This window comes from Xenopus tropicalis, chromosome 8 (assembly GCF_000004195.4).
Source record: "Xenopus tropicalis strain Nigerian chromosome 8, UCB_Xtro_10.0, whole genome shotgun sequence".
Taxonomy (NCBI): Eukaryota; Metazoa; Chordata; class Amphibia; order Anura; family Pipidae; genus Xenopus; species Xenopus tropicalis.
In genome coordinates, this window is record NC_030684.2 from 114,958,836 (window position 1) to 115,103,014 (window position 144,179).

The 144,179-nt window shown below is 41.0% G+C and overlaps 7 protein-coding genes, 1 long non-coding RNA gene and 1 other non-coding gene across 18 annotated transcripts in view; 5 read left to right on the forward strand and 4 right to left on the reverse strand.

The window, feature by feature from the left end:
• Positions 1-4,908: 4,908 nt before the first annotated feature.
• Positions 4,909-8,710, reverse strand: ccdc32 (coiled-coil domain containing 32). Of its 4 annotated transcripts, none has more exons than XM_002940488.5 (4): positions 8,627-8,710; positions 7,466-7,735; positions 6,239-6,395; positions 4,909-5,725 (listed from the first exon to the last, which is right to left on the reverse strand). In XM_002940488.5, the coding sequence occupies exons 2-4, from the start codon at positions 7,728-7,730 to the stop codon at positions 5,587-5,589; spliced, it is 561 nt and encodes a 186-aa protein (XP_002940534.1). In that variant the 5' UTR covers positions 7,731-7,735; positions 8,627-8,710; the 3' UTR covers positions 4,909-5,586. The 4 variants fall into 4 exon arrangements, with proteins under 4 accessions (XP_002940534.1, XP_012824925.1, XP_012824923.1 ...); XM_012969471.3 differs by lacking the exon at positions 8,627-8,710 and adding an exon at positions 8,517-8,594; XM_012969469.3 differs by lacking the exon at positions 8,627-8,710 and adding an exon at positions 8,425-8,510.
• A 48-nt stretch (positions 8,711-8,758) lies between these two features.
• Positions 8,759-21,325, forward strand: LOC100216173 (uncharacterized loc100216173). 2 transcript variants are annotated; one of them, XM_012968114.3, is made up of 9 exons: positions 8,759-8,866; positions 10,953-11,104; positions 11,971-12,075; positions 13,126-13,157; positions 14,281-14,385; positions 14,561-14,681; positions 15,577-15,662; positions 17,781-17,950; positions 19,613-21,325. In XM_012968114.3, the coding sequence occupies exons 1-9, from the start codon at positions 8,853-8,855 to the stop codon at positions 19,623-19,625; spliced, it is 798 nt and encodes a 265-aa protein (XP_012823568.1). In that variant the 5' UTR covers positions 8,759-8,852; the 3' UTR covers positions 19,626-21,325.
• A 1,417-nt stretch (positions 21,326-22,742) lies between these two features.
• On the forward strand, positions 22,743-25,863 carry rpusd2 (RNA pseudouridylate synthase domain containing 2). Its single transcript, XM_002940499.5, has 3 exons — positions 22,743-23,285; positions 23,542-23,838; positions 24,692-25,863. Exons 1-3 carry the CDS (start codon positions 22,839-22,841, stop codon positions 25,439-25,441), a joined length of 1,494 nt encoding a protein of 497 aa, XP_002940545.1. The 5' UTR covers positions 22,743-22,838; the 3' UTR covers positions 25,442-25,863.
• A 3,565-nt stretch (positions 25,864-29,428) lies between these two features.
• On the reverse strand, positions 29,429-29,510 carry trnas-gcu. Its single transcript has one exon. It is a non-coding gene; the product is annotated as a tRNA-Ser (tRNA).
• A 287-nt stretch (positions 29,511-29,797) lies between these two features.
• On the forward strand, positions 29,798-65,998 carry knl1 (kinetochore scaffold 1). Its single transcript, NM_001278759.1, is given in 26 exon segments — positions 29,798-29,912; positions 33,137-33,187; positions 33,759-33,798; positions 35,096-35,155; positions 36,649-36,707; positions 39,167-39,207; positions 39,497-39,527; positions 40,345-40,382; positions 42,911-42,963; positions 43,878-50,342; positions 50,575-50,722; positions 51,673-51,740; positions 53,414-53,512; positions 54,428-54,543; positions 55,069-55,159; positions 55,265-55,381; positions 55,867-55,954; positions 56,687-56,764; positions 57,311-57,350; positions 58,025-58,126; positions 60,093-60,193; positions 60,438-60,506; positions 60,864-60,973; positions 61,734-61,852; positions 63,115-63,237; positions 65,252-65,998. Coding segments are annotated over 25 exon segments (8,385 nt in total). The 5' UTR covers positions 29,798-29,912; positions 33,137-33,155; the 3' UTR covers positions 65,349-65,998.
• A 2,806-nt stretch (positions 65,999-68,804) lies between these two features.
• Positions 68,805-77,677, forward strand: rad51 (RAD51 recombinase). Of its 3 annotated transcripts, NM_001016393.3 has the most exon segments (11): positions 68,876-68,910; positions 69,892-70,424; positions 70,518-70,603; positions 71,033-71,170; positions 71,637-71,754; positions 72,023-72,114; positions 74,646-74,740; positions 75,382-75,495; positions 76,208-76,337; positions 76,654-76,775; positions 76,877-77,666. In NM_001016393.3, coding segments are annotated over 9 exon segments (1,011 nt in total). In that variant the 5' UTR covers positions 68,876-68,910; positions 69,892-70,424; positions 70,518-70,525; the 3' UTR covers positions 77,001-77,666.
• Positions 77,678-92,153: 14,476 nt separating this feature from the next.
• LOC116406723 lies at positions 92,154-113,128 on the reverse strand. 2 transcript variants are annotated; one of them, XR_004219772.1, is made up of 5 exons: positions 112,643-113,128; positions 104,054-104,136; positions 94,058-94,147; positions 92,700-92,847; positions 92,154-92,411 (listed from the first exon to the last, which is right to left on the reverse strand). It is a non-coding gene; the product is annotated as an uncharacterized LOC116406723 (long non-coding RNA). The 2 variants fall into 2 exon arrangements; XR_004219771.1 differs by lacking the exon at positions 104,054-104,136 and having other exon boundaries at positions 112,643-113,126.
• On the forward strand, positions 110,786-112,435 carry cyp1c1 (cytochrome P450 family 1 subfamily C polypeptide 1). Its single transcript, NM_001204247.1, is given in 1 exon segment — positions 110,786-112,435. A coding segment is annotated over 1 exon segment (1,575 nt). The 5' UTR covers positions 110,786-110,804; the 3' UTR covers positions 112,380-112,435.
• Positions 113,129-121,197: 8,069 nt separating the features above from the next.
• Positions 121,198-144,179, reverse strand: part of rmdn3 (regulator of microtubule dynamics 3) — a 40,152-nt gene continuing 17,170 nt past the window's right edge. For 2 of the 3 annotated variants that reach the window (XM_031890236.1, XM_012968076.3), the window contains exons 8-13: positions 134,426-134,501; positions 133,792-133,869; positions 132,868-132,966; positions 130,192-130,245; positions 127,771-127,851; positions 121,198-124,503 (exon numbers count right to left, since the gene is read on the reverse strand). In XM_031890236.1, coding sequence (XP_031746096.1) covers positions 124,435-124,503; positions 127,771-127,851; positions 130,192-130,245; positions 132,868-132,966; positions 133,792-133,869; positions 134,426-134,501 — 457 coding nt within the window. In that variant the 3' untranslated portion in view covers positions 121,198-124,434. 3 annotated transcript variants of the gene reach the window in all.

Genomic DNA, 144,179 nt, shown 5'->3' on the forward strand with positions numbered 1-144,179 from the left:
GTCTGAATTAGCCCCTAAACCTCAAGTCGCTTAAATGACACAACTGCCTGGTGCTGCTAGAACAGGCGCTTTGGAGTGAGAAAATGCATATTTGAGTGGTCACTGCTGAATTCAATGAGAGGGAGTACAGGTGGCTTCAGGTGTTTCTCTGCTGGAGGAAAAGCTACAGTGTCACCTCAGCCTGCCTGTTATGAGCATTATAAGTATTTCCCAAAGTGAAGGGATGAGCAGCAGGAAACATTAGCCATTAGGCCTTTTGTCAGTAAAGAAAAATAACAAGATCATTAGAAGCTGTGCCCCATTCAGACATCACTATTCTTTACAGTATGACACCCCAAGAAGTGGGTCCGGGACTGGGTAGATTTGGGAACCCCTTTTTATCCTTGATTCCCCTTTTCCTCCCTATACTACTTGTACTTTTTGAGAAAGGGGTCTGATTTGACCACCTTAATTGGGCTGATAAGGGCACTTTACCTTTGGGCTCACAATCTTGTAACATGGGAGTGCTCTGCCAAATAGGTGGGTGACTGATTTTCTGCCCTGCTTGACTGACATCTACCTGAATGAGCCCCAATCAGATATTGATTGGAAAGGCAACAGTTGTCATGTCATATGCAGGCCAATCAGAGGTGGGAGGGGGGTCACATGAGCAGCTGATGTCTGTTCACTTATAATCTGTTTTAAAGTTGAATCCATCTAAGGTCCTGCAATGATACAATGAAAGTCACAGTACAGTAAAAGTCATTTTTATCTGCATTCAGCCATATCCACTATCAGCACAAATAATCATGGCACAGAGAATCCGGAACTGTAAAGCAGTCATTTCCATGCAGCACATATCCCATGGACGGGGGGCATGGAGCACTTTTATATTTATCATGAACTCCCCCGCTAAGTGACTGCAGCTACATTTGCTCAGCGGGCAGGTAATTGACAGATACGTGTCAGTTCCCCTATATCAGAAATTGTGCCAGTGAGATAACACTCCAGTCATTACATTAGTCGCTTGCCACTTATCCCTAGCAGCTCACATGATTACATTTTATTGGTACAGGAGCAGACATGGCACTGAATGAAACTGCAAACTAATCTCCATGTACCCAGGCAGCAGCTGCGCCCCAAACACTCCTGCTTTATGGCGTTCGTCTACTTCTACTCTTTAGCTTCCTCCACAAATATCTCAGTGCTGCTTGACATTTGCATCGGCACACAGTTGCTTCAGAACATATTTATATATAGGCTCTGTCAGCAAACCATATGGGTTAACTCATGAAGGAGCAGTCTTCTTACTGCAACAGAACTTCAACAGGCAGAAAAGCGACTACCTTTTCACTGCCCACCTAAGGGGCAGTTCAACTTTACCTTAAAGGAGAAGGAAACTTGGGGGTGCCAAAATGTTAGACACCCCCAAGTGACTTTGATCGCTTACCTTGTACTCCGGGCTGGTGCCCCTGTGAGGAGAAAACAGCACCAGCCCAGGGTACCTGTAGGAAGCGCTTCCTTCTTCTGCGTTGGCGCGCTGCACATTCGCAGTAGAGTGAATAGTGGAACCTTAACAGCAAAGTCGGCTTTTCACTCTACTGCGCATGCGCCGGCCCAGGGATTTCACCGCGGAAGAATAAGCGCTCGCTACAGCTACCCCGGGCTGGTGCGGTTTTCTCCTAACAGGGGCACCAGCCCGGGGTACAAGGTCAGCGATTAAAGTCACTTGGGTGGTCATTTTGGCACCCCCAAGTGACTTAGCCTTTCACTCTCCTTTAAAGGGAAACTATACCCCCAAACAATGTGGGTCTCTATAAAATAATATATTGCATCATATATTTGCTTTTTGCTCAGCAGCTCGCCAGTTCAGAATTTCAGCAGCTATATGTTTGCTAGGGTCCAATTTACCCTAGCAACCAGGCAGTGAATTGAATAACAGACTGTATAATGACTAGGGGAGAGTCTGAATAGAAAGCTAAGTAATAATAAGTTGCAATAACAAAAAAATGGTAGCTTCACAGAGAAACAGATTTTTAGCTGCCTGGGTCAGTGAGGCAATAGAGGAAGGCAAATACTGTATATCAGAAACTATAAGATGTAAAAAAGGAAAAAAAAAAAAAAAAAGACCAGTCGGAAAAGTTGCTAAGGGCCATTCCAACATACTACAAGTTATATATCAAAACTGAGTTCCATCATACAGAAATAAGACATTTTTCTAAATATAATCTTTTAAAAATGTGCCATTTCTAAAATAATCAAGTTTCTCTTCACTATCCCCTCTCAGCATCTGTCTCTCTTCATTCTGTCTTCATACAGGAGTTGGGTGGCAGATTTTGACTGCCAGTTAGGTCTAATACAGCCGTTGGGGGTGCTCCTTTTGCCTAGATGAAATCCCGTCTCTCTCCATGCAGGGTTTGTGTTAGGGTTTCTTCGTGCTGGAATCAGTTATTTGGGTCGGCTCTAAGGGCAGGAATACACGGGGAGATTAGTTGCACCGCGACAAATCTCCGTTGTTGCGGGCGACTAATCTCCCCGCAATGCCATCCCACCACCTAGAATGTAAATCGTCGGTGGGATGGCATAAGCGTCTCAACAATTTGCCGAAGCCACTGAAGTTGCTTTCGTGTGTCACAGCCCTAATAGATCTGGTGGGAAACCTACCCCTACCAAAAGATCTATTAGATTGGTCAATGAAAATCTGACACCGAAGACCAGCATGAAGAGAGAATGTAGAGAGACAGATGCTGAGGGGAGGAATAGTGAAGAGAAATGTAACTATATAAAAAACGGCAAAGATTTTTTAATTCATTACATTTAAAAATTTCATTGTTTCAGTATGATGCTTATATTAAATTTTTTATGTTCACAGTACTTACCCTTTAATGGTGCTCTACCGCGTATCACTTGAATGGAAAACTCCAGACAGTGCCCCTACTGAAATCTGTTCATTATTCAATCAATTCTACTCTAGTTTGCCTTGCAATAAAATAGAAGAGCAATGCCATTCATGTAATATATGTGAATACCAGCCTTGCTCTAAGGTCTGTTCAATCTGTATTTTAAATCCACCTCCACAGTTTCATAGTATTACATAACGTATCCTTGTACTGAAGGAAACAATAAAAACAAGATAAAAAGGTTGTTTTGTGACTGAGGCCTGCTGTGAAAGCCCACACGCTCCTGGGACTATTAAATTACAGTATTTACAGGTTTCCCTGTCTGTTGCTATACAGAGTCTGATGTCTAAACATTACCCGGAAACCATGATGCTCTAGCAATCCACCACAATGTCCTCTGCTATTGCTAAAGGCAGAATAAATGTGGCCCAGTGGCATTCAGTGCAGTGGAAACAGAGCCAAGAAAAGGCAGTCAGTGTGCAGGGTCTTTACAGTTTGTGTAATTAAACATTATCAAGTACCTTGTAAATACAGGTATCGGACCCCTTATCCGGAAACCCATTATCCAGAAAGCTCCGAATTACGGAATGCCCGTCTCCCATAGACTCCATTTTAATCAAATAATTCAGAATTTTAAAACTGATTTCCTTTTTCTATGTAGAAATAAAACAGAACCTTGTAATTTATTCCAACTAAGATATAATTAATCCTTATTGGATGCAAAACAATCCTATTGGGTTTAATTAATGTTTTATTGATTTTTTAGTAGACTTAAGGTATTGAGATCCAAATTACGGAAAGACCCCTTACCCGGAATACCCTTGGTCCCCAGCATTCTGGATAATGGGTCCTATACCTGTACTATGTAATAGAAACTTTCTTATCCATACACAGGGTCTCTCCCTTCCAGTTTACAAATTATGTTTGTTTTTTGCATGGGAAGAGGTTCCCTCAAATGGATCGACCAAGCAGATCACAAAATACAAAGCCCACCACTTGAGTGCATTTAAACATTGGGTTACCATGGTTACTGCAAATTCCAAATACAGGCCTGGGACCTGTTATCCAGAATGCTCTGGGCCTGGGGTTTTCTGTAATCTGGATCTCCATACATTAAGGGCTCTGGCACACGGGGAGATTAGTCGCCCGCGGCAAAACTCCCTGTTCGCGGGCGACTAATCTCTCCGTGTGCCAGAGCCCTAAGTCTATTAAAAAAAAGTCATTTAAACATTAATAACCTAATTGGATTGTTTTGCCTCCAATAAGGACTGATTATAGCTAAGCTGGAATAAAATACAAGGTACTATTTTACCTTTACAGGGAAAAAGGAAATCAATTTTAAAAATGTGAATTATTTGCTTAAAATTAAGTTTCTGGAAAATGGCCATCCTGTAATTTGAAGCTTTTCCAATAACGGATCTCATACCTGTATAATGCAGACATACGCATTCTAAGAATATTTGCAGTTGATTTTCATTTTTTATGGTTTTTGAATAATTTTGATTTTTGTTTAACAGCTCTCCAGTGTGGAATTTCAGGTTGCTAGGGTCCAGTTTACCCTAGAAACTAGGCAGTGGTTTGAATGAGAGTCTGGAACTGGATTATGAAAAGGAGAGGTTGTTAGTAGAAAGAGAAGTAATAAAAAAGTAACAATAACAACAAAAAGTCTCACAGACCAATAGATTTTTTGGCTGCCCAAAAAAATGAAGACCAACTGAAAAGTTGCCAATAGGCTAAAAATGATTATGCCTGGAGACCTGAAGCTTGAATTAGTCCTCCAAAGGGATGTAGGACTCCCAGATTCCTATGAATGACATAATTTTAATCTAAATACACAATCACTGGAAACAGCTGAGCAGCACATATATAACCTTGACCTGCCAGCTGGGAATGATTCCTATTATCATGTGATGCAGAATCATAGAATCTACAATGGCCGGCACTTTGTAATTTAATGTCAGCCATGTGGATTTTATGTTGTTGGCAAGAAAAGGGTTAAAAGAAAATAAAAGTAAGAAAACACATTTGGTACATTTCATTTTTTATTTTACATGGTTAACTGGCGCTTAAAACGCCAGGATGTTCAACCTGCAACCTTCCAGCTGTTGAACTGCAACTCCTGGCATCCCCTGACTGCTCTGAATACTGTTATATCCAACAACTTCAGGTGTCCTTGGTATAGGCCCTCTCTGCCTTATTCAGCACTAATGGTGCCCTAACCTAAACCAGCTGGGAAAAGCATTGCCCTGACACGGGAAGTACAGCACATAATGAGTTCAGGGTATACAAAAAAATTAAAAAAAAAAAAAAAAAAAAAACTTTTGAAAACATTTTGGGGGGGGGGGGCAGTAACAAAAGTTCTTATTCATTTTTTAATATCACTTTATGGAAAATTTATTTTTTACCACCAGTGAATTTTAAAAAAAAAGTGCAAAGGGTCAGACAAATAATCTGGGCTTGAGACACATGGGTTTATAGAGGGGTTAGATAAGGAACCTGTACATGACTGGAGACATGGGCTTGCACATACACTACTGTACAGTATGTAGAACAAGTTGGTTACACATGGCTCTTTATACAGGATATACGAACTCTGCATATGAGGAATGAGCCAGTCTCCCGACTTGCCGACGGAGCTTCCTTTCTCCACTTATGATGGGCTGGTCCTAGAAACTGTGCTACAAACCACTCTTTGGCTTGGAGGATCTTATTGTTCTGCAGACGTAGAATCCTGCTCATTTTCTGCTTTCTCTGTTAGGGATTCTGCTGGAATAAGGTGCTGCACCTCCTCTGAGTTTATGGCAACCTTCTCTGGCTGCAGCCACCTTCTCAGATGTTCCAGAGAGCTGAAAATGTGAGCAATAAAGAACTAAATCAATAGGCAAAAAGTTAGGTTAGTAAAACAGGATAATAAGGAAACAAAAAGCTACCCCATAATCTTTAGCTATACAAAAGCAAGAGGCACAGAAGCACTACTCTATGTGATCATTAAAAAAGTATTTGTGTCTAGCAGAACTCTGCACCTAGTGCAAATCTGCCACTAGATTGTAAGCTCTATGGGGCAGGGACCACTCTCCTCTTGTCTCTTTGATTCTTAACTTATTGCAACTTTACGTTGTATTTATTTGTATATATTGTTATACTTTGTATTTATCTATTATTATTTTAATAACCCTGTTTGTATTCATCTATTCTACTGTACAGCGCTGCGTATATAAGAAGCATTTTATAAAGAAAGATATACATACATACATACATACATACTAGGTAAAAGCTCAGCAGCGGCAGGCACAAGGAAGCCCTGTCTGTACCACCTGCTACAGTAAGTCAGGACAGGACTAGAGCAAGAGTTTTGGTACCTGGAATCCACTTCACAGTCTTCCATGTATGCTTCAGTTTCCAGATTCTCCTGCAAGAACCTGTCCCATGATTCTTTCTTAGCCTGTCCAAGAGAGTGCAGCATTTCTTTGGAGGTAACTTCTCGGGAGTGGCCTTTAATCTTCTGCAGCTTTCGTTCTGAATCAAAACACAATGACATTAGTACATTTTATCTGCTATACTTAGTGGCACATTTCTTAAAGGTTGACGAGGATCTGGTTTATTAAAGCTAACGCCAGCCAATTAACTATGCCCTTGATAATATACAGTTAGATTCCAGGAACTACAGCACAATGAATATTACACATTATGCAAGTTAATTCAACAAGATTAAACCATTTATGATAGATGTGTGGCTTCAATAAAAGCCATGTAAATATATTTATATGTATAAGAAAGCCATTTCATTTTTGATATACCTGTCCCTATACATAATCTCCATAGACAGCAACTGCAAGAGCAGTAACTCTTTATGAGCTCTAGAGCCTTAGCAATCTAAGGAAAGCAAATCCACCCCAGAAGCTTCCATGGGCGTGCAAAATACAAATAAGCAGGAGATATTGTTCTTTTAATTGCCAATTTAAATCCAAGCTTAGAATTGATAAGACAATTTATATTTAGGAACCAACCAGTAATATGCATGCAAATGTCACTATGCCCTAATACAAAGGAAGCCTGGATACGCGGGACAAATAATTATATAATAAAACCTTCACAATATTATAAAGGCAAAACAGCTCTGGAAGATTTTCACATCTGAATACAAAGAATATGAATGTAACCCCTCTGGATCACTGCATCTGACAATCAGGATTCCTTTCTCTTTATACATCAATATTTATGTCTATTTATTGTTTGTGCTTTGGGTCCATTTCCCAAAAAGTCCCTTTTGTGTACATACACTGGTAATCACTAGAGCATTATAAGTATATATAAATAATGCATCATTAGAATGAATGTTGCAGTGGAAGAACTCTTTTTATACTGTAATCTTCCTGCTTTCAATATTTTATATGTAAAGGCCTTATTATAATAAGAGCAATACTATTTATTGAGTCTGCAGTAAGCATAAAAAATAAATGTTTGCCTGAGAAGTCAATAGGTTCAAACAGAGAAAACCAATCTGCTCTTTACTGGAAATGTGCATTGTGTTCTAATGCAGGCATGTACTGTTACTGTATGAGTAGAGTATATAGCTGCCCACAAACCTAGGGAAGCAAGATAAACATCAGAGTCTTGTAATGGGGCCCAAGGCTTCTGGTTACTGTGAAGGGCATCAGTTTCAATCTCAGGAGAATCACAATCCTGGAACTCCCTATCTGTATCTCTCACAGGAGAACTGCCCAGGAAAGAGTCAGAAAAAGCCTCTGTGACATGTAAAGGTTGGGCACCATCCGGGCACGGACAAATCTCTGCCCAAATGTCCTGTCCAGACACAGATCCATTGCACTCTAAGTTGTCAATCATCTTCATTTGCTCTGTGAAATCAAGAAAGGGGATAAGGTTATTAATACATTACTATAGCAAAATGATGACGTACTCAGCTCTGTACACACATAGTGAAAACTCAAAGACTTTAAAGACAGTTTATCTCATAAAACATACATATCTTCATTGAAATGCTGTATATCTTCGTGGGAGCTGCCCTGCTAGCTAAGACCCTTTACAACCAACAAGAAATCACCTTCAGCCATGGCAGACAGTTTGTGCTATAGAAATACAAAATCTTCCACTCGTAAGTATAAATTCCCATGGTACAAAAAGCTGGGCACTGGTCATGCTAAGCCTGCTTGTGAAGCCATGAATAAATGACTGTAGAGGAGGAATAAGACTTTGGGGTAATTTGTCAACACTGGGCAAAAGTGTCTATGGGCAGTAACCCATTGCAACCAATCCAATTGCTGCATTCACCATTCTACCTGCAAATTTGCCCAATTTGGGTAAATAAGCCCCAAGTGGAGTGCTCAGGTTGGGAACATAAAACACTTGTGGGCAGTAAGTCCAGAGGAGGGGAGTAAGGACACACCAATCTGTGAGTGGGGGGGGGGGGAGGGGAGCATGTATTGTGTGACCCCTCCCTTGACACCATCTTACAGCTGCCAATGAGATGCAGGGAGTTACAGTCTTACACTGTATCACTGTAATGCAATATCTATATCCTTAATACCTCTCCAATGCAATTTCGTCACGTATTATCAAAGCTGGGGTTTCATATTCAGCCATTATGCAACGCAGAATAAACACATTCTCTGTACTTGCCAAGAAAGAGAACATAAATAACCCGAATTATCACAGGCACAGCTCTACACACCGTGCCATTCTCGCCTGTGTATTTAAACCATATAGTCAACTTCACAATCCCCACTTACCTAGCAGCGCTTTACAAAACAGCAGGAACGACTTCCGCCCTTTAATGGGTGTGTCCAGCCGTGGCCCTATCAACGCTGAGACCGCCCAATCTATATTGCGTCAGAACAAGCGGATTCGGCTTCCCGTCTCACTCAGCTGCCAATAACTATAAAGGAGGCGTCGTCACCGCCTTTTGCCATGGCAACTGGCTAAGGCCGTGGGGTAACACGGCTGTCGCGAAATTCAATGCTGTTGTTGAGGTGAGTAGAATAGCAGAGCGTGTATGTGGCGCAGGCCTGGCTCGGCTTGGGAGCGATACCTCTTGTACATCGGGCTATAAACGTGTTGCTGAGGCAGCTGGCTTAGCTATGAAGTTCACCATGCTTATTAAAATGACGTTCTCTAGTTAAATAAAAATACCTATTTTTTAGCCCCGAAACTGTTTATTGTTTGTATTGAAAAAAATATAAGCAAATCTTAGATATACGTTATTTACGCATTTGCACTTGCCAATAAGTAATTGTGAATGGAATTGCTTTTAAAAGCAGTTTTCTCTTCTGTTTTTTATACAATGTAGCAGAAGGCATTCTTCCTCCAGGTCTGTAAATTTAGCTGGGTTTTGCTACATTGTTTCAGGAGTCAGATGCAGCAGTGCAGAGAATGTAAACACTGTAAATAACTGCTTTCAATAGCAATTCGATTTTCAGATCCGTTTAACAGCAGTGACTTTGTTAATAAATGTGTATTGGAAAGTTGCTCAGCATTGCACTTTCTTTAAAAAAAAAAAAAAAAGTTTTTGGGTGGAGTTCCCATTTGAAGTTGTTTTACCTGCCTGAAATATGATTTTTAAATGACCAGCTTACCTGATTAAAACCACCAGGTTAGCATTATAACATAAGTCCACAAAGTAAAAAACATTAATATATAAACTATAATAAGTATTGTGTGCGTGTTTGTAGCAGTTAGATATTAATACTATTCACACCAGGAATGTCTGATCCACAGCTCTTCAGTATCCTATATTTTCCATAATGATAACATTGGCATCAATTTCTGTTGTTACTGGGAAGGCGTCATTATTTCGCCTTATTTAAAGGAATACTATCATGAGAAAACATGTTTTTTTCAAAACACATCAGTTAATAGAGCTTCTCCAGCAGAATCCTGCATTGTAACCTGTTTTTCAAAAACACAGATTTTTTTAATATTTAAATTTGAAATTTCACACAGGGCTAGCCATATTCATTTCCCAGGGTGCCACAGCCATGTGACCTGTGCTCTGATAAACTTCAGTCACACTTTACTGCTGCGCTGCAAGTTGGAGTGATATCACCCCCTCCCAGCAGACGATCAGCAAAACAATTGGAAGGGAGCAAGATAGCAGCTCCCAGTAGGTACCAGAATAGCACTCAGTAGTAAGAAATCCAATTCCGGCTTGGGACTCCTCCAGTTCCATTGGAGTAGGAGAAACAATAGCTTATCTGAAAGCAGTTCTAATGTGTAGTGCTGGCTCCTTCTGAAAGCTCAGACTCAGGCACAATGCACTGAGATGGCGCCTACACACCAATATTACAGCTAAAAAAATACATTTGTTGGTTCAAGAATAAAATGTTAAATGGTAGAGTGAATTATTTGCTATGTAAACAGTGTAATTTAGAAATAAAAAGTATCCCATAAAAATCCTGTCAGTATCCCTTTAATGCCTCCCCTCCCCCAGCACCTGCAGTGACAGCATAGCTGTCTTTTTGCTGGAATTTGCATTAAAATTCATTTGAACCCCCTTTCCCCCATAATTGAAAATAAATGCCTTCTGATGCAGGGAATATTGGGCAGAGCTAGGCGTATGCTTGGGGGGCATGGCCATGACACACCTGAAAAAGAAAAGTACTGGGTTGGCATCTCTGAGGTTGTTTGAGGCTGGGGGGGCAGGTGGGCAGGTGATGCTAGGAAGTTGTTGTACTACAGTTATAAAAGTGAAACAGAGTTATGTTATTTGCTGGTGAATTTGTGCAGTTACAATTCGGGCACAAGTCATAATTGCTTTAATTTTCACTTGGCATACCTATAAAATTTATAAAATAAATATTAAATAATAACAGGTTTGTTACTAAAAATAGGCCTATAACATACTAACCCCCATATGTTGGTGCTAAGTTTGCCCCGGAGCAGTAACCTATAGCAACCAATAAGATGTTTGCTTTTAAACAGGTGACCAGTAAGTGGTATTTGATGATTGGTTGCTGTGGTCAGTGATTTTAACAGCTATTTATGCCAGCATGCCAAGACAGAGGTGTCCTTTATGATCATCATGTGATGTGGATCTTTCTTTTTCCTTCTATTTAACAGGACAGCCTTGAGGTCATCTCTCTTCTTATATGAGATGATTGTTCTTATGCGACTGGCTTCATTTACATTACCATTCGGATTACTAATCAACAGAGCCATGGCATGGACCTCTACTGGGAAAACTCACGCTGACCTGGTCAACAATCTACGCAGTGAGCCTGGTCATCCTATGCTGTTACTGAGGGGCTCTATAAATATAAATAGATTGCTGTTATAGCTAACTATATATTAATCTTTAGTTAGGGAAATATCACACAATCTGTACACAGGCCCAGTTATTCATTTTCTTTAAATCCTGCCTTAAGATCAGCCTTACATTGTTCCTTAGGCTGTAGAACAAAATAGGGCAAAATGAAGGGAAATGCTCTTGGTACCTTCCCATTGGGCATTGTCCCCACTGATACAAGTAGAAGAGAGAAAAATATCATGGATTGCACTTGATTGCATACTACTGCCAAGAATGGGAACTGGGGCAACTGACCCCTAACTGCCAATGCAAAATAATTGAAGCAGCAATCAAAACACATAGTTCCTTATAAAGCATACATTTATTGTTGGTCATTACATGTATAGCTGGGATCATCTTGCAGTGAGATAGGGCCTGATGCATCAGTCCTCAAACTGTGAAGTACTTACAGAAGGGTCCCAACGTATGTTTTGTTGTAAGTTGGCAATAAAATTCTATTAAGCAGTTATTCTGCATTTCTAATTATCTTCTCTTCATTCAGTTTCTGTTGTAAGAGGCATACAAGCAGGTTTCCCTCTTCATTTTTTCATTGCTCTATGGTTGAGCTCCTATTGCCTTTACAGTATGATCACCCAGGTATATCTGGACTCATTGGCAGAGGGTCAGGGCAGAGAACATCTCTGAATAAAGTAGTAGTTTAACTTACTTTCCTTTATCTATTCTACAGCGTCCTTAGATACATGGGCACACCTAGGTAAAATGTAATTGAACTGAATGTCTGACTGTTAATGGGAATGCCTAAACTCACTCTATTTTTTCTGCCCTGCATAGAGAACAGTGTGATCAAATCACAGCATGTATATGATATATTACTGGCAACAGACAGAGCTCATTATATACAGTATTTTCCATACATGGACTCACCCCAAAGCATAGGTAAGGTGACACTGTATTAATAAATCTTTTGACACGCAAACATTGAATAATAAACGTATGTTTTGTATGCACTTTTCAGTAGGCAGGCACTATATCCATAATCTTTGGGTTTTACCACATACGATCCCCCACCAGTCATACTGAACCGAATCAGTCCTCATTTTTATGTTTATATCTGAGAATGTATTTTTTTTTTTATGGATCTTCTGGAAAAAAATCTGTCACTTCCAGTTCTCTAGTGCTTACCCTTACCCTTAGTCACATGACTTAAGGGTTTAGATTGGGTTTGACGAAGCACTGAGACAAACAAAAAGCAGTGATACACCCTTTGGTTGGGGATTTTGAAAAATCTCAGCCTTTGTCCCAATCCCAAACCTAAATTTGGTGCATCCCTTCTTTTTGATGAACTGTGCACAGGGCAGTGTTCTGCTTCCTGCAAATACTGAACTGAATGTGTAAATGCACAGCAATAAATATTATTTGTGCAGCTGCAACCCCCCTTTTCCAAAATGATTACACCCTAAGTACCTGTGCTGCCTAACCGAACTGAATCCGAATCCTAATTTTCATAGGCAAATTAAGAAAAGGAAGGGTTAAATTTTTAGGTTCCGTGTTTGACAAAAAGTCACATGATTTTAAGGATTCGGTTTGATGAGAGGCATGAATTCTGCTGAACCTGAATTCTGAATCTTGGCCGAATCCCAAACCGAATCCTGGATTCAGTGCAACCCTAGTTATTTGTAAATGTAAGTGCTGTTTCTATTTGCTGCACTTCTACCTTAGGCTCTGACTCCTAATACAGTGTTGCAAGTCTGGGGATAAACAGACCTGGAGGAGAGCTCACTCAGGTGACCTTTTTTTTTTTTCCAAGAGTCCAAACCAGAGAACACAATCTGATATCTTATAACAATAGAGAACATCCATCTGAAGGTCTAAATTGTTTTCTCTAGGATGTTACTCTGTATTGGTCTATACATTCATGTATCTATACATGTTTTACATAAGAGCTTGTTACACTTTGTTACTAAACCTTTTCCCTTCTTACCGCAGGGTACAAGGCAACGATCAGTGCCCCACATATGGTGAGCTGAACATGACTGTTTTCATTGCATATCATTTGAAACAGATTAACCAAGGATTTAGAGAATCAGTTTCTTGAAATGTGACCAAATCCTACATTTTATTTTTTGCCCAATGGCACATGATTTTGAAAACAAAATGTTAGCAGTGTTCTCAAAGTACTTACCCTTACAGACAATAGAACTGTAGTGAGCAACTCCAACCTCCATATTTTCAGTAGTCACTCAGCTGTGCCTTAAAGAGATACTTCCACCAGAAATGAAAATTTTTTTTTTTACATCCATATATCATATTTGGTTGATGCTTTTATATTACATGTCTGATCTCCCATGTTCCTCTATGAGGGGGCTGCCATATTTGTGCAGCAGGAGGCCGTTAGCATTAGAAGCTATAACTGACAGGCTGAGAAGGGACAGTCAGGTTGGCAAAACAGGTTTAGGAACTTCAAGTAACAATTACTTACAAAAGCAAAACCTATCAACAAAAGCACCTCCTGATTAAGCACCCAATGGTGCAAAATGCGTTAGGAGAGTGGGTACCATGAGGCACTGGGACGCACCTGTCTGTGTGGTATAGTATGTTTGTTGTTCAAATTTGAATTGTTTGTTAATTGATTTCGAGCCAATAAATGGTTTGTTTATTTCACTGAAACATTTTTTGTTATTTGATTGTATATTGTTTCTGGACCTATCAGTGGGATATAACTTATGGATTCTTTTTTCTCAATTTACCATTAATATTTATTAGGTTTTTTTAGTCCGTATCACCTTAAGCCCAATCATTTTCATGTAACTAGAATAGAAAATATAGTAAAATGAGCAGTACGCAGGGCCACATATGAAATTAATGTTTATTTGGTGCACAAAAAAACATGTAAAATCCAAAGTAATCAACTATAATTAAAGGACAGGTACCACAGTGCTCCATAGTCCCGGAGCTCCTTCCTCCTAACATGCTTCACTGCACTGGATCAAAGGGGGTGATGGTAATGAAGCATCCAGTGACATTATGTTAGGAGCACGGAGCTAAGGGACTATGAAGTGGACTATGGTATGGTTGATATTCTTATATGGTCTGAACCATGGTATGATTGATATTCTTATACTGCCTTCTACTTTATTGCAGCATGCACATGCACTGGAGTTGCTGGAAGACAAGCTGGTAGAAGGAGCCAAGGCTCTGGATGTAGGCTCTGGGAGCGGATACCTGACTGCGTGTTTTGCCAGAATGGTTAGCCCAGTTTTAACAAATTCTTATATATTTTGATCATGAAGTTGATCAGAGGTCTGTGTTTGTGCAGCGGTGATAACTGTCTTTGCTTTAGTAACCCTGGCTGCACTAAGCGCAACCAAACACCAGTCTGTTAGTTGTTTGTCTCTGAGAAAACCCACTCTATTTACTGTAGGTTGGACTGACTGGAAAGGTGGTTGGCATTGAGCACATTAATCATCTTGTTAAAGATGCTGTTCAGAATGTGAAGCAGGATGATCCAGCCTTACTGAGCAATGGACGTATCAAGTTTGTGGGTAAGAATGTGTTTTTTTTGTTTTTGTGTTATTGCCCAAGGTTATCTAAAAATGACCTTTTTGCACTTAAATAACTTGAATAAAAATTATTACATGTGGTATAAAGCTAAGCTGCTTTAAAAGGACATAGCAACCTTGCTGTAATTGGCATATTATGTTTCTCTCAAGGCCCCCTTCTATTTTTTATAGTAAACAATGTTACTTCCACTTGCATTGAAAAGTTACTTTGTATCACCAACAGAAAATATTCAACTGCAGAAATAGCAGGTGACGCTGTCAATCGTTCCTTTCTGTGTGTGCAAGTGCAACTTTTTTTCACAAAGAATTATATAATTCAGAAGGGAGTTAGGGTGCAGTTATAATGCCACAATTACTTATCAGTGCAAAAGTAATTCAGGAGTTGAGGAGAGGACAAGAAGATGGCTTTGCTACAATGAGCATGCATAGTCCTGCAAAGTGGGGTACTGCATATGCCACATACTCAATGCATGGGAGAGTTGCAGATGGACGTAATGTGTCCAGGCCTGAAACCAGCCTTAATAATCAAGCAGCATTAAAGTAGAATGACGGCAAACATAATTTAAGTTATTTGGGACACTTGGCAAGAGGTGTTCCCTGTAGTTCTTACTTTTCACCCCTGAATAGTGGTAGGATGGGCTGACCTTTAGCTACGCTGACCCCACTCTGGGATTATGCAGAAGATAGGTCTAATTAGTTTAACTACAACTACATGACTGTCCTGGTATAATCCAACTGAAAACCATTTCATTTATTAAAAATTTGTATAAGCACTTTGTTTGGTGTACTAAATAGTACCATGCATTGCTGACGAACCCCCATTAATCTTTAGAGTTCTGACAGGAGTAATTATCTTGTTTTATTTCTATTTTGACAGTTGGGGATGGCAGACTTGGCTATCCTGAGGATGGACCTTATGATGCAATTCATGTTGGAGCTGCAGCTGCAACAGTGCCTCAGGAGGTAAGCAAGAAATGAAGAGATGGTACATGAATCTGTTCAGCCACATGACTTCCCCTGTGCATTATTTTAAAAAAATAACCTGAACTTGTCTCAGTATGTTTGACAAAGAAAAACGGCTTATATAGGGCAATGACAGAAGAGATTAGTCACCAAAAATAAATCTCCTCTACCACGGGCGATTAATCTCCTGCAAATGTGTTTTTCACTGGCAATAAAGTAAATTGCCAGTGGGGAAACATATGCACCGCTTTGGCTTTGCAAAGTAGCCCGAATTTGCCTCTCAAGAAAACTTTGGTCTATTTCTGAAAGTAGCTGCGCTGTGGAAGTTTCCCCAGCATTCTAGTTGGTGGGAAGGAAACAAGGGATGTTTTGTTGCTCTCTGTAGTCAAGATTTATATGGAAAATAAAACATCCCATGCCCTTAAGTGACTCTAACATTTCTAAATTGGTAATAAAAAAAAAAAAATATTTTTTTCTGCACTTACCATATGTTACTGCTTTGGTAGCTGCCATGTTTATCGTTTGCTCTTCCCTGGCTATCCAAGACATGCTGGGGATTGGCATTTAGTAGCTGCTGATAAAGTTAACTACCCTTTCTCTTGGGCTGCAGAGAAACACAGGCCAAGAATTGGCCCCTATGCTGGCATCACCCTTCTACTTTGCCTGCACAGGGAACCATTGTGTCGACCCAGTTGCAGATAAAACATCCCATGGGCTGATTCTCGGGCTGCAGAGAAACACAGGCCAAATATTGGCCCTTATGCTGGCATCACCCTTCTACTGCACAGGGAACCATTGTGTTGACCCAGGTGCATACACACAGGGCGGATATTGTCAAAGAAACTCAAGAGTTTTATTTCACAGCCGATATCCTTCACTAGTGGTGTAACTACAGGGGGAGTGGGGGTGCAATGATTGCACTTTGGCTCCCTCCCCCTTGGGGCCCACCAGAGAACAACGCGGCACTAAACGTAGTAAATAAAATGTTGCCGCAGGTCGAGAATCTGCCCCTTCTGGCATTTATCCATAAGGGTACTGTCACACTGGGCTGTTTATTGGCCTGCATATAAGCGCACACTGAGAAACAACAGCTCCACTCAAATCTGCTTTCTCTGGGTGGGTATTTCTTAACAACTTAAAGTATGAGTACCAGTTCATTATTCTCTATCTAGTTATATGGTGTTTCTCAGTCCTAAAGACTAGGTAAATGGTAACTGATTTTTTTTTTTTTAAATATTATTTCATGCTCCTATGCCTCTTATTGGTTAATCTCTTCTTTCCTACAGTATATTCTGTAGGTTTTGATGTTCGGTGACAGATTAGCAGTTTTTTGGGGTTTTTTTTGTTATTACTAAATACTTTTCTCTGTGCATAGAAAACATTCTTCACAGCGCATGGTGATGCTTGGCTGTTGCACAAAGATCTCTTGTTTATATTTGGGGTCTAGTCTTACTTTACGTACCTTCTCTAACATATCTAGCACACATTATGCCACAGATTCCTTAAAATGCAAAGGTATTGCTTCTCTGCTGTTACTGTGCCCGGATTTTGGATTGCTTGTCACTGCCAAATAATTATCGCAACACATGCAGGTGAATGCTACCATAGTGTGGTGCATGTAGTGGCAGAGTGGCCAGTTTGTATAAGAAACTGGAAACCATGTATTTGCATTTTTTTCCAGTAAGGAGCCCACAGAATTGTCACCGTGGTACTTGCCACAAGATGCAAGAAAAGTATATAGGTGCAAGTACATTTTGTATACTGGTTTTAAACATGCAAAATGTTTATCGTAGCATAATCACACCAAGAAAACCACTAGCTATCAAAATTCACTGTTTTTTCACAGCTTTTAAGATATGCAAAGAGCAGAAATGAGTCAAATTACTGATGATAGGCACCAGTTCCAGACTGGCATGCAAAAACAGGCCCTGGCATTTCAAGTACACAGAGGCCCAAACAGCCCCCCACCAGCCCAATAAATAGTGACTGTCCATGGCATCTTACAGCAGCCCCTCTGGCATTTGCCAGAATCCAGTTTGCCAGTCCAGGTTTGGTCAGAACATCACCTCCTTACTAATGTAGTAATGTAAATGGCTCTCTTGTTTGTCTCCTGAGCAGTTGCTGAAACAGCTGAAGCCTGGAGGCAGACTGGTATTGCCAGTGGGGCCAGAAGGTGGCAGCCAGGTTTTGGAGCAGTACGACAAAGATAGCGAAGGGAAGATCACCAGAGTTCGTCTCATGGGTGTGATGTACGTTCCTCTGACTGACAAAGAAAAGCAGTGGCCAAGGTGGGGAAATAAAGGTCTTTCTCTTGTATCACTGGCATGCTATTTAGTAAATATCTAGCTCTGCATTGCACTGATACATTCCGCTTTAATATATAACCTCTAGCAGATCAGGCAGATCCTCGGCAGGCAATAAACACACTCTAGTTCCTCTGAACATTTATACTCTGTTTAAACCAGTGTTCTTCTGCCAGGATCAATTTTTATTTCTTTTAACCAGAGGCACCTTTATAAAATATGTACTGCAGGGATATGTTCAGATCACTGCTAAACCTTCTGTTCACTATCCTTGCCGGTTTTCTTTCTTCTGTTCTTCACTAATTAAAATATAGTGGCAATTTATATAGATTAATTCTGTATAACAATGTCTGAAATCTGCTGTTGCAGTATAGTTTACCAGATTCCACTGCCAATACTGCCAGCAGTAGCATTTTGAGTACTATTGCATTTTGCTTTAATTTTTTAAATTGAGCCTTTGTGGGATAAAGGCTCTCTGATAGCTGCATGTATAATAGAAGCATAAGATGTCCTGTGGTCCCTCTCTGATTAATAATATCTTTAAGCCTAATGCAGTGCCGTTACATCCTCAGCAGCTCCCCTGCACTTATTCCATATTTCCATTATTACATAATGCTGCAATAACTTTCAGGAGTAAACAAGGATAACTATGAACAAGCAACATCTCATTTGACCTTATAGAAAACCATTTTTATCCCACCTTTTTTTAAGCCCTTTTGCAATGGAGTTTTGTCTTCAAATACAATTAAGGGTTGGAATAATGGTGGCAGAACATGTGTTTCTTTTAGCTCAATAGTCAGAGACCTTACATACAAACATCAGTTTTAATCAGGGTCAGAATAGGCCAGCAGGACACCAGGAAAAAAACCTGCTTGTGGGCCATGATGACCTAGAACTGATCCCAGAAAGGAAGCATCAGTGCTTGCTGGCCTTCCTTCCTCTCCCTGAGCTATGCTCACTGGGGGGGAGGGAGAGGGTGGGTTGGCAGGCAGGGGCCCCTGGGGTGGCAGCCCCGGTAGACCCTGCACAACCCATGCCGACCCTGGTTTTAATTACTCTTATATAGCATATACTCTGCACTGTGCATTTAACTATAGATGTTGAGATGTACAATGCAGGAACAACAGTGCACGAAACAATTACATTAAATATTCACATCCACATGTTACAAGATAGTTAGTTAGATGAAGGCCTCTGCACTATAAAGTTCTGACAATGGAACTCCTCTCGACTGGCAAGTCTGTTCTCATTGGGTTGGGTCGCCACAGTGTATCTTTGCAAAGGGGAAGAAGCACTCCAGTCTGTCGGCAATGCCTTTAAATTTTATTGTTAATTAACAATACGATTTAAAGGCATTGCCGACAGACTGGAGTGCTTCTTCCCCTTTGCAAAGATACATGGAAAAAAAAAAGCCTTGGGAGCGGCTGTGGAAGTCAAGCACCCTCTGAAAATATGTATGTAAGTGCTGAAGATTTTTGTTTGTTGCCACAGTGTATGTCAGTGGATTCAAGTCCTGGCAAGCGATTACTACTAACTAGTTAACCTGAAAAATCTGTATTTTCATTTAGTTTAAATGTGAATAGTCAAGCAGCTGCTGTGCATATAAAGTACCACTGTTTATTGCATCTTTTCTTCCCCTTACTGTAGGGATGAACACTGAAACCTGCATAAAGACAAAGGGAAATGGATAAGAAGAAGACTTGACGATTAGTCTACAGGAAGAGTACGTTGGGAAGCAGCCATAATGCTCCCGCTGACATATTCTGCATGGTGAGAGGTGGAGCTGAGTGTGCTGTGATAACGCTTAGATATATCCGCGCAATGTGAGAGAGCCTGATTATAAGCTAAGGAAGGGATTAATACAAATTGTATTTACCAAGAGACTAATTTATATAAGAGAATAAATAACTTATAATTTAATGACACTTACCTGCAGGAAAACAGTGGATTTACAGCATCAGGAACTGTAAAGTAACATTATTGTATACCCAGTATCCTTTGTTTACTAAAGTCAGGCCAAGATATCAAGGAAGCTATATGCATAACTGCTTGAGCAACAGAAATAGCCATTGCCATGAAGCAAGCCTTATGCTTTCTGGAGCTTGTACTATTGGGCATATTTATGTACAGAACTGGACTAGAATCACCAAACTAACCAATCAGAATTTTGTATCTGTAGTGACATGTACAAGTCATTTTGAATAGAGAAAACCAGTCGGATAACTAGCGAAACATTTTCAAGAGAATAAACACAGCAAGTCCAGTTGAATTGACTTATTACTGCAGATATATCATGACCTGGATGAATGAAAACCTTTACAGACAATCACAATCTTGGTTCTTATTCATTTTATCATGGTTGACAAAATGCTGACTGGTTAGTATGGGATATTACTTCAGCCCTGTTTCTCAGCCTTGGATCCCCAGTTGTTGAACTATAACTCCTAGCATAAATGAATCCTTTATCAGATGTTGAAGACCATGGGGGTTGTAGTCCAGCAACATGGGAACCCAAGGTTAAGAAACAGAGTACTATGGAATACATCTATTTTTGTAATCCTGCTCAATGTCCCCTTTAAGCCCCGATTAATTTTAACACCAGCCCACACAGCCAATTGTGGTGCACACAGAGGTTTTAACTCAGCAGTTTTTGCACCCATGCAAAAGCTATTTTGTTCTGTGTTGAAATCTTACCAACACTCCACTAATATAAGCGCTCCAGTTATGCAAGGCAGCTTGATTGTATATAGCCTGGAGGCCTCTTGTACAACAGGGCCACAAAGTCCTATGTTTTCTGCCCATAAGGCATCTTGACAACCCTTCTCAGTGGCACAGCTGTTTGTGTTCCTTGGTCTGTGTATGCAGTACTGTATGCATAGAGGCAAGGAGTGGGGTCACTTGGTAAGCTCTTCCTTGTGTCATTAATGGCATGTAAAGAAGGGGTGATGGGGGTCAAAGGCACTCCAGAACCCTATACTTAATGCCAGAGTTGGGTCAAGTAGTATTGGCATTCCAGGCAATATGCTGTGCTGCAAGGTGCAGAGCACAGTCTGTACAACCTGTGCCTAATGGTAAAACAGTGACTCCTATAAATAAAGAACAACACATAACTTACTGTGGGATGCAGCAGCCGCTGGACTCACTTGTTTAGATGTCTTTTGGAATATTTGTACCATGAAACATTGGACTGTAAATAATATACATGCTTGTATCTACTCTGAGACTGCTGTACAAGTGTTCATGTAAAGGGTTTAATAAAGCTTTAATCAAAATGTATCTCTATGCTCAACATGAAGGTTGTACAAAAAGAACTGTGTGACTCCTGACCATGTTTGCTGGATGCCATTAATTGCTTTCTTGCAGTATGTTAACTTTTTGATAAATCTGTCCCTAAGTGTTAGAGATGAGAGGAAGAAGATACCTGCCCTGTAGAGCTTACAATTGAAATGGGAGAGTAACTTACAGACTGTAATTGGAGGATATTAAGTGCTGTAGGTTACAGTGGGTGACACTGCAATAGTGCCAGAACTGGGTCAGGTCTCCTTCAGTTTAGTTCTGCAGAGACTGAGGGAGGATTCTTTCCGGAGGAATTCAGGGAGGGCATTCTGAATATAAGGAGCAGCAAGGCAGAAAGGTTTAAGATGGGAAAGGGCATTAGTAGTAGTAGTAGTAGTAGTAGTGGGGGGGGGGGGGTCCTAGCTGCCTCAGGCGGCCAAGTTCATGCCACCCCCTTGCTCCCACCGTGCTTAGGTTTTCTGTATCAGAGGAGGCCCGCATCACATTTTGGCTGTTTAAGTTACCAGGCCCTGGGTGCAACCAAGCAGTTCTGAGAGGAGCGGAGGAGTTGGCCAGGAATGTATGGAGACACACGAGAAGGTATGTAGTGAGATGGAGAGCTTTAAATGTTAGAGGAGTTTGTAATATATTCTTTGCATTATAGAAAGCCATGATAAGGACCTCAGCAGGGGAGGGGCCTGTTGCCCCTTTTGCCTCACGTACATAAACCCTATATACCAACATCAATACTAACTGTAGATATTAGTATTGCAATAGCCTATAATATGATGCTTGTTCAAGAACTCATCCAAGTCCCTTGGTACACTAAAGAGTGGGGTGTCACAGTTTGGCAAATTGGCACAGGTAGAGTAAATCTGCACCCCCCCCCCTCAAAAAACAAAAATACCCGTAACTTACTTTAGAGATAACTTGTTTTATTGTATAGACAACTGAATTCTATGACCATTTTATATTTATTTTATTTCATTTTTTGTTCTACTGATGTCAGCCTTGGATCTGGTTGCTACCCTAGCATCCAGGAAGCAGCTTGGAATTCAAAACGGAAGATAAATAGTAGAGGTAAATAAGACCTAAAATAATAACAATAATTATATAAAGGCCTCCCAGGTAATCTTTCACTTGGTTGCCATGGTCAGTGACCCCAAAAAACAGTATTTGCAGCTTTAACCTGAATGAGCCAGAATAAAGCAGCAACTAATGGAAAAAAAATACTAAATAATGAAGAGCAGTTGAGGAGATGCTTTTAACAAGCCAAGCTATAATAGACTAAAAGTGAACATACAGATACAATCATGGTTCACTCCACGGGAAAATATGTTGTAATTAGGACCTAAGTCACCTGACCCTTTCCCTCACAGTTACTGTCAGCTTAAATTCTGCTGCAAGGCAATCACATCCTCAAATAAAATAATAATTAACAATAACATTAATTAGCACATCCTAAAAATCTCACCCTGGAATTGGGTGCCTTGGGCGCCACTAGGGGTCGCTAGATTACACGCTTTAGCCTGGAGTTGCCTCGTGACGTCATCAGCGTGCGCCGGTACAGCTGTCGCTTCCATGTGTCTGGCAGGGCATGATTAGAGCCCAGTCAGCAAGGTGGCTAGTGGCACTGGGCAATAGGTTTGTAGCCGCTGTCATGTCGGAAGGGTCGCTTAAAAGAAAAGAGCCCAATGGCGAGCCTGGGGAGGGTGCAGGGAAGCGGAGGCACAAGAAGCGGAAGGCCGCGGGAGATGGGGACCGGCATGTGCCGCCTCCGGTAAAGCGGAAAGTAGGGGTGAGCTTCGGGGACGAGCACTTCAGAGAGACGGAGACCTACTTGGAGAACGGGCTGCGCAAGGTCCGCCCTTACTACTTTGATTTCGAGACCTACTGCAAAGGCCGATGGGTAGGGAAGAGTCTGCTGGAGGTGTTCGGCAAGGAGTTCCGGGCGGAGCCGCTGGAGTATTATGAGCAGGCGGCCCAGGCTGGCAGGCTCAGGCTTAACGAGGAGACAGTCCGGGATCTGAATGTTGTGCTCAAGGTGGGGTTATGGGTCTGCCTGGGATTCTGTCAGTGTATGTGTGTGCTTATTCCTTTGTACGGGTCCCCTACCCTGAGCTGTGTATGGGGCCTGCTCTCTATTTAGCATTTTCCCTGTCCTCCCTGTCTGGGCTCTGTACCTCTTTATGTATCAGTCACACTGAACTACTCATTCTATTTGTAGCCCTCTCTCTGCACAACTTATGAAATGTCCAAGTCCAATTTAACCTTCTCAAATGTGTTTATTTGTATTACAGAATAACGATTTCCTTAGGAACACTGTGCATCGCCATGAGCCTCCCGTTACGGCTGAGCCGCTGCGTATCCTAGCAGAGAACGATGAGATGGTTGTCATAGATAAGCCTTCTTCCCTGCCTGTCCACCCATGTGGCCGCTTCCGACACAACACGGTCATATTCATCTTGGGCAAGGAGTACAATTTGAAGGGGCTGCACACTATTCATAGGCTGGACCGCATGACCTCTGGGGTGCTCATGTTTGCCAAGACCTTAGAAGTGTCTAAGAAGATTGATGAGCAAGTGCGCCAGCGTCAGGTAAGGAGGGACAGAACCGAGTGCTTCTGGGGAGTTAAGGTACTGTGTACCTTGAAATTACTAATACTATGTAGTAATAGATATCTATAAGTACCGTTCTGTCTAACCGTGTCTATCACATATATGCTTGTTGTCTAGATATCTAAAGTATCCAATCTGCAGGTAGCATTTACTGGTCTTTTGATTGGTTGCTATGGGTTACTAGATGTGGACAAACGTAAGACTTATTACATTAAACTGTTAGTGCTAAAGTTGCTTATAACTTTGTTTATTGAACAAGTTTTATATTGTATTTATATTGTGAGGCAAGAATTGCACAAAATGACTTGTCAGGTCATATGACATTGTAACACTATTACAGCTACTATTAGTGAGTCAGAGCAAGACACGTGCCCCTGGGATCATTGAACTGAGTGGTGATTAAGTGAGATTGTAGAAAGAGCAGGACAAACCGTTGAGAAAAGGAGCACACAGGACAGAATAGGAGAAAAGTAACTGTGGGGGTATATCATAAGGAAAGGGTACAGAACAGCAAGATAAGAGAAGATAAAAGGAGACATAGGCAGATAGAAGAAAACGTTTTGTAGCTAGAACGGAGATGAATGAAAGAAAGGTACATAAAGGTAATAAATATACCAAAGGAGATGGTAAAGAAAAAGGGCAACCTAAGCAGCAGAAATGACCAGCCATTGCAGACTGCAGTATGACATAGGAAAGCAGACGGTGGACAAGGCACAATCCTGAGGGGGGGGACACCTAAATAAATAATAAAAGCACGTCATGCAGTGATGGGCGGGTTACAGTTTGTACACCAAACACTTAGTACTCTCATCTTCTTGTCTCCTGTTTGCAGCTAGAGAAGGAGTATGTGTGCAGAGTATGTGGCGAATTTCCTAAAGAAGAGGTGACCTGTGAGGAGCCCATATTTGTTGTCTCCTACAAGATTGGGGTGTGCCGTGTGGATCCCAAAGGGAAACCTTGCAAAACTGTCTTCCAGAGGCTCAGCTACAATGGCAAGTCTAGCGTGGTAAAGTGCTTCCCTTACACTGGGCGCACTCACCAGATCCGAGTCCATTTGCAGTACCTGGGACATCCCATTGTCAATGATCCAATATACAACACGGAAGCCTGGGGACCTAACAGAGGAAAAGGGGGCGAAATCAACAGGACAGATGAGGATCTTCTCCGGGCCCTGGTAGATGTGCACAAATCTAAACAAAGCCTGGACATTCTTGATATTTCAGAAGAGGATCTTCAGCCCATCATGGAAAATGCTGGCTTAAAGTCCTCCACAGAACCTGTACAGAAGGAGGCCAGTGAGCCAGCAGATCCCCAACCAAAGGACGAGGCACAGGAATGCAAATTAACTGAAAATGTGACAAACTCTTCTCAGGACACTGATAGCAGTGCTGCATGCAGAATTACAGAGGAGTCCAGCCAAGGCTCCAGGGACTCTCTGTGTGGCGAGTGTAGGATTGTAAGGGCAGATCCTTCACCCAAAGACCTGGTTATGTACCTTCATGCTTTACGTTATAAGGGAGCAGAATTTGATTTTTCATCTGACATGCCAGACTGGGCACAAGAAAATTGTCAAGAGAACTGAAAGCACAACATGGACTAGGGTGGTGTTCATGCCAGATGGATGATTTTATTGTCTTTTCTTTTTTTCTTTTATTTTTTTATATCATCACTGGAAGTGACCTTTAACTTCCCCTTTTTTATTCAAGTGAATGTACTAAATTAAATTCGGTTAGAAATGTTATAAATGCAAAGAAAGAAACCAAATGAATTGTGTTCTGGTGCTTGAATAAAGGCCGAGTAACCTCAGTCTAATAAACATTTATCCATAATGTACACTTGGGGAACTGCACCCATCTATCTGGATGCATTTGCTCTAAACCTATTGGTGCAAAAAAGTCAAAAAGCAACAGACAATCTTGTTCTCTGTACAGTAGAAGTCTCTGAGCAAACTTACTGTACGTAAAGCGAGTCTTGCTCATTAAAGCTTACAGTGTAAAATGATAATATATGCAATATTAATGTCCGTTTAGCTTTTCCTTTATTTTCAGTCACTTGGGTAACAAAGATCACACAAAGTTGATGTACTCAACAAAGGCCACACAAAAGTAGTAAAAAAAGAAAATCCTTTATTTAAAGGGCACCTATTGTGAAAAATTGTTTATTGCACTGGAAGTGCGGATTAATAGAGCCCACACTCTGGATGGGGGAATCAACACCATTTCGTGCAAAAAATGCTCCTAATGGGCACTGTGCCACCAGCAACAGGAGGGAAATCCCAGTGTGTGCAGCAGTGTTGTGACAGTGTGGACTCTATTAACCCATACTTCCAGTGGGGTATACTATTTTCCACCAATAGGTGCTCTTTAAGACATTCTCTCTCTAGCTTCACATGTTTCATGTTCCAAAAGCACTTAACGAAGGGCGACTATATTGTATTTCTACTTCACTTCCCCCCCCCCTGTTCTGAGCCTGCAGCAAGTTCCCAGTGGGAGGGTGCTGTGCCTTATTCACAACCACAAGTCACATAAGGAATTTCCTTCATGAAACATTGTTTCAATACAAATTTATAGTAAAAAGGTAAAGAAAGGGAAAGGCTTTGTTGATGTGTTCTGTATCTCATTCTTCAAAAATTAGGGCGGTTTCCAAGGGGACATCCTTTATTTAACAGCAGCTCAAATGGGCTGTTGATGAGTCCCCCTCTCCTAGTCTCCAATCCTCTCCTGCCCTATACAAATGCCCCTTTTGCCCACTGATTATAGACGTCCTGAGAGCATGCCCAAAAATCAGATCTTGCAGTTTCATACAATATCCAGATTGTATCCTCATTTACTTAAGATACCAAGGAACCCAACTATGCAGAAAACTGGGGAGGCCAAACTATCAGACTTACACTACCCTGACCAAGTGGGAAGATCTTTCCTGTTCTCAAATTCAGCGCTGGAACCAGGTAACAACTAAGAAAATAGTTGTTGTAAGGTTGTATTTACTACCTGAGAGCAGTGGGCACACAGGAGGGTGGGGTGGATGCAAGCACCGGGCCCCACCAAAGATTTTTTTTGTGGTGGTGGGATTCATATAGTTACCACTGCTCTGGTTTCAGCTAACTTGACCTAATTCACCAGGCCACATATAATCTGTCCTAATTAGCTTGTTTGGCTATATTTGGATAAAACCAGACTATAGTAGTTAGGTGAGAGCATGGGTTACATGTGACTCTCTTTCTTAGGATGGGCCTTCACTTAGGTGGAAGATATCTGGATGGAGCTGAGGGTGTAGTTGAACTACAACTCACTGTAGCTGTGTAGTGCAGATGTAGTAAATATGGAGGCCAGAGAGGTTCTTGCTGTTTAACTATAATACAAGTTTCAAATAGGGTTATCAAATACTCACAGACAGGCAGAGGTAGATGTTAAGTGATAGTGCACTCTGAGGAAGAAGAGAAGGTGTACACCGGTTTATCCTACCTCTTGATAGAGTCTGGGCAGGGTAAATACACCTTTCAGATCAATGCCCCCTGTGGAGGTAGTCTGGGTAGATATCTGATCCTTCAGGTTGATGACCACTAGTATATGAGTCCTCTGGGTGAGTAGGGATCAGGGTTTATTTTAACCTGTCACTATCTCTACTCCGTGGCCCTACACTGAGGCAACATTGCTGGATAGGAGAAATACTCCCAGTGCTAATTCTCCTTTGTTGGGGCTATTAAAATGCCCTTGCTTGCTAGAGCTAACTATATCACTTTCCAAGAATTGCTATGACAGACCTGCTGTGCTGGCTAAACCTCGTTCACAGGGCCCTGTGGGGTAAAATGGCTTCTGGGGCCTATGTTCTGCTCCCAGGGTCAATGGAGCTTTGCACTGGAAGACAGACTGCAGCCAAAGAGGAATTCACACCCTCCTGTTAGACACTATATCAGTCCGCAGGGGGTGTGAACAACCTAACTAGACCAATAGGGAATAGTGGTATAACTGTAACTAAGTTCAAAGGGCTTTGCCCAATAGCAGTATAGATATGTGAAGAGGTAGGGTTTTAAAGCCATAGGGAGCTTAACCCTATGGGTCCCTACACTAGGAAAAGGTGGGGCCCCCTAAACACAGGGGTTCAAGGAAATCCACACAGTTTTGAAAATGAAGTGTCACAGCTTTTCAGAGTGATTGGATTCAATCTGCTCCAAACAGATATCATAATTGTTATGTAAATTAAATGGCTGCTGTTATAAACCAAGATATGATCTTAAGGCCTTAAAGGGGAGTCGCCCTGCTTTGCACCTGTCTCGGATATCTGTAATAACAGCCCAGTCACCAGTTCCCTGTAATGTGCTCCCAAATTACAGTTTAGCTCGCACTAAGGGCTCTGGCACATGGGGAGAATAGTCGCACGCGGCAGATCTCCCTGTTCGCGGGCGACTAATCTCCTCGAAATGCCATCCCACCGGTGAAAATGTAAATCGCCGGTGGGATGGCATACGCGGCGGCGCGATTTCAGTGAAATCGCGGAAGTTGCCTTGAGAGAAAACTTCCGCGATTTCACTGAAATCGCGCCACCGCGTATGCCATCCCACCGGCGATTTATATTTTCGGGGAGATTAGTCGCCCGCGAACAGGGAGATTTGTCGTGGACGACTAATCTCCCTGTGTGCCAGAGCCCTAAAAAGAAACTCAAATTGCCTCAGAAAGCAGGCTGGGTTGGGCAGAGCTGGAAGCATTACTGGGGGTGTAGCAAAGAACGAATGAAGTGTGGCCTAGGTGCACCTGAAATATAAAAGTGCTGGATCAGTGTCTCTGTTAAATCACAGACTGTGTATATAAAAGACTGTGGGGAGTACACTTGTCTCGCACACAGGGCCGGAACTAGGGGTAGGCAGAAGAGGCAGCTGCCTAGGGCGCAACGATTGAGGGGCGCCAGGCAGGAGCCTCTTCTGCCTACCCCTAGTGCTACTTTGTCATTGCCTCCGCCGCTTGTCATTAGCGGTGGAGGCAATGACCGATCTAATCGCCCCACCCCCCCCTGCACCGCCTCCTGTGCTTTGGCGCGCATGCGCCGTTCGGGGGGGGAAGGGAGGTGGGTGGAGTTGGCCGACCGGGTTGCCTAGGGCCCCCTGGTCGGCTTGGCCTGCCCCTGCTCGCACAAATTGGTGTATACAGAAGCCCAATAAATAGTGAGTGTCTGTGGCACCTTACAGCAGCCCCTCTGGCATTTGCCAGACCCACAGATTGCCAGTCCGGGCCTGGGGTAGATAATATCAATCAGTGAGGAGAAAGCGAGGGTCTGAATGCCTCTGCATGGAAATGTGTGGCCACTAAAGCTACATACACAGGGCAGTTATTATGGGTGGGCAGCGTGTATAAATGCTTGGGGATCATAGAGTGCCTGCAAAGGAAGAGGGGAAGGTGCAATTTAGTAGGACTTACATATATCTTACATTGTAGCTAAATTAGCACAGTATTTTTAGTTATGTTCTTCCCCAATTCTACCCCCATATAATTAAATAGCAGGCTGTGGCATTTTGTGTAATAAAGCAGTCAGTAAATGAGTTACTTACTCCAAAAAATGTAAATATTTCATCGCTCGACGAGGATGGGATTCGAACCCACGCGTGCAGAGCACAATGGATTAGCAGTCCATCGCCTTAACCACTCGGCCACCTCGTCAGAGACACAGACACGGCCTCTAAGCTAAGCCAAATACACTTTCATGTATTCTGATCTAAAATGATCCCACTCGCGATATTTCCACACGGACAGTATTTATTTCATAGCAGCCCATAAGCGACGGAACGATGCGCCACGTCAAATTATTACTCTAAATAAATTCTACTCCCCGTGTATATTCATATCGCCTCAGACAGCACGGCTTTTCATTCGCCAATGACGGGGAAAAGGCGGGGTTGAAAGTGTAGCCAATCAGCGCGCAGTATCCAGAGCGACACTGAGAACTCTTCTGGTGGCGGTTAAATTTAAAAATCATGGCTGTCGGTTCTACTGAATAACCGTCCCTTGAGCGGAGACTGTATCTGTATCTCGGAAGGAGTGATCGCAGGGAGGATCTGTGAGGTGAGGGTGTGGGGTTTGGAAGCGTTTGCTCGGGCGGGAGGTTGTCTAAAGAGTCGTGCAGGCTGCGGAATAGCAATGCCTTACAAAAGCGCCCTGTGTAACAACAAGCAGATGAGGGGCACGTAAACTCCCAGCAGTGCTCGCTCCCGATACGCACACTGCTGCCGTGACAAGAGCGCACCATTGGAAGCTTTAATGGGGGTGCAGGAGCAGCCCATTGAAAGTCTTATTAGTGGGGGTGCAGGAGCGGCCCATTGAAAGTCTTATTAGTGGGGGTGCAGGAGCGGCCCATTGGAAGCTTTAATGGGGGTGCAGGAACGGCCCATTGAAAGTCTTATTAGTGGGGGTGCAGTACATATGCTGTGGCCACCTTATTGTAGTTGTCAGCTTTGCCTGGCAGTATGACTTCTACATAATAACCTGTGCCAATCCTGTACCATCCTAGGTACAAAAAAGTGAAGGGCTTGGCCAAATTGCTATAGGTCAAAGCACAATTATATGCAGAGCAATAAACAGCAGTTCCCAGATAGTGGGGCTCACCCACAAATGGCCTGTCAAAGGGAGTTGCCACTAGAATGCTGTTAAACACGTTTTTCAGTGTGGGAGCTTGCTTCTGAATGTGGGGGTTCACATACAGGCTTCAGTGCCGCATTTAGGGGTCCATGGTGGAGGGCAGAGGGTACTGGTTCTATAAAAGCAGGAGGGCTGAAGGTTGCCCATACATGCACTAGGCTCTGGCAATTGCTGTAGGCTGCTCTAAGTTGCGATAGACACTCAATATTTTTTTTTGGGGGGGGGGGGGGGCTGTATGGTCCTATGTTTAATGAAGATGCCAGGCCTGTTTTGAATCTGTCCATACCTGGTGCCACATCATGTCACCCAATGATTTCAGCACGTTGCAAATTGTAAGGCTCTAAGGACACATGATGTTCTGCTAGCAGCACCCTTGCACATGGCCCTTGTAACTGTATTTTTTTGCTGCACGTTCAGTTCTATCTGTTTTTCATTTGTGTGTGTGTGTACAGACCCACAGGGGACATTACTTGGTTAAATTCAAGAACATGCCAATCCCAAAAATAACTTTTGCCTAATAAAAGAAACTATAATTCCAATCAACTTTCCAACATGAATTTATTGAAAATGTCTAGTGCTTTAAAAAGTTATTTGTAAATGTAATTACTACTGAAAGCAGCATATGCTAAACTCCTGGCTGTTACTTTTTAAACAATGTTGCAAAGGTCAGTCTCCTCCTGCAAGTCAAGTCTTTCAGTCTGCTGCCTTGTGTTACACTGTTTCATATGCCAGAGCCACCAGGGCAGGGAATAGGAAAAGACTGGCAAACACTACTTTTAATGGAAATTGTATACACAAATAAGTAAAAAAACATTGTAATAAATGTATATTGCAAAGTTGCTTAGAATTATGATTTCTTTTATTAGGAAACAAATTATATTTTGGCTTGACTTGTACTTTAAGGAGGCTCATGTCAATGCATAACTCTTCTTCACCGGCAACCACTGCCTCTTGCATTTGAATTAGCAATGTGCTGCCTATAACAGATACTGGTGTAATCGGAAGGTACTGCTCAGACAAGCACAAGGTGGCATGCTTTCATTTCAAGTGAATAGGGAACAGGCGCAGGAAGGGATAGCTAGTTTGACACCATTGGTTCTAAGAGGACTGCCCTGATCCAAATGACCTGTATGCACTGCCTGGAGAAGGACATATGCTCCAGAGAGTGAACTGACCTCCACTTGCATACTGTGATTGGCACTTGTAGTTGCACATTTACTTCAGTAACGTTGCCTACTTTGGGATTCACCTACTAGCAATACAACAAAATCTGTATGTTTTACTACTGACCTATTAAATAGCCATGAGTGTGGACGTATAGTTATATAGGGCTCTAATATTATTATTGCCACAGAGAGAGATGGCTTATATGTTTGGTCACAATTTTTAGCTGAGCTAGGAGACTGATTAAATTCCAACATACCACAATAATCCTATAATATATATGCCCTGCTCTAAGGATGCCTTTCCCTGGCTGTTTCCATTGCATGCACCACAGTGTTTATAATTCCTGGCAGTTAACTGATTTAATTCTAGTTACAGCTATTACTTTATCTTTGATTTCAGTAAAGAAACCCTAGATAGATCAGTGTATGACACACAAGCCATCGTTATTAGTACATATAATACACATTTTAAACAGCCCAGTATGATAGCATTCTCTCTCTATGTATTGTATTTAAGAATGTTTTTTGCTTTCACAGAGTTATTATGCATAGGCAGTAGCAGGACAATAATAAATGGGCATAATTCCTACTAGTTGCCTATGGAGAAGCCCCTGAGGATGCAGTGTGGCAACACCCATTCATATAAACAAGGCTAGAGTTCCTTTCATTAATTACACTAAATTATTACAAAAACAATGAACTACACATATTTAAAACTGTAATAGAATAATAAAAAGTGCTGTTTGTTAGTAACTTAAAAAAAAAAAGCAACGTTTTGTTGCTTAAAGTACATATCTATTGATCCAGCAACTACATATAACCATGAACCATGAATGGTATTTGACTCCGCTCTAGCTTCCTGTATAAGCACTACACACTCTTGCTATGCAAGGTGGCCATACACAGGCCAATAAAAGCTGTGCCAATTTGATTCTTGCAGGCCGAGTTGGCAGCTTCTTGGCCTGTGTATGTGGTCCTCTAAGGAGCCTGCCCGACCGACATCTGGCCCAAAATCACTCAGAGACTGATTGGGTACTTACCAATTGTTTTGTCCTCAAGGTGGACATATCGGGGAAAGATCTACTTGTTTGGTGACCTCGCAGATGAGCAGATAGTACAGTCAGTTTATCTGCTTTTTACCTGTTTAACACTGAATGGCTGCCCCCATGGCTACACAGCAGCTTATATATACAGACTCTAGTAGTGTGTCTGAAGCTACTGCACAGGTTTCACTTTTTTTTTGCTGTTACTGGTCTTTAACCTTATTGATTCAGTTTAGGATATCCTATAGCCCTGCACATATGAGCGTGAGGTTAGATGCATGTCCCATTCTAGTCACTTAATGTCATGTTTCTCTTAGTTTCCCTTAATTAATGCTCTAGCTTTATCACTTGTTTTTCTGGCACAATGTCCTTGCATTTTGAGCTGAGGACCTATACCTGCCTTCTAAAACCAGAACTAAAAATAACTGTTTGGTTTTTGCAGGGTCCCAGCAGTCTGGAAAATGGATGGCAATCCTTGGCCACAAGGTAATAGGTAAGTAAACTATGTGTGCTTCCTATCCGGACTTTTTTATTCAGTTTTACAGTTTCTATTTAACAGTTACTAATCATTTGTCTGACACCTAAAACAATGTAGCAGAAGTCAGCTAACTGACAGACCTATGAAGAAGCATGCAAGGCCTTGTTGGAGTCGGAATATGTAGCTGGAGAATTGTCTTCTGCTGCACTGTTTCCAATGTCAGAATGCTCAGGACAAACGCCACCAGTTGCCCTTTAAATGAAAGATAATTTTTAATGGTCACATTGCTTCTTGAGCAATTTAACTGTTATAGAGGGGGACAAGAAAGCTTGGCTCAGGCAATCCAACAACACCACTTAACATTTGCATTTCACTCATTGGTGCATTTAATGTGACACTTCTTATACACACAAGATTTGGTGGTGGGGGGGTGGAATTAGGGCTCTGAAAAATGGGAGTAATGTGATGCCATGAATACAATACATCTTTCCCTGGTCTCTTTTACAACAAATGGAATGAGAGTTGGCTTGTTAGAAAACAGGAATTTATTGTAATTTTATTCCCAACCCTTTTCCCAACTTTATAGCGATGTGACAGAGCGCAGCCTCAGGAGGCGACTTTCCTCTGTAAGTAGATTTTGTTTACCCTGCTGTGTTCTCTAAACGTTTAGTGTAAACACTATTGTTGTCTCTGAATTTACTTTGTTGTTCTGCAGTTTTAAGGTGAATTACCCCTTTTGAAATCAAATAGAAATCTTAAATATTAAAGGACAAGGAAAGGCAAAAATGTTAGGCACCCCCAAGTGACTTTAATCACTTACCTTGTACCCCGGGCTGGTGCCCCTGTTCGGAGAAAACCGCACCAGCCCGGGGTACCTGTAGCGCAGTTCTTCCGCCTGCGTTTTCTAAGGAATAAACGACGCGCGCATGTGCAGTAGAGTGAAAAGCTGACTTCTCTGTTAAAGTTCCACTATTCACTCTACTGCGCATGCACCCGAAGCAGGAAGGAGGAAGCGCTGCAGGTACCCCGGGCTGGTGCTGTTCTCTCCCAACAGGGGCACCAGCCCGGGGTAAAAGGCAGGTGCTTCCTTCTTCCTGGTTCGGGGGCGCGCGCATGCACAGTAGAGTGAATGCGCACGTCGTTTAGTCCTTAGAAAACGAAGCCGTAAGGAGGAAGCGCTTGCAAGTACCCTGGGCTGGTGCGGTTCTCTCCCAACAGGGGCATCAGCCCGGGGTACAAGGTAAGTGATTAAAGTCACTTGGGGGCGCCTAACATTTTGGCACCCCCAAGTGACTTTGCCTTTCCTTCTTCTTTAAGTGGAATACCAACAGCTGCATGAAAGGAGTACTATTTTTCTAGCTACTGCTGTAAAAATCACCCAGCTCATAAGCAGGGCCATATTTTCCTAGCGCTTCTGTAACATGTGTTCTCAGTATTGTCTATGGCAGGGTATTTTCTGGCGTTTAGTAGCCATGACAAGTAGCTGCTACTAAGTAGCTCTGTATGTCTTCGCCCTTAGATGTGGAGAATAGATTGCTGATGCATAGTAGTATAAGCACCTACAGAGTGTATCTGACTGATTTTGTACTGTGACTATGATCTTGTCCGCTTAGCTCATTTTAAAGGGGTGGCTGCTCACACCTGCATATAGATAAAGCAGCCCCTGAATATACATCATGAGGTATCATAAAATACTTTAATACAGTCTAGTTAGCTTGAACTTGGTTAATAAGATGCACACTGTATACCTTTTTTATACCATAGATGCTTATATGTTACTTACACTATGGGGCACATTTACTAATCCACAAACGCTCTGAATGCGTCCATATACATATGTATGTATGTATGTAAGAGAGAGATCTGTAATAAACAGTATTGTTACAGTTTTTGTCACTTTGCTTAATACTGCATATTTGTTAGATTTTAAAAGTTCCACGGAGTCCTCTAAAGGATCTTGGAAATGGAAATGTTCTTCATCAGGTATGTGTTCATGTAAACTATACTTGCCATTCCAGGGTAGTCATACAAATACATTTTGGTAATCTCAGTAATTCTTGTAACCTGTGTGAAGAGTCCTAATACTGAACTAATATTTGCACTGCTGCCTGAAAGTTGCAATAAGCAGATATACATGTGAGGCATGACCTGCACCTTGGGCAGGCTGACCCACAAGCAGTTACCCATTTAAACCTGCCTTATTGGAACAGAGTCCTCTGGACAGATTAAGGTGTTAGTATGTACTTACTAAACATGAAACTGATGTTGTATTAGTTACTAACGCAGCTGTTAAATAGCACTATAGTAGCTACCCTTAGCAACCAATTACATTGAGGTTTTTGTTTTTTTTTTTGTTTTTTTAAACTGCTGGTTGGCTGTTATGGCTAATATTTGAGGCTTATGTTAGCAATGTAACCCATATTTATCTATGGTTTCATGGTTAGACCAACCTAGTAGAGATCAAACCTGTTTTACACACCATGCTGCCTATTAGACTCTTTGTCAGATCAAAGCTGCAGAAAATAGTGCCAGTAAGTCTGATCTTCTGAACTTGTACAACTATATAGTTCTGTGTCCCCAAATTACAAATATATGGTCAGAAAGGGTAATTAGACCTGTCTCCTGGTGCTTAGTCTTGCCTCTTATCTGGGCTCCGCCCACTTGCTGTGAAAAAGGAAATCCTGTTTCTCTTTGCCCCGGTTTCCTGACTGAGGGGGCCGGGAAAATGTCACATGACCAGATCTGTTCAGAGACTGAAGGCTACCTGCAGGGAACATGGTGAGAGAGAGTAAAATATATGTGCCCAATACACAGTAATAGAACTGATGCACAGATATTCTTAGTCTGCTAAAGCTCAGTCTGTGTGGTGCCAGATTGTGGTGTATTAATTACAAATAAACTTGAGAGTCTTATAGTGCACTGAATGCAAGCAGTATGGAATCCATTAACCCTTTTATGTAGGGAAATGCCCTGGTACTTTAGATGGCTGCTTATAAGCAGACATTATTTTGTATTTCTATAGTTTCTGAATGTAAACACTGGCCTCTGTATCCCAAATATCATAGAATACACTTGTGTTCCTCTACTTAAATGTCATAGCAATGCCTGTACCTTGTTTGTATTACAAATAGGCATTATTTTCTTATAAAGTGCTTAATATAGTGTGGTTTCAGTAAGCCAGGTAGCTACTTCTGTAGAGAGACTTGTGTCTTACACTGCAAACTTAATCCAGTTGTCTGAAACGAATGACATGCAATTGCAGACTCAAAGTACACCTAACTAGTGCAGATCACTAACTGAGCATTCATATCTTATTTATGGTATCAAAGTAACCAGTATTAATAAGGTCTTTATGTTTGTTATGTTGGCATCCAGTGAAACACAAATTTTGAGACGTTTAATAACATTTTTCAAAATTGTGTACCTTCAGCTTCATTCCACAACATTAAACATAACAGGTATATTCCTTTTTGTAGGATTCAACCATTGAAAAGCGGAGAAAAAGTCGTCGAGTTAGCTTTGCTGAGAATATAAGGTTTGTTTTCTGTCTGTCTAAAGGCCAATATCTGATATTAGCAAAAATAGATATGAAATAGAGAAATGCATCTCTTTTTATAGTAAGCAAAAACCGTAATCAGTGATGCATGCACAGCAGGGCATGGACATTATGTTGTGTATTCATGGCTCTGCTAAACAAGCACTTTGCCTCTCCCAGACGCACATTACAGTTATTTTGGTGTTTGGTGGGACAGAGGGGTAACAGGTTGGAGATGCAGGTACATTACTTGACTTCCGTCATTTAAAGCCAATGTACAAAATAGAAACAGATCACTCCCTGCACTTGTTGCCCAGTGGGTGTTCAATTTATTAGTTTCTACCACACTCTCTGCAGTGTGATATATAAAACAGATATAAACACATTAAGACAATAAAAGCATTTTTTCACTTGAGATGTTATTTATTTATTTATTATTGCTGATTTTTGGTTTTGAGACAACATTGCTCAGCAATAAAATAGAGGGGAAAAAAAAGAGTAAAAAGAGAAAAATCACAAATGCTCAGAAGAGCATTTTGAGCATAGTTTTTGGAGTTTATGCCTCCGTTTACATCAGGTTTATATGTTATGCATTATTTGTCCCCTTTCAGGATGCTATATCATATATATGTTTTGTGTTCGAATTAGAGGGTAGCAATTGCTATTGCCATTCAAATTAAAGCTGTCAGAATTGCTGTCCTTTATCACCCACCCATCACTGCTATTATTCACCTGGATAAATAAAACACCCAGAAATGCTTTCTGTGCCATTGTCAGTGTTGCCCCTTTGTCAACCTGAGTTCACTGAATAGCTGTGTTGTTCCCCATGTGGTTTTTGCTAGGTCCATTGCCTGGCAGTTTTGCTTGGCTGTTCGGCTCCAGCCTGCGCCTAACTAAAATTAATAGAAACCAACAGGACTCTACACTGTAATTGCTGATACACACAGTCCTGTCAGCTCCTTGGTTTTTTTCTGCATGAAACCAGGATGATAAATGATGAATATGAAGGAAAGGTGAAAGTAGCTATGTACTGCTAAAGCAGGCAGTGTAGGAGGCTCAGTAACGGTTCTCTAGCCATTTTAAAGGAACAGTAACACCAAAAAATGAAAGTGTTTTAAAGTAATTGAAATATAATATACTGTGGCCCTGCACTGATAAAACTGGGGTGTTTGATTCAGGAACACTACTATAGTTTATATAAATAAGCTGCTGTGTAGCCATGGGGGCAGCCATTCAAGCTGGAGAAAAGGCAGGTTACATAGCAGATAACAGGTAAGACACCATTGTATTCTACAGGGTTTATCTGATGTTATATAACCTGTGCCTTTTCTTCTTTTGAATGGCTGTCCCCATGGCTACACTCCAGGGTTTATATAAACTCTAGTAATGTTTCTGAAGCAAACAAACAACCCTTACCAGTGCAGGGCAGCAGTACATTATAGTTTAATTTCTTTGAAATATATACATTTTTTGGTGTTACTGTTCCTTTAAATGAAATGACTAGATACTTGCCATCTTATCCTTGTGGGGGGGGGGGGGGGGACTCAAGAGGGCTACATGGGTCTGTGGAAACATAACTCTGACAGTCTATAAACTGACTTTGCATAAATCGATTTCATTTTCTCTTGATAACAAAGTTTACATTTCTTTACTAATTTATTGTGCCCTGTATTTAGTATATGTAAGGGCACATTAAGTTGCTTCCTAATATAGTTAGGGAAGTAACTCCATAGAGACTGCTTGTAATTTTTAAAAAATTATAAAAGCAATCCTGAATCTCATAAAGGTCCAAATTGTGTTTATTTTCCCTTTATTGACCTTTATGGTGTGAAAAGTGTTTATGTAAGAGCAAGCATTGACCATCTTTTTTGTCCTAACCTCTTTGAGGGCGTCATCATGAGGCCACATGGGGAGTCCTAATCCTGACTGCTTGTACTTCAGAACGTAGTAGGGCCACAAACCTTGTGCATTTAAAGGAACAGTAACACCAAAAAATGAAAGTGTATAAAAGTAACTAAAATATAATGTGCTGCTGCCCTGCACTGGTAAAAGTTGTGTGTTTACTTCAGAAAGTCTACTATAATTTATATAAATACGCTGCTATGTAGCCATGGAGGCAGCCATTCAAAGGAGAAAAGGCACAGGCACATAGCAGATAACAGATAAAACACTATTGTATTCTATAGAACTTATCTGTTATCTGCTATGTAACCTGTGCCTTTTCTCCTTTTTTCCAGCTTGAATGGCTGCCCCCGTGGCTACACAGCAGCTTATTATATAAATTATAGTAGTGTTACTGTAGCAAACACACCAGTTTTACCAGTGCAGGGCAACAGTGCATTATATTTTTATTACTTTAAAGCGCTTTCATTTTTTGGTGTTACTGTTCCTTTAAACTTACAGCAAGAGAACATACCTCATATTACTGTACTGACAAATTGCCTTTCCTTGTCTTGCAGGGTTTTTGCACCAGAATCCCAAGAAGCTGCTGATAACAATGGTAGGAAGGAATATTGAGTGCAGGGGCAGGGATTAGAGAGAAAGGGGGGAGAGGTGTGTGAGTTTGTAGACAAAAGCATGGTATTTTTTTAGAGTAAAATTTTTTTTATTTGTGTTTTGAGTAATGTTGGAAAAACAGATGTACTTCTGAAATAGTTATGGCTACTTCTGTGCTATAAAAGATATAAAAAATATACAGTGGAGCATTTTTTTTTTCTTGGTCTATTTTGCGTATTTTTAGCTTTCTTGTTAAAATCAATTCAATTTTTTTTTTTTTTTTTTTTTTACAGGGCAAGTTTCAGGGAAGTCAGTGAATGAGGAGTAAGTTGACTGACCATTTACACTGTTCCTATTGGATCTCTTTCTTTATTCATAACAAACAAATTTACCTATTACAGGTATGGGAAACCAGTTATCTAGAAAGTTCCGAATTACAGGCAATCTCCCATAGACTCCGTTATAAGCAAATAATTCTAATTTTTAAAAATGATTTCTTTTTTTCTCTATAAGTATAAGAAATAATTAATCCTTATCGGAGGCAAAACAATCCTAATGATTTTTAGCAGACTTAAGTTATGGAGATCCAAATTACAGAAAGATCTATTGTCTGGAAAACCCTGGGTCCCAAGCATTCTGGATAACAAATCCCATACCTGTATCTACACTGCATTATTTAAAGGGAATCTAAACTGAAAAAAAAAAAGATTAATATAAACTTAGGGTATTTATCCGCACTAAAGTTTGTAGTGGTTTTTGAGATATTATCAGTTTTAGACTGATTTATACAGCTAGGCATGCTCAGCCCAGAGTGAAGGACCCTCGTAGGCAAGTCTGTTATATATAAGTTAACCCTTGGGTTGCTGATTCTCAGTTGAAGCAAAAGTCTGGTAATAGAAGTCTAATATATGCAACTATCTCATAGTGCTAAAAATAGATCACGAATGTAAATTGCAAAAATGCTCTGAATAAACACTCTGAATAGGTTTACATCAATTCATTTTGATCTTTTATAATTTCTACCTAAATAGTTCATGCACTGGTTCCTCTTCAATACACAGATTAAATGTAAATAGGTATGAATTTATTTGTATAATTTTTAACATGTATTTAATGCTTTTTGTTAAATTACTATTTGCAGAAATGAAGCTACGGTGGAATCTAGCTGCCAGATCACTGGTGAGTTTCTATATTTACAGGCATGTGTGAAGCACATTTGTAGGTTCTGCCTTCATATTCCTACAATTTTTAGGAAAGAGAGAATGTGTGGAAAATAAAGTGTTCTCTCTATAATGGTAACCTTGCTTGCTGCCTGGTAATTCTCTCAATAAATAAACTTCAACTGCACCCACCTATCCAGGGAGTGCTGTATTATAATTCATTACAAGAGCTTGATTAAAAGCCTGCAAGGCTGAAATTGTGTGTTTTATAGTTTACACCTGCTATCAATAAATATAGTCCATTATGTTACAGTCCATTGTTTTTTCATGTAGTTACAGTGCCGTTATGTTTTGTGTTTGCTGGCTCTAGACCCTGGCTGAATTTTATGCAGATGCTACCTTGATAGGGCAAGTCTGTTTGCATGCTGCCTTGCCGGGATGCTAGCAGTAATATTGTGTATCTGTGCCAGCTTGTACACAGCTTTATGATTGCAATATGATGGCAGTGCCCATTATCAGAGCAAACTGCTTCTCATGCGGTCACATACATTCTTATGTGTGACCTAACAGTATAAGAAGCATTTGACGTTAGAAAGCATAACCATTTTATAGATATATCCTACATTCTTTTTTTTTTTTTTCCTATAGATGTTTAACACACTATTTAGGCATAAAAAATTGGGTCCAGGGTGTCTTTAGCTTTTTTTTTTTTCATACAGCTAGGTACAGCCATACTTTTACAACTAGCCAAGTGAAATAGTAGCCTTTGGTAGTCCATCTCTCATTTTGATGGATTAGTACTTTGCTGTCATCTTGGAACCATCCTACATCATGGGACAGGCACAGACTGGCTCTGGCATTTCAGTACACAACACCAGCCCAATAAATAGTGAACTGTCTAAGGCAGGGTTCCTCAACCTTTTTACCCGTGAGCCACTATGAAATGTAGAAAGAGCTGGGGAGCAAGACCAGCATGAAAAAGTCCTGAGTTGGTGCCAAATAGGGGCTATAATTGGCCATTCAGTAGCCTCTATGTGGATTGGCTGGCAGTACCCCTGGTTTTTATCAGGGCTGTGGAGTCGGAGTCGAGGAGTCGGAGGCAATTTTGGGTACCTGGAGTCGGAGTCGGCAAAAAATGAACCGACTCCAACTCCTACTAAATTTAAATGGGAATAAAAAAAAAATAATAAAGCAAGTTTAAATGTCCCAATTCACAAACAGTCATAATTAATTCTCGGCTATAAAAATAAAGCCCAATGCACGCAGTGCATAAACGAACATGTTGAGTGACCATGAAGCATGCTTTTCATTGACTATGCTTCACTAAATGGAATGTAACGCACAGTTAAGGTGCGGCAGCTCCACTGCGTCGTGTTCCTCTGTTACAGGGAACACAATGCCCACTGGGAACCTAGCCTAACTCTCACTGATAACTAATTAAGTAAAAAAAAAATTGCAGGACTAGAAATACTTGTATACGTGAAGGGAATGGATAGTCAATAGTTTAAGACTGAAGCTTTAAAACATTTGAAAAACTGCTGTAATTCAGCTGTAATGTTAGCTTAAACTTTAAACATGACTATGGGATTCTAGGGAAATCATTAGGAGTAGGAGTATAGATAAAATTGTCTATCAGTTTATTATCAGTTCAGTTGTTTTTTAAGTGCCCCTTCCCCTTCCTGGATGTATAAAATACATTAGCATATTAAAAACAGAGGAGTCGGAGTCGTGGAGTCGGAAGTATCAGAACCTGAGGAGTCGGAGTCGAAGAATTTATCTACCGACTCCACAGCCCTGGTTTTTATGCAACTAAAACTTGCCTCCAAGACAGGAATTCAAAAATAAGCACCTGCTTTGAGACCACCGGAGCAACATCCAAGGGGTTGGGGAGCAACATGTTGCTCCAGAGCCACTAGATGGGGATCACTGGTCTGAGGCATCTTACAGCAGCCAGTCTGGGCCTATCATAGGAACTGTACAAAAATTCTAAACTGTTAAAAAGCTTTCACAGCGTATCACTGGGGTTTACATGCACAGTGGAGTAAAGCTCCTGCATTCAGTTGGATGCATAGGAGTTTTCAATCTCTGATCTATGCCCACACCCATTTTACCTCATTACCAAAATTAATATTAATTAATAGTTATTATTGCAAAAATTACTATTGTTTCTATTGGCTTATAATATAAAAGGCAGGTTCAATGTTGGTTTTTGTTTGCTAAGGAGGCTCTCTTGCTAGCTTTTTGACCCTGTGTGGTAGTAGAAATAAAACTTTGTCAACACTAGAAACAAGAACATAAAGTTTATGGTTTAAAATTATCCTTGTCCCTGTATTTGGCGATCGGGAGGCAGTACTGCAACATTGCTAAGGCTGATGCTGTGAGGGTGAAATCTGTAATCTTCAGTAGACCTGTAGCATGGAATGGAGGTCATGGACAGTTTTACTTGGTCAGACAAGTTTGGGAGTTTTATTGCATGTGAGTTGTGAATCTGGCTACCAGCACAGGTAACAACCCCAAGTAATCAAATATATATTTTTTTATTTGTAGGAATGGATACACTGCTTCATGGCCCTATACAAACCCCAGCTCCCCAATCTGAGGTACAGCTGTGAAGTATTTTTGTTTTATTTTGTGTTTTATCATGATTTCTTTGTTGCCCCCCTCCACTAGCCCTCCTGTGTGAATCATTCATTGGTCCATTGAGTGGATTAAATTGGTTAATGCTACCTGCCCATCCATATCTGTGCCAAAAACACACACATATATATGTATGTTTGTATATATAATTATAAATATGTTTACACTGTATATTGTGAGTCTCACTAAGCTACGTTTCTGCATTGATGGGAAGCTACTGGGCGACAATAAAGGTGGCCATACATGTTTAGACCTGCTCATTTGGTGAGGTTGCTAAACAAGCAGATCTTTCTCACGATATGTCCATCTAAGGTGGGTGATAGTGGGCTAATTCAGTCGTTCGGTCCTAGGGCCAAATGATCACATTACAACGACTGGTATAGGGGCTGTCTGAGCGAGGGCCACATCAGTAAGCCAATGCAGTGCCCAATCCAATGGGAAAATCAAGCCTGCCCCATTGACATCTGCCCAATGTTCGGCAAGGAATCTGTCAGGTTGGCCAATCGGGTCCCCAAACACAGGCAGAGTCTAATTGGTCTGAAAGACCCAAATAAGCAGCTTAAATCTGCCTGTGTATGGCCACCTTTAGGAAGGTACAGATCTTTTGTGGTTGCAGTGGGTTAGTACAGCCCAAAGAAACCAGTGCAATTAGCACCAGAATTTAATAATCAACTCTGTAGCCATCCGTTTCTATAACAGTCAAACCTCTTTTAATTTTTAGTCCCCCTGAACTAATGTAATGAGGAAACTATAGTTATAAAATGTAAAGTCCTGTGCTTGTTTTATTACATATCTGTATTTGTCCGTTTTTAATTTTAGTTCATGACACAAAATACCACATAATGCTGTCATTTAACATGTACATTTTACTTTATAGTGGGACTGTGCTGATCATGAGAAGACCGTATTCTTTTCCTGTGATAATGATATGGAAATGACCGCTAGTAACACCATACACATTGATGCTTTCCTTGAGGAAAAAATAAACAAAATTGATGTTACTTCATTTTTAGCAAGTTTAAAATCCCAGGATGATGACTCCTGCCAGAACGTCAAGCTAAACCCTTCAACAAGCAGCGATTTTCCTTCAGCAGCAGAATCTGCAGTCCCGACAAAGATAAATTTTAAGGACTTTTTGACTGGTTTGAAGACTGAAAAACAGACCATTTATCCTTTTAGGGGATGTGACAAAGAAAACTTTTTCCCCTTTAGCATTGCCAGTGAAAACTCTGGCCGTGAATTATTTTCTACATTTACTCAAAGGCAAGAAGATAAAGAAAATCTCACTCAGATATTTACTGAACAAGATGAAGGACTTGATATGACAAAATGCCACACAACAAATATTACTGCTTTTGTTCCAGTGACAAAACAGGAATTTCCATTTCAATTTGAACCTAACGCCCTAAACATTCCTAAAGCTTTTTTAAGTCATGAACATTTGCAAGATGGTTTTAAATTAAATAAACCAGAATCTGTATCCAAAAATCAAACAGTCCTTTTTGAAGATGACATGGATATGACACAAAGCCATAGCATTTGCTTAGAAAATGTACTGAGCAAACCCAAAAGTGGTGGGAATGCTCAGTCACTGAATAACTTTTCTGATAAGACTGTTGTTTTTACTGATTCTAACGAAATGGAGTTTACACAGAATCATACTGTTGCAATAAACACCAATACTGGAGCAGGGGACTCGGTTTGGCAAAAATCAAACCTTTTGATTACTGAACGTAATTTTGTTTCTTCAGATGACAGCATGGATCTCACAAAATGCCACACAGTAGCTATCGATGGGAAAAGTATGGAGAGCTCATGTGCTCCTACATCTACCTCTTTGCCAGCCACAGTGGAATGGCATAATGGCATCTCTGGTTCAACTAGTAGTTCAACTTATTTCAGTAAGTCATTACCAAAGCAAAACCAAGACCTTTCATTGCCTTTTTATTTGGGAGCTGAAAAAACCGTGACATTTGATGATGAAGATATGGATTTGAACACTACCAATACAGCTCATATTATGTTTGGATTGGGCCCAAATACTTCTATCCGCAGAAAATCTATACCTGTTGTGCCAACTAGCCATCTCTTTATTATGAATGATAAGACAGTTGTCTCAAACCAAGATATGGACCTCACGCAGTGTGTAACTACTGTGCTTGACACTGACTCTTGCTATGGATTGCAAGGTTCAAATGAAGCTTGTAGCAGCTCCAGTTCAGAACCAAAAAAGTCTTTGATTGTGAGTAAGTCCAGTGTCTTGCCTAAACCAACCAATTCATCTGACCAGCATAAGTCATCTCACTTTAAAGAAGATCAATATACTAATGACATAATCTCCTCAGATGGCAGTTCTAAAAGTATGCTATCTGCTGTAGCTGATAAAACTCTCTTGTTCTCATGCAACCAGGATGATATGGAGATTACAAAATCACACACTGTTGCTATAGATAAGTTTTTGCAAGAGCATAACTCTACTAAAATACCAGAAAATGTTCCTAAGGATAAAACAGTGAAACCTGGAGGTTTAAGGTTATCTTCATTTTCCAAACATATTTTATTTCCAGAGGCCAGTCATGATGTGGAACTTACTAAACGCCACCCTGCTGATGAAAAGCTCGGGCAAAAAGAAAAGGAACTTTGCCAGCCATCCTCAGATCACCAGCAAAATGCACCTATTTTCAGTAAAAATGAAACAGTGGAAGATATGTTGATGGGTGGCATGAACACAAACTTTAAAAGCATAGTTGGTACATTTCCTTCTGTTCACAATAAGACCATACTAGCCATGGAAAATATGGACATCACAGAGATTAGTAAAAGTGCTTTCAAGGACACATTTCTAGGGGGCAAATTTCCAGTTGATGAGGTGAAAACTAGTATTGCTGCTCGAGATAAGACCATTTTGTTTTCATGTGAACAGGAGGATATGGATATGACAAGGTCACATACAGTTACTATTGAAAGGAAAGACTTGTGCAAAGGTTCTAAACATGACCTAAATTTGCATATGACCAACAATGTTTCTACATTTTCTTCTGAACTAGACTTTACAAAGTCACATGGTGCTATCGAGAACAAAGTCTCGGTGGCTGATGAATGTTCAAAGCTGGTTAGTAATAGGAAAAGCACAGGCAAGGCTATGATTTCAGATTGTGTGCAAAACACTGGACTATATTTACAGTCGGTAAATAGGAATGTTCCCCTATCAAGATTTTCTGAAGAACAGACTGCGTTTTCACCCAGTAAGGACTACATGGATTTTACACAGTCCTGCACAGTAGCTATTGAAAATAATTTGCCTGAAGGACTTAAAACTGCTAAAACTACTTCACAAGAATTTGATTTTTATCAGTCAAAATCCACTGCATCAGACAAGACTGTTGAAGATGACATGGAACTTACCAAAAGCCACACTATGGTTATTAGTGCAAAATGTGCAGATGAGCTTCACAGCCAATTCGCAGCGTTCAAAAGTAATACTGATGCTGGTTTTGGAGAGGATGATATGGACATCACCAAGTCAAATACAGTATTTATCAATGAAATTCCTGATATTTCCAAGGGGCTAGCAAAACCTTATTTTCTAAAACGGGAAAGTGTAGCTGGGCCAAAGAGCTCATTCCTTGCTAATGAAAAGACCATACACATAGAGGGTGACATGGAAATGACTACTGGCAACATTGGACTGTTACTACATGATGCAGTTGTACCAACAAGAGTAAATAAGGCAGAGGTAGATAAAACTGTGGTATTTTTATGTGAGCAAGATAACATGGATTTAACCTTGTCACATACTGTAGCAATTGAAAGCAAAGGCCTCTGTGAACTTAATTCAGATGTGAGAAATAAATCTGGCCATTTTTCTAAGCAAAACCCATTGCCTCTGAATAAAACGGTCCACATGGTGGAAGATGATATGGAACTGACCAGAAGCCACACTATGGTCATTAATGAACAACCAGATGGGCTCTACAACCAGTCAAATCCTGCAAATAAAAGTAATTATGATGACATGGGCATTACAAAGTCAGATACAGTGTTTATCAATGAAACTAAAACGAGTAAAGAGCAAGTAGACCCTTCTCTTTTGAAAAAAATAAATGCTAATAAAAATTCTGAATTAAGAAGATCTTACTTTTCTGATAAGTCAATCCATTTAGTGGGTGATATGGAAATGACAGATGCAAATGCTGGACTGCTTATTAATGACACACAAGTCCCAGTACAAAGAAAATCCATAGGGCTCCCTTATGATAAGACTCTGGTGTTTTCTTGTGAGACAGAACACATGGACTTAACCATGTCACATACTGTAGCCATTGAAAGCAAAGGCATTTATGAGGCAGCAGAAGCGCTCAATCCAAATGGGAAAAGTAAATCTGACAATTGCTCCGAACTCCCCTCCGTATCTATGAATAAAAATACTGTCCTATTAGAAGATGACATGGAACTTACAAAAAGCCTGACAATGGTCATTAAAAAGAGTGACCCATCAAATTATACTCTCAAAAGCAATTATGGTCCTGGTTTTGAACAAGATGACATGGACATTACAAGGTCAGCTACTGTATTTATTGATAATATGCCTGTAAATCAACAATCAAAAGGGCAGATAAATCTTTTTGTGAAAAGACAGAGTGTTGGTTTAAAGGGATCTAACTTTGTTTATGATCGAACTGTGCATTTGGATGGTAACATGGAGTTGACAAATGCTGGTACTGGACTGTTAATCAGTGAAACGAATGTACCAACTGCAAAAAACACCTTGGAAGCATGCAATGATAAGACAATGGTGTTTTCAAACGAGCAAGATAACATGGACTTAACAGTGTCAAATACTGTGGCAATTGAAAATAAAGACTTTTGTGAAGGTACCAAAACTCCTAACATAAGAATATCTGAAAATCACGCGAGGTACCCATCAGTGCCTGTAAATAAAACTTGTACTATGTTTGCAGAAGATATGGAAATGACAAAAAGCCACTCAATGGTTATTGAACAGAAAACCGCATTGCTAGATGTGCATAATCAATGTGCTGTCAAACAAAGCTTTGTCAATCTAGTATCTGAAGCAGATGCCATGGATATTACAAAGTCAAATACAGTTTTTATTGACAATCACTTGGATGGCTTTGGTAAAACTCCACTCAACTCAAGGAAACAAGATTTCTCTAATGAGCATTTACATGGTGACATGAAGGCAAGAATGAATGGGAAAACCGGAAGGTTGTCTAGTGCTAATGTTATGTCCCACATTGCTGCAGCTGAAAATAAGGAAATGGGTAATTCAGACTTGCACACAGACCGACTTCAAAATTATGTTGATACCTGTTCCGCTCCTGCATGTAAAACTATCGTTTTTTCTAGAGTAGAAGATGACATGGATCTTACTAAAAGCCACACCATGGTTATTGATGAGAGAAACATTTTAAAAGGAGAAAATCAGTCTTCCAGACAACAAGGTCAAATATTTACAGCAAATAGTGACAAAACTGTTGCTTTTTCTAGTGATGACATGGACTTTACACTGTCTCACTCTGCAAGACTAGAAAAAGGCATATTTGAGTTAGCCCAGCAGGAGGAAATGATTAATATCCTTTCTAAGACCCAAAAGGGCAACATTTTAGAGTTACAGAGGCCCTTTCTTAACAAGCATGCAACTGTTAATTTTCCCATGCATGAAGGTGATGTGGAACTAGCAAAATGCCATGCCGTGGATGTTGAAGTGGACAAACAAACCCCTTCTACTGCTTTAATTAAACAAGATATGGAAACCGAAACCAGTAAGGCAAGTAGCATGAAGTCCCTTGAAAAAGGTGTAATGTCTGATGCCAACATGAATTTGGGCAACATAACATCATGTGCATTGACCAAATACAGTGTAGGGGAAGATAAAACCGCAATATCTGTGTGTAACCTCAGTGAGATGGATATGACTACATCTCACACAGTTGCAATCGAGAACAAAATGGAAGATCTACAAAACCCAGTGATATCCTCCAGCAGCCAGAAAGTTGTTGTTCCAGGTATGGGTGAAAAAAACTCAAATGGAATGGTTTTCTGTGCAGCTGCATATACCTCTACTCACATGGATCAGTGTACTTTAGATGGGAAAAATAAACAGCAGAATAATCAAGTTGTTGCTGGAAATCAGTCAGACTTCGGTTGTGACACTAATATATATGGTGGTGTCTCTTCTTTGAAACCAGCAGACCATATTACACATGCATGTGGAAATAACGAAGGTCCTGTTTCGAAAGACGAAACCGGCATCCCATACAAAGATACAGTAGACGATAAAACCATGAAAAAAGCAAGGCCAAAATCAAAGAGGGTATCTTTCATGCTACCAGAACCTCAAGCAGGCTCTTGTGTTCCCAAGGCTAGTGTTTTAGAGGATGCAAATAAACCTGCTGCTGAAAAAAACTTAGATGAGTGTAACCTGAAGCAAAGTTCTCTGGGCAATAATGCTGAGCAAGAAGGTGAGACGGTAAAGTCCATGGCAGCAGAGCAAAATATCCGTTCAAGGGATGAAGACAATTTGGAACAGGAAGACCATGACACTTTATCAATCGAAAGACCAGTGCTCAAGTCCAGTAACTTAGTGGAGTACTCAGAAGCAGATAAAATGAGACGTAGAAGCATTGCCGATATTCAGTCAAAGATAAAAAGTTTAACCAAGAGCTCTAAATCCTTTCCAGATTCTCAGACTGCTCCAGTCTCTCACCTTGTAGGACATCTCTCCCTTTCATCACAGGCACCTACTGAAAGTTCAGCCAATAAAACTGAACAGGCAGGTACAGAATTATCCGACAAACTGTCCATTGATGCGAAACCAAACCTGTATCCTAAAGGTGATGATGTTGCCTCTTATGATAATGGGGAGACAACTCTGAAAGAAACAAGTTTGCCAAACAAGCTTTCAGTTAAAGTTTTTCATCCTAAGTTACCCCAAAAACCAAATCCTATTAAATGCAACGTACAAGAGTCCTCTTCTTCCTCTGAAGCACATGTAAAACCAGAGCGAAGCTCCTTGACTCTACTCAAAGCACTGACCAATTGCAATACATCCCAGTGTATAGATGAAGAATTTCTTCCTCTTAGCCCAGATGAGAAAGGCCAAGATGGGATGTTTCATTATGAGGTACCAGAAGGAGCTTGGGAGGAGTTGTTTGAAAAAGAGGCTCTCCATTGCAGTCTGGAACAGGATATATATATAGCTGAATCTCAAGATGGCATAAATGAGAAAAAGCGGAACCGTGAACCTGAAGAAAACATTGAGTTTCAAAAGGAGAAGCGTGGCCGAACTGAAGACATACTGAACAGCGATAAATCCAAGGTGAGCTTTCTATTCGTTAATCTGAGTTAGGACACGTGCAACTAAAGCCGTCTTCTGCAACTAAAATTAAAATATTCTGGCTGAGCCATTTAAGTTCCAAAAGTCAAGATTAGTCTGGTTGTAGTTTGCTAAAGATTCTTATAACTCCACATAGTCTATTGGGCTGACAATGGTCTGTGGTATACATGGACACTGCCATCCGTTTGTTGAGTAACCCTGTGCTTTCTTTTAGCCTTCGGTGACTATCACTAGCCCTGATGACTATCATATAAGTGAGTTTTCATCTCTCCATTTGACAAAAACCATAGAGCAGACCAATTGCAGCAGTAACAGCTCTCAGGACTCCCGAGTAGATGGAATGCCCATGGAGCTGAGCAGTAGTAAGTCTTTCAAATGCGTGTTGTTGTGTTATCTTCCAAAACCATCTCAGCAGTCAACATTAAGCAAAGTGATTTTCATTTGTTTCCTTATATCTGTTAATTACCAGATATTTGACTTGAACTTTCTTGTATTATTCTTATTGTATTTTTCTTTATGTATATTTATTAAAAATTCTGAATTAAAAAATACGAAATCAAATGAAACCTTACAATCCTTAAGTACCTTGATTTTGTAATTCTTGCATAATTTTTAATGAACTTGCGTTTTTTTTTTTTTTTGCTTAATTATTGAAAATATAATTACATTTCATGATTTTTAACATGAAAAAACGTATACGACTGTTGATAAATCTGCCCCTTAGGCTTAGAGTTTTATCTGTTATCTATTACTCTGGGTTCTTTAATCAAGGGAGCAGTGTAAGGGCAGGGGTACACGGGGAGATTAGTCGCGGCGCGACAAACCTCTGTTGTCGCGGGCGACTAATCTCCCCGCAATGCCATCCCACTGGCTAGAATGTAAATCACCGGTGGGATGGCATACGCTGCGCTGCGATTTGCCGAAGTTTCCTCTCAAGGCAACTTCGGCAATCGCAGCACCGCGTATGCCATCCCACCGGTGATTTTACATTCTAGCCGGTGGGATGGCATTGCGCGGACATTAGTCGCCCGTGACAATGGATATTTGTTGCGGCGCGACTAATCTCCCGTGTGTCACGGCCCTAAATGTGAAGACGTACCGCTACTAAATGCCAGAAAATACCCTGCCATAGACAATACTAAGAATTGTCTCTGCTAAAACAGGGTGTTAGTGACTGCATTGGTGCACAGTTTAGTTAAGTCTTGAAATGTATGTTTAGTTTATAACACCACTGTATTTGCACAGGCTAATTCATAATAAATACACAATGATTTATTATATATCCTCTTATTATTTTTTTTTTTTTTTTTAGGCCAGCAGTGCAGTCAGATGGAGTCACAGTTGCCCTGGGATACTGGGTGTGAACAAAGCCTTTGGGGGGTAAGGAATAAAAAATGTAACTGTTTGTGACAAAAAGATAAGAATTATTTTTATAATATAAAGTATGATTAAAATTAAAACAAAAAACAACCTTTCTTTCATTACCTCTGCAATTATATATATTGACCAAAATCAGACCTTTTAAACGGAGTGGTTGCAGTGGCAGAAAAAAAATACAAATGTAATTGTACAATCTGAAAGCCAAAAATCTGGACATTTTTGTCAAGGGCAAATAAAGGCCACAGGAGCAGGACCGGAACAAGGGGTCGGCAGAAGAGACGTGCATAGGTGTGGATGGCCTGCTAAGGCCCAGGGCACATATCTTTTTTTCCTTCTGTATTTTCAGCCATGTGAACTGGCAAGTGTAGGTAGTGAGCAGAGGGTGGGAGGTAGTGAGTGAGTGGAGGCAGGTGGGGTGTAATGGTCTGAGCTGATTAGGTGGCAAGCAGAAGAGAGGGGGTGGCGAATGAGGGTAGTCAGGAGCCTTGGGCGCTCTTTCACTTTGACCCAGCTCTGCTGCCATGTTTTGACCTACAGTGGCCTGATGCTCCTTATCCTAGTTGTCCATCCGATATCCTCAATCACATCACTACTAAATGGAGGACATGAAGAGTGGTAATCATTTCCACAGTAAGCATAGAGCAGTCACTGAAATGTTTCACATTGTAGGGAGTTGATCATCAAGGTGCCAGTGACCTAGGGGACAAGTTCAAGAGCTCTATTGCTGTTGCAGTCTTAGATCCCACCAGTGCAGCTAATGTGTAAAGGATTTATCAGGTCTTTTAGCAACAAAGTGCTAAGATATGGCACATTCCCATGCAGGAGTACAGCTATCTCAGTGATCCCCCAACCAGTGGCTCATAAGCAACATGTTGCTCATCACCCCCTCTGATGTTGCTCCCAGTGGCCTCAAAGTAGGTGCCCATTTTTACATTTGTAGCTTGGAGACAAGTTTTGGAAGCGCAGAGACACAGTTTTACTCCAAGCAGCACCTCCTGCAGGCCAGCTGTCCGTATAGGGCTCCCAAATAGCCAATCACAGCTTTTATTTGGCACCCTAAAATATTTTTAAGTTTCTTTCAAAAAGGAAAGGAAAATAAAACATATCAATACAAAACCTATTAAAGTAACAGAGCACATCATATTGTGTAATGAGTTTTAGGGTAGAGGTACAAAGTTTGAGTTGTCAATTGCGTCACAGGTGGGGAGTGTATACAGGAAATTCAAACATAAAACATTGACATGCCAAGCCCTGTGTCCCTTTTTTTTATATCAAGAATATATTGGAGAATGGGATTCAGCATACAGGGTCCTAGTACAGCCTGTTGATACATAATTCCCTGAGAAGGTACCCAATGAGATGATTGTGTCCATGGGGCGGAGCAGTCTCTATGGGGTCCTATTGTTGAGGTGGGGGTAGCAAGGAAGTGATGTATCCAGTGTGCCCATGCATCGTCATATTTACACATTTTGTTATCATAAATAGCACACACATACTGCATTCCCTGAACCTCTTCCACATTATTATACACTTTAATCATTGTGGGTGTCCCTTTTTGTTTTCATTTTGTCATATGTCTCTAGTATTTCTTTAATCATGTCTAAAAGTATGCATGGGACTTTTGTTAATAATAACTATTGTTGTTATTCAATTTTGTGATCAATTTTATATAGAAATTCCAAGATGGTACCATCACTGTAAAGGAGTTTTTTATGCTGCTTAGGATTCGAATTCTTATTCAGAAACCACGGTACAGCGAGCTTCCTGCAAATGTAAGTTCCAGACTTTTCTCATTGTAATTTTGTCCTCAGCCAGGATAGATTGCTGTTTCCTGAAACTGAGTTTCATCACATATTGGATTGCTTTTGTAATGAGTTGTTTCTTGAGTAAATTTTGCAATAATTCATATGTTTTGAATGGGAACTACATCTGAATTGGCCACAAACAAGATTAACATTACATCATGTAAATGAAACCAGTTCAGTGCACTATCTGTTGCCAGATATTATTTACTAACATATGTTTTTGTACACAATTGTGATTAATATTGTACAGAAATCTAAAATACAACTCTTTGGCTCTGGGCCGTACCACGGCTCTGTATTTCTGTAGGGTGCATTCAACGCAATTACAGTTGGTTTCTCTTGAGCAGGTTGCACCAGGTGCCGACATGTCCGTAGGGCATCCTTTCCATCAGTCCCTGCCCCAGAGGTGTTTACAAAGGTCCCTATCACACAGACCAGGGTTTGTTTAGTCAAAAGCCAAATAAGCTGCCTGTATGTTTTTGGAATGTGGGAGGAAACCTGAGTACCCCGAGGAAACTCGCACAGACACTGGGAAAACCAACAGACTCCTTGTAGAAAGTGCCCTGGTTGGGATTGAACTCTGGACCCCAGTGCTGCAAGGCAGATGTGCTGCCCAGTAGTGCAAAACTCTGTTTTGCTTTGCCTGAAATTTAAGTCCATTACACATTCCATTTCTGGACTGCATCCATGAAGGATTATGTCAGTCCATCAGTTGGTCCATAATAAGTGTCATTATAAATGGATCTTTAATGAAGGCCTCATAAGTTATGGTGGGCATTTTGTATGAATTGTGAATATTGTATACTTCGCTTTTTGCAGTGTCCAAATTAATAAAATATCTATCTTTATCTGACTTTTAATGTTTTTATTTTGTTACCCCAGTACAGAGCAAAAGAAGCTGTAACGGCAGAAGATCTCCTGTTGGACAAGTACATATATCAACCTAAACTCCAAGTATATGAAGAAGAATGCCATGCTCTGGGCCAGATCATACAGGAGTATGTTTTGTTTTAGTCTTTCCTATTATTGTTATTGGTAACAGGGCAGAAATGACAGAATTGTTGTGGCACTTCGGTTCTTTGATTGTTATATATTGCTAGTACTTTTAGGTGATTATTATTGTTTATAAAGTAGACGATTTGCTGCTTGGGATTTGTTTTTATTCACATCAGTCCCTGCTCCAGTGGAGCTTACAATCTAAAGATTCTAGCGCTGCAGGGATAGTGTCATCAGTAGCCATTTAACCTGCTTGAATATTGAGTGTGGGAGGAAACCCAGACGAATCCCACGCAGATGCAGAAAACATATTTGCAGATAATGCCTGGGTTAAAACTGAACTCTGGACCTCTGTACTGTAATGCAGCAGCGCTAGCTACTGAACCATTAGTGATCGGTACGCACAACAGATTTTTTTTCAGGATGAAGCATTGAAAGCACAAGTATGTCCATTTGCTGTGTTGCCAGATACTTGATATACTTTAGTATAATAACAGCATATTTTCCAACCCTTCCTTTCTTTTTAGACTGAAGACATTTGCAGAGATGCAAGAAAAACCATTGATGCAAGTAAACAGCCTCCTATGGGAAGCCATGAAAATGTGCTCAGAAGATGAGGTAGGCATCCCTTCTACCGCCTTCAAATATTGCATGTTTCACGTCCTTTTATGTAGTAAGATGTGCAGAATGTGACAACATGATTTGTTGTTTATATTTATTCAGGTGATCTATTTTGGAGTAAAACTAAAGAGTCTGAAGTCATCTTATTCTAAGAAAAGTAAAGTATTGGCTCATGAGAGGAAAGTGGCTGTGTACAGCAAGCTGCTTCATGTAGCCCAGGTACATTCTAACAAAGTATACTGCTCACTTGTGTAAGTGCTAAGGAGTCTCTTTTATCTATAGCAAAGCTATCCAACTTATAGGGTACAGAGGGACAGAATTTTTCTGGCCTACGTAATGATGGGCTAATAATGCAAGCTAGTGTTGACCACTCCTAGTTTTTAAATCACGCCCACTTTAATCCACATCCATGTTATCACAAGAACCATAAGACCATATCCACGTAAATGGTGGTAGCACACCGAAAAAAGCCAAATGGTTGGTGCTTACTGCAGGGGTATCGCCCTTCATATTAATATGTCACATGGAGACATTCCCTTAAATCCATATGCCTCCTCCTCGTGGATAGCAGTTTAGTGTTAGTGCAGGTAGTACTGGGAATTCAGGAGACTGTGCAGTTGATAGCAGAAATACTAGAGTTTGAGGAAAAGATGGTCTGAAAATTTGTGAACTGGCTTTTAACTTGTTTCCTGTATAACTTGCAGACTCGGTGTGAGCAGCTGCAGTCGAGAATGGATGAAGTGGATAGGTTTCTTGAAGAGACAGATAATTGCATCTCTGAACTGGAAAGGGGTGAGTTTAATATCCAAGTGCCTCGCGAGGAAACCTCAGGCAACTTCGGAAAGCCCAAAATCAAGAGTTAAACATGGGTGGAGCTTCCTGCCCAAGAAGTAGCTGAAAGAGCTGCAGCTGAGCTGCTTATAATTTAGAAAGGACATGAGACTGAATACAAGAGAAATATATGTTATTTTGGGGCTGTTTAGAGTCTTTGTAGAAGATTTTAAAAGATAAGGCTTACATGTACTATATTAGTAAGATAATAGCGCGATGCTTCAAATCTGCTAAAGTTTCTTGTGAAAAATATTCCTTAGTGGTCCCAAATCCTAGTCCTCTTTGAACATTTTCAAAATGATCATATCTTTGCATATCTCCGTTTTACCTCACTTTGCCATAGAAATATGGAAACACATTTAATTCTCAGACGGAATGTTTTATACTTCTTTTTACAATTCTGAAGATGCAGTTTTCTGAAGTTTTTGTTTTTATAGTATACATTACATTTGTCTGAAGAGCAATGTATTTCTCTACATATTTTTTTTATATAGAGAATTCATAATTTGTATGATATTATTTGTTAGATTCCTTAAAGTTCTAGTTTCTAAATATATTCTGTAGGAAGACTCCCATGGTGGCCCATTGGTAGACTTTTCCTGATGCTCAGTAGGCTATAATTCAGACAGCTTGTAGCCTAGTGGGAAAAGACTCTGCACTGCATATCAAATATACTATTTATTTAATTTTAAGAAATGGACAAACTGGATGAAGACATCAGAAATGGGGAGCTGATAAATATGGATCCTACCGTGAGAGGGCTGCAGACAGGTATGCAAATAGGTTCTTGCTTCATAAATGAAAGATATAGCTGGGAAGGAGCATAAAAGATAGCAGGGATCACACTGCTAAAGTCATAGGTTTAAAGAAATATATGCTAATTCATAACGTAGCCTTTTTCCCTGCTGCAAAGATGCACCTGGGCATTCCAAATTTCACTTATGCTGGAAATGGCCTTTAAGTTCAGAGACATGTTTACGGTTTAATAAATGTTCTGCTGATGAAAATGTGCACCTATCAAAAGTTTCTTATGCAAAGGTAGAGGTAGGTTATATCTGTATTAAAGGGCACCTATCGGTCCCCCCCCCATATTTAATAAGAGACACTAAATTTACCCAGGAGCAGTAACCCATAGCAGGAAGCATTTACCGGTCACGTGTTTAAAAGCAAACATCTTTTTGGTTGCTATGGGTTACTGCTCCTGGTCAAATTTAGTGCCTTTTATTACATTACATTGCTTTCGTTTTACTTACAATTTGTTTGATCTGTTGAGGTGCCTTAAAACCCATGAAGCTATACATTTTCCTTTTATTATAGAACTAGAAAAACTGCAGACAGAAGAAGCAAATGGCATAAGGTATAATAATTTTCATACTTTTCTCATTTGTTGCTTATTCCATACTTCTTGTTTTCAGCATTGTTCTTTATTATGGTGCCTTTGTCACTTACTATGGGGCGGATGTACCAATGTATGAAATTAGAGCTCACCACAGTATAATTCACCCACTCTATTAATTCCTTTATGATTTTTAGTAGTGTATTTATCAGTGGGTGAGTTAAAGTTTACCATTTGATAAATATGCTTCTAAAAATTCCATAGGAATAAATAGAGAGTGGGTGAATTTTACTGTGGTGAGCTTCACATTTTGATAAACCTGCTCCTATGTCTTATTTAGTAACTTTGTTTCCTGTCTAGCCCTTTTCTCTTTTACTTACTTACACCTACACTATGTATATAGAGTGTAAAGATGGACCATTTGCAAAGGAGTGTGGTAGACTTTAGGACCTAAACTTTTTAAAGTCTGTTTTAGCAATTAGATTTCTCACAATTTTACAATTATACACTACCGATATAATATACTGGTATAAACCACAAGTCCATCTGCCAATAAAAAATTTAAATTACACAGGATTTCACTTTAACTACTTAACATTAATTGGACCATAATATTGACCATAATAAAGTCAACTATATTGTATCAACATGCTAACTATGCTGAGGCACCAACAAAGCATACTATATCCTTACAGAGGATGCTTACAACTTGAAGAGAGGAAGGAGAAGGTTTTAACACAACTTGGCTGCCTGCAGGAGGAGGCGAGTAAGCTGGACAAGCAGTTGGAAGAATTCAAGTAAGAAGCATATTAAAATTAGCCAATATTACCATCTGCCTTCATGTTTGAACAGTCAAAGTGGAGAACATCTGCTTTGTTTTTCATCACTTGGTTGAGGAGAGAGAACAAAAAGGAACATAAAAACATAATCAGTATTAATGAGAATTGCGCACATTTTGTGCATGTGTAAAAGATGTATTCTATTGGGTAATGAGGATTTTTATTGGATAGCAAGAAATGTCTTTATAGTGAGATCATGGTGTTATATAGTTCATGAAAGTGACTGTACACCTGGCAGCCCTGTTCAGTATCCAACTGGCCTGATTCCTAAACTGACCCATATCCGTAGTACATGAATATGCTGGATCAGTGGGCTGCAATACACATACCAAGAAAAAAAAACCAAACACATGAAACAGGTCTTATTGTTACATATTTGACCAACATTAGTGTTGACAGCATGATTGCCTAGAGGCTGACATGGAAAGTGTTCCTATTATTGGGCTGAGCATTAAGCACGCTCGCCTCAGTTCTGTTGGTGCAGTAATGTGGCTCTTTTCCTGGGTAGCAGCTGAACTGTGCCAAGTAAATCATTTGACACTCTCATTCATTCTTGGGCAACATTAGTGTTTGTTATATGGGACACATAGGTGCTTTGTTTCGCACAGAGCCATTCGTGTAAGGCCCTCTGCATATATATTTGTGGGATTTTTTTGCAGACTGCTCCTGTATAAAGTAATTTGGGAATTCACACAGAAACATCCGTTGTGGTTTCTGATCAAACTATAGTTCATTGCACATCCATGTTTTGTGAACATGGCGTTAACTCGCCCAATCACGATGTTTGAATAAGCACCTGTGATTTTGCAGTTTCCTGTGATTATTCCCATGCAAACTACAGCCAGAAGACTGCAATATGAATAGAAAACCTAAGAGCTAAAGTGCTTGCTGAGTAAACACGTATTTATTGCCAGCACCAAGTAGTTCAGTGGCAAGGAACTCTAAGATTAGGCTTAACGTTCAGTATGAAAGACTCTAACATAACTGAATTTAGAAAGAACAGTCACTGGGCAGACGTACCAAAGGTTAGCAGCTGTGATGGGTCTGAAAACAATCATGTGTTTGTAGCTGTTAGTTGTGTGAAAGCAGTAGAAATGTTGCCTCTTTTGAGTCAGCGTCCACATCATGTATTCATTAGGAAGTGTGGATTTCAGATCTGGCAACTTAACGTAAGCCAGACAAAAGCAAGCATCAGTCAGATTTGTCCAATTAGTCAAGCCCGTGTTCTGGATGGCAGCCAGGACTGCCCCAGCTGCATCTTTGAATAGCTGGAGCTGCCACAAGACCTCACAGACTGAGTAATAAAACCATTGGCAAGCCATATAATAGCGGTAAAATGAAATTAGGCTTAGCTGAGGGCACACATACTCAGTTATGTAAGTGACAGTAACATGCCCTATATTTTACTCTCCTGCTTTCTGGTTACCTTTGTACTCTGAGCTATTTTCAGTATGTAGAACTGCAAAGGAAAATGTGCTTCAGTCTTTCTGCCATTATTCTTGTGTGCCTTGCTTGTCCCAATGCCCAAACTGTTACAGCTGACCTTGTTTATTGGTGACCATTTGGCAGGTGCTAAATACTTGCAGTAATTCTTATTGTCCACAACTGAAAGGGGTTTCAATAAACTGGCAAAGCTTTTTAACCAAACCTAAAAGCATCAATCCAGTTGCCAGACGCTAGTCTATTTTGTTCCCCCTTGTTTCTTATCTTCGCATATTTTGTTGAGCTTTTCTATTGATTATTAAACAATACAAGTGAGTAAATTATCTCTGTGGGTTTAGGGGCCCTGCAAACACAATCTGCACATTCTTAACACAATTCAGAAGTTGTGTTTCAGTCATCCAGTGTTTCATCTACAGCACACATCAGCAGTGTTAGCTCTGTTTTGTGGTGATTCTTTTATTCTAACATGTCAATATTTCAGCTTTACAGAATGGGATTTGGATAACTGGGCAGAGAATCAGGCCGTTTTTACTTTCCTCTATGACTCCATTGAACTTTGCATAAAGTTTGAAGATGTTGTTGGTAAGTATGGAATAACTGATGGATATTTGTGGCAGGCCTATAACTAGGCTGCCTAACACTTTTTTGCTTGCTCCGGTGGATGAACCTTTCTCTGATTATAGTAATGTTTTGTTATCCTGTATAGTATACTTCCCCCAGCATAGTCATATATAATTTCAGCAGTCTGTGTACACAATGTAATGTATCTTCCTATGCCATGTAATAAGACTGTCTGCATTTATTTTCTATATTTGTGTTTCCCCAGATGGTAAACATTTTGTTAACAATCCCTGTCGGCGATTGTCCATGGTGACTTTTGAATCACAGCTGAATGGTAAGGGAATTTGTATTGCAGATATGTAACAGAATTATTGTAGACATCCATTATAATTCTTGCAGTGATATTATTTCAATGAATTCTACAGAAATCAAATCTGCTTCAGCTTGCCTTTATATAAATGACCTGAATTCCTATCTGTATTGGTGCTGACCCTATACAAGCTATAGGCAAACTACAAATGTTTTCACTTTTGCAGTTAAGCCTGTTTTAGTTGTATTTTGATATAATTCTGACTTGGCCTCTACTTGGTCCTAGTGAAAAATCATGCACCCTTGGTTGATAGGCCACTCCTCCATGTGGTAATATTAGTATAGTTTGCTATGGAAGCTAAAGTTCTCCTTTTTCTTTTAGAGGAAGCAGCCCCTCCATCGTCTCTTCTGGTACACAGATTAATAATGCAGTTCATTGAGAAAAATGGATGTTTTCATGAGAAGTATAAGACACAGCAAGATCTGCCACGGGTAAAACAATAACATTTTGGTTTTCTATAATGTTATATTTCTGATATTTTATGAGCTTCATCATGAACTTTATTCAGTATTGTGCTAGTTAGTAAATGTTTGTCTTTGTTTATTAAAGGGGGTTTTCACCTTCAATGTCCAAATCATTTTAAACCACCAGGAAAGCTCTCTGCATGTTAGAAAATCAATTTTTCATTAAAAAATAAATAAAAAGGCGGCTGTAAAAGCTACTTTATATAAATGTTAAATTAGTCCTTTTACTGTCGCTCTGAAGGGATGGGAGTGGCCTATTTTGAACCTGACACACTGAGAACTTCCTATATGCTTACTTACCCTTACTTTTTTCCTATTGGACCAATTCATTTGTTGCTTGTGCACACTAACCAGTTGCATAAATTTAAAGGTCCTTTGTTAATTTCTCCCTTGCAAAAGCATAGGCAAACAGATTTATTATATCAGAAATCTAACATACTGTTATGGTAGATTTGTAGCAGTTTGTCACAGGCACATGAAGCAGTTTCAGACTGACAGGAGACACAGCCAATAGGAGTTAAGTCTGCTGCCACTACTATGTGTGACATCATATAAAGGAGTAAAAAAAGAAACTGTAAAGTTTATAGGGGTCACTGACCTCTTAAAAAGGTGGGCCAGGAAAGAAAAACATAACAAATGCCAGATTAACTGTATAATAATTAGCTAAAAAAAAGAAAAAACATTCAAGCAATGTATTTTTTAATGAGTCATCCTAACTTCTCTGCAGCTGTTATTTGACCTGTCTCTGGCCACCAGTAGATGCCGCTTACTTGGAGAAGAGGTTGAATATCTGATGAAATGGGGAGCCAAGTATAATATCCTCAAGATACAAGTTGAGAGCACAGAGTGAGTGTGGTATCTTACCAGATTGTATATGCATATAACTATGGTTTCTTGGTTTTGTTTTGTCATGTTTAAAATCTGTATCAGCATGTGATCTTAAGTGTCATGCTAATATTGTTCTTTTAAAGCCCCCTGGTCCATGGTTCTCTTCACGAAATAGACCCAGGGTACTACTTCTAGTGACCTTTTATAGAACCATATGCATGTGTAGTATAGTAACATTTCCAATGGTACGATACTGCTTATGTGTGCAGTTTTGGACAGCCAGGGGGCTGATGGGAACGGACTAAAGATGGCAGCCCTCATTGGAAAAGTACCCTGGGCCAGTGCATTTTTCAATGAAGAGGAGCCCTGGTCCCAGGTTAGCTATTCACTGGGCTGTGCTTAACAAATTAGTAACTTTAGTAAAAGTACCCATTTACACTATAAATGAAGGATTTACATAAAGGAAAACTATACCCCCCAAACAATGTGGGTCTCTATAAAAATATATTGCATAAACAAACTCATATGTAAAACCCTGCTTCATCTAAACAATTTTCATAAAAATATACTTTTTTTTAGTAGTATGTGCTATTGGGTAATCCTAAATAAAAAAAATTGCCATTTTAAGAATTAATTTCTGCCCCCTGGGATCATTGGAGTCACAGTGCACACAAACAAGCCAAGGCACACATACATGCTAGGCCACATCAGCCAATTAATGGACAGAGTTCTGACTTTTACTCCCACAATACTTCCTGTTACCGTCAGAGCTGCATTATTTCTGGTCATGTGATCTCTGAGGGGGCACACAGCCCATCACTAAATTGCGGCTCAAAGGAAAGGATGTAAAAGGGCAATATTTACGGATATATATATTCCAGTTTGGCGAGATTCTTTAATAGGTCACTTAACATAATATAAACTATGTGTTGGTTAAGTATTCATTCTGGGGGTATAGTTTTCCTTTAAAGGGACAGTATAGCCCCTTGTTCAAGATGAGTTCAATGAATAGGGCTTATGTTGAACATGCCTTTTGTTATTTCTTGAGCTAAACCGATAAATTGAAGCTAATTCCATATTGGGTCCTTGCAAGGTATACACCCCCTGCCCATTCATCCTCTGTTTTGTTTGCTGGAGTAAATTATGCAGGGGGACTGTATGCAAATGCTTGGCAAAGGGTCCAGGAAAGCCCAAAATGCTGAATGGTTTTTGAGCCCTTGAGACAGGCTGTAAATGAAATGATTCCATAGAAGGCCCTAATTATGATTCTGTTTTTGCAGGGTAAAACTCCTATTTTCAAGCTCTTTAGCTTATGCAAAATTTGAGCTGATAATAAATCTCTCTGAATCCTATCCAACACTCCCTCTCACGTTCACATTTCGGAATCACATTGGGAATATAGGGTAAGTCAAACTGTTAATGTAAACTATGAATTTTCTTACAAGGGCCAGGTGTCTTATATACCATTTTGTAAGCCGTTCACCTGAAAGGGGATGTTCACTTTCAGTCAAAAGGTAAAAACTAAGTATTTTTTATCAGAAAGGTAAATACTGACATAAACAGCCATTCCTTAGCGAAAAGAAACACATTTCTTTCCTTCTATTCTATGGCTGTTTACTTGCATATGGTGAAGCATTCTGCAGAATAAATATTGCGTTCTAGCTTGCGCTATTGTGACTAATCTTTTGGCAATAAAATGCCTAAGTAGCCTTCCTTCTCCTTTTAAATGAACCTAATTGTGCTTTGCAAAATAAATGTATTTCGAATTTAAATTTGTTGTTAATATTTATATCCTTAACCTAAATACTAAGCAAAACGGATAATCATCTGTTGGTAAGGGAGGAGGATGTTGACTCCCTTCTCCATTATTCTGGTGTTGAGTATGCAGTATGACCTGAAGTCTACAGGCAACCAGATGAATTGACTTATTGTAGGTTTCATATGTGACGGTGAATTTCCCCTTAATTTAAACATGAGTCTGTCACTTTATTATGATTTTCGTTAAGGCTTATATGAATCCCCAGTGCAGCTAAATGTATTCTATCCATACTCTGGAAAGCCGAGCCATGCCTGTACTTAAATGCGCTTGGGGTTGAAAAGACTCCCCAATAGTAGGCCACACCTCACATTTTTATCTCTGGCTATGGTGTCCATGTTGTCGGGGGGGGTAGGTACATGCATGTAGGCTTGCATATATCTCTCATACTGCGCCTTGTTCTTAAATGGTTTGTACCACAGGGCATTTTCTAGCAGTCTGTCCTTGCCAGGCTTTATGTAATGGCACAGACAGACATGGTCATTTTACCATAATGGATGCTCTTTTCATAGTTTTTCTTAGACTGTTCCTGGTGTTTTGTATCTTTATTTGCTGAGGCAAAACACCACAATATAATTTGTATTGTAATTTGCTTTAACCCCTCCCTTAAAGGGGATCTAAATACCAAAAAATGAGTTGATGCAGATTTACTCTAGGTGCTTCTCAGAGCACTTTTTCAATTTATACTCAGTTTCTAATTTTAATGGGGTTTTTTTTTTGTTTTTGTTTTTTTTTTTTTAAGATATTTGAATTTTAGACTGCTAATAGCTGTAGCTGAAAGTCACCAACCCAAGCGATAACGGAATCCAGGAAGTGCACAGATAGTTAAGGACACTGACACTATGGGCCTTCACAAAGCTGTTGGGATGAATTTCATTCATATGCTTTCCTGGCCGTTACACAAACTAGGCAACATGAGGCCCCATGTTTGCTTTGCCTGTCTAAACACAATCACTTCAGCTATGTGATGCTCCTACTCCTTAGGGCAGTGATCCCCAACCAGTGGCTTGGGGGCAACATGTTGCTCACCACCCCCTTTGATGTTGCTCCCAGTGGCCTTAAAGTAGGTGCTTATTTTTACATTTGTAGCTTGGAGATACGTTTTGGAGGCACAGTTTTGCTCCAAGCAGCACCTCCTGCAGGCCAGCTGTCCATATAGGGTTACCAAGTCGCCTCAGGAGGAAACATCACGCTACATTGTGTTGCATGCATTACTGCTGGTGGGAAGCAGACCAGAGACATATTGTTGCCCACAGTAGCAAAGATTTACTGTGGGCCAGGGACAGAAGAGCCATGTGTCTAGGGTGCAGTGGGGGGGTTGTTAACTAGACACGTACCTCTTTGCTCTGTCTAACCTTAGTTCGGGGCCCTGTAGGATCTCCGATGTTCCCGGTTTTTGCAATTCTCTGCTCTCCCGCTTGTCACCATGTGCACACTTGGCCCTGCTTTGCCTTGGGTCACAATACACCCCATGTACCATTGCCCTTAACTGCAACAAGAGAATGAGCTTTTGATAGAGGTATGCTCTATACAATATAGAATAACTTATATTGCTTTGTTTGCCCCTGAACTAATATATGGTTTGCTTTAATTTTTTCCAGCCATAGCAATATTTCTGCCGTTCTATCAAAAGTTCCTGTTGGTCTGTGGTACCTGAAGAGAGCAGTGCGTCATATCCATCAGCATCTTCTTGTGTAAATTTATTTTGTACAAACGGACACTGGACGTACTGCCATTGTCACAGTGCCCTGGATGTAGATGGAAGGATCAGCTGTTTTTTCTGTGGAGCTGGAAGGATTCAGAAAGCGATAAAGCTCATTTGCACACATACAACTGATGTGCCTACTGTGTATATAGCTTGGAGTGTATATATTGTTTTATATTGTTTGTAAATCTTGCAAATATTTTCATGTTTTCTAATTAAATGTTTTAAGAAAGGTGTGGTCAGCCTAATCTTATTAGTTTTACATGCATATTACTCACTATTTAAATATAAGTGTAGTACATGTAATGCAACATATGGTTATTTATTTATAAAAGGCTTTATTTTGAGCTTCAAATTAACTGGTTTTAAACACTGGCAGTGTAAATAAAGCCCAGTATTAGCAATAAACCCATAACTTTGTAGAGTGCTTCCCTTCCAACATTTTTTTAAAACATTATAATAAGATGAATGTTATATACTAAGAATTTAAAGCCTGCCCAGTTTCTACTGTGTGTGTATATTGGCCCTTGTGCCATTGTGATGCAGAGGCTGAGTTTGACCTTTCTTTTAATATTTTAGTGTTCTTTAAATTGTTGTTTGGTTAATGTACATTGGAGCTTTAATAAAGCGCTGTCTGTTGTGCAATTTGATTTGGCATTAAATCTAAATGGTTTACATTTTAAATTGATTGAAGCCCAAATTATAACAATACCAGAGAAAAGGCTGGAAATAACAGAAGTCCAATGAAGCAAACCATTCGCAAGCATTAGCCTAACAGGCAGGAAACTTTAATCCTGGTGCCAAAATAGCAATGGGTTTGCTCCTGGGTTGATCACTACTTATTAACAACTCATTATATATACCCTGATCCATTAGCAATGCGTCCTACCTCTTCTGAACTCCAGAATGAATAGCTCATTTCCACTTTTACAGGCAGTGACTTTGATAACTTTCATGTTCATATAGTAAAGAAACCCTTTCTGTGCTCTTGGTGAAATCTCCTTTCCTGCAGTCCTAGGGTGGCTGACTGATCAACCTGTGGGATAACCGTAATTTAGTGCAGTTTACGGTGATGCAAAATTGGCGATTGTATCAAGTACCCATAACCTTCATGTTTAGGTGCAATGGCCTAAAAAATAATGTATGCAATACACACAAGTCTATATGTTAAGCAATGTTTAAAAGCTTCATCTCATGGAATTAAGAAGTGCATTGGCAGATGAAATGTACAGTTCTGATGGGTAAGCTGAGATCTGACAGTATCAAAGGATGGTCTGTTTCTGAGCTAAAATATATGCCCCCAGTCAGGCAGTGTGGCTGCTATTGGTCAGATTTGTCCAACTAAATCAGGGTATGTATTGCTGGCTTTAGTGAGTTCTCACTTGCCAAATGTTTATACAGACTTTGCATAGAATTAGGCATCTTAATTGTATCCCCTATAACTTTGCTCTTCTAAGAAGAATACCATGCATGTCAAATGTTCCATAATAAGATCATATCTTCAGGTGCATATTTATCAAAGGGTGAGAGTGAGCATTTATGATCTTCAAAAATCCTGGTGGAATTTTGCTCTGGGAGAATGTGGCATGATCTGCTTTTACACATAGATAAATATGTCCCTTTGTGAAACCAAATGAATGTGACTTAATATACAGTGCATGGCAGTGCTGCTTGTAGTTTCAGAGAGATCATAGGTTGAAGACTGTCACGGCTTCTAAAACAGATAATGCTGATCATTTTACTTAGGCAATTCTAAGAATTGTCTATGGCAGGGTATTTTCTGGCATTTAGTAGCTGTGAAAAAGTAGCTGCTACTAAGTAGCTCCATGTGTCTTCACCCTAATAAATGCTGAATTTCATCTTTCCCTGTGCCCAATTTGTTTTTGCGTCTAGATCCCCTCTAAGCCACTGCCAATTTTTAGGGCCGTTACACATAGACTTTTTTTTCCACCCCCTACAATATTCCTACATTTCAGACACATCTAATTGCACAGAGCAAATGAATTCCGTTTTTCTCTGGGTTGTAACTATAACTGGGCAGATCTGTATCTGAATATATCCTGGTGTATCTAAGTTGCAATTTGAATACATGCACTTTCCATCACCATTGAGTAAGGGCCCCATGGCTTGGAGAAGTTTGCATTGACCACCATTCAGGTGCAGATGGGAGCATACACAGTTGAATAGCATTGCACAGCTTTTGATTTTTGTACTTCTGCTATTGATCTTCCATTCTGATGCCTGGTTGCTAGGGTAAGCCCTAGCAACTAGGCAGAAGTTGACATTCCAAGCCTAAAGCTGGCCATATACACACCGATGATATTTTATGAAACCTTGTTTCGTACGATATTCGGTGTGTGTATGGTGGATCAACAAGGCTGCGGCTTGTCGATCGGCCAGGTTAAAAGATTTTGATCAAATCTACGTTCAGGGCTGAATCGGCAGGTGAAGGTAGAATTTCTATTGTTTCTACCTCCATATCTGACGATTCAGCCCTGAACGTCAGTGGAGGGTAGGAACAATCTTTTGTGCAAAGATTGAAAATTGCTTCGTGTATGGCCACCTTAAGACTTGCAGAACAAAAACATATTCAAACAATTAATGCTACAAACTACCTTAGAATACTGCTCCTTCTTTAAACCAAGGTGAACACTACCACATTTACATTACACGTTACTTCAGGAAAGGCCCTAAGATTCTGGTGCCCTAGTCTAAAACTGCCTGTGTTGCAAATAGTCTACTGGAGAGACTTTCTGTCAAACAGCAAACCATTGAATTGTTTGACAGAAAGGCTCTCTCTGTTTGCAACACTGTACTATTATACTGGGAGTGGCGAAACCTTACTACTGTTTGAGGAGCCACCTGAACTACTTAGGGGTATATTTATCATGCTGTGTAAAAAGTGGAGTAAAACATTAATGGTGAAGTTGTTTGTAGCAGCCAATCAGATGCTTTGCTTTGGTTTTCTAACTATTGAAATCTAATGCCTGATTGGTTGCCCTGGGCAACATCGCCGGTAATGCTTCATGCCCCTTAGGGGCATATTTATTTTGCTGTGTAAAAAACAGCGAGAAAATTCGCCAGGCTTCGCCGTGTAAAAGCGGCGTAAAATCAGCGGAATTGTTTAATGTGTTTTTTCTTCCACTGAAACTTATGGAAAAAAATCTGGCATTAAGATGGCTTTTCTCTGTTTATTTTACACAACTTTTTATGCTGTTTTTTTGGCGAATTAGTTTCACATAGGTTAATAAATATGCCCCTTAGACTTCTTAATCGTGGGTGAGGTCTAGACATTGTTTGCTGGTAAAACTGCCCCTGTCCTGGCCTATAGTTTATGGCCACCTTTACTCTTCTATCTACTCTGCCCATAATAATGCTTTTGAGTCGGGCACTTCCGGATTAGGCATGGATAGACATTACCCTTCGGCGCCAGGACCCAGAATTCCCGTAAGCTACAGCGACTGGCGGACAGACTCTCAAGTAGGCGGTGCTAGACGTGTGACGTAGCACGCAGGGTTCGGCGGGAGTTTCGGACTGGGCCTGTGGAACAGCTGGGTGAGTGGCTGATACTGGGTAGACGTTCTTGCTGCCTGAGGGTTCTTAGTGGGTACGGAACCTGGCGCTTCTGCCCCTGAGGGGGAGTGGGACCTGCTCTCTGGCTGCTGGCGAGCCCATGTAGTGTAAAGGGGAGCCTATCTGCTGTTGTGTAACAGGTAGCGCTGTAACTGAAGCTACACACTGTATAGGGGATCCTGGCTCATACGCAAGTGACTATAGGAACAGACAGTGGGGTGGGGGTTGCCAGGCAGTGGGGTGGGGGTTGCCAGGCTGTATTATATACTTTTTTAAAAATTCCTGACTTGCTGCTGCAGGCGATTATCCTGGGGAAACTATGGGAGTTGTAGTTCCTGGACAATTCCCTGCGCCTCCCTACTGTAGTGTTTGAGCGGTACCACGGGCGGAAGACACTGGCTTGGCCTGGGGGGGAAGGTCAACAATCAGACATGGCCTACCTGCTGTGCCTCCGGCTACTGCTTTACTACAGATGTGTCTATCACCCATAGAAAGTGTGGCTGCCAATAGTGGGAGCGCTGGGTATTCCTGTGGTACATAATGAGCCTGCTAACAATGTGCTACTTGCCTAGTAACAGCTGATTGACAGGAAGCATGTAGTGCGGCAGCTCTTTAAAAAACAAACCTCTCGTTGCTATGGGTAACTAGATGTGGGCAAAGATGTTTACTATCGACATTTATTGCATTACCCCTTATAAGTCTTCTGTACTTGTTTTGTACCCCTCTGTGGGGGCTTTTGTCTGTCCAATAGACAGTCTCCTGACAAGGGGTTCCACAAGTGATTATTTTCAGTTACTGCTGCAGCAAGTGATGGTTGGTACCACTCCTAACTACTCCAAATCACTGCTTGTGCTGCCCGCAATGCTTTTTCCCCCCAAAACCTTGCATACTCACAAATATATCAGTTAGCAAGTAAACCGTATCATGTTATTGCAAAAAAATATTCTTTTTTGTACCCTAAAGGTAAATATGCAGCTAAAGGATCCCTGAGCACTTTTGATTTTTTTGAGTTTTTGAGACAAGAGGAACACTGCAGGGGTAATGCCCTACACAGAAGCCCCCTCCAATCAGAAGCCTGCTCCCTGTCATTGATCAGACTGGAACATGGCACTCTGCTGCTCCCTCCAAAGCCCTGTACAGTAAAGTGACAGTGCTGGTATGAACTTTATCTGCAAGAACCATCTCATTGGAAGGACCCCTCAGGATAAGGAATTTACCCCTTGAATAACTGTCCTTCCTCCGGAGCACACTTTTAAATATTCTCATATTTGAGAATTTCCTTTTTATTTAAAGATGTGTTATAATTGCATCAGTAGCAGTGTATATGTACTGCTGCATTCCAAACAAATGAATAACATGCCCCAATATTTGTCAGTGGAACACACCTGGTGCTAAGTTCCTGGTCCATCACTCTAAGTGCTCTTACAGTCCACCAGCTGATGAAAACCAAGAAGGAATTTAGAGAGGCAGAACACAATACCGTTTGTGTGTACAAGGTCTTTGGTTTTGTTGCATTTATCTGTTGTATACTACAGTAAGAGACTCATGGTTATATACTAAGCAAGACCTTTTACTCTGTTTTTGTTCAGTGATTAAAATGGCCATGCAAGCTCACTATGAAGCAGAAGCCACAGAAGAGGAGAATTTTGGGCCACAGGCAATATCCCGACTGGAGGTAAAACCGGCCCAGACTGGCCATCTGTGAATTCTGGCAAATGCCAGAGGGGCTGCTGTAAGATGCCATAGACAACTCACTCTTTATTGGGCTGGTGGGGGGCTGTTTGGTCCTCTTCTACATTGTTTTAGGAGCCAGATTCAGTAATGCAGTGAATAAACAACCAGATAGCACTTTAAATCCATTGAAAATGTTTAATAAACGTATATCAAAAAGTTACTTTGAATCAGATTTTTGTATAGATATCTGTTTGTAGCTTTAATTTGCATGTTTTTTCCTAAATCCCTTTGATGTTGTTGATGGTATTTAAATGCATCTGCCTCTGCATACTGTCAGTTACACTCCTAAATAGCTTGCAATCTAATTTCCAATTGGTTAAGTTTTAGTAGTTATTGGATCGTTTCTGACTTAAGTCTCCCTTACCAACAGCAATGTGGGATAAATGCAAATGATGTCAAGAAACTAGAGGAAGCTGGGTTCCACACAGTAGAAGCAGTGGCTTATGCTCCAAAGAAGGAACTGATCAATATCAAAGGCATTAGTGAGGCTAAAGCTGAAAAGATCCTGGTAAGTTCATCAAATGGACCTTTACTCATGTGAAAAGGTTGCCCCTTCTGTGTGTAAAGAGCCAAAATCATTACAGAAATGGTTTCTTATTCAGTAAAAGTATCTTACATGAAACACCTACTTATTCCCTTGTGCCTACCTGAATAGTGTTGGTAAGGGCTGGCTAACTCTGTGCATTAATAGTCAATCAATAAGCAGTGAATCCTTGCTTATTTGTGTTGTACTGCATAATAGATATATGTAATATTTATGAGATTGCATTTTCCTTTGAAAAACTTGCCCTTTACGGCAATAACATGCCCAATCATCCTTGTAGACCTTTGGGATGGTAATTCATATATATATTATTCTTTGTCATTCTCCTTGTGCCCAGGAGGGACGCAAGATTGACCATGTGGGTTATATTTACAGTGGGTGATTGTGAAATGCTAACAGTGAAATTGTATGTGTTTTGCTTATATTTAAGGCAGAAGCCGCCAAACTGGTGCCCATGGGATTCACTACAGCCACAGAGTTTCACCAGAGGCGCTCTGAAATCATACAGATTAGTACTGGCTCCAAAGAGCTCGACAAGCTTCTGCAAGGTGCAGCCTCTGTTACACTTTGTCTTGGTTATGGTTATAATGTAATTAACACTATAGGAAGCTATTTCTGTTTTCTTGCAATTGTCTAAAAACCTGGGTTTCTACAAATAATGTTTGTTTCTTGTGAATAACACTGTTGCTGGCACCTATTACGGGTGTGTCCAGCAGGAACCCTTTATATCAGGGCCATATGAGCCTTAATGTTTAAATGTAATGCATGAAAAATGTAATTCAGTTAATAAAAAGCAAATTCTTTTTTTTCCACTAGGGGGCATTGAAACGGGCTCTATCACAGAGATGTTTGGTGAGTTTCGCACTGGGAAGACTCAGCTGTGTCACACCCTGGCTGTCACCTGTCAGGTAAGGAGTCCTTCTGCACCCTACAAAGCCCTAAGTTATACAGTCATATGAAAAAGTATGAGAACCCCTTTCATCCTGCATAATAATTTACTCCCCTTCCAACAACAAAGAGAAGTGGTATGTCTTATTTCCCAGGAACATATGAGTACTGGGGTGTTTTCTGAACAAAGATTATTTAAAAGGTATTTAAAATGGCCAGTTGACTCTCCTCTTAAGAGTGACAGCATGGGATCTTCAAAGCAACTCGCAAAAGATCTGAAAACAAAGATTGTTCAGTATCATGGTTTAGGGCAGTGATCCCCAACCAGTGGCTCATAAGCAACATATTGCTCGCCACCCCCTTTGATGTTGCTCCCAGTGGTCTCAAAGTAGGTGTCCATTTTAGTTTAGTTTAGTTTAGTTTAGTTTTGGAAGCATAGAGACACAGTTTTATTCCAAGCAGAGTCTTCTGCTGGCCATCAGTCCATGGGGCTACCAAATAGCCAATCACAGTTTTTATTTGGCATCCCCAAAGATCACCTCCAAAGACCCTGCAAGAACATCTTGCTGCAGATGGCATATCTGTACATCGTTCTACCATTCAGCACAATTTGCACAAAGAACATCTGTATGGCAGGGTGATGAGAAAGAAGCCCTTTCTGCACTCATGCCACAAACAGAGCCGCTTGTATGCAAAAGCTCATTTAGGCAAGCCACAGTCATTATGGAACAAAGTTCTTTGGACTGATGAGACAAAAATGGAGTTATTTGGACATGACAAAAAGTGCTTTGCATGGCGGAAGAAGAAAACTGCATTCCAAGAAAAACACCTGCTACCTTCTGTCAAATTTGGTGCAGGTTCCATCATGCTGTGTGGCTAGTTCAGGGACTGGGCCCTTCTTAAAGTCGAGGGTCTGATGAATTCAACCCAGTATCAACAAATTCTTCAGGATAATGTTTAAACATCAGTCACAAAGTTGAAGTTACACAAGGGCTGGATATTCCAACAAGACAATGACCCTAAACACAGTTGGAAACCCTACAAAGGCATTTATGCAGAGGGACAAGTACAATATTCTGGAATGGCCGTCACAGCCCCCCGTCTTGAATATCATCGAAAATCTATAGGATGATTTAAAGCAAGCTGTCCATGCTCGGCAGCCATCAAATTTAACTGAACTAGAGAGATTTTGTATGGACGAATGGTCAAAAATACTGCCATCCAGAATCCAGACACTCATCAAAGGCTATAGGAGGCTACTAGAGGCTGTTACATTTGCAAAAGGAGGCTCAGCTAAGTATTGATGTAATATCTCTGTTGGGGTGCCCATATTTATGCACCTGTCTAATTTCGTTATGATGCATGTTTTCTGTTAACCCAATAAACTTTGTCACTGCTGGAATACTACTGTTTCCATAAAGCATGTTATATATTAAAAGGAAGTTGCTACTTTGAAAGCTCAGCCAATGATAAACAAAACTCCAAAGAATTAAGAGGGGATCCCAAACGTTTTCATATGACTGTAGATAACCCAGTGCAAGGCATTTTAGCTACTGGTGAACAATTAGTCCTGAACACAAGAACTTCACCTTGGAGTTGTAGTTAGATTACAGAAAGTCATAGCTTGGAAATCCTTTTGTGTAGCATTTATGAATAATAGGAATCAATATGGCTATAAAGCCAGCATTTCTCAAATAAGGAGGCCAGTCTCCTACTAACAATCATTTGCAGATCTGCTGTGGTGCATGTGGACACTTCTGCATTTTGTGCCTTTTCCATAGATCCTGGCTGATTTATTAGGTTTACTGCAATCTAAATGACTTCTCACCCACTCTAACCTAGAAATCATTGGTCCAAGAGTATTTGTTCTCTTAAATGACTCCCCTACAGCAATAAGAATGGATAAAAATCATATGATTATAGCACACTGTATTCCTATAGAGTAATAATTTGTGATTTAGATTGATATGTGATTGCTATAAAATAATTTGCAGTACATTTTTCCCTAGAAAAGTTCACATAAGCCTTCCCACACTACTTGACGGTACTTGTTAGACGATCCTGACAGAAGGCAGCCAATGTGTTTCCTTTGGTCATACTGGGCTGGGGTACAAATGAAAACAGTGCTTTAGCAGATTAATGGATCACAGCACCTCCAGCCCAGTGTGATTGGTGAGTAATACTGGCACCTTCCTATAGCAAAGCACAAATGGCTAGCACTCATTCAGCTGGCAATGAGCTGCCAAGGACTGCTTGTAAAACAGTGCAATATCCTATTACTAGTGTCAGAATTTCATGTGAATCTTATGCCATAATGTATATGATGGAATGACCCTGTGGCAAAGCACATATGGGCTCCTCACCAGATTGCTTAAAACTAGGATTAAAGGGCACCAGTCTTGAATAACATTGCAGTGCAGTTACATAGGCATCTTTATGTCCAGCTGAGTTGCCTAGTAGTTTTGTAGTGGCATTGTCAACTGTATACACAGTATTTGGCCACCATTTCCTTGTTATGATCACTGTGTAAGTTGTTTTTGTTTGTTTCCAGCTTCCCATTGATAGAGGTGGTGGTGAAGGAAAGGCTATGTACATTGATACAGAAGGAACGTTTCGTCCTGAACGTTTGCTCGCTGTGGCTGAAAGGTACTTTCTTAAATCTGCTTGTTCACGTTCTGCACAAAAATGATCTTTGTGGCCTCCCCTCAACCTCAATTGAACCGGTATACTTAGAAAGAAATAATGTTGCATTCAAAGAAAGAAACTAAAAAAAGATGAATAATGAAATACACTTTCTTCTGAAATGGTTAGGCCACAAATTATAAATATAATGAAAGTGTTATGCTGGCCGCATGTGGGACAATTTCATCTTACAATCACATCTCAGTTAATGGGGCAATCAATAAAATCAGACTGTTTGACAATCTGCATGAGACAAAATCTTGTGCATGCCAATAAGTTGACCTGATGCACTTTGGTCCTCCGTGTCTTCAAATCGCATTGTATTCTATTGACTGATCCATAGAGTGATTTGTATGATATCCAGGCAATTGGACTGTGTAGGGGGGTTGTTCAGACATCACTGCGACTTCCCTCAGTCTGGCATGCTATAGATGTGGTTCCCAAACTGTAAGTCTGGCAGCCCGAGTGGTCCCAGAAAATATTTTCCATTGTGCTCGACAGCAGTAATATTTTGACCCATTTGCAGATAGATATGTAAAATATTCTGTGAGGGAAATAAAGTTCCCTGACACTATCCGTTGTATTAATGTCGTCCTTTACTCTAGATATGGATTGTCGGGAAGTGATGTTCTTGACAATGTTGCTTATGCTCGTGCCTTCAACACCGACCATCAGACCCAGCTCTTGTACCAAGCGTCGGCCATGATGGCAGAGTCAAGGTAATTACATCTGCCACCTGCATAAAGCAAAGCCTGTATGTTTTCTTCCTCTGTAGGATGTGTGTTATAGACTAATGGTTGCTAATAAAGTTTGCTTTTAGTATGAAGATTGACAGCAATAATAATGAATAAATGTTTTCTATTAAGTTTGGTAGATGGTAGTGTAAAACTGACAAAAATATGACAGGGTAGCAGATATTTCCTTGAGAAAAGTCTCATTCAGTGTTTTGTTGTGCAATCTATGGTTTATTGGTTTGGCCAGCCTGTATAATCTACCAGCCACAATTGCTGGTACCCCATGCAGTTTGGAATGATCTACATAGTAACATAGTAAGTTGGGTTGAAAAAAGACGTACGTCCATCACGTTCAACCATAAAATGTGTAGTAAAGCAGCTGAAAAGAAGATGGGGAACTAATGGGGGCATCTTTGGAGGCACAGATCTTCATTGTTAAAGGGCTGTGGTTGCCTCGGGCTGGAACAGAAACCCAGAACATAAAGTAATTTCTAGCCTATTTGTTTAGTTAAGCTTTTATATTCCAGGACAGTAGGAAGTTGTGGCCTTCTGCCACCTGACCCCCTTACTCTTCCCATGTCCCCCAAACTTCTCACACTTCTCTTTTGATGAACATAGTAACATAACAGTTAACATCTAGTTTTACATGTACATTACTTACTTTTGAATGACTAATCCCTGACCCATTTCTCCGCAGATATGCACTTCTTATAGTGGACAGTGCAACAGCGCTCTATAGGACTGACTATTCTGGGAGAGGGGAGCTTTCAGCACGACAGATGCATTTGGCTCGCTTTCTTCGGATGCTACTTCGACTCGCAGATGAGGTAAGAGAAGACAATGCAATGAGACAAATGGAAGAGCAGTAACCTCTGAGACTTATTTGATTGGTCAGCTTGTAATGTGCCAGTCTGCTGTTGGCGTGCTGATTAGTTTTTTACCCCTAAACTTCTGCCTGGCAAACAGACTACTTTCTTTACATTTTGGAATGTAACTATGATTGGAAATGTAGATTAATGATCAGAAGGATTAGCAGGATTAGATGCTATATATTTTGACAGCTGTCCTATCTGTAGTTGCTTTAGACTGATTAGTGGGCAGAAATCTTGCCTAATAATTTTTTTTTTTTTTTTTTCACTCAAGTTTGGTGTGGCAGTTGTCATTACAAACCAGGTGGTTGCACAAGTAGACGGGGCCGCCATGTTTGCTGCTGATCCCAAGAAGCCCATTGGAGGAAATATTATAGCTCACGCATCCACTACACGGTAAAGCAATCCTTACTTGTTGTAACTGTTTGTATTAGGCTGGGAATTTGTACTTGTATGGAAAACTCCAGGCTCACTTTTCCAATCAATTCTTACTGCAGGTTATATCTGAGGAAAGGCCGTGGTGAAACGCGTATCTGCAAAATCTATGACTCACCCTGCCTCCCCGAAGCCGAGGCTATGTTTGCAATTAATGCTGATGGGGTGGGAGATGCCAAGGACTGAGCAGTGCAAAATACCTGCTCTGCTGCACAAAACTTTTAATGCAATAACTTCTGATCTGTCCTTCCCGAAGGGGGCTAGGGCCCCAAAAGTGCCTTGTCAATGATCAGCTGGGAATGGCTAGCTCCTAAAGTATATAGGCAACACTGTTTAAGAAAGATTCCTATGCAATGGCCTTTAAGAGATGCCTAATGAACTGCTTGCTGCCAAGGATGACGGCCAGCAATCATCATCTCTATCTATTAAAGTAAAACTGCTTCATCGGTCTACATACAAAGGCCTGTTTCCATATGTAATGTATGGGATATCCCCTGGTACTGCTCCAACCTCTGTCCATATACAACAGCACATCATTTCACAGGAGGCAAGTACATAGCTGGGACCCTGTGCCACTGTGTAAAAGCATCAATACAGAACCTTAACAAAGACTTCAGGATACAAACTGTCAAGAAGAAGTTGCCTGGAACTCCATGGGCAAATGTAATGGTATGAGAAAAGTCTAATTCTGTCACCAACTCTATTGGAATCCTCCAACGTACCAGGGAATTAATTTGTGTCTGTAATATACATGTTATAAATGTGTTTCTGATGAGTTTCAAGAAAAATATATATTTTTTTGTTTTAGTTAAATGATGTGAATAAATGTATATAGATGGAAATAATCTTCAATATAAGCTTCATCATCGCCCATGGTTTTCTGTGGTTACAAAGATTCTCGGTATCAGGTGATCCGTTATAATTCATGAATTGTAGCGGGTACTATAATAAGCCACAATGAAACATGCACAATGCTTGTGATGCACCAGCAGGGTGAGAGCAGTCTGATCTAGGACAACCATAGCCATTCTGTTTGTAGGCGATCAGCAGAACAATGGGAAGGCAAGATAGAAGCTCCCTGTAGGTATCAGAATAGCAGTCAATAGTAAGAAATCCAAGTCCGGCTTAGGACTGCTCCAGTTACATGGGAGTAGGAGAAACAATAGGTTACCTGAAAGCAGTTCTAATGTGTAGCGCTGGCTCCTTCTGAAAGCTCAGACTCAGGCACAATGCACTGAGATGGCACCTACACACCAATATTACAGCTAAAAATGAATTATTTGCAATGTACACAGTGTAATTTAGTAATAAATACTGCACCATAAAAATCATGACATCATTCTTTAAAGGGGACCTGTCACCTTAAGAAATAATTACAAATTGTTTTCTATTGTGTTTGTCAAGCAAAATAAACTTTACTTACACCATATAAATTATTTTAATATTATATTCTTAAGCCTTGGAATTCACAGTTGCAGCAAGCAGGCCGGCACCATTTTGTGGACACCAAACAGGCATTGCTTCCTGCCAAAATCTTGTTTGTGTGCCAGTATGGGGGGACCTAATGCCCATGTCCGTGCACTGGTTACAAAATTACGTGGTGCGAAGGGAGGGGGAATGTGAGGAGTGCAGTGACATCTAAGAGGTTCTGAATTGAAAGTGAAAGTAACTGTCTGCCCCACCCCTAAGGCATAGAGGCGGGGCAAGCAATATATGATTGACAGCTGGGATTTTTAAATGCTTTTATAATGGGTATGGATGTGGTAATAAAAAAATAATTTTGGGTTTCTTGTTTAATTTGAAAAGGGCTTTTATTATACAGCTTTTTATGTCTGGGTGACAGGTCCACTTTAATATCTGTTAAGACATCACTTGAGTAAAATGGTGACTTGGTTTGGATAAATGAAAGACCAAGATGGATCAGCAATAATACAAATAATACTCCTGTGCTGTACTGCAGGACTGTCTAACAATGGCGTCCAATGAAAAAATCATTTTAGTGCAGCAAAGCCCTGAAGGTTTTGTGCAGATTTTATCTATGCACATGGGCAGCACGGCCGCTGAGTGTTAGATTGTAAGCTCCACTGGGACAGGTACTGATGTGAATGTTGTAAAAACTCTGCAAAGTGCGGAATACATGTGTTGGCACTATGTAAATAACATAAATAATGAATGTGGAGGTAATTTAGTTTTTAATTAAATATTTTTATGCAAAAAAAGTCAATGGAGATCATGGGCACGCTAGTGACCATAAGAACGTATTGTAGGACCTCAGAGTGCCCATTGGTCTTCAGCTGCACAACACTCTAACATATAGTTACCCATGTGTGTCTCGGGCCATACTGCCAGTGCCCGTTTTATGGGTCTCCCCACAGCAGCCCGTGTGGCTCTATAAGAATTTACCATTTACTCACTGAGCCCCCCGTGCTGCTGTTTGGCTAGCAACAAAACGTACTGGCGTACTCTGAGAACAGAGCTGTACCTAATTTTAGGTAATAAAGTCCAACCTGAACCCTTCCAACTTTGCCATTTTCGACTTTTTACAGCATAGTGTTATGTTTTACAACATTGTATATACTTGTTTTCATATTTGTGATTTTTTTTTCACTTAATTTTTGTTCAGTGGCTCTCTAATTTGGTACTGAAAGTGTTTAGATGGTCTTAGCAATCAGGTATGGATTTCCATAGCATATTGCTAAAAAAATGTGTATTCAAGAGGTTCTGAATATCAGAATTAACAATAGTATTATTAACATAGTAAATAGAACCTGGGGATTAACCTGCTCTTTCAGTTTTAGGATGGGAAGAAGCAAAAACCGAATTATAAACTGACCCTTTAGTTGCTATATTATGGAGAAAGCTAAACAGATGGATAAATATTAATGTCTACATATGCAAAGACCATGAACCAAACCAACCTATTTCCCAAAATCCCCAGCTTGAAATGTACTATTGCTGCTGCTATGTTGTTCCATAAACCCTATTTCACAATCCCTTCCCAGAGGCTATTATCCCACTGCTACTATAGGCACCATCTCTCCCTACTATACCTGCTATCCCACAGCCACAGTCCCTTCCCAGAGGCTATTATCCCCCCACTGCTACTATAGGCACCATCTCTCCCTACTATACCTGCTATCCCACAGCCACAGTCCCTTCCCAGAGGCTATTATCCCACTGCTACTATAGGCACCATCTCTCCCTACTATACCTGCTATCCCACAGCCACAGTCCCTTCCCAGAGGCTATTATCCCCCCACTGCTACTATAGGCACCATCTCTCCCTACTATGCCTGCTATCCCACAGCCCCAGTCCCTTCCCAGAGGCTATTATCCCACTGCTACTATAGGCACCATCTCTCCCTACTATACCTGCTATCCCACAGCCACAGTCCCTTCCCAGAGGCTATTATCCCACTGCTACTATAGGCACCATCTCTCCCTACTATACCTGCTATCCCACAGCCACAGTCCTTTCCCAGAGGCTATTATCCCACTGCTACTATAGGCACCATCTCTCCCTACTATACCTGCTATCCCACAGCCCCAGTCCCTTCCCAGAGGCTATTATCCCACTGCTACTATAGGCACCATCTCTCCCTACTATACCTGCAATCCCACAGCCACAGTCCCTTCCCAGAGGCTATTATCCCCCCACTGCTACTATTAGCACCATCTCTCCCTACTATACCTGCTATCCCACAGCCCCAGTCCCTTCCCAGAGGCTATTATCCCACTGCTACTATAGGCACCATCTCTCCCTACTATACCTGCTATCCCACAGCCACAGTCCCTTCCCAGAGGCTATTATCCCACTGCTACTATAGGCACCATCTCTCCCTACTATACCTGCTATCCCACAGCCCCAGTCCCTTCCCAGAGGCTATTATCCCACTGCTACTATAGGCACCATCTCTCCCTACTATACCTGCTATCCCACAGCCACAGTCCCTTCCCAGAGGCTATTATCCCACTGCTACTATAGGCACCATCTCTCCCTACTATACCTGCTATCCCACAGCCACAGTCCTTTCCCAGAGGCTATTATCCCACTGCTAATATAAGCACCATAACCCCTAGCAACCAGTCAATATGATTAAATTGGAAAGTAGCTGCCCTAGATTGATCAAAGCTAACTGCTAATACAGTTACCATGGGTTAGTGGAGTTGCTTGCGTGTAAGGATTTTTCCGATTCAGTATAATGAGAAATTCGAGTAAATTACATTTTGATCTGTTTTCAGGCAGAGGTCTCTCACTGACTATACAGAGTCATCTTAAGAAATGCATGACCTAATGCTATTTCCTATATACGGCCAATTACAGAAGCTCTTTATCAAAAATCAAAACCATGTGGGACAGCAGAGGTTGTGGCAGTGTCAATCCTTACTGTCATTCTCCCCATCATAGGGATATTAACCTGATCTTTACTTTTTTAAGTCCCAGATGACACAGAGGGGCACAACTCTGCCTACTCACTGCTACTAATAATAATGCCTAATTAGGGACACTGCTGACAAAAAAACTTTCCCCCACCCCCTAAGGTCTCACAAATCATCACATATGCTGGGCTCTAACCAAGTAATGGAAACAAATACGGTTCTAAATGCGTGACTGTACTTGAGCAGTGGTACCTATTAGCATGTGTCTCTGCTTAGGGCAGCCGAAATGCCTGGAATGAAGTGGCCCCATCATCTGCACATTGTGATAAGACCTCCTCCGAGACACATGCATGCTAGACTAAACACTGATGGGGCTAGTGAATATTTCATCTTGTTGCCCTAGTTCTTCAGAAAAGCCCTCGGCTGCAGGTAGTAATGACCACCTGTTTGCTAACATATTGCATAGTACTGTGTTTTTTTATCCATGCTTTTACTTAACTCTAACAGCCTTTAATACTGTCCTGTGCAGTGGGATGTGTGGGATGGAAAGCATATAGCATATTTACTTTTGCTTTGCATAGTTTCCTGACTGGCCACCTGGCACTGAATACCTAGGCACCTGATCATGGATGTCTGCTCCTACTGCTCCTACTGGCATGGCTTAGGAGTTCTGACAGCCCCTATGTACTTCAGGAAAATTGCCAGTCGTGTAGGCAAATTTAGCCAGTTATATCAGTTGCCTTGAATTGGCTACTTATCTTGACACTCAACTACTTCACACTCTTAAATATTGCGCTGAGCATACCATTCATACGCACTTTGCACCATAAATTTCTCCAGTTGCTGTTCATAGAAAGTTTCAACAGTAGATACAGTGTTGGACTGGCCCACCAAGATACCAGGAAAACTCCCAGTGGGCCCTCCATCTCCTGACCATTTGGCCTACTTCATGGTCATTCCCTATTTCTGAATGGGAACAAAGAGGTGAAATAGATGGAAGGATAGGTGCTAGCGTGTAAATAAAAGAGACTTGGAGAATAAAGTGGTTGAGTGAGGAAAGGAGAGAGTGGGCCTGTAGTCTAAGGTTTTCTGGTTGGCCCCTGGGGTCCCAGCCCGACACTGAGTAGATATACCCTCAGATGTTTTCTCATTTGGGCGTCAATGAGATCTGCAGTCTAATTGGGTTTTATGGAACAGACCTTCACTGGGTGGCCAGCCCACTGCCATTTCATAGGACAACTATGAGTTTGATTTTTCTTCATGATCTGTGCTAAAAAAAACTTACACTTGATAATGTTTCAAAAACTCGAATGTCTGGTATTTATTAAGTGCAAAACACCCGAAAACTTGAATGTAAAAATCCGCCATCTAAACGGGAGTTTTCCTAGGCAAAGTCAAGCCATATTTGCAAACTTGAATTTTTCAAGTTTAGAAAAATTGGAGGTATTCCAGTTTTTTATTCGAACCAGTTTCCTTATTAAAAAATAAGCGAGCATTGGATATGCGATTCGATTTAGAAAAACAAACTCGAAATTATTTAACAAACAAAAAATTTGAATGTTCAATATTAAGTGCAAAAAACTTGGGTCTAAAACTTCTAAAAGCTTGTGAATTCATGTAGAAGTCGAGGGGCGTTGTCCTAGGCAAAACTCACCATTTTTTTCTTCATTTCGAGATTTTTGAGTTTGTAAAGTCACATAAATAAGGAAACACTATTTACATTGTGAGTTTATTCAAAGTAGAAAAACAACTCTTAAATTCACCAACTTGAAAATGTTGAAAACTTGAAACAAACCCATTAGAAACTTGGACTTTGTGGCTTTGGTGTCATCTCTTTTACAAAGGCCCACTAGTAACTTTCCATCTTTGGCTTCCTGGAAAGCAATGGAACCCTAGATTATGAATGTGCTAGTCAGAATAAAAGTGTCTCCCCAACACTTATGTCTCAACAGGTATGTATATATATATACAGTATATATTGATTTTTATGTTATTCTGTTCTGGTTCTGCAATTAGGGAAAATGTTGCCTGAGAGCTGAGCAGTGAGGTAATGCAACGATCCCATTCCAGCTCTGGCTTAGCAGCTATCCCATAGAGTAAACCAGCAGTGGGTGAGATGGTAATTCCAGCCCAGACTTGAGAAAAAAAGGAGCATATAGAAACCCAAACCCCCTGGGGCATCTGTTAATAATCTTTGGACGATTATTTAAACATTCCTGCTTCTTGCAAGAATGTAAGGCATTTAGCATGGGCTAGGGGTATGAGTGCCAAATGAGGCCTTCTCGGGCTTCTGCTGTTCCACCTTACTCGCGCAGCCAATTACATATGATTAGGTCAGCAGGAAACCTTTTTGACAAAAAGAGAAAAAGTCCCTATTCTGAATTCCCCCAGTATCTCTCTGCCAGTCAGTAATTTGCCTGAAATGTCTACTCTGCACACAGGGAAGGCACGGGGCCGATTCTCACGCAAGCGGTTTCCAGCTCACATTTACTACATGCTTGTGGTTTGCGACACACGGAGATCAACTCCTGCACGCTTCACCCCTCCTGCCAATCTAGGATTAATATTGCCCAGCGTCATAAATCACCCTGACAGGGAAACGTGGTCTTATTTTAAAACGATTATATATAAGGCTTGCATTGTGAAACTGCACGTATACAGCTCTGCCTGTAATGGCCATTACAGTGAATTAAAGTTCAGTAAGCATTTCTGTCCTACCGTTGAGATCTCACATTATTTAAAGGAGAATGCAAGTCAAAATGTAAAAAGCATACTGCCCAATATTCCTCCTATTGTTTAGTAAAAACACCACACTTTTGGCTCACCTAATCAAATATTTACTCAGTCACACTTCACATTTTCTAGAACAGGCAGCCATCTCTAAAAAGGTATTCTCCCTTCCTTTCCCTCCTTGCTTCATACTGCACATGTGTTTCATTCCCTCCCCCCTCCCCTCTGCCAGATCCGCTTCTGATTGGCTGGTAACATAGTAACATAGTAACATAGTAAGTTGGGTTGAAAAAAGACATACGTCCATCAAGTTCAACCATAATGCCTATACCTAACCTGCCTAACTACAAGTTGATCCAGAGGAAGGCAAAAAACCCCATCTGAAGCCTCTCTAATTTGCCTCAGAGGGGAAAAAATTCCTTCCTGACTCCAAGATGGCAATCGGACCAGTCCCTGTATCAACTTGTACTAAGAGCTATCTCCCATAACCGTGTATTCCCTCACTTGCTAAGAATCCATCCAGCCCCTTCTTAAAGCTATATAATGTATCAGCCAGTACGACTGATTCGGGGAGGGAATTCCACAACTTCACAGCTCTCACTGTAAAAAATCCTTTCCGAATATTTAAATGGAACCTCCCTTCTTCTAAACGGAGTGGGTGCCCTCGTGTCCGTTGGAAGGACCTACTGGTAAATAAAACATTAGAGAGGTTATTATATGATCCCCTTATATATTTATACATAGTTATCATGTCACCTCTTAAGCGCCTCTTCTCCAGTGTAAACAGACCCAACTTGGCCAGTCTTTCTTCATAACCGAGACTTTCCATACCCTTTACCAGCTTAGTTGCCCTTCTCTGGACCCTCTCTAGCTCAATAATATCCCGTTTGAGCACTGGAGACCAAAACTGAACAGCATATTCTAGATGGGGCCTTACCAGTGCTCTGTAAAGGGGAAGAATAACCCCCTCCTCCCGTGAATCTATACCCCTTTTAATACAGCTCAGAACCTTGTTTGCCCTTGCAGCTGCTGCCTGGCATTGCTTGCTACAGCCAAGTTTATTATCTACAAGGACTCCAAGATCCTTCTCCATTATGGATTTGCCTAGTGCAGTCCCATTAAGGTTATACGGGGCTTGCATATTTTTACATCCCAGGTGCATGACCTTACATTTATCCACATTAAATCTCATCTGCCACTTAGCTGCCCAGATTGCCAGTTGGTCAAGATCCTGCTGCAGGGATGTCACATCCTGGATAGAATTGACTGGTCTGCAGAGTTTTGTGTCATCTGCAAACACGGATACATTACTCATAATACCCTCCCCTAAGTCATTTATGAACAAATTAAACAAAAGTGGACCCAGTACAGAACCCTGAGGGACCCCACTGAGAACCTTATTCCAAGTAGAGAATGTGCCATTAACAACCACCCTCTGTACCTGATCCTGTAGCCAGTTTTCTATCCATGTGCAAACGACTTCACTAAGACCAATAGACCTTAGCTTAGAAAGCAGTCGTTTGTGGGGAACGGTATCAAATGCTTTGGCAAAATCCAAATAGATGATATCTACTGCATCCCCACTGTCCAGCTTCTTACTTACCTCATCATAAAAAGCAATTAAATTGGTCTGACATGACCTGTCCTTCATAAAGCCATGCTGATTACTGCTCATAATGGCATTCTCCACTACATAATTTTGAATGTGATCCCTTAACAAGCCTTCAAATAACTTGCCCACCACGGATGTCAAACTTACAGGCCTATAATTGCCAGGCTGAGATCTTACTCCCTTTTTAAATATGGGAGTGACATTCGCCTTCTTCCAATCCCTAGGTACCATACCTGATGAAAGAGAGTCTGAGAATATCAGAAACAAGGGCCACTGCAATTCTGCCCCTAGCTCTCTCAGTACCCGAGGGTGTATTCCATCTGGCCCAGGTGCCTTGTTTACATTTATCGTGTGTAACCCTTTAAGCACCATATCCTGTGCCAACCACTGTGTAGTTGGAGCTGAGGCAACAGTGAAGCTATTGGGTGAGACTTGGCCCACTGGCTCCTCTACTGTATACACAGAAGAAAAGAACTGGTTAAGCACATCTGCCTTTTCTGTATCCGCTGTAACCATATTGTTATTATAACTCAATGGGGCCACACCCTCAACCTGCATCTTTTTACTATTAATATACTTAAAAAACTTTTTGGGGTTAGTCTTGGCCTCGGCCGCGATGCGCTCCTCATTTTCTATCTTTGCCTTCCGGATTGCTGTTTTACAACACTTGTTATAGTGTTTATATTCATTAAACGCAGCTACTGTCCCCTCTGACTTATATTTCTTAAAAGCTTTCCTTTTTTTCCCTATTAACTTCTTTACCTCAGAGTTAAGCCACATGGGGTGATTCTTAACACTTCTACTTTTTCTTATTAATGGAATGAATTGAGAACAGTAATGATTTAATATCATTTTAAATGACAACCATTTCTGCTCTGTATTTTTATCAGAAAACATAATGCCCCAATCTATGCCCTGAAGCGCTGCCCTTAAGGAGCTAAAATTTGCCTTCCTAAAATTCAGTGTCTTTGTTGCCCCCGTGTAAATTTGTTTCCTGCACCAAACATCAAATGAAATAACATTATGGTCACTATTACCCAGGGGTTCAACCACTTGCACATTTGCTATACGTTCTGGGTCATTAGAGATCACTAGATCTAGTATAGCATTGTTCCTGGTTGGCTCCTCAACAACCTGTGACATAAAGTTGTCGTGCAGCAAGTTTATAAACTTGTTCCCATTTACTGTCCTGGCAGTACTATTGCCCCAGTCAATATCAGGGTAATTAAAATCCCCCATTATTATCACTTGCCCCAAACTAGCAGCCTTTTCTATTTGCAACAGGAGCTGGGCCTCCTCCTCTTCGCTTACATTAGGGGGTCTATAGCATACCCCTACAATTAGCTTGGTAGATTCTTTACTATCTGTGAGAAGCTCAACCCATAAGGATTCAGCTCCCTCTGTTACCCCCATCACTTCCTCCTTAATATTTGCTTTTAAGTCGTGCTTAATGAACAGACACACTCCTCCTCCTTTCCTATTGCCCCTGTCCCTCCGAAACAATGTATACCCCCCAATATTAACTGCCCAGTCATGAGACTCATTCAACCAAGTTTCAGCAACACCAATCACATCATATTTCCGCTCCAACGCCAGTACCTCCAGCTCTCCCATTTTACCAGTCAGACTCCTTGCATTGGTAAACATACATTTAATACTGGTTCCGGCGTGAGAATGACGTGTAAACAACTTATGGGCCTCCCTGCCATTATCAGTATCCCGAAGCAAGTCTCCTCCCCCAATTTTCCTTACTATGCCCACTACCTCATCTATCCTGTCTACCACAGAATTTCCCGCTGCACCCTCCCCCCCCACTCCTAGTTTAAAATCTCCTCCAACCCTCTAGCCATCTTTTCCCCCAAAGCAGCTGCCCCATCATCATTGAGGTGCAGCCCATCCCTGGCAAAGAGCCTGTAGCCGATTGAGAAATCAGCCCAGTTCTGGAGAAACCCAAAGCCCTCCTCCCTGCACCAATCTCTCAGGGCATGTGGGCATGTGTAGCTCAGAACAGGAGACAGGATCAAGTTACACACATGCTCAGAGAATAGGAAGGCTGCCGCTGGCACCTACAGGAAGGGGAGAGAGATTTCAGTGATGTCACTGTAGGCTTCACACTGCTGTAGGCTGCCAGCACCATATCTCAGAGAAGCAAGCAGGGATCTGGGGATTTAGATATGCAGTAAGTACTTAAAAAGAATGCCTTTAGACTTACTTTTAATTTATATTAACCTTTCATTGTCCTTTAATGATACTAAAGAGTGTATATGAAGCAGTATGAAGGGACGCATGGAAGTAGGGTTGCCACACAGCTAATATTAGCCTGACCTAGTCAGCAAATCGCCAACTAAGGCCAGTGCCAGTATTACAAATTTACTGGCAATATACCTGCCGGTAATTTTGTTAGGGTGGCAACCATACATACAATCCCTCCCTTCTCTGACTTTCACCATGGAAGATTACTCCCTTTTATATAGAGGTCAGCCTCTGCCCTGTCCATTTCCCCACCCTACAGCCCATTTTTCTACCCCATCCACCCATTCCCCTGCCTAGTCTGCCCATTTGCCTACCCCGAAGTGACATCACTACCCACCCTCCCAACCAAGGCCGGTATTAAAAGAAAAAAAGGTGGCAACCCTACATGGAAGGGTTTCTTCAGCTTTTTTTTCTCAGATGTTTTCTCTAGATTGGGTCTTAAACCTCCTTCCTAAACCAGTAATTGGTGAGGGTAATGTAACACGGGCTGATTGCCAGCATTTAGCTGACTGTAGGACTTCTAGGTCAGGCAGCAAAACACTTGGAATTGCCCTTCTATAGACCTAAACAGGGTCGGACTGGGGGATGTCTCAGGGGCCCCTGCCCCCCCGCAGAGGCACCCAATACCCTCCGACCCACTCCCCCAAGTGCTCCTAAAAGAAGCTTAACTGTGGCGCATTGGGGAGGGAGATGGCGTATCCCAGGAGTGCCCTGGGGGGGATTGGATCGGGGCTGCGGGAGCCCACTAGGTCCAGGCTGAGGCTGGACCTAAATGTGCACTCACAGACCAAGCGACCTATCAAGTGACATATTAAGCAATCTCATGAAATTATCAGTTAGAGGAAGACGGCAAATAATTTAAAACTATAACAAATAAATAATAAAGACCAAGTGAAAAGTGGCTTCATCATAATATTTACAAGACAAAAAGAGTGGCACCCACTGGTCCAACAGTTTCAGAAATCCTTCTCTTTTAAATACCAAGATCTGTTTTCCCTTAGCACAGCACTGGACTCGGTTCCTTTTGCTAAACACCCACAGTGATGGCTGAGACCAATCAGCACATGTGTTGGATGGAACCTACTGGAGCAACCCATGGCAACTGTATCACTGCATTGCTACATGCCCTTAGGAATTACAAGCCTGCTCTCTCTGGATGCTGTGAACTGGTTGGCCTTGTTGAATCATGATCCAATTGTGTTTAAATTAGATTCAGTTGGATCCAAACACTAAGAAAAAAAATATCTATGTAAAATGAAAACATTTTGTTTCCAAACTGCATGTATCTAATTCACTCTAACAACTGGCAAAGCCACAATATTCTGGCACAATATTAACAAATCTAAATGGCAGTTTTGGATTTAGTTCTACCCAGGACACTGCCTGTGTGGAGTCTGTTCTACATGTGTTTGTGTCTGCTTTCTCCCACGTTCCTTAGACTTACCAATAAGTTCATTGGTTTCTGATGAAAATGACTGTGTGCCTGTGACAGGGAGATTAGACTGTAAGCTCTGAGGGGGCAAGAATGAATGTGAAATATTACATCTCTGTAGAGAGCAGCATGGCAGCACTATGTAAACAGAATAATAACCACGTGCCTCTACTTGACACTTACAGTCAAAGTACTGAGTATAAACAGAATATCTGTGTTTCTAGAGATCAGTGGGTATCCCTGGAGTTTGAAAACTGAGGGCAGTGGGAGGTGATAAGAAAGACTGTGAGAAAGGGGAGTCCTGCGTGTCTCAATCGAATGGCGACAGAGGAGACTCATTTTATGATCATAAACCCTATAGTCCAGTCCTGCACTTACTTTAAATAAAGTTTTACATTTTGTGAAATTCAGAAGAATAAGGTTTCCTTATACTCTAACCAGTGGTTCGGGAACAACATGTTGCTCGCCAACCCCTTGGATGTGGCTCCCAGGGGCCTCAAAGCAGGTGCTTATTTTTGAATTCCTGGCTTTTGGGCAAGTTTTGGTTGCATAAAAACCAGGTGCACTGCCAAACAGAGCCTTCTGTAGGCTGCCAAATCGCTAATCAGAGCCCCTATTTGTAACCCCAGGAACATTTTTTATGCTTGTGTCGCTCTCTAACTCTTTTTACATTTTAATGTGGCTCCAAGAGGGCACCTGCTGTTCAGTGCGGCCAACGCAGCAGTTGTAGTTAGGCAGAGTGGGCAATGAATGGTATAGTAGGGCAAGATGGCATCAGTAGCTGCTGCAGCTACAGAGTTTGGCCTGTGTATGGGGCCATAACAATGGCCTGTCCCACTGGCACTGGCAACGTATCAGCCAGATATCTATGGCTCAGGTTTTAAAGTGACATTGGGTAAAGACCACATCAGGCCATTGTTGTATTCCTCTCCCAACAGGAGCCAAAAGACTGGATCAGCATAGTTTGACCCAACAACTACGAGGCAAAATGAGGCAAAGATCTACACCTCTGCCAGCCTCACCAAACAAATGTATCTTTAAGTACTGACACTGAATATTAGTTGCTCTCCAGCTGTTTAAATGGAACACCCAGCAATACACGAAGGCTTGCTTGCAGCATGGCTAATCTCAGTAATTGTACTTTCTCCACTCATCTCACTGGGGTCAAATTATAATCTCAGTCTCATGATTTCCACGTTAAAGCAAGTAACTAACTTCTAATGAGTAACATTGTTCTTGGCTGGTGTAAAAGCACAAAGGCATTTTATTTCTCTTTCCTATATTCATGGCATGTGTAGCATAAACCGGGCAGCTAAGAGTTAACAGGAGTCTTTGCTCACAGGGGTTAAGAGAGGCTGTTGGGAGATAAGAAATATCCGCTTGAGATGAGGAGGAAGCAGCAGTCACGCAAGAAAAACAGCAGGGGCAGGATTCTCACGCACCATAAGCATGTCATCTGTCACAGTCTGCCTCTGCCCCCTCTTCTGTCAGCATTAATCCTCTGTGACATGGAATTAACCTACAGCCACCCACCAGAAACATGAAACACACACAGCAGACAAAGTGCTCTCAAGGGAAAAGAAATGGAGGGATGCTTTAAGCCAGGGGTCCCCAACCTTTCTTACTCGTGAGCCACAGTCAAATGTAAAAAGACTTGGGGAGCAACACAAGCACCATAAAAGTTCATGGAGGTGCCAAATAAGGGCTAAGATTGGCTATTAGGGGCCTCTATGCACCCTATCAGCTTACAGGGGGCTTTATTTGGTAGTAAATCTTGTTTTTATTCAACCAAAACTTGCCCCCACGTCAGGAATTCAAAAATAACTCCCTGGTTTGGGGGCACTGGGAGCAACATCCAAGGGGTTGGGGAGCAACATGTCAAGAGCATGTAAAATGGCAATATTTACTGATATATATATTCTAGTCTGGTGAAATTCTTTAATAGGCCACTTAGCACAATATAAACTTTGATTAAGTATTCATTCGGGGGGAATAGATTTCCTTTAAGTTGGGCTTGAGAAACAAGTGTGATGTTTAGCAAAGTCATTTTAGAAAATAATGCAGGTATGGGACCTGTTATACAGAATGCTCGGCCAGGGGTTTTCTGGATAAGGGATCTTTCTATAGTTTGGATCTCCATACCTTAAGGATGCTAAATAATCATTTTAACATAAAATAACCCCAATAGGATTGTTTTGCCTCCAATAAGGATTAATTATATCTTGATAGGGTTCTTGTAAAAGTTACTATTGTATTATTACAGAGAAAAAGGAAATGATTTTTACAAATGATTATCATTTGCTTATAATGGAACCTATGGGAGATGGCCTTCCCATAATCTGGAACTTTCTGGATAATGGGTTTCTGAATAACGAATCCCATGCATGTATAATCAAATCTAGTGCAAGCAATTTCAATCATTTTGTTTTTTTAAGCATTTCCTTGTGATTAACATTCTACATTATAGCAGAGTATTTAGACCACAGTGGCCATAGATCCTATTTGAAATCAATTGTTGACATGACTGCAGGATTTTGAGCCCTTTGAGAGTTAACAGCCCCAACGTGCAGTGTACACAAACCACTCCTCCAAATACCCATGGGCACGTACCCATAAAGGGAATTCACCCTGACATATTAAAGCTCTAATAACTAATGCAACGCTTGCCCCAGATCTAGTAATCCATGGCAACCAATCCAAACTCAGTTTTCAAACACAAATATTTATTTCTGTTTTTTTATCTGCTGCAGCTCAGGTCTTGTAATCTGCACACAGCTACAGTTTCCCACTGATAGAGAATGGCAAGGGGATGTGTGCAGAGGAGCCCAGGAGAATTCTGCCGCACAATCTCATGCCTATTAGTGTATGAGCCTTTCAATCTTAGAGGAGGTTAGAACATTAAAGGCAGAAAAACCCCAAACAGACAGAAAGATGGATGAGACAGTTGTTTAATTTGCAATTTGCACATCTCCCTAAAAAAGTATGGGTGGGTGGAATCCCTTACCACCTGCATAGAGTACTCCCCAGCACAGCAGGCCCAGCTCTCATTAGTCACACAGGGAACCATGATGAATGGGAGACATTTGGTTTTTATATCTTACGCCTGTTTCCAATTTCTCTCTGTTTTTCTCTTCTTCTCGCGCAGAAACGGCAAGTTGTCTGTTGTCCAGATTGAGGGAGCTGCTTCATACTGGAGAAGTGCAGAACCAGGGAACGGGAGAGAGGAAAGTGTTTAAGTGATGCTGTGTGAATTGCTGTTTAATAAATATACATGCCCGTGTGTATGTACATATTTATAATACATGTAGCCAGATTTTTCCCCATGAGAGCGACTATAATAGAATATTGTTATAATGTCAGAGAGACTGAGTTATAACACAGTCCTGTTACAGCGATATTGTTTAATCATATTTATAGTGTACCCTATACCATCCTCTGCCCATTCTGTAGACTTCCTCACTAGGCAACAAGACCTCACCTTTTTCTTGGAGGTCCTTTTCTTGTGTATCTGGCTTATCCTAAGGCTCGGACTTCATTTTAGTTCTCCACTCCATGCCAGGGACATCTGTCATTCCAGTAACCCACTCCACAGCTTGGAAAGTGATGGTCAATATTATGATTGTCACCTGTGGATACATAGAGAACAAGAAACCAACCCTGGTGCTCAGGAGGCCACAGCTTCTTCTGACATCTAATGAAGCTAAAGGTGGTTTTTCACCTCTTGTTATTGGCCCTTACTCGTGGGGTCTTGAAAAATAGAAACCCCAAGCTCCTTCATCAGCAGGGACACCTACCCTTATATGTGCATAAGGCCCAGACTGGCAATCTATGGATTCTAGCAAATGCTATTTATTGGGCTGGGGGGGGGGCTGTTTGGGCCTCTGTGTATCTGAAATGCCAGGGCCTATTTTGAATATCAGTCTGGACCTGAAGGACAATACAAAATATCAGAGTGCACACCTTACCAAAACCTTGACAATGAACGAGGTGCAGTACACTGGAGAAAACCTATTCAGCAACTCTAGAAATAGTCACAAAAGCAAAAAAGTGTCTGCACGCTCAAAAATTACAAAAGAAAAGAAAATTTTATTAAATACAAAACACAAAAAATAAAGCTCAACGTGTTTCAATAATGGGTCTTCATCAGGGGCAAAAAAAGTTAAAAAAGGGGCAGCTGAAGGGCATCAATACCACCTATCCATGCAGTTTATGTTGTTGGTAACCCTACGTAACTCTTGTACTGCAGTCCACTAATAGTTAATGATGCCTTCTCTCTCATTTGTGTCTACTTTATTTTGCTGATGGGAAGCCAGTCTTGCACTTTTACACTATCCATGTAAAACTGGTAAATTAATATTATTATTATTATTATTATTATTATTATTATTATTATTATTATTATTATTATTATTATTATTATTATTATTATTATTATTATTATTATTATTATTATCATTTCTCCGCCTATTCCTCAGTGCTGTAGCACACAGCCAAGAAAAAAGAACCTGAGGAAAGGAACTAATAAATAGGAGGGCAGCTTGTGATATAATTAGATAAGTCTAATAGCATATTGAGTAGATGGGGGGCCACTTTGAATGGCGTGAGAGGGTTTGGGCTATAAGAGTAGCCAGACAAGACTGGCACTGAATGGAGTTCCTGTTGCATGTTATTGTGAGCCAGGCAGGCTGTGTCACGGCACCATTCTATCGCATCCTCACACACAAACACATCCCTGCCTGTGATTACACAGAACAATTACTGGAAGTGACTTTATGTTGTAATTAAGGGCCACTGAGATGTACCCTCTGATATCCTGCCTGTCTGCTCCATACCAACCTGCTCCCAGGCAACCTGGCAGGCGGATGCTTATTCCTTGGGCTGTGTATCATTCCAGACAAATGTGTAGGTCTCAACCACGGCCATTTCCTAGAGATATAAGAAAAATCTCAGCCTTTGTTCTTCATTGAGTTTACACTCATATCCCATTAATAAAATCCAACAAGGTACATTGTAGAGCAGAGGTCCCCAATATTTCTTACTCGTGAGACACAGTCAAATGTAAAAAGACTTGGAGAGCAACACAAGCACCATAAATGTTAATGGAGGTGCCAAATAAGGGCTGTGATTGGCTATTAGGCAGCCTCTATGCACACTATCAGCTTAAAAGAGACATCTTGTTTCTATGCAACTACGACTTGCTACCAAGCCAGGAATTAAAAAATAAGCACCTGCTTTGAGGCCACGGGGAGCAACATCCAAGGGGTTGGTGAGGAACACATTGCAACACTGGTTGGGGATCACTGTTGTAGAAGATATCACAGTACTGGGGAGGGCAAATGTCTATAACCCCTTTTGGACAGTGTTATTTTTCATTTATGGCAGAAATAAAATAAGCCCAGATTTTTGGAGGCCCAGGGCAAAGCCTTAGTGGCAGAATTCTGCCCAAAGCCCATTCTGAGCACAGGGCAGGAGATTCAAGAGATAAGTGGGAACCCCCTGGTCTAGGGGCTCAGCTGTTGCTCTAGAACTCTGTAGAGTTAGTGTGGATGGATAGGGAATTGTATTTATAATAATAAATACAATTCCCTATCCATCCATACTAACTCTACAGAGTTCTGGATCAACAACTATTCTCCATATGCACTAATAACAAACAAAAACGATTCCTTTTCTTATAATACAACATGCAGAACTTGAAACGAAGAAAGGTCAAATTCATCCTTTATGGCCGGACTTCTACAAAAAAACAATGCTGCATACCTCATTGGTAGTTAGCTAAAGGGGTTGTTGCCTTTGAGTTAATTTTATTATGATGCAGAGAGTAATATTCTATAACATACTAAAAGTGAACTTAAACCACCCCTTTAAAAAAGCACAGACCTAAATGGTAACTGCTAATTGGCTATGAATCAAGGGTAAGGAATTGCTGTGCACATCCCAAGGCAGGACCTACCCACTGTACATGGAATTCTAACAGAATATATGCCCCTTCCGCTCTGGTGCATATGTTTGTAACAGCAGATACAGGGGTTGGAGGGAGTATGACTATTTCCAGAGATTATCCTGTACATGTTCTCTGGTTTGCAGAACTGACACTTTGATTAACAACAGTTAAAAAAAGCTCTGGCCGTAGGGATCATCTTTGGCCACAGGCTGATACTTTAATTCAATATCAAAGTGCAAAAAAAAACAATTTAGCAGCTAGGGGGCGACAGATGGCTGATCAACGCCATTCCTGGCACATGGCTACGGTTGTGTTTTATGTAGAGGCTAAGAGGGCCAGCAACCCCATAAAGTGAAAATATTATATTTACATTATTATTTGATCTGTTTGTTCCCCACCAGCAAATGAAATAGTTCTTGGCAGCGGCAGCTCTATATGGAGTGCTTGTAGAGAGCCATGTATGATATCTGACACCTCTTTTAAATACATTGCTTAAGTGGAGATAAACAATTCATGCAAATATGAGACCTAAAGCCCTACAGGAACTTGCAGAGCAGCTTTCTGGGCCCTGGGGGCGCTATATTAGCAAGGTGCCCAGCCCCACAGCACTGCTTTACTCCATGTCGCATGTTTGATGTGTGGGCAGTGGTCGATTTGGCACCGTCCATACTGCTATGAACTCTGGCCAAAAAGAACAATCTTGGTTTCACCTGACCAAAAAACCTTTTCCCACATCACTGGTGGGTCGCGCTCAGGGTTGCCACCTTTTGCTATGACTAACCCTGGGCAGTGGGGCAGGACGTGGCATCACATGGGTGGGCAGTGGAATCACGTGGGCAGGACTATGACATCGCAGGGGGGGGCTATGACTTGGCAGTAGTTCCAGGAAGCCTGATGCCAATGGAGAAGCTGATTCGTAGGCTGAGAATGAGTCCTTTATCATGTTAACCTAATTCTCCAATATTCCTGAATAACGTATCCTACAGAACGAAGTTTGCTCTCCACAATTTTTGTATGGAAAGGTGGCACAAAAGAAAGAATTATTTAAAAAGATAAAAGCACATCCGGACTTTGCCGGAAAGCATCAGTGTGACTAGGGGTGCCCAGAAAGGGGTTGTGGGAGCACTCCAAGGCTAAATAGAGTATACAAATACAATGGAAGTGCGACTGATCTGGCCAAATTAACTACAAGCATACAAAAAGAGAGGGGGATTGATCAATGCACATTCCCCGGTCCCCTGTCTCATAAGTAAGTTATCTATGCTAGTGCATGTGTTTACAAAAACAGGGGTTTTTAGTTACAAAATTATGATCATAAGATTGGTAAGCCACTAGGGGTGCCGCCTGTCCAGTTTTGCCCAGTTCCTCCAATTTAGAAAAACAGCCAGGACTCAGAGCAACTGGAGCTGCCCAGACATAAGTACAAATACTTTGCGGGGGGGGCTCAGATTTTCCTATTTTTCTAGCATGTCGGTTTAGCAGCATCTCCTGCCCAGGTTCACCCCTTCTTGCTATCGTTCATCCATGAGCAGTGGCCACTCCATATTGCAGCTCCCACCCTTCCCAGCTACAGTCAGGTGATCCCAGTGGTGGCCAATAAAAGGGCAACGACTTGGGAGGTTTAAGCTTGAAAATGTAACCCCTTTTTGGCTGTAAAACAGACAAAAGATGATTGATCCACCCGTCCCCTGCTAAACACTACATTAAAGGGTGACAGAAAGTGGTAATAACTTATGGGCCGATAATGTACAATATATAAATGTCTCAACCCTTTCTCCCTGTAGATTGTAAGCTCTTTTGGGCAGGGCCCTCTTCACCTCTTGTATCGGTTATTGATTGCTTTATATGTTACTCTGTATGTCCAATGTATGAAACCCACTTATTGTACAGCGCTGCGGAATATGTTGGCGCTTTATAAATAAATGTTAATAATAATAATAATAATAGAAAATAGATACATGGGCTTCTGCCCAGTAACAGTAAAATAAGCAAGTGCAAGGTTTAAAGCTATAGGGCAGCGCTTCTCAACCTGTAGGTCCAACCCCTTTGGGGGTCGAACAACCCTTTTACAGGGGTCGCCTAAGACCAATGGAAAACACATATCTCCGATGGTCTTAGGAATAATTTTATGGTTGGGGATCACCACAACATGAGGAACTGTATTAAAGGGACGCGGCATTAGGAAGGTTGAGAATCACTGCTGTAGGGAATGTTAACCCTATAGGTCCGTACAAAAGCAAACAAGTTGCAGGTAAATCTTGGTCTTTGTGTACAATGTACAATGAATCAGTAGAACTCTTAATGAATCGGATGAAAGCGGCATCTCCTGCCCACGTTCAGCCGTTCTAGGGAAACCCTTTAATCTGGCAGCAGAGCTCCCCCCCTTGCAGCGCTGGTAGAGTATCCCCACACTGTAGCCATTCATCATACGGACAGTACAGGTTTAATATTTCCTGTTCCCAAGGCTGGGGGGGTGGGGGGGAATCCTTTTATTCTTTAAGAAAGTTACCCAGGCAATCATTTTTAAAATGACAAATTGAAATAATTTTTTTTTTCCAGCAAAGACATCTATTTGAACTGCTGGATTGGGAGTAAGTCAATTCCAAAGAGAATTTCCTTCCTGATGCCCGATGTACAGCCCCCCCAGAACAAGCCCCTTGGCCTACCCACCCTGAGTGTGCGTGACAGGAGCTGGAAGTGAGGGGAAGTGACTGCTATAAACAGTGATGGGTTCCAGAGCGCAGCCTGGCTATTCGTGACTGGGAGACCCTCTTCTCTTAAACTGTCAATTCACTAACACGCAAATTTCAGCTGAACACCCGGCCAGCTCTGTGCTCACAAGTACCAAGAAGCAGGGGGGGAGGATAGGGAAGCCTTAGAGTGGGCCCCATGAAAGGAAAAGGATGAAAGTACAAATAACATAGAGTTACCCTCTCTGATCATAATAAGCTAAAATGCAGATTTTGTAGCTGCTCCAGCTTCATCTCCTAGAACCCCCCTGGCAGCTAATGGTGGGGCCACAACTGTTTCACCTTTTTGTTGGTTGCAGCTGAATATGATCTTAGCAACTCTGCACTTGGTCTTTTTTTTTTTTTTTTTAACTTTTTTAGTGTTGCCTGTCCATTCTGAATTTTGAAGGCAAAATGTAACATTCAGAGACCACAGCAAGATATGTATTTTTACTGCTTATTCTTTTTGTATAGCTACAGCACCCTTTGTCCTTTCAAACACAGAGCTGGTTGCTAGAGGCAGTGAGAATGACAACCATATAACTGCCGAAATGCCAAAATGCAGCACAAGCAAAAGAAATAAATAAATGATAAGTAATCAAATAAATGATATAATAACCAGTGACTGAACCATGTCATTTTACATGGCCACAGGCAGAAAAGGGACCCCCGTGCCTTGCTCTAAGCAAGTTGTGATCTAGTTATAATATTTCTTTTTAAATGTACCCTGGTGGGCCCCTGTACAGTGACTTATTAGCTTGTTTTCCCTAAAGCAAGGGTCTCTCTTGCACTGTTCTGTGCCCCTCTTGTCTTACTCCAGCGCTAAGGAGAATGAGTGTGTATGTGAGTGAGTGTGTGTGTGTGAGTGTGTGTATGTGAGTGTGTATGTGATCGTGTGTGTGTATGTGTGTGTATGTGAGCGAGTGTGTATGCGAGTGTGTATGTGAGTGAGTGTGTATGTGAGTGTGTGTATGTGAGTGTGTGTATGTGAGTGTGTATGTGAGTGTGTGCATGTGAGTGTGTATGTGAGTGTGTGTATGTGAGTGTGTATGTGAGTGTGTGTGTGTATGTGTGTATGTGAGTGTGTATGTGAGTGTGTGTATGTGAGTGTGTGTATGTGAGTGTGTATGTGAGTGTGTATGTGAGTGAGTGTGTATGTGAGTGTGTGTATGTGAGTGTGTGTATGTGAGTGAGTGTGTATGTGAGTGAGTATGTGAGTGTGTATGTGAGTGTGTGTGTATGTGAGTGTGTGTATGTGAGTTAGTATGTATGTGAGTGTGTATGTGAGTGTGTATGTGAGTGTGTATGTGAGTGTGTGTGTATGTGAGTGTGTGTATGTGAGTGAGTGTGTATGTGAGTGTGTATGTGAGTGTGTGTATGTGAGTGTGTATGTGAGTGTGTGTATGTGAGTGTGTGTATGTGAGTGTGTATGTAAGTGAGTGTGTATGTGAGTGTGTATGTGAGTGTGTGTATGTGAGTGTGTATGTGAGTGTGTGTATGTGAGTGTGTGTATGTGAGTGTGTATGTAAGTGAGTGTGTATGTGAGTGTGTATGTGAGTGTGTATGTGAGTGAGTGTGTATATGAGTGTTCGTGCGAGTGTGTGTATGTGAGTGATTGTGTATATGAGTGTGTGTATGTGAGTGTGTATGTGAGTGAGTGTGTATGTGAGTGTGTGTATGTGAGTGTGTATGTGAGTGTGTATGTGAGTGAGTGTGTATGTGAGTGTGTGTATGTGAGTGTGTATTGAGTGTGCATGTGAGTGCAGGAAGGGCGGGGATGGGGGGTTATATTGTCTCAACCAAATTGCCAGTTCCCATAATTCCCAAGTACATGGGGGGGGGGGGGGGGGCTGGGTGCCATATAAAGGGAAGCAAGTGGCGGTTAATCCCAAACACGCAGACACCAGTGGCTGGGAGTGATTATGAATGGCAGAGCTTTAGCGGAACAGTAGGGATTAGGTTACAAGGAGTTGTTCTGCATTAAGGACTCACAATCACAAACTGCAAGTTTTTACTCTCGGTGGGACTGAGGCCGGATATGACCCCTCCATGATTTAACCACTTAGCTGCCAGCTTGGCAATAGCTCTCACACATGTGCACTGCTTTCTGCTGCACACAGACACACACACTCAGAGCTTTCCTCTGGTCATGCTGGGACCCACAGCCAACAGCATATGTAGGCCCCCTTTATTTACATTCTAACAAGTAGCTCAACATCTTTTTATTAAACTACAACTCCCAGAAAACCTCACAGCCTTTGGCAAGAATAGTGGGAGGCTGCAGGTGAGACATTCCTGTTACAAAGTGTTCCTGACACAGTCTGATCTTCCTATACACACTTTCCCTGACTTACTACACACACTAGTGAAATACTCTTCCCTACCAACAGCTGAAAATGTTCTAGAAACTGTAATTCAACAACTCAAGGGTCCTTAGCCTATAAGTCAGGTATAAGGCTGAAGACACACAGAGCTACTTAGTAGCAGCTACTTGTCACAGTTACAAAAATAGACAATGCTGATCATTTACTGATAATTGTCTCTACGTGTGTTTTAGCAGAGGCAATTCTCAGTATTGTCTATGGCAGGGGATTTTCCAGGGCTTAGTAGCCATGACAAGTAGCTGCTACTAAATAGCTCTTTACAAATGTAAATCGCCGGAGAGGTGGCATATGCGCAGTGGCGTAGCGAGGGGGGTGCCGAGGGGGCCATGGCCCCGGGCGGCGTATCAGAAGGGGCGGCGGCAATCACCATGATATTTAAATTTAAAAAAATATAGGTATTTTTTAGGGATGCACCGAATCCCGGATTCCCGAAAACCAGCCTTTTTTCAAGGTATTCGGTTTCGGCCGAATCCGTGCTCTGAGCCGAACCGAATCCGAACCCGGAACTGCACCCAATTTACCCACAGCAAGTACCCCCCCCCATAGAAAGAAACCTCAATAGACCCAACAATCCCATCCCCATCAACGTACCCCCAACAGACCATCGGCGGCGGTTCCTTCTCTCTTATGGCGCGGCAACAGGCGCTTTTATAAGGTTGGGCCCGTGCGTATGACGTCACACGTCAGCGACGAGGCGCAACCTTATAGAAGCGCCTGTTGCCTGTAAGAGAGAAGGAGCCACCGCCGATGGTCTGTTGGGGGTATGTACTATGGGGGAAATTGGGGGCACTGTGTGGGGGCTACTGTCTATGGGGAAATTGGGGCACTTTCCATTTTTAATCAATAAAAAAATTTAATGCTGCTTTTTTTATTTTGTCTATTTTTTTTAAGAATAACTAAATAGAGGGGCGGCAAATTTCTGGTCGGCCCCAGGCGACGAAAGCCCACGCTACGCCACTGCATATGCGTCGCTTCGGTTTTCCAAAGTCGCCCAAAGTTTCCTTGATAATTAAAGCCAAACGAACAAATGAGATATATAGCCCCAATACAATTTATATGACTGTAAGGCAGCATTGTACATGCATAGATTTTTGCAATGTTCTTAGTAATATTTTTTTAGATAACGTGGTGCAGTTGCCCAATATGGAGCTATTAGTGGAAAGGTTATGGAGTGCATTTGCCCAATATGGAGCTGTTACTGGAAGGGATAGGAAGTGCCCAGATTTCTCCCATGTCTCTTACTAAATAGTTGATAACACTGGAAACAACCCAAGCTCAAACTGCAGGGGAGGGTCGAGCAAAGCATGTCTGTATTAGCAGAGTATTTATCCTGGCACTACATTAAATGAATTTCTACAGGACAGTGACCCACTGGTCCTTGATCATCAACCGGCAGCTCTTTGTATATTTAGTAGCCCCAAACTAGGGATAAAGGTCTCCTAGGCAAGGCTAACTGTGATTCTATTCTAGGCATTTATTGACCAACAAGGATCTGATCTTCTTCTGGACCAACCATCCTACTCCTTTCCATGCTACAATGATCAATGAAAAACCAAGTACCCTGAGATCCAAACATACACAGACAGTCTAAATTGTTCTTATAGATCCATTATACCCCTGTCATATATTCCCTGTGTGATCTTCAAATTTCCAAGGTCAAATCATACTGGCATGGCAGACATTATGGACCTCGGATGAGCATCAATTAGAAAAGCCTGGGATAGTACAAATTACTGCTTATAGCAACTTCTAGCTACGTTCTAAAATGTATGGCTTCCTTGTCCTTGAACCAAGAGATTAAGATGATGCCTCTAGGTTCTCTAGGAACAATCAAACAATCTAGGATTCTCTGCCATTCTACAAGATGGATTTTAGACCATATTAGAGATGATTTCCCAGTGGTAAAATGTGGACAAGAAACTTTTGTATCCAGGTCAGGGTCGGGCTGGGGGGTGAAAGGCCCACCGGGGCTCCTGCCCCAGGGGCCCTGCAGGTGTCCCCTAACCCCCCCGCAGGGGCCCCCCAACCCCCCTCGCAGGGCCCCCCATCTGATGTCCTACCCCAAGTGCGTAAATTTAACGCGTCAGGGGAGGAGCGGTCGGGCAGGGGGAGCGCTGCAAGAGTTGGGTCTGGCCCTGATCCGACCTGGCCCAGTCCGACCCCGAAACAAGACTTCAATTTGTTGTAGAGACCTGCCATCATCTCTGTGTAATATATCAAATGGTAACGCATGGAGTAAATGACCCATGAGTAGGGACCCGATAGAGCTCATCCAATTATTCTCCAGCTCCAACAATTGATCTGAACTTCCAAAACTTCTATGTACTCCATTAACCTCCATTTTTTAAGCTATTATTGCACAAAGGTTTTCTGTTACTGAACTGTAATTTTCATGTAAACCAATGCAAACATACATACAGGAGAATGCAAACGTTTGGAAACCCTTGCCTTAAAATTTCACTTTCGACTGTATATAGGTAGATACATGAATAGATGATGATGGTAGGCAGATGATAGATACAGCGCTGCGGAATATGTTGGTGCTTTATAAATACATGTTCCTAAGAATAATAATAATACTAACAGATATAAATCTGTTGGTTAAGCAGGGTCGGACTGGGGGTTGCAGGGCTGCATCCCCTAACCCCCCCCCCCCCAGCAGGGGCCCCCCTAAAACCATATTTATTCTGGGGGTATAGTTTTCATTGAACTCCTGGGTGCTCTCAGTCACGTCTGCCCCTTCCTGGTGACATTATGCACACACCCAGATCAGCACAGGGATATACACCCCACAGGCCATTAGCCAGGGGGGCAGGCAAACACAGCAGACCAGGAAGGGCAGAGGAGGGGTTACTTTTGCACAGGGGCTAATATACATGGTAATGCATACAGCAGACCCCTACACTAAGAAATAACTGGAGTCTGGCATTTTATTGCCCTTTAACTTCCTCTTGGATCAATATACTGGACTGCAAACATCTCAACATACTGATTTACACAAGGGTACCTTTAATTTTAGCGTAACAGGATTTTATGGCAAATACGGGCCAGTTCTGTAAGAGGAATAATAACTCAGATTTTACAGGATCTTCACACTCTACTTATATTGAGTCTGAGAAATTAAAATCTCTTAATGCAGAGCAGCTGAGAAGATGTTTCAGGAAAATATATATTTTATTTATGGTTCAAATGAATCCTGAGAGGGCTGTATATCAAGAGAGTCAGAGAAATGAGCTTTGCACTTTTGCTTGCCAACAGAGAATTGGGGAATGTATAAGAGCCCTCAGAGCATGCTAGTGCAATTAAAGCAAATGGAAGTCATTTGATGTGCGTTTTAATAAAATTCAACTGAACCCCAAATTAAGCTTTGGGCTGACTGACCAGCTGAGATGTTACTGACCCAGAGAGGAACATGGGGCTTCCTGGGCAGGAAGTGCAGGGGGAGCCAGCATGGGGTGTGCAGCTCTATTAGAGGGGGGGGGATCAGCAATGGAGGGGAGAGTAGGACAGAGAGTTTACGGATACAGATAGGAAGAGACTGATCAGCACTGAGAGGAAATCTAAGGAAACCAGACAGGTTAGGACCATAGGGCCCTTAGTATGGCTGTGACTTTGAGGTCCTATGATTCCAATGCCAACGTAGTTGTTCCTCAAGAGACACAGCAGTGTTGTATTAAGGGGTTCTGAATAGGGTTTAGCTTCTGGGGGCCAAGCATTGAGGCTGCACACAGACCCAGCTATAGGCAGGAAGTATATTAGAGAATATTACAGTTACCATCCATCAGCCCTTCAGTTTGTGTGTTGCAGAATGACTTCAAGCACTCACTGACAGCCAAAGGCAATGGAAGAAACTGGCATCTAAAGGACAAATAAACAAGGTTAAGAGGTGATACTGCGGTTTGTACAAACTCAGCGCCTCGCACACCAGGTTTTACTGTTTACCCCTAGAAATAAAATCCAGTCACGTTCTCTCAGAATGTAGTGTGCAAGCACAGTCCATAAAACTTATATAGGATATTAAAGTTTTGTTGGGCAGAAAAGAAATATATTCTTGTGCGTGTGAGTCAGATTTAGCATCCTGCTGGGACGTATCAACCGTGTAAAGCACAAAATTAGGGACATAGTGCGGATACACAGAAACGCAACTCTACAGAAACGCAATGTCTACCACTTTGGTCCTTAGGAAGATCAGTTGGCTGCCCTTAAGTTGGGCATACACTATAAGATCAGCTTCACCATCAGGTAAAATGGTCCTTCCCAAAATCCCCAAATAAGTCCTAACCAGGACTGCTCAACTGGAGCACAGGGGTATATGTGGCAGATATGAACCTACAATGATTTTTCTCATTCCAAATTATTCCAGAGAACCCAAGGGAACCCTTGAGAAGAAAGTGAGAGTCGCCGTTGTCCATAATAAATCTTCACCTTTCATAAATAAATGCATGTTAAGTAAAGAGTGGCCCTATCTATTGCAGTTTATGTGTCCATGATGCATTGGAATCTGAAGAAGGAGATTGTACCTAAGGGTTACCATCGCCCCACGTACTGACATCCTGCCTTACAGATATCACAGAAAATCGTTCATATATCTTTTGGGGTGGTTGGAAAATCCCACTGGGCCAGGACCACATCACATGTTGATCTGATTGTTGGCAAAGGGCCAGTTGATCAGATCATCTCAATTCAGCCCAGTATGTTGGTGGCCGAATCACGTGAAGTTGATCTCATAGTGCAGAGGTAGGCAAACTACGGCCCGCGGGCCATGTCCGGCCTCTTGGTCTTTTTAATCCGGGCCGCTAAGGATTGGTGTCCCGACTCTGCAAGTCTCATCATGCGAGACTTGGCGTCAAGACTGCCTGTAAGCGCTGGCCCAGCCTGTCTGTCAAATTTTAAAAGTCAATGTGGCCCCTGAGCCTATAAGTTTGCCCACCCCTGTTATAGTGTATGCCCAACTTAAGGGCAGCCAACTGATCTTCCTAAGGACCAAAGTGGTAGACATTGTCTGATCCCCACAACTAACCCAAGCATCACTGGGGAAACTAGATACTGACAACTCGGGAGTATCCGGGCACCAGGCAATCTGTGGGGCTGCTGTAAGATGCCATAGACACTATTTATCCGCTGGTTGGGGGGTTGTTTGGGCATCTGTGTACTTGAAATGCCAGGGCCTATTTTGAATCCCAGTCTAGTTCTGACTAAGGCCCAGGCTAATTAGCAGTTTGCTACAAATCAGTACAATGATACCCCCACTCCAGTCCCCTGTACCCACATACGGTGTTATGGCGATGCCCATAATCTATGAAGAGCAAGACCAATGTACTAAAATAAGCCCAGATCCGCTTGTGCTTACATATAGGAAACCATAGCCCTGCTCTCCCCTGCCAGGCACAAAGGGGATTTGTGGCTTGTGAATATAAACTCAGAATGACTGCAGGACGGATCAGACAGGGCAGTGATTCCAAAATAAACCGTCCTGTAAGCCAAGAGTGTTTCAAACAAACTCATGAATCACAGAGATATCGCTGCCGGAGCAATTGCTATAAATGAGTTCACAAAAAAAAAGCAAAAAGCGCCACTTTTAGTTGGGAAAGTGATGGCTCCCGGCCAAGATCTTCATTTTGTTGGCAAGTCAGAATGTATGAGAAAGTGCAGGGCTGCTAATTCACATAGAGTGATACTAAGTGTGCCTTTTTATATAATCCTCTTTATATGTTTTCTATCATACTGTGTCATTTGTCCTTCCAACCCGGAGTATTTGTCTTACTCTGTGTCTAATGCCTTGCTAATGTTAACTGGGGTGCTGCCAGGAGGGGAAGCCTGCAGGTACCCACTGACCTCAAGGAACCTTGGGGCTCACAGGGAAAGCTCTGCCGTTACACATAATGGCATATCAGGTCAGCAGGGGGCAAATAACAGCCCTATAATTCTTCCAGGCATCCAGAAAATCTAATAATAATATAATAATGTACTATTATGGCTTATTTTCTATCACTCAATTTACCTTAAAGGACATGTTAACCCCATTTTACCTTACAGTGCGTCAGTCTAGGGCGCTCCCACTCAAACCACATTTGAGCTAAACCGACACCTAACTCCTGCTGTGGAAGACCTGTATGTAAGGGCCCTTATGAGTCACACTATGGAGTACACTAGGGTTGGGCAGAGAGTAGAGGTACATGGCTTTTGCCTATGCTTAGCTCCAGCCCTTCACTCACACTCCCCTAGAACTCTGTAGGGTAAGAACCCATGGAGTAATTCAGTCGCCCGTGATAGATCTCTGCTATCACAGACAACTAACCGCTCCAAAATGGCTTTCCACCAGCAACAATAGTTGTAGGCAGGGAAAGTCTTTTGCGTCGCTTCGTTTTCCATTTTTGCCTCCAGGAGGTAACTTTGCATGACTTCGGAATACTGAAGCGATGTGAAGGGTTTTGCACCGGCGACTCCTACTGTTGTTGTTGGAAAGCATTTTGGAGCGGTTAGTCGCCCGCAATAAGAGAGATCTATCTCAGACGACTGAACCGTTCCGTGGGTTCTTACACTTAATCAATCAACAAAGCTTTAGTCCCTACATCAGTGCTGTAACCAATCATTCATCCTCGATTGTTACTGATGTTCTGTATGATTTTCTGTGTGTTTTCTGGTCATTTGCCTGTTTCCAGTTTGCCATTTCATTGCTATTTGGTGGCTAATGGTCAGGATCTGGGGTAAATCTATATGTTCTTGTCTAGTTGTGCCTGCTCTGCCCATAAAAATATTCTGAGCAGAGGCATAAATACAAAGAAAGCAGACCCTGCAGTTGCAGAGAGGCCCAGAAGCGTATTGGGCCCAGTTAGGCCCTATTTAAGCAGCAATTTCAATATACTGTAGTAGAAAAACTTTTCAAAATTTCAGGACCCAAAATTGAATTTGCTGTACGGCCTAGTAATATCTATTTACACCATTGATTCTGAGAAAGGGGTTAGAATACTTTGCAGCATGCCAGTGACCTAGCACCAGAAAACCTTTGGGCTTTATGCATGTATTAATGATTATGGCTATCTTGTTGCTAGGGTCAGTAGGCAGCCAACACACAGACAGAATATCATGGCTTCCTTTCTGTGGAATCAGGTTTGTCTGAGTAAAAACAAAATACATTTATATTTATTTCTAGAAGTTCAGATAGTGATTATGCACCTTATGCATCTACATAACTGGAATGGCCTATTCCTAGCAACTTTTTATTTGGTCTTTATTTTTTACAAGTTTTGAATTATTTGCCTTTCTCTTCTAACTCTTTCCAACTTTTATATGGGGGTCCCTGACTGAAGCAGCCAAAAATGATTGCTCTCTGAGGCTACAATGTTATTGGTATTGTTACTTTTTATTACTCTTTGTTTTATTTAGGCCCCCCTCTATTTATATTTTTGTCTCACTGTTAAACCCCTGCCTGGTTTCTAGTTAAAAGGGCCCTAGAAATCAGATAGCTGTTGAAATTCCAAACTGGTGAACTAAAATAAAAAAAAAAAACAAAACAAATAAATAATGAAGTCTAATTGCAAGTTGTTTCTGAATAGCATTCTCTCCATCATACTAAAAGTTAATTCAAAGGTGAACAACCCCTTTAAGAAGCATACCGATTGGCTACACGCTAGGCAGGAACAATTAGCCCTGATTAGAGTAGATAGCAAATTGCATCTGGGGAGATGTTGCTGCTAATCAGCAGCGTCCCGGCCAAATAATCAGCAGCCTCCTGGCCAAATGGGACAGAGTCAGGCGAGATTTGGGGGGTGAGAAGTGTTGGATCCGTGCGAGAGGGAAGAGGAAATGTGCAGCTTTGTTAGTTTAACTAAAGAGCTTACACTAAAGCCCCTGCCTTACATTAGCCGGCAGCACGCAGGGGGAGTGCCTCTAATTAGGGCTTTTATGCTTCTTCTTTATTTACTTAAACTTCCAGCCAATTCATACAAAAGCCTCTTTTCTACCTTTGGCCTTCAGCGGCTACAAAAAAATACAGCTAAAAATACAAGCGGGAATGGGAGTGAAAGTTAAAGGCAAATGGAATTTTCTGACCTTCCCCTCCTCCCCTGTGTAGCCCCCCGTTCCAACCAACATATACATTCCCAACACAGAAGGTGTTACAACCTCCGCACAAAGCTACACTGGGCACTTATTGGTTTACAAAACAATAAACTCTATTTAACAGTATTAATAACAATTTTGCCGCTGCAGCGTCAGACTGGTCCACTGGGACACCGGGAAAAATCCCTGTCGGCTTTGGCTCCAGTGGCCCCCGCTGCTCTGAACTCTTGAGCGTCAGGTTTGTGAGCAAAAATATAAATAAATATTGGGTATATTTTCCCTTAAAACCTTTATTACAGGTGTTTAAACATTTATGTTGGAAACCAGACCAACATGCTGGAAAGAATAAATAAAACCTATTTTTTTCCAGCAATGGGGTACTACCCCATGGGTACAGAGCCAAGGGGCAGAAAGAAATCAGTTGCACGGCTGTGTGGTGAAATACATGTATGTATCTATAACTTTATTTATAAAGCTCCACACAGCGCTGTACAATCTTACAATATACAAAATTACACACAGGGAGGACAAGTGTTATAATAAATACAATAAATAAGTATAAATACACAGGGAATAAGTGCCATGTGGTATGAGACACAGTAGGAAGGAGGTCCCTGCCCCGTAGAGCTTACAGTCTAAGTACAGTCTAAATGCATATAACTATAAGTAGCAAATACATGATTAAATTCTGGCAGGCATATACTCTAGATATAGAACTTGGAATTTTTTATTATTGTAATTAATTTGCTTTATTCATATTGCTAAGGTCACTGACTCTGGCAAAGATATAGCATAATACAGAACTAAAAAGGCTGGCTGTATGGCTAATGCCTACTATAAATTAAAACTTATGCTGCAGGTAAAGTTACCCTTTATTTAAGTATCTGCTATTCATCTCCAGTCAGTAGTCCAATCCATTCACTTCTATAGGATACAGTGTCCGGTACAATGCTGTGCGTTCCTAGGCATACTGCAAGCTGCACAACCAATGGCACTGACCCACAGATACCTGAAACTGACATGGGACCCCCAGAGTTCTAAGGTGCAAATGTTCATGATAAGGTATAGACATAACTTAGTGAGTTAATCACTTAATAGCAGTAATAAGCAGTCTTTGTATCTCCAGATGTGGCAGAACTACAACTCCCAGTATCCCCTGCCATCTTTTAGCTACAAGTTACCCATGCCTGTTTTATAGGCACTTGTATGTATGTATGTATGTATGTATGTATGTATAACTTTATTTATAAAGCGCCACAAGGGTACGCATCGCTGTACAGTCTTAAAGAATACACAATTACACACAGGGAGGACAAGTGATATAATAAATAAATACAATAAATATATATATGTATATATATAAGTGCCATGTGGTATGAGACACAGTAGGAAGGAGGTCCCTGCCCCGTAGAGCTTACAATCTGAGTGGTTGGGTTGTTGTGCCCAAGAGCTGACAATATTTATAATAGTACTAATAATGATAAAGGATGATAATTTAATGTTCACCATTACAAAATATATTTATCTGGAATGCATCAAATTCAGGATAAGAACAAAGTTTTCGTTTTCAGCCAAACTAAATGCAAACCCTTAAACTTAAGTGCATTTATATAATTAATTTGGATTTTAATCAAATCTGAATATACAAATATACAATATATAAATTCCAGCATGTATTTGTTGCTTCCCTAATATTATGTCTCTCTTTCTTTTCTTCCCTATTATTATTATTATTTGAAATTAATGGTAACAGAATCACTCTTAGAGCCACTGGAGCAGAATGGTAACAGTACATTATAGCATGCTAGGCAGATAAAACTCTTACCTAAAGGTCTAAACTGGCAACAAAGAGTTAAAGGCAGGTTTCCCACCAGTCACCTCCTGTACAAAGTGGCGCTGGGGGTGCAATGCTGATGCCTACACTAAGCAATGGCATTTAAGATCTTATTTTATGGCTTATGCCAAGTGCTTTGTATTATATCATGGCAACTAACCAGCCCCTGTTTGATGCAGCTCTGTGGCAGATTAATGCCAGTCAATGAGAGATGTCCCAGTTGGGAAAGTTGCTCTCCATTGAACAAAAACTGACTTTACAGAATGAAAACATGTGACATGTATTGTATGGGGCTGGATGGGACCTTGGGACCATTTGAATGGGAGGAGAGAGGCTCTGCCCCCTACACTGCTGCTTTCTTAAAGGACAGAGACCCTGCACTCAGTTCAGATACAATGAGACAGGCACAGGGTTAACATGAGACTCTCAGGCTGCTGCTGGTAAGAAGAAGGGACAGACAGGTTGAGCTGCAAGAAGGAACCTTTCCAGGTCCACAGCCATTGACTGAGCTACTACACAACAACTGCAGTTCACTTAAATAAGGAAGCATTTCATCACTTAATAGCAGGATAAACTTACAAAATAGGGGTAAAGATAGCCCTCTGTTCCAGAAATTGCCAGCAAACCAAGGATGACTCCAATGGATACAGCTGAACCACCGGCAGAATGGAAAGACAGTGTCCAACCAGCCCTGGTGTTCTCTTTCTTGATACTCATCTGCCTAGAGGTGTGCCTATGGCTGAGGAACAATGGGCAGAGGAGGTCTCCCCCTGGACCCTTTCCCTGGCCTGTGGTGGGCAATGCAATGCAACTCGGGCAACTTCCCCATCTCACCTTTTGTAAAATGTCTCAGAAATATGGCAACGTATTCCAGATCAGACTGGGTACCCAAGACATTGTGGTGCTGAATGGAGATTCCACCATAAGGGAAGCTCTGGTGAAGCATAGCAAGGAATTTGCTGGGAGACCCAACTTCTCCTCCTTCCAGCTTATCTCTGGGGGCAAAAGCATTGCTTTTGGGGGCTATTCTACTCTCTGGAAGGCTCAAAAGAAAATTGCTCACTCAACCCTTAGAGCGTTTTCTACTGTCAACAGCAAAACGCAGAAGCTATTTGAGAAGCATGTGGTGGCAGAGGCGCAGGACCTCATTGACGTTTTTCTGCGCTTGACCTCTGAGGAGGAATATTTTGATCCTACACGTGAGTGCACGGTGGCCGCTGCCAATGTCATCTGTGCCTTGTGCTTTGGCAAACGTTACAGCCACGATGATGAGGAGTTCAAAGCCCTGATTGGGAGAAATGACAAGTTTGGCCAAACCGTGGGCGCTGGTAGCCTTGTAGACATCATGCCCTGGCTTCTAACTTTCCCAAACCCAGTGCGCAGCCTCTATCAGAGCTTCAAAGATCTCAACTGGGAATTTTATGGTTTTGTCAAGGAGAAGGTAAGCCACCACCGGCAAACCTACAACCCAGAGATCACCAGGGACATGAGTGATGCCTTCATCAGTCATATAGACAATGCAGAAGGGATAGAAGCAGGTGATGGTCTGAGCAAGGACTATGTGGAAAGCATTGTCAATGATATCCTGGGCGCAGGGCAAGACACCACTGCTACTGCCCTCACCTGGATTCTGCTCTTACTCATTAAATACCCTGACATTCAGCAGAAGCTGCAGGAAGAGATAGACCTGGTGGTGGGACCCAACCGACTTCCCACAGCAGATGACAAAGTTCAGCTCCCCTATGTCCAAGCCTTTATCTATGAAGCCCTGCGTTTCAGCAGCTTCGTGCCAGTCACTATCCCGCACTCTACCACCAGTGATGTGGTCATTGATGGCTTCTACATTCCCAAGGACACGGTGGTCTTTGTTAACCAGTGGTCAGTCAACCATGATGAATCCAAATGGAAAAACCCAGATGTTTTTGACCCCAGCAGGTTTTTGGATGAAGAGGGTCAGCTGGACAGAGATGCTGCTTTCGGGGTGATGATCTTCTCCGTGGGCAAAAGGAGATGTATTGGGGACCAGCTATCTATGCTACAGATATTTCTATTCACGGCCATCTTTCTCCACCAGTGCACCCTCCATGGCAACCCTAAGGAGATACCCACCATGGACTGTATCAGTGGCTTATCTCTCAAACCACTGCCCTATGGGATGTCCGTTAGAGCCAGAGTTGGTAGAACAACCATGAAAGAACCTGTCTGAAATTGCCCCTGTCATACAGTTCATGCCAGGTCAATGGGCTCCAAGCACTAACCCAGCTCAGTTTCACCTACCCTCAGCTTCACTCATATAAATGCAGCCTTAATTTACCAACTAATTACTGTATTGGGGTGATTAAGGCAGTTCCATTGAAGGGGACCCTATAGATACAAAGTTCCTATTACTGAGTGATCTGATCCCATCCATGTTATACAGACTCCTGCGTATAAGGGAAACATGTAGGCAGTCAGGTAGCTGCCACTTACCGTATTTATGCAGGTAACTGCGCAGCTTTGTATCTCATTCCAGTCCAGAAATGTTCTGCTTGCAAGCGGTGCCGGAGGAGTAAGGGGGGGGGGGGGGAGTCGCTGCCTCATTGCTTCTTAGAAGCACAGGGAATGCGGCAGGATCGCAACACTCCGCAGACTTCTCGGAGGGGCAGCACCGTGGGGGGTTGTGTCGGTCTGTGCGGAATTCCACAGGCAGCGGCAGGAGAGAGAGGAGGGGCAGCAGAACTGACTGCTCTGGGGGGAGAGGGGGGCACTAACACTGAGGGGGCAAAGGGAAATTTGCCTTTTTTGTTTAATGAAAAAAATATATATAATTCTAAGCAACTTTCCAATGTACTAAAGTTATTTGTAAATGTCATTAAGGCTGAAAACAGTGTCTGCCTGCCCCTCTCTATCCGCCCCAATCTGACTCTCTCTATTCGCTGCACTCTCCTCTCTCTGACTCTCCTCAATCTGACTCACCTCAATCTGCCCCTCTCTATCTGCAGCACTCTCCTCTCTCTGACTCTCCTCTCTCTGACTCTCCTCAATCTGCCCCTCTCTATCTGCAGCACTCTCCTCTCTCTGACTCTCCTCAATCTGACTCTCCTCAATCTGCCCCTCTCTATCTGCAGCACTCTCCTCTCTCTGACTCTCCTCAATCTGCCCCTCTCTATCTGCAGCACTCTCCTCTCTCTGACTCTCCTCAATCTGCCCCTCTCTATCCGCAGCACTCTCCTCACTCTGACTTTCCTCAATCTGCCCCTCTCTATCTGCAGCACTCTCCTCTCTCTGACTCTCCTCAATCTGCCCCTCTCTATCTGCAGCACTCTCCTCTCTCTGACTCTCTTCAATCTGACTCTCCAACGAATGAAGCAAAGGTATGTTCTCTTCCAGGTCCGCTACCAACCAGCTGGCCTCTGCTGCACTGTTCTCAGACACCGCTTTCGATTTTAATTAGATTTAGAAAAACATGTAAAACCACTAAAAAACGTTGCTTAGAATTCTGTCTTGTTTTATTATGCAATAAGGGCTTTTTACGTGGAAAATCCCTTTACGATTGTTACTAACTGCTAGATCTGCTATAGGAGTAATCTCCACTTGCTAATTGTAGATGCTTCAAGATTTTTCGAGATATTTTTCAAGGTTTTAGGTTTTTTTTTTTTAAAGAAAAACGAGTTGCTTTTGCTTTATACGAAGCAATAAAAGCTGTAACCAGCTACAATTAGCAGCTACAAATCTCCTTGGGTGAGGTAAGGCTAATACATATAATATGTATAATGTATATATACAAGTACTATCCTATAATAGCACAATGGGACACCTGTGACTGATTCAGGACCCTGAGTACATGGGGCAGGGATTCCCATTTCATTGGCTGTTCCATAACATTTGTTTGTGAATCAGATCCAGTTGGTTCCGCACTTTGTATGAAAACCAGTTAAATACGAATACTTTTTAATTGCTGTTACCAAAAAACAAAACGAGTCATTATTTTAAAAGGCTCACCTTGCAATTCAATATTTGTATAATATAGTAAATGATGAATTGTAAATCAATTTTCATTGGTCCTTTATTATTTTATTATTAGTATTTATTATTATTACTAGTAGTAGTATCATTATTGTTATTATTAGTAGTGGTATAATAATTATTTTATAAATACTGTTTCATTGTGCATCTCTTACACTAAACGTGTATTTGGATGCTGGGCTCCCACTTACCATCCTGCGGTTAAACGAATAGGGGGCTGAACAGAAAGATAAACAATAAAAAGTCCAATAATAAAACTGTTGGCTCACAGTCAGTCTCGTTTCTGGGGGAAATGCTCCTAAGGAAAAGGCAAATCTTCGTAAAACCGCTGCGGAATGAATGGGAGAGCAATGCCCGGCAGTTGCGGGTTGGCTCCGATTACTTCCATCTGCCGCAGCCTAACAGTTCATTCACAGGCAACGTCTCTTGTAATCAGGTTATTTGGCCTTTAAAGACAAATATTAGTTCCTGCTGATTGCACAAAAGTCTCAGTTGGACCTTACTCTATTGACCCATTTTCCTCTCTGTTCTCCTTTCTTATTGGACCTTAGGTAGGTGGGTGCCTAGAAACGCTTACAGTCCCTATTTACTGTTACACTGCGCTATTTACATCCTGCTGACTTTGCTCGGATCGGCTGCACGACACTAGGGGGAGCACACCCTGCGGCTGCTGTTTGGGGAAAGGAAAGGACCTAATGATTGAACTATTATTGTTATTATTGTTGTTATTATTAAAAGCACAATCAAGGCTTCACATTTACTTTTTAACGCTACACTGAGTCTGTATGTAATTATACTGAAATATCAATACATTCTCCCAATAAGCAGTCACATGCCTTTTCCTGTGGCCCCTCTATGGCAGATATGTTTTGTGCTTGCTGTGCATGGCTTGTCATTGGCTCTGTGTTGGATTTATGGTTTCCATATGTGAACAATAAAGAAAGTGCAAAATAAATCCCTGTACAATTAGTTGCAGTGAGAGTGAGTTATTTGTATCTGGTGCATGAGAGGGAAACCTACTGTCTAGGTCCCTTATACTGGTCCCTTATTAATAAACATATACAATACCACATATATATCATATATGAGTGCCCAGAGACCAAGGGAAGTTGGGGTTAATTATATATTTTCTGTGGGCACCCATATATCACTCCTATATATATATATATATTTGGATTTTTTCAAATAAATTTTTTCACTAATCACTAAGTCCTTGTGTGTGCGGCTCTCTGTCCTTTTATATATATATATATATATATATATATATATATATATATATATATATATATATATATATATATATATATATATATATATATATATATATATATATATATATATATATATATATATATATTTATATGAGTTAATATAAAGTTAATATAAAAAAGGTATCCGGATTGGATGTAGCTGCTCTGAGAGAACAGCATGGCAGATCCCAATTATATATATATATATATACATACACACACACACACTAGGACACATAAAATCCTGACAGGGGGTGCAGCTTACAGCCAGCATGCAGAAACTACATAACCCACAATGCATTGCACTGTGATGTTCCTTTCCTTAGTGACATCAGGTGCGCAGGGAATTGTGGGATTTGGAGGATCCAGGCTGAAGACAATCAACTACTGTTTTTTATTTATTTATATTATTAGTAGTCAGCCAGATCAGCAGGGGAACAGGGGGCGGGGCTTAGGGAATTGTTCCAAACCATATTATTACATTAAAAATAATGAAAAGGCTGCATATTGTTTAATAGATGTATATTGTAAGGTTGCTTGAAAATATGATTACTTTTTTAGGTTGAGTTCCCCTTTAATGTTAAGCAACTTCCAATATATGTTTATTAAGTTAATTAAATTTGATTGGGGGGATCAATGGGGTTTATATGTAAGTTACATAAGTTTCTTTGAAAGTAAGTTTTTGCTGGAAAGTTCATGTTAATGACAGTGATATCATTCAGTAAAAAGCCCCCAATATAAACAGCTTTTGTTACTCTATAATAAGCAGTTCATAAAATAAATATAAATAGTTAAAATGAATAATGTGCTTATAAGTCAGTCAGTTCATTGGGGGCAGGGGCATTTACCTTTAAGTTTCTTTAATTCATTCAAGTTGGTGTAGCTTTATACGTAACTTTCATGATGCAAACCAGCCCTCTCATTGAAGAAGATTTTACGGGGCCCTGCTCCTAAAGATCTCTTACCTAACTAATAGTACATTACCTATTATTAGGTTTCCTGACTAAGCAAAAGTATCTACCCTAACCAAAGGTCACCAATCAACCAAAGGTACATTACCTAAACAAAATATCCTATGTAACCGAAGGTCTCCTGCCTAAGGCTGAGACACGAGACTTTGCATTCTCTCGCGTTTTTATCCATATATCGGCTACACGTGCCTGCACCCGAGCATATCTTATTCATTCCGGTGCAGGCACAGGTAGGGTGCATTTACAATAGCAGGGCATATTCTCAGCAAGCGTGTTTTGGCTTGCCGAGAATAAGCTACGTCTGACATCAGCCTTACCCAAGGTATGTAACCTATTGAAATGTCTTTTGCCAAACCAAAGGCCGCATACCTAAACAAAAGTCTCCTATCAACCAAAGGTATATTGCCTAGAAAAAAACGTTCTTACATAACCAAAAGGTCTTCTACTTAACCAAAGCTATCTTACCTATCCAAAGGTCTCTTCCCTAACCAAAGCTATCTTACCTATCCAAAGGTCTCTTCCCTAACCAAAGCTATCTTACCTATCCAAAGGTCTGCCACCTAACCAAAGCTATCTTACCTATCCAAAGGTCTCCTACCTAACCAAAGCTATCTTACCTATCCAAAGGTCTCCTACCTAACCAAAGCTATCTTACCTATCCAAAGGTCTTCTACCTAACCAAAGCTATCTTACCTATCCAAAGGTCTCCTACCTAACCAAAGCTATCTTACCTATCCAAAGATCTCTTCCCTAACCAAAGCTATCTTACCTATCCAAAGGTCTCCTACCTAACCAAAGCTATCTTACCTATCCAAAGGTCTCCTACCTAACCAAAGCTATCTTACCTATCCAAAGGTCTCCTACCTAACCAAAGTTATCTTCTGCTTAACCAAAGCTATCTTACCTATCCAAAGGTCTCCTACCTAACCAAAGCTATCTTACCTATCCAAAGGTCTCCTACCTAACCAAAGCTATCTTATCTATCCAAAGGTCTGCCACCTAACCAAAGCTATCTTACATATCCAAAGGTCTCCTACCTAACCAAAGCTATCTTATCTATCCAAAGGTCTGCCACCTAACCAAAGCTATCTTACATATCCAAAGGTCTCCTACCTAACCAAAGCTATCTTATCTATCCAAAGGTCTGCCACCTAACCAAAGCTATCTTACATATCCAAAGGTCTCCTACCTAACCAAAGCTATCTTATCTATCCAAAGGTCTCCTACCTAACCAAAGCGATCTTACCTATCCAAAGGTCTCCTACCTAACCAAAGAGCTAGTACATAACCAAAGGAATCCTACCTATCTGAATGTCTCCTACTGGAACAAAATCAGAACTTCAGGAGGACATTCTTCTGTGTATGTTTCACACTTTGTAAAGGCAGTCCATAAAGAAAGCCATTTAGCCCTCGTGTTGGATCTGCCTGTGGAACACTTTGCCAGGGGTCTGAAACATATCAAGCTCTTCCCAGCTTTATAGAGAGCATGAAATATGGCTTTGGTTAACACACAATGAAACTCCTCTGCGCTAATCAAATGCTCTCAGTTTAATATTTTGACTGCCAATAACACTTGGAGTTGTGCACTTCCCAGAAGCAAATGGCTAAATCACTAAAATGACTTAAAATGCCTATTAATTTAAAAATTGAATGGTTTTAGTGTTATTTGTCAGTGTAATTGCCATTAAAAGCAATACTTGTTTACCCATTTCTGCTCTCCGGTTGCTGCTTTTGCTACATTGGTTCAGAAGTCAGAACCAGCAGAGCAGAAAATGTAACCAGATACTGATTTTAAGAGCAATTCCATTCACAAACAACTTCAAAAATATTGATTAATGAAGGTACATTAGGAAACTGCTTAACATTAGGTTTTCTTTCATTATGCAAAAAAAGGTTCTGGGTGAAGGACCCATTGAAAACATTTTTGGGGTTGTGTAATAAAACGCCCAGGTGCAGTTACCCACAGCAACCAGTCAGCAGGAAGCATTTAGTGGTCAGCTATTAAAAATCAAACATTTTATTGGTTGCAATGGTTCATTGCCCTAGGCAAACGTAGTCCATTTTATTACATATGGGGCATAATTATAATATATATTTTTTATATTCTGTAGCTGTTACAATAAAACACCAAGGTTATGAGATTTTAAAGGACAATTATAAACTACATAAAAAAATACCTAGCAAATAATTTGCAATGGCAACTGTACCCTATGGTAGTCTGCACTGTTGTGTGAAGCAATGGGCAACACATTCAAGTTAATGGGACGTGCCCGTGATGGTGGAGAATGCGTCCTGTTAGTGTTGGCAGGTTGTTCCTAATATTATGGATGATCCATAACCATCCACATCCCTGAAGACAGCAAACACAGCCTTGGGTTTCCTGGTCATGCTATACACTGGCATCTTGTAAGAAAATACTACCACAATGGGAAAGCCGTGGGAGGAGGAAAAAATGGTTGTGGCCAGACAGCCTGAGAAAATGGCGGCCTAGGCCTGGTAACTAATAAAGTAATGCAACCTGCACCTAGTTATTTTGGGAAGTGGTTTGCAACATCGTTATAAACAGTGCCACATGATGACATCACTTATAGTCAGTGTTTAGTGATGTCATTTCTGTCACATGACTCCTGAAACTTGTATATTTTAATAATCTGCCCTCTGCTGTAAAATATAAGGATATTAGAAGTCACCTCGGAGTCCATGACTTGTATAAAAGCACTCGGCCTTTGGCCTTGCGTTTTTATATGGTCATGGAACTCCTCGTTTGTTTCTAATATCCTTATATTTTACAGTAGGGGGCTACAATATTCACTATATATATATGCACTGGTGATTGTTTAGAGGGTTTTTCCAATCCAAATGATGTATGTAAATATGTATTTATAAAGCGCCAACATATTCTCCAATGCTGTGTATACATCAAAACCCTGGTCGTTAGAGTTTACAATCTAAAAAACTACTTGCATACTAGGCCAGACAGGTTGCAATTTCTAAATACCAGAGCATGTGATGATATGAAAGGGTTTTTTTTTTTTATCTATGGCAGGATTTGCTAATGTAATGGGGACGGCTTATTACACTGTTCCTGTGGCTGCTGCTGCCTGGTAGGAACATATTTATCAGCACAGGGAATAGTGATGCTTCTAGAGCTTTATTTCCATGCCTGGAACTGAGTGATTTACTGGCCATTAGTATTATTTGCAGATGGTCATCACTACTAAGCACTGTAATTTAGCACAGGACCAATGTATTCTATGACTCTTACAGGTCAGTGGGCTCTTGGTTTGGATCACAAAGGCAGGGATTTAGAACAGCTCCATGAATTGAATTATTTTATAGTACTGACATTCTCCACAGTGTTTTTACAGACTGTATATCAGTGTTCCCCAACCATTGGATTTTGAATAACATGTTGCTCCCCAACCCCTTGTATTTTTCTATCAGTGGCCTCAAAGCAGGTGCTTGTATTTGAATTTTTGGCGGAGGCAAGGAGGCAAGTTTTGGTTGCATAAAAGCCAAGTATAATGCCAAACAGAGCATTCTGTGGGCTGCCAGTCCACATAGAAGCTATTAAGTAGCCAATTATAGCTCTTATTGGCACCCCCAGGAACCTTTCCATGATTGTGTTGCTCTCCCAAAGTTTTTCCATTTAAATGTGGCTCCTGGGTATAAAAGGTTGGGGATCCCTCCTGTATTTCATTCCCATCGATCCCTGCACCAGTGGAGCTTACAGTCTAAAGCTGGCCATACACGTGGCAATCTGCCGATGTCAGATCCGCCACACACCATTCAGGGCTGAATCGGCAGGTAAGGAGGTAGAAACAATAGGATTTCTACCTCCTTCTGCCGATTCAGCGCTGAAGGGAGATTTTGGTCAGGCGCCTTCTATGGCGCCCGATCAAAATTTTCAAACTGGTCCGATCGGCGAGTCGTCTGATATCAGCAGCTTCCTGCGATACTGGTCGACTCGCCGACATACCATACACGCACTGAACATCGTACGAAACGAGGTTTTGTACGATATTATCAGTGCGTGTATGGCCACCTTAAGGTCCCTGTCACATTCACACCCACAAAGCATGGCCAATATTGCAATTGCTACAACAGCAGATGAGATATGATCCAGCTCAACTGGCAACATGAAAATCTGTAAGTGTAAGTCCCTCTATCTGACTTGTAGGCTAAAACCCTCCCAATGTTCAGATGAGGGGCAGAGTTGAATTTAAGACAGTTGTGTTTATAATGAATCATCTCCATGTAAATAAAGGGATACTATTATAAAACGTTTATTATTATACACTGAAAATCGTATGTTTAGATAATTAGTGTTGAAAAAAGAGGCATGAGTGGGCCTTTTGGAAATCAGTTGTGATTGTTTGACAGGCTGGGGAGATAAGGCAAGGTAAAGGCATACTATAACCACATGCATTCGTTTGTTTTCTTACCCTTCCCACTGCTCTTGTGTAAGCAAATCACTAGGCTGCGGGGCTGTCACACAAGGAGATTGGGACTCACTAGGTGGGACTGGCACTGCTCTCATTTATTCAACAATAAACACTTTTTTGGATAAAAGATGGACTTTATATGTCATTATAACGTGCCTTTAAGCCATAGGGTACTGACCCCCACAGATGTGCCCCCGGTACCTCTACATGCAGTGTCACTAGGGCTGATGTATCATTGGCATACTTACACCTACCCGCACACACCTATAGCCAACCAGAACGTTTGTACTGTACATTCTCAGGGCTATAGTAGCCAATCAGAGCATCATAAGAAAGTCAGACAGAGTAGTAAGTGATCTTAAATGAATTAATTTAATTAGGCTCAAATAAATACAGAAAGTCAGTGCACTTTGTATAATGAGAGGAGATTCCAGTTAAAATAAGAGGAAAATATACAGGGTAGAAGAGTGTGCTTATCCTTCCCATCCGGCAGCTCCCACCCTGGCACATGTGCTTGTACTGTTCAGTTGGTTTAGTGGAATGGACCATTATTCTGTGTAGAGGGCACCCAACAATGGGATTTTGACCATCTAACCAGCCTGGCAGAACATGTTGAGTGAAGTGGCCACAGTTAGGGACAATATGCAGTCAGGGCTTACAGTGAGCATACAAGGGCAGGGATTGGCTCCTAGCACAGTCAAGTATGACCCACTTAGTAGCCAACTGGTCTGTGAATTTTTCCCAAAATGCTCTTGTCCACAGTAAATATGTGCTTGGTACTTGCTGACTGACACAGATTACTGATTCATGCACGCAATCAGCATGGCCCCCTATGTAACCCCTTCATTGGCCTGAGGGATGAACTAGAAGATCAGCCTGATTTCCCCCAGCTCTTGAGACTGTTCTCACCAGTAGGTAGCCTTTCTCTGCCATGCACTAATAGATCTGCTTGTTTGGTCACCACCCAAATGCTAGGCCAAAGTGGGCTGATCTAATCATCTGGCCCCCAGCCCAACAACAGGATTATAATATGAACCTATGCAGACACACTGGGAGACGACAGCATTAGTTCAACAATGTGGCCCTTCTGCGCCATATTCTAACCCACCCAATATATATTTTGCTGGTTTTTAAGTCAAATATAGATTGGGTGGTACCTAATACTCAAGCCAATAAAGATGCCGACCTGTTCAGGAAGGGCACCAATATGGTCACTTTTCCCTTAGAAGTAAAGGAGCAGCAGGACAGAGTTCCAATAACACTATAATAAAAGCTCACATGTAGCAGAGGCTACAGGTATAAGCCCTGCAGCAAGGCAGTAAAGTAATATGCACATCCCACAACCACACTCTAACATTTGTTCAATATCTCAGCACAGCAAATACATTATTGTTAAGGTATTTACAAAAACGTCAGTTGTCTATTTAGGAACAGAATCCTCCTAGCACTGCTCTCACTGCCATTCCCTTATGCAGTGGTGTCAGTGACTTGGGAATAATGATAGCACTATGAGAAGCATTTCATGATTTTTCTGTACATAGGAGCTGCCACATTCATTGCATTGGTATCTTCTATTAACACTCAACAGAAAATGCATCAGTGCAGACAATCAAAATGGCAACTCCCATATATGTTTAACTGTAAACTTACTTACATACTGGCACAGCTATTTAGGTGCCACGTCACTTGTTTTAAGGGCCAGTCACTTTGCATTTGTGTTTTAAAGGGGACATATACCCTAGGTATAACAATGTAAAATTGCCCAGTGCTTTTCTGCAATTTCATCCACTGCGAATATAATAAACCTGAATGTTCCCTGATGTTGGGCCTAGGCTGGGCAGAGAGGCAAAAGCTTAAGTTTCCCCTTGCTGCCACACACCTCCTGAGGCACTAGTGTAGTAAATGGAAATAAGGCTTTACTGGTCCGGTCTCTGACCCTGCTATAAAGCAAGACAGGATCACACCATCCTGTCTTGCTTTATAGCAGGGTCAGAGACGAGACCAATTATTTTAACCCTAATGATTCACGGAAATATAAAGGGCATGCATTATTTTCTTTGACTATAATTTGCGAAAGAACTCCATTGTTCATTTTTTTCTTGCCCCAAGCATTCTCATTACTGCCCTAAGCCCTTCTTAGAGAAATGTGACAATATGCCTGGAAGGACCTTTGTACTGCAGAGCATAGGAATGACGGTGTCCAAACAAGGCCAACCGTATAATCATGTGAAAATGCTTTCTTTGACATTTACACATCATTTTGTTATTTCTACTCTGCAACACAAAGGTATTATTGGGCATTTTGTCAGTCGCTCAGGAGGCAATTCAGCACGGAGAACAAAACATCCCATGTGACACTGCCCTTAAGGTGATAATCCGCTTAGGTTAAATGGGAGGGAGCTTATTGATTAAGGTTGCAGTATGACTTCACTGGGGAAGACAAGTCTTCCATTGCAAGTGTTATTCTGCCCAAATGTTGCTGGACTGCACCGGTCAGCAACTCATTATGGGAGCTGCAGTCCAGCAAACACATATCTTAGGGCCATATTTATTAACATAGGAGAAAACCTTAATGGTTGATGTTGCCCATAGCAACTTGAATCATGGGAGGTCTACCAAAGATAACTAGGGGTAGCAAGAGAGTCAGTTTTAGGAAAAGTATACGTCCCCTTTAAGTTTTTGTTCTGACAAAGATAAAGTACTCCTACTCCCATGTGCTTCCAGATGTTTTAGTTCACTCACTAGTTCTACCCTAGAAGTGACTTGTCTGTAAGTTGTACACTAATGCCCTTTTGTTCTCTGGCCCAACGTTAAGGACTGAAGCATAAGAGTCTAACTTTACGTGTATGGCAACCCCGGAATACGTCTCACAGTATTAGATAGGTCCCTAAACCAAAACTCTAAAATGCTTTTCTGGAATGGATACAATTGTACTTGAAGTCCTTTTCCCGAAGTCTCTATTATTATATTAATAAGTAAAATACAAAAATAGAATTGAAAGTTAAAACTGGAAATAGAGCGAACCTATGGAATTATTGTTCATTAAAATACCCAAACCATGCCCGGCATGGACACGCACAATCCTTTGCCCTTGTATTCAACCTCAAGATGCACAGATCAGGAGAAAGCACGACAAATAAATCCAGGGGATTATTGTTCATTATTATGTTAAAAACTCCCAGTGTAAGGCAGAGAAATGGAAATGGCGAACAGGGAGAAAAGCAGCATCTTCACTGGGTCCGCTGAATTGTCCAAAGTAAAACTGCCCAATCTGCAGCCTTCCAGCTGTTACTGAACCACTTGCAGGATTCTACCTACAGGCGATTGTGGCAGTTTATACAGGAAGGCTGCAGGTTGGGTGGTGAGCAAGGTAATTGGGGCTTACTTATCAACACTGGGCAAATTTGCAGGTGGTCAGTATTCCATGGCAACCAATCAGATTTTTTTGCTTTCCCTGTTCTACTTGTAGCTGGCTGAAAAAAGCTTAATCAGTTATTGGTTGCTATGGGTTACTGCCCAGTGCTGATAAATGAGCCCCACTGTCTTAAGGCTTTTATGTCAGCTAAAATTCACATGGAATTCCGATGGAATCATGGGAGCGGCTCTTCTTCAGCAGTTGCTGGCAGCATCTCCTCAATGGTGGCGGCACATTCTCTGTCCTGTTGCAGAGGTGGAGAGGAGAGAGAAGTATTTACAAAGAATTCATTATTAACATCCAATTTGTCAGCTAAAGGTGCACATATAGAGAGCGTGAGATAAAGAAACAATGCTGTACAGTATTGAAATATATCTCCCATTAAAACTACAGTTCCTGGCACAAGTATCTAGGCCAATGAGCACTTCTTTCATTGCAATGAATAACATATCTGAATGCTTTGTTTTCTGTCAATTAGACATCCACTCAATCTGTACTTGGAGTAGTGATCTTAAAGGGGTGCTGCAGTGTCTGCTTTTATTTATTTATTGTAACCTTAGACTGTAAGCTCCATGGGGCAGGGACCTCCCTTCCTACTAGGTCTCTTATCAAATGGCACATATTGTGTATTTATATTTATTATTTGTATGTATTATAATACTTGTCTTCCCTGTGTGTAGTTTTGCTTATTTACAGCTCCTTGTATCCTTGTAGCAAAGTTACACATACATAGGGATTACACATACAAATAAAGTATCAGTGTCCCAACTTTACACTCTACTAAGGGCTGATTTTTGCCCAATGTTCAGATAATAATCAGATTTTCTCAAGTTTAGCTGGATGACACTTAATTGATGCAACTCAATTTTGAAGCAAGGCCACAGATTTTCAGATGGATTTAGATCAGGGCCTTCACTGTGCTACTGTAGGACATTTCCTTTCTTGTTCTTGAGTGGCTCCAATGTCACTTTGCCTTGTGTTTGGGATCACTGTGCAGCTCCAAGATTAACATTTGGCTAAATTATAGTTCTTTGGCAGATTAAAACAGGTTCTTTTCAAATATTGCCTGGTATTTTGCAACATCTATTCTTCCTTCTAGCCCCTGCTGATGAACAGAAGCCAATTAGCAGGCTGCTACTAGCACCATGCTTAACTACAGGCACAGTAGTTTTAGAAAAGTATTTTATAGATCTGCACCATTTATAGAGCTTTGAACATTGGCATTGGTCTGATCTGACCGTTCTTCTCTATTAATGGCAAGTTCTAGATATGTTTTTACATGTATCTGAGCAATGGCTTCCTTGAGTGCCACCTGACATGTAGGGATGCCACCTCTCCAGCCAAAACCGGGGCTGGTATTACAGATTTACTGGCAATATACTTGTACATTTTTAACACCCTGTCCAATTCCTGTGTAAATTTACCTTTTTTTGGCCATTCTGAAAGCACAAACCTGCCCCTTCAGGTCCTTGTCCTCCCCTTCACATCACTGCCCCACCCCTACTGACTAATCGCCTCACCGCCTCCATATCATTAGCCCACAAATTATTGGCCTGTTCCGGCTGTTTTTTAAGTTTGTAAACCTTAAAGACAGGACAATATTTTGCAGAGCGATTAATACCTAAAGAAGTATGGTGGTGGCATCATGGTGTGGGGAGACCTCTTATCAGCAGGGATTGTGCATCTTGATAAAACAGAAGAAATAATGGATAGTGCAAAATACAGGAAAATACTGTGGGAGTACTAGTTTGTACTCCTAAATGAGCCAAATTGGAGAGTTCATCCTCCTTCAGCAGGACAAAGACCCGATGGATTGGCTCAGGTGAATGTCCTGCAGCGGTTCAAACTTGAGGTGCACAAGCATTATCCAATGAACCTATGCAGCCTGGAGCAAATCTGTCTGAAGTTAAGGGCCAAAATCCCTCCCAATGTGCAAAGGCGGCGGCACATACTTACTCCAAAAGACTGTTACTGTCCCAGTAGGTATCAAAATAGCAAGAAATCCAAGTCTAGCACAATGCACTGAGATGGCTGCCTACACACTAATATTACAACTAAAAAAATACATTTGTTGGTTCAAAAATAAAAGTTTAAATGAGTGAATTATTTGCTATGTAAACAGTGTAATTTAGAAATAAAAAGTGCACCAGAAAAACCATCTCTTTAATGGTGGCTATACACAGACAGATAAAAACTGCCGATTCAGCCCCTTCAGACCAATTTGCCAGCTCATTTGCCAACGGGCCTACCTGACTGATATCTGGATGCAAATCACCCAGGTGCCAATCAGGGAGGTTTTATTTTGCCATCGGATGGAGGACTGCATCAGCTTGCTGACGGCCTGTATCCGACTGCCTAACAATCAGATCAGCCTGATATCACCCACCTTACTTAGCAAGGTATATCTGAGAAAGATCCCCTCATTTAGCAACCTCACCAAACAAGTGGATCTTATAATGTGTGAACACCCCAAGTGTTCTACATATATCCTTGATAATAAGTCTTAAAGGAAGCTGTTATTGCTGCAAAATAGGGCTCAACTGAATACAAACGCAGAAGAGCATTTTTGAGTTTTCCTTACAAGATTGTTTTGTAACTTTTGTATGCATGGGCCATATGGATTTATGAACACGTCTGACTGGAATCTGCTCAAGTCTGGACAGATTCAGACTGGAAATTGGCTTACTTTGAAGCAAAGATTGGCCACAGGCTTAAGATATTCTCTAACATAAAACAATGTCATATATATATATAAAAAAAGAAACTCATTTTGTGCTTTGAAATAAAATATCACAGGAAAAAAAAATCAGTGGATTTTTTATTGAGCAAAGAGGGGCTTGAACACTGTACAAACACAGAACTACTAATAGAAAAGAAATAATAATTATAAGAACTGGGAGACACAGTTATCAAAAATCAAAGTTAGTATATTTTTCATCAAAGACTCACCTGACACTAATATGCACTTATTTATATAAAAAAAAACAAAACCCTGAGTTTCAAAAACATGAAAAAAACCTCATGGTTGGTGCATTCACCTCATCATTTTCAAGTAATATACCAACTTTTACTATAAAAAATCACTTGAATTCTGAATTCTACACTCGCCATATATTAGATACCAAATGTTCTTTGCACTTCATATATCTCGTACATTTGAGTTTCAAAAACTCTAATTGAAATTTGTGAGTTTTAGTGCAAAAAACTTAAATCATGGTAAAAATACAAATTTGAAGGCAAATAACCTTAAAACCATTTGTACAAAATGTATATTAGAAAGTTTAAAAATATTAATTTCTTCAGTGTGCAAAAAATCAGTTTTTGGGTGAAAGAACCTTTTAAATTCCATAAAAAGTATTAATAAGAAAAATCTCTTGCAATATAAACAAAGACAGTAAGCAGGTACTACAATACATCCTGGGTGACATTATAAGAAAGCACAGTAAGCAGGCAATACAATACTTCCTGGGTGACACTAAGAAAGCACAGTAAGCAGGCAATAAATACTTACTTCTTGGGTGACATTAGGAAGTTCTTCTGCAAGTTTTAGCCAATGGGCAGCAGTGGCTTCATTCCCCAGGTCTTTGTAACACTGCAGTAAAACAGAAACACATTTAAGATCTCCAGTATATGCTGCACACATGCACTTCCACTAGTCTGGCTACTAGCATGCCTGTAGAAACACGAATAGCAACAATGCCAAAAACAAACAGTTTAAGGATTAAATGTTTTTAGTAACCTTAAGGAGTGCTACTCCACATTACATAAAGACCCCTGATCTAGAAAACTCCAGATCCCAGGCATCTTGGATAATATACTCCATACTTATACCATTCATAGAAATGTCAAAATAACAGTTGTCTTTTACACAACAGGGTAATATGCTCCTTGCCTCCTCCCATGTGGTCTCAATTGCCCAGGTTTTTACCAGGGTACAACTACAGCCACTGTTAGAGACGTATCCTCTATTCTCAAATAGAGCTCATTCAACCCAAATGCACCTTTTTCTGGCCGACTTCCAGCTTCTCAATTACTTCCCGTTATACACACTACAAACTTGGCAACAGCTGTCAAGAAAATTTTTCAGCCAGTTAAGAGCTGTAATACATTCCGGCTGGGAAGAGAACTAACATGCTACCTAAATTAAATGCACGCTCAGTACAAATCTGATGTTTAAGCAGTGACTGATTGTGACATTGAGTGTACCTGGATACATAGGAATGAAATGAAAATGAGCACAGTACTAATTCTCGTAATTATACCACGTACACTGGATTTAATCACTATCACGGCTTAGGTACTGTGCTTCTTATGAACACTTTGGCATTGCTGAACTCCATTACATTCCTGAAGCACACACGGACCCGGATTTGTGGCGAGGCTAATCCGGTGGGGTGCGCGCATGCATGGTCGAGGTGGGTGGGCAGCCATAGGGGGCGCCCCAATCAGAAATCTGACCCGGAGCACACATTGGAGGCCTCTAAGCAATGTCACTTAGAAGGGCATTTGCACCAACTAGCCATATGCAAAAGTCATAAATGTCTATAACCCCCCCCCCCCCCAAACACACAACCAAAGGGTTTACTCATATGTCTGATATCACAGAAGGCTACTAGTGAGATATTACAGCTGTGCAGTGGATACTTTTGCAATTTTATGGCTTCTCTGCTGTATAAAAGCACCTGCCCTGCAACATCAAGTCATTATATGGTCATGAATCTTTGTGTCTTCCTATACCCTTGTAAATTAAAGTAAATAATACAGATTGTAAGATCTTTTGGGCAGGGACCTCGACCTCTTGGATCGGATTTTTTATGTAATCTGTATGTTCATTGCATCCACCCATTTAAAGGAGAAGGAAAGGCTAAGTCACTTGGGGGTGCCAAAATGTTAGGCATCCCCAAGTGACTTAGATCGCTTACCTTGTACCCCGGGCTGGTGCCCCTGTTAGGAGAGAACAGCACCAGCCCGGGGTAGCAGCGAGCGCTTCCTCCTTCCTTTTCGCTTGCGCGCGCATGCGCAGTAGAGTGAAAAGCCAAACTTAAACAAGAAAGTCGGCTTTTCACTCTACTGTGCATGCGCCGGCCGACGGATTTCGCCGGCAGAAGAGAAAGGAAGGAGGAAGCACTTCTTACAGGTACCCTGGGCTGGTGCTTTTTTCTCCTAACAGGGGCACCAGCCCGGGGTACAAGGTAAGCGATCCAAGTCACTTGGGGGTGCCTAACATTTTGGCACCCCCAAGTGACTTAGCCTTTCCTTCCCCTTTGATGCATAGCACAGCGGAATATGTTGGTGCTTTATAAATATGTGTTTTTATTATTAATAAAAATAATTGAGTAATATTCAGTGTTCTAGAATCTGTATGCATGGATAAACTGCAGCTGGTGATTTGACCTCTCAAGTTCACATCAGAAGCCAACTGGCCCATGTATGGGACCAAAACAGTCCCATTTCTCAATAAGAATGCTGCCCTTGGCTGACTGTGCCACAGACACCATTAGTCTGATTGAAAGTTTGGATTAGCCCATTTAGGAAAGCCATAATGAAAAGGCAAATAAGATAAACTTTCACTCATTCATTGAAACCAAACCAAATCAAACAAGGGGATTTTTAAAGGAAGGAACAGTTAGGGCTGTGGCAGACGGGGAGATTAGACTAATCTCTCCGAAATGGCATCCCACCGGTAAGTATGTAATCGCCGGTGGGATGAAATATGGGGCGCCGCGATCGCCGAAGTTGCCTCTCAAGGCTGCGTATGCCATCGCACCGGCGATTTACATTCTCCCCGTCTGTCGCGGCCCTTACAGTTCACCATGTGCCTTGCGCTTTTCTATGAACACAGAACACCTTTGTGATCCTCAGTAGGGGTATGTTATTGCACAATATTATACACAATGCTATGCGCATGTACCGTAAAGATAAATGTCATTACCTTCGCAATGAGAATTCTTGCTGCTTTGGAAAACCCTGGTGTAAGATCTTCAGCCTGTAAAAGAATAAAAAAAACAAAAAACAAGAAATTAACATTTTCTTACAAATTAAATCGATACTATTTTATTATGCTACCCTGATTAATTGAGTTTGTTGCATGAAGGCTAATGCAACACTTGGCATTTTCTACTCCAGCAGAGAAAGTGCCAATAGTGGCCAATACTTGCCTGTAGTAATCCTACCTCCTTAACATCAAAAGTATTACATACCAGTGAACTCAATATATAAAACAATCACCGCCCATCCAAACACAGCACAAAGATTAACCTCTTGTTAACAGGGTTAGATGCTAAAGTAACTCCTTTTATAGCCATGCAAAATGAAAGGATAGTAAAAATTATCCCTACGGAATATGTAAGGACAAATGTGTGAGAATGAAAAATGGGGCACTGGGAAATCCCAGGGGTAGAACCATAGTGAAAATAAGTGCTGGCACCTCCGAGCAGGAAATCATTATGGATGCAGCTGTGCTAACTTGAAGCCTGGATATCCCAGAAATAATCAGGACAGCAAGAAAAATACAAAACGAATTCCAAGTGTAAAGCTAAGGATTAGCACTGCCCTACAGCATGGCTTGTACACCTGCAACAGGAGGTGGGAACCATGAAAACTAGGGAGAAAATACACTAAAACGGTCTTTACTCCTTGTTTCTTGCAGCTGTTTATATATTTAATTATTTATTGATTAGCAATTTCTTCAACCTAACTTGACAGTTATATTAGTATACATGCTATGCTGACAGTGCTTTAGCTTTATGTAAGACAATAAATACACATGTGTAAAGATACCATATTTTTTGTCTTAAACAACTATTAGAATTCTATATTTACAAAGACTTAGGCACGAATGCAGAGTATGAATAGGAAGTGGCACTGAATTAAAGGGGTTGTTTACCTTTAATTTAACTTTTAGTATGACAGCATTAAAATTCTAAGACAATTTGCAACTGCTTTTCATTTTTTGATTTTTTAGTTACCGTATATACTCGAGTATAAGCCGATCCGAATATAAGCCGAGGTAGCTAATTTTACCTAAGAAAACTGGAAAAACGTATTGACTCGAGTATAAGCCAAGGGTGGGAAATGCAGCAGCTACTGCTAAATTTCAATAATCAAAATAAATACCAATAAAAGTACATTAAATGAGGCATCAGTGGGGTATATGTTTCTAAATATTTTTTTTTACAAAGAAAAACAGTAAACTAGCTCTGTAAGTGGAGATGGTCAACAAAAACAATATGGTATCAACAATGATGCCTTAATAGCACTACCCCCCTTAGCTCAATCAGCAACCAAGCTAAAACACAAAGAGTTGAAATCCTTCAAAACTATGGTTTATATAGAATATAAAGTGCAATGTATAGTGCAGAATGGGACAAGTGAGGATGGTAGATGAATTTGGGAGCGGGCCAAGGCACTGGAGGGTCTAGTTGTGGGTGGCCTAATTTGCACACAAATGACAGAAGGTGCTAGTCTAGAGGGACCCATGGCACCCGACTCGAGTATAAGCCTAGGGTGACTTTTTCAGCACATTTTGGGTGCTGAAAAACTATATATACTCGAGTGTATTTAGCTTTTTGTTCAGAGGCTCTCCAGCTTGGAATTGCAGCTATCCGGTAGCAAGGGTATTGTTTACCTTAGCAACCAGGCAGTGGGCTGAATGAGAAACTGGAATATGAATAGGAGGGGGACTGACTAAAAGGATAAGGAACACAAAAGTAACAATAACAGTAAAATTCTAGCCTCATAGAGCTACCATTTGAAAGATGTAGCAGTTGAAGGCAAGTATTTAAAAGCTATAAATAAGCAATGAAGACCAACTGCAAAGTTGCCAGGAATTGGATATTCTATAACATACTAAAAGTTGAGTACAGGAGAAACTAGTATCCATTTTAATTGTAGTGGAGATGGTAACACATAGATATTTTAACCCTTTTGGGTCCTTATCAGATAAAAGAGAATTAGATAATTTGCACCTGGCTGCAAATGGAAATGCTTTACATTTTATATAATATATTGTATTCATCTGGGGCTTTGGACAATTTATTTTGATTAACAGCCAGTTATGTCCTCTTCAGTAACAACAATATCTTTTGTTCTTTTGTATTTTTGTTGTTGAGTTGAAGAGAAATGTCTATATATTGCTAGCTACAGTATTGTTATTTGCAGCTTTTTAAGATAAACCATAACATTTTAGAGAATTTCCAATATCTTGTTAGGCTCATCCAATTGTTCTTTGGATGCAACCAACACTTTCATGCTGTGAGTAACGGACAAGACTGCATTTACTCTAACTGGCTGATTGCAGGCAACAGATGTTGGTATTAGCTTCAGACCTGTCAAGGATGTTAATACTGGGGCCCTCCAGTCAGGTCCGGACTAAGATCTAAAATAGGCCCTTTCTTTTTAAATACAAAAGGCCCAAATGGAGCCCCAATAGCCCAATAAATAGTGTGTTTTTTTGCAGATTCTTCCAGTGGCATTTGCTAATCTGGGGCCAGCTCTGGCACCATTGCAACCATTATAAGCCCTGGAGACACAGCAGCAAGTATGATAAGCAGGCCCAAATTTTACAAATCTGTGCTTAGAGTATGCCTTCTGTGTGAACACCTCTTACCTTCAGAAAGTTCTGCAGCGCCTCATGTACAGTAGCTGTAGGAGGATTTTCATACAGGGCTGAGGCTGTCTTCCTCTCCAGCCAACCAAGGTTAGAGACCTGTGCAGACAATCAATATATGTTAGAGGTTGCTTCCATATCAGGGAGGTGTCAACATAATGTTTCTCTAACTTTAAGTAGGGCATGTACAACTAGTTTCTCAAATCCAACTGCCAGAAGCCCTCCAGCCTTCTAAAAAACGACGCAGATGATGTTGTTAAAGTGAAACTACTGAGAAAATTAAACTGCATTATAAGCTTTATCTCATGGAAACATGAAACTTTTTAAATATAATCACTGAAAACATCTGTACCATTTCTGAACAAAAACTCTACTGTCCCCCTTTCAGCAACCTGAAGTTTATATTACATTTTTCATTTTCCTAAAAGATACCCATTACACACTTCCAGATGCTCATAAACTACAGCTCCCAACAAAAAAATGTACTTATAACTTCCTTGTGGACTGCCCCATACACAGGTGGAAATATTCACGCAATGGTTCACTTACTAAGGGGCCACAGCCCCACTGGGGTCAGTATTCTGTATTTTTTTGTTTAGATATTGGCTGCTATACACACAGTTACCCATATTATTAATAAAGATGTGGAAATATTTTTCTATTGCTGACTAAGCAACATGGGCAGGATGAATACAACATGACTCTGTATTTAATGACAAGATAAAGGTGACTAATAAAGGGCTCCTTATTACAGCTAAGAATGCAGTGGTTTGCCCAAGGAATACCCCACACTGATGCCCTTGTGCTTAATGGTGTTTGCATGCCACTAGTGCTCACTGATAAATATTAGCCCTTGTAAATATTGTTAACAAAAAAATCATCAAATCATGCACTTTGGTGAAACACATTCCCATAGAGTCATACCTCATAACACCAGCGGCCCAGCAGGTAGTAACATCTTGCATCACCTGGTTTTAGAGAAATAGCCTTTTCAATGTGTTCCTGAAAAACACCACAGCCAGTTATTAAAGAACCATGTAGCCTTGAATGCTTGCAGCCAAACTGCTGGAATAAAAGTAGGTATAGCTCAGTAGTAACATGCTTATGTATTTTTTAGTAGCTAAATCTGCATACTCACCAATATATCTGCCCATCTGGATAAATGGCAGATTAATGGTCGATTAAAATACAACCTACACTCATGGGCCCTGGTCCCTCACAGGGATCACTGTTAATGATCATATATAGGGATCATATATAGGCTATATTTATACTGATATGATAATCACTCAGTGGATTTGCAAACACACCCATTTAGAATCTGTGTGATTTCAGGAAAATTCAGATATGATGATTGTTAGGATGCAAACACACGGCAGATGGCCAGTGTACCAAACTTGGGAACCCTCGAAAATAAACATTCCTTCCTCCCACAGAATATTAAAATGTTTCATTTGCTACAAGCTACTAAAATAGGTTGTTGAAAGGAGAGGTTTAAAGGCAGCTACCATCAATGTGGGTCACATGTGAGTCAGAGTTGGCCCCCACAGGCACTTACCTTAAATAGATATCCTGTCTGAATGCGCTTCTGGATACCTTCATGCTCTGACAGCTGCCCACAAAGGATGGCAAACCTAAATACGGGAGCAATGAAACAAGAGCCATTTGTTTAGTTATCAGATAAACCATTTCAGGCTTAACAACATGAAACTGCTGAACTGGGATAAATGTCGTAGAAGTTCCTTGTCATGGTTAGGCCACAGTGTGTGTAACCACCTAAAGTTCATAAAGGTAAATAGTACTCCTGCTGTAAGCCACAAACTAATTTCACTCGTCTAAGGCTAATGGTCCATGGAGCAAGTTAGTCATCCACGACAAACCTCCATTACCGCACTAACTTCTCCAAAATGCCTTTCCACCAGCAACAACAGGAGTCGCCGGTGGAAAGGCCTATACATCGCTTCAGCTTTCCACAAAGTGGAAATTACAAATTTCCATAAACAAGCCATATACAGTATTACTGCAGAGACAATACCTCTACAGATACAAAAACCTATTTCACCATGGGTATTCCACCCCCGCCCATTTTGGTATAGTTATATCTCATCAGTCAGCTTATAGGCAGTAGTACTGTATAGCCTATATCACCCTATCCATGCAACTAAAAAGGAGTTAACAAAAATAGGAATCTGTTTCAAACTATGGTCTTGAGAACCAAAAATGTATAGGGGTAACACTGAATAGAAATTCCTCAAATGATCCTATGGCAACGGATATGCTACAAATGAGGAATTTCATAACTTGGTCCGGAGAGGCATTTTAATGAAAAAACTGGGGGATTAACATTGCTTTAATTAATTATAAAAAACGGCACCGCTATTAAAAACAGCATGTGAAAATGGGTCTCTGCATTTTGTGCCAGTTAAAAACATCCAAGGCTCAGTTTCCGGGGCTCCACAGCTCTGTTTTATCAGTTGAAATTCTTAACCAGCAATTAATTATCCCATAATAGTCTTGATTAACTGCAGCCCTATATTGTGGCTCACTGTGAAACATCACTGATAAGTAGCAGTTCCTTGGGTTCTGTAACGAACACTATCTGCTTGCCAGTGAATGTTCTTCCAATGTCCTCTGGGTGCTCCAGTTCCCTCACAGTTTAAACAGTATGGAAATGCTCTAAGCTCAATACTTACATTTAGGCCCTTTAGGGGAATAAGTTTGCATCTCATGAATCCAACTTCTTTCACATTTCAGTGTGCGCTTTACTATATCTCCCCTATCCCAACTTTTATCAACCCTTGCTATGCCCCAATATCTTACCCCTTTGGGTTCTTTATCATGATGATCATGATATGAGTTCTGGAACCTAGAACCCTACAGGATACTCATGTAGGAATCAAATGCTGGGGGCCTCTCCTCTCACTGCAGTTCTGGAACCTAGAACCCTACTGGATACTCATGGAGGAATCAAATGCTGGGGGCCTCTCCTCTCACTGCAGTTCTGGAACCTAGAACCCTACTGGATACTCATGTAGGAATCAAATGCTGGGGGCCTCTCCTCTCACTGCAGTTCTGGAACCTAGAACCCTACTGGATACTCATGGAGGAATCAAATGCTGGGGGCCTCTCCTCTCACTGCAGTTCTGGAACCTAGAACCCTACTGGATACTCATGGAGGAATCAAATGCTGGGGGCCTCTCCTCTCACTGCAGTTCTGGAACCTAGAACCCTACTGGATACTCATGGAGGAATAGAATGATGGGGGCTTCTCCTCTCACTGCAGTTCTGGAACCTAGAACCCTACTGGATACTCATGGAGGAATCGAATGCTGGGACCTCTCCCCTCACTGCAGTTCTGGATCATTGGGGATCATTGTTTACGTTCAAAACGGGTTAATCTGTTTGGTGTATTAGAGCCCTTCCTATTCTCACTGGGTATAATTTTAAGGTCACTGAGCACTATTAAGGTGGTTTTTATTGAAAATACTACACTATATACTATTATTTGTGCTTCTATCGCGCAGCCATCAGCGCTGGAGGTTTTTCTTTGTATTTATATTAAATAAATATGTTGAAACATATTTAGAATAAATCAGTGATAAAACAGTCAAAAGCACTTTCTCCTGTTATTAAAAAGCAATAATCTGCTCTTCAGTCTGAGGTTCTCCAACTGTTGCTGAAGGACAATGGCCAGTTAGCATTCTGGGAGCTATCGTTCAGCTTGGCACTCGCTTCACAGACTTAGAAAGAATGAACAATATCACACACACACCAGTAAAGCAGCGGGGTCCAGTTAGCTGTACAACGTGATACGATAAGACCATATTCATTTTAACAAACTGTAAAATTGTAACTAGAGACTCAGGCTTTAATTTTGGCTCAAGACAACAAGCTCTTGGTGGGGATATAACAAAGATAATGTCACTATAGGAATGGTGCGTAAAGCATAGTTTCCAAAGGCTACAACCCATGTCTACACAGAGAAAATAAATCTATTATTACAAATGACCAACAGTCTCTAGGTAAAATGCTTTCTAGTTTCTTCTAAATCAGTGCTGTCCAACATCTGTGGTACCCAGGGCTTGAATTTTTCTGGCCTATGTGGTGGAGGGCCGATAACGAAAGGCAATTTTGACTACCCGCCCCCCTTTTAAGCCGCACACACTTCAAACCGTGCCCATGTTCCTACAAAAGCTTTTAAAACCATACCCACATTGATGGTGGCACACCCATCACTCATATGTGAAAGAATTTTATTATGGCATATTAAGGCATACTCTAAAATCCATATGGTTCCTCCTCCCCTGTGGATAGCACAGAAACCCCCAGCACATAATTACACACCTTAGGGACCCCTTAGAACTATTTCCAAATGCTATGTATGCTATGCTAGTATGGCACACAGGTAGGCAGAGAATGGCACACACAGGCAGCATAGGGAAGGCAGAGTATGGCACACACAGGCAGTATAGGGCAGGCAGAGTATGGCACACACAGGCAGCATAGGGAAGGCCGGATGTGATCCATGGGTCACCAATTGGACAGCACTGTTCTAAATAACAGATACACAAAATGTTCACTGGTTGAAAACAAAGAAAGATGACAAACGGGGCAAACAAATAAATATACTATACTTATTATTTGTGGGGTAAAAATACTCTCACAATTTCCTGCTGAAAAGGCCTTGTGAAACACTATAGGGCAAGCACAGATTTTAGGAAACCCTCTGGGGATCCACCGTCTAATCAGCTTGTAGACATAGGATACACAAGCCCATGAATGAAATCAAAATAGAATGTAATAGTTTTGATGAGGACAGATGTAATCTACTTCATTAGCTGCAGTAAGGTTTACATTATTTGCCTTGGTACTCCCTGCTGTTAAGGGTTGTTTTCCCTTCTGCTCAGTGCATAGTGTCTCGGGTAGCTATTAGGAAGATGCACAGAACCGGCGATGATGATATGGATGTTTCTCACGGCCTCGGGCAGCTGAACAAATACTCGGCCCACACCATGTGGAGTCTAAAGAACTTCAGAGAGGAATAACAGGCCAGATTTATTTCCCCTCTCCACAGGGGATGAGGAAGGGCTAGAAGAGACAGACTGTTGACTAGCAAAACTTATTAGAAGGTTTGCTGCACTTCAGATGCTTAAACACAAATTGTAACACTTAAAAGATTTAAATTCTATCTGATTCAAAGCTAAGAGCTGGTTAGGAAAGAACTACATATGTTCAAGTTTAGAAACTGGAAGAACAGTAAGATTTAGTTGTCTTTAGTACTTTTATTTGCAACCCCACTCACATCTAGTGCTGTGGGCTCAGGGGTATAGTCTATAGGGGAGGTACCCCCAAACCCCCGATTTCTTGGATACACTTTTGTAAACGAAAACCTAAAATCTGGGTAACTAATATCACCCCATTGGAGTGAGTTATTGCCACCTTGATAAGAAATCAGCAATACCTCTCTTTTTGTTTGTGCAATCTGGCCATACCAGGTTTTAAAGTACAAAATTGGCACCCCTCAGCACCCACATACATTATAACAAAGAACCATCACTTAAGCTGGTCATACACCTTAATATCTACTGATTTGGCAATGTGTCAAATACTGAGGAGACCCATTAAGCCCCAATGTGGATTTTCAAACCTGCCCAATAAATATATGGACAATTTTGTAATCTTGGAGGCTATTTACAGACCTATATACAGGCAATCAGGCTTTTTTATTTTTACAGTTTTTGAGTTAAACAGCTATCTGGTTGGTTTGGTCTTATTTACACCAGCAAGCAGGCAACGGTTTGAATAAGAGACTGAAATAACAATAGAAGTGGCACTGAATAAGAAGATAATAAAAAGAAACAAAAATAATGAAATTGTTGCCTCACAAAGTAATGGCTTTTGGCTGCTGGGGTCAGTGACCCCCTTTTAAAAAGCTGAATTTCTACACACCAATACAAAAGATTCCTAGAGCATCTACATAGGGGACAATCATGTGCTGTTAAATAGATATTAAATACATAAAACATACATACACACATACATAAATCATTAATCAATCTACTGAAATGGCATTATAAACTAAATTTCTTGTGCAAAATAAGAAAGGATGGTTCATAAGCTAGATCAGGGCCGTTCAACTGAAGGCCCACGGGCTGGATATGGCCCTTCAAAAACTTTGTATTGCCCCCAGTCTCCACAAAGGCTCCATAGACTTCACAGTTTGACATCATCATTTTAATCTGGCCCTCAAACATGTTGTATGAGTAATAATCAGCCCATTACATATAATCAGTTGGACAGCACTGACCTAGATAAAAGTCAAGGAAATAGCTGGATGATAGCCAAAGGGAAAATGACCTCAGCAAAAGCTAGACAAATACAAGACTGCTGTTTAGTCATTATAAGCCTCTCCCATCCAGCTAGTGTGACTACTGACTTCCCAGCTTTAGCTATTAATGGGACTGTTCTTTTGATCCTTTTGACCCGTAATACTTTTGTGGTACCAAGGGACATGTACAGCAGGTGGGCTACAAAAGAAAAATAAATGACAGTAAAGAGGGAAAAAAAACCACGGGGAGCTCACAAATCAAAGAATTCCTTAAGACCCCCACAGTCAAGGAAGAATAGAAGTGCGTAAGTGCCATATAAGTAGAGTAATTAGATGTTAAATGGACATTATTTAATCACGGTCTACGAAAAGTCATCAACTCATCAACACATATGACTTTGTTCATATCACTTTGTTCATATTCATTTTAATATCTTGATGTTTCTTGATAATATGGAAGTTATTTTTTTTCATTGTATAAGAGGTTACCCCTTAGTGCAGTCATGGCTGCTCCAAGCGATATGAACAAAGTCATATGTGTTGATGAGTCGAATATGGTATATCTCTTTGAAACAGTTGTGTATTAAGTTAAGGCACTGATAGGTAATTTGCGTTGCTCTCCAACATTTTTTTACATTAGAATGTAGCTCATGGATAAAAAAAAAAAAAAAAAAAAAAAAGGTTGGGGTCCCCTGAACTATTGAGAGGCTGCAGCTCACAAATGGTGACTGAGGGGATAACAGTATATTACTGCTCTAATATGTACATTCAATTTTGGATCCAATCTCTAATCTGAAACATCCTTAGGGTCTCTCTGTCATCCTGATGGTGTCATATAAGACGACAGCTGCCTGGCAGGACATTTGCTGGTCTTAGTTTCTGCCTGAGTATATTTTACAATTAAACCCTTCCAGCTTATACTTATTCTTGCACCAAAAGCCAATAGTAACAATAGTGAATTACCATTGCTGACTAGAATGCTGCTCCGTGTGACAACCTTGGAAGTGCCACATCAGTGAAACTTCTGGACAACGAACAGCTTTAGATCTGCAGTCAGTTTATTCAGACCTCAAAGTACATAATGTAAATTAATAGACATAACTTGTCCCCTTTAATTCATGTGATGAACTTGTTTATTAAACCAAGCTGAATGTGGCCCTAGTTTCCCTTCCAAAAAGGGTTAATGTAAAAACAAAAAAGGAGTCAAAATTTTGCTGGAGACATACTCTTTGGATTCCAGTTGGTGACAATGCGCTTCCCGTACAGTTTTAACTAACAGGACCAAAGCCAAGAGAAATAAGAAACAACATCTGGTACTGTTGGCTGGGACAGAATGCAGTCTTTAATCCTACTTGAGTATTTAGAAACCACATTATAGGAACAACACCTAATTCCACTAGTATGTTAACGAGCTTAGATTCTAAATTGTGCCTTGCGAGTAGTTAAATATATTGCAGATTGTAAAGTGGTGGGGAGTCAGTTTGGTAACTTTTCCCCCAGTTCTGTTGACCTTGATGATTATTACGAGAACAGAAAAAAATAAAATCAACAAAGAATTGAAGTTACAGAAGTGGCAATTAAGGAGACACTAGACCACAAGTGTTTCTCTGTAGGATTTACTTATTTACAACCGCAGGAAGTAAGCTGGCCAATATCTGATTAAGTATCAAAAATAAACAAAAGGACGACCTTTTCCATTAGTCAGGGACAAACCTTGAGATCTACAGACAAGCATAGGGCTGGTTTTCTATACATGCACATATCTGGTCCCTTAGAACCTGACTATTTTGGTATTTATAGCATCCTTGGGGGCTGTTTCTGGGGTGTTTTAAGCTGCAGACCTCTCTGAAGCTCCAGTCAGATAACCAATGAATCTCTAATATTTGGCCAACGGGTGAGCAGCCTCCATCCATCAGTCTGACCAGCTGGCTGGTAAGCTTAATAGAATACGCAACTGCATGCATATGGCCATATTAGCTTTAATGGGACAAGTAGATTTTGCAGTGTTTTAGTTTTACATCAGTTATTTGTGATATAGGGAAAGATATATTTGGGGATCATCTATTAGCTGATGGAATCCCACTACAAAGCCATGTAAAAGATTGCTCAAAAGCCATCTGTTTCATACAATTGTGTAATATCCATCCTACTACATGATCATCAGTCTGTGTGTGGGCCCCTAACAAGCAACATGGAAAATCAAACCCTGACTGTAAGGCTGTTGGTGGGGGTTTTGGAGGTGTATGTAGTTCAACATCAATAAGGCTAAAGGTTGCTTGTGCCTGCTTTACTGAAAGCAAATATCTGGTTGCTTGGCAGAGGCATTATTATGTGGTGCCTATTGACTGGACAAAGAAAAAGTAGCCAGCATTCTAATATTGCAAGTTTATTAAGTAGGGGTAACCACAACCCCAGTCAAGCCTGCTCTGCATTACAAGACAAAGAGAAATGAAAAAAATATGCTTTGTGCTTCCAGATGGAAACACTACTACACGGGTTACAGGGCACGCTTTGAATAAAGTTTATATTATTAAATGCTGCACTTCAGAGTGGATTGTACCACGAAAAATGCTGCTGTGAGACAAGCAATAAATCTGTGCCTTTTTATAAACTACAGGGGAGGTGGGAGACACTTTTCCTTAAGAGCAGCATCTGCTTGGAGGCGAAGGGTGATTGACGAGTGACATTTTAACAAGGGACACGGAAGGCTGGCACGTTAGCTTGTAGCAGTATATGCAACAGATTCTTATTACTGGCTTCCTAGAAATGTGCCAGACTTTTAACTCAGACTTAGTTTCCGTTTCTTCCAGATACCTCTTAAAATTTAGTGGAAGGACTTGCACCTTTGCATACTGATGCAGTAATGTGGACAACCTTTAAATCAATGTGGTAACTAAAAGTAACCAATTCAGGCTGGTGGCAGATTTTTATTATTATCTTTTATTTACATGGTACTAACATGTTCTGCAGCTCTTATAATGAATTATAATTATATCTCAGTCCCATCAGTCCATGCCCCATTGTGAGATTGCAATCTAAAGGTGCCCATACACGTGAAGATGAAGTCGCCAAGCGAGTGGATCTTCTCCCGATATCCCTACGGGCGGGCGATATCGGGGAACATTTAGGCTAATTTGATCGTTTGGACCCAATGGCGGCAATGGGGCAGTCAGTTCGGGGACCACATCAACAAGCTGATGCGGTCCCCGATACGACTAAATCTTTTAACCTGCCCGATCGTTATCTGTCCAATTTCAGGCCAGATAGCTGTCAGGCATGCCCCTTGTTCCTGCCCCTACATGGACCGTTAAGCTGACGAATATCGGGGTTGATATCGGCAGCTACAAACGGCTTGTGTATGGCCACCTTAAGGCTAATGTCAGTAGAGGCGTCTGGCGTATATTTTCGGCAAGAGGAAAAGCGCTTGCCGAAAATACTGCCATATACCTTCCTGTGCCTGCACCGGAATGAATGAGATACGCTCCGGTGCAGGCACATGTAGCTGAAATATGCATAAAAACGTGATAGAATACAAAGTCTCATGTTTTTATCCATATTTCGGCTACATGTGCCTGCACCCGAGCGTATTCCATTCATTCGGGTGCAGGCACAGGTAGGAGGAGTATGGCGGTATTTTCGGCAATCGCTTTTTCGCTTGCCGAAAAATATACGCCAGACGCCTTGTCCGACATTAGCCTAAGGTCCCTAATTCATTCATGCACAGTAGTGTCAATTAACTTACCAATTAACCTGTTTAAATGTGTTTGGAGTTTTAGAGAAAACCGGAGTACCCAAAGGATAACCACTTATGGGTAAGAACGTAAAAACTCTTTGCAGACAGTGCCCTGGCTGGAATTGAACCCAGTGCTGCCAGGCAGCAATCCAAATCACGGGCACCACTACTGCTACTGGTTAATTTTACTCTAGGGCCTTTACTGAAACTTACTAACAGACCAACTTACCAACTTAGCCTGAGACCTTACCAACAGACTTCCTAATGGCACATTTATTTACAGTTTAATTCTCTGCTTGGCTGTTCTTCTATCAGGTTTTACAATTTTTTTTTTTAAAATTACTCACTTACGCACCCAAGCCCATTTTTAATACTAGTTGGGTCACAAACTACTTTTATATTCAGGCACATTCCTATAAGGGATAGAATTCTTCCATGAATGAAATGATGGTGTGCTTTAATGGACAGAATGATCTCAGCTCCTCTGAGCCCCCCCCCCCCCCTTCCCCTTGTTCAGATGACAAAACAGGAAAAAACTGATGAACATCAGAAAAATCTGAGTGAGAAACTCTTTTTTTGCATGAAATTTCTCTTTTAACTTCTACAAGCGGCCCATTAGTATTATGTTGACATCCAGTCGGGGGTCAGTGAGTCTCAACAACCAGATAGCATTTTCAGTTGCAGACTTAAAACAGACAGCCTAGGAATGCTAATAAATGAAAAACCATACAAAATAAAATAATGAAGACCAACTGAAAAGTTGCCTTAAATACATCAATGTACCATATGTTATAAGTTAATATAAAGGTGAACAATCCCTTTAACCCAGTAAGGGATACAAGCCTACTGTGTTAAATTTGTTAAAAAAAAAAAAAAAAAAAAAAAAAAGAGTATTATTTTAGTGTTCATATCCGTGCTCAGATATATAAAGGGTTGTCAGATGTAATAAAAAAACATCCCATGACTGCAGCTGAACACTGAAGGAAATTCAGATTATTAAAACCATAGAATGAGGAGACCTAAAGAGAAGAAAAAATAAATAGAGCCTTTGAGTCCATTTTTTCAGTACTGTTATGAATCTGGGAGGCATTCTTCAGTTTCTTATTTTAGTCTCTTACCTAACAGCAGCAAGGCTTTTAGGGTTCATTTACAAAAAAAGGGGGGCAAGTGCAATGTGCAAAAAGGCACAAAATGCCATGGGTTACATAAATATTACGTTTTATATGTTATACTTATGGTCAAATGCATTAA

What these genes read in the sequence shown, in the direction of transcription:
- ccdc32 (XM_012969468.3), bottom strand. An exon ending in TGTTTATCTTGCTTCCCTAG is followed by an intron (nt 6,396 to 7,465) that starts GTTTGTGGGCAG and finishes GTTTTGATTCAG; the next exon opens with AACGAAAGCTGCAGAAGATT. An exon ending in GACTGTGAAGTGGATTCCAG is followed by an intron (nt 5,726 to 6,238) that starts GTACCAAAACTC and finishes TCACATTTTCAG; the next exon opens with CTCTCTGGAACATCTGAGAA.
- LOC100216173 (XM_012968114.3), top strand. An exon ending in TGGACGTATCAAGTTTGTGG is followed by an intron (nt 14,682 to 15,576) that starts GTAAGAATGTGT and finishes CTATTTTGACAG; the next exon opens with TTGGGGATGGCAGACTTGGC. An exon ending in CTGCAACAGTGCCTCAGGAG is followed by an intron (nt 15,663 to 17,780) that starts GTAAGCAAGAAA and finishes TCTCCTGAGCAG; the next exon opens with TTGCTGAAACAGCTGAAGCC.
- rpusd2 (XM_002940499.5), top strand. Translation starts at nt 22,839, where the DNA reads ATGATTAGAGCCCAGTCAGCAAGGTGGCTAGTGGCACTGGGCAATAGG. An exon ending in ATCTGAATGTTGTGCTCAAG is followed by an intron (nt 23,286 to 23,541) that starts GTGGGGTTATGG and finishes TTTGTATTACAG; the next exon opens with AATAACGATTTCCTTAGGAA. An exon ending in AGCAAGTGCGCCAGCGTCAG is followed by an intron (nt 23,839 to 24,691) that starts GTAAGGAGGGAC and finishes TCCTGTTTGCAG; the next exon opens with CTAGAGAAGGAGTATGTGTG.
- rad51 (XM_012968406.3), top strand. Translation starts at nt 70,526, where the DNA reads ATGGCCATGCAAGCTCACTATGAAGCAGAAGCCACAGAAGAGGAGAAT. An exon ending in CCCTGGCTGTCACCTGTCAG is followed by an intron (nt 72,115 to 74,645) that starts GTAAGGAGTCCT and finishes GTTTGTTTCCAG; the next exon opens with CTTCCCATTGATAGAGGTGG. An exon ending in TTGCTCGCTGTGGCTGAAAG is followed by an intron (nt 74,741 to 75,381) that starts GTACTTTCTTAA and finishes CCTTTACTCTAG; the next exon opens with ATATGGATTGTCGGGAAGTG.